This window comes from Polypterus senegalus, chromosome 6, assembly GCF_016835505.1.
Source record: "Polypterus senegalus isolate Bchr_013 chromosome 6, ASM1683550v1, whole genome shotgun sequence".
In the NCBI taxonomy this organism is placed as follows: domain Eukaryota; kingdom Metazoa; phylum Chordata; class Cladistia; order Polypteriformes; family Polypteridae; genus Polypterus; species Polypterus senegalus.
In genome coordinates this window covers 175,897,544-176,012,331 of record NC_053159.1, presented here as the reverse complement: position 1 = coordinate 176,012,331, position 114,788 = coordinate 175,897,544, and the positions used below count along the sequence as shown (strand labels likewise).

General features: G+C 42.7%; 1 protein-coding gene across 2 annotated transcripts; it reads right to left on the bottom strand.

Annotated features, from left to right (window-relative positions):
• Nucleotides 1-24,686: 24,686 nt before the first annotated feature.
• LOC120530599 (CAP-Gly domain-containing linker protein 1-like) lies at nucleotides 24,687-102,853 on the bottom strand. 2 transcript variants are annotated; one of them, XM_039755020.1, is made up of 10 exons: nucleotides 101,707-102,853; nucleotides 94,549-94,687; nucleotides 66,478-66,622; nucleotides 49,639-49,770; nucleotides 49,069-49,195; nucleotides 45,773-45,855; nucleotides 41,672-41,814; nucleotides 32,924-33,057; nucleotides 30,151-30,239; nucleotides 24,687-25,054 (listed from the first exon to the last, which is right to left on the bottom strand). In XM_039755020.1, exons 1-10 carry the CDS (start codon nucleotides 101,786-101,788, stop codon nucleotides 24,797-24,799), a joined length of 1,332 nt encoding a protein of 443 aa, XP_039610954.1. In that variant the 5' UTR covers nucleotides 101,789-102,853; the 3' UTR covers nucleotides 24,687-24,796. The 2 variants fall into 2 exon arrangements, with proteins under 2 accessions (XP_039610954.1, XP_039610955.1); XM_039755021.1 differs by lacking the exon at nucleotides 30,151-30,239 and having other exon boundaries at nucleotides 24,926-25,054.
• Between the last annotated feature and the right edge of the window lie 11,935 nt (nucleotides 102,854-114,788).

The following is a 114,788-nucleotide window of genomic DNA, read 5'->3' as shown; positions in this document are numbered from 1 at the left end:
AGGTCGGTTTGCCCAGTTTCTCAGAGCAATCTAATTACTCCCGGGGGTCTTCAGTCACAGTCCTGGAGGGCTGCAGGTTTTCCTTCCAACTAGTTTTCAAATTAGAAGACAGTCCTTGCTGATCATGAAGCTTTACCTTTTTAATGATTTGGCTTGTCAGTGCTTTCATTCATCTGACAGACATTTTAATTACACGGTAGAGCAGAGGTGGGCAAAGTCAGTCCTGGAGGGCCGCAATGGATGCAGGTTTTTGTTCCAACCGAATTGCTCAATAAGCAGCACTTAGTGCTCAAGTAACACTTCTCTGCTTCATTGTTGTTGTCTCACTCATTAAGATTTTAAACCCTTATTGCTTATTTTAGTCTTACCAGCTGCCGTTGTCATTTTTTAAATGCTCCGTATTAGCCATAAGATGCAAATGACAAAATAAACCAGCAGTTCTCCATTTAGTTTGTTCCCATTTACATCTGTGTGTGTTTATCATGCCCTACTTAAATACTTTGGAAGGAGAGTGAATGACTGAGAATTTATCATCCGTTTAAGGTTGGCATCCTGCGAAAGGAGAAAAAAACATCTGATATGAGAATGACCTGACATGGCAGAGTTAAAGCACTGACAGGCAATGAAATGAAATTATTGGTTTGTAATTGAGCAACTGGGTTGGAACAAAAACCTGCAGCCGCTGCGGCCCTCCAGGGCTGACTCTGCCCACCCCAGCTGTAGCGTGTCCGTCTCGGAGGTCCTTATCCATGTGTTGTATGGACCAGAACAGATTGAAATTTAACGGTCCTTCCAGTTCCCTCTTGTTTATTTCTGAACATTTCTTTTAACACCGATACTTCATGGCGCATATGCAGAGGTTTAAAAGGAAGCATGTTAGCTGGTGGTTTATTTGTTTATCTGCATTTTATGATTAACTAATGTCTGGTTAAGAAAATAGGCAACAATTATTAAAATGAAGCTGCTAAAAATTAAAATAGGTAATTAAGGGTTCTGAACTGTAATAGGCAAGATAACTAAAATTAGACCCAAAAAAGTATTGCGTTAGTAACAAATAAATGGGTTCTAATTAAAGAAAATCTGCAGCCGCTACGCACCTCCAGGACTGTCATTGAGGACCTCTGATCTGCAATGTAACTAAAATGTGTCTTTGAATGAATGAAAGCACTAATGAGGCATGAAGTTAAGTTCCAAATTTCATCGTCAGCAAGGACTCATTAATGATTAGTTTCTGGAGCCACTGCGGCCCTCCAGGACTGTGACTGAGGACCCCTGAATTAGATAGTTTGGTTTTGGTGATGTGAAGAAAGAGAAAATGCAAGTCAGAGACGCACAGGAATGAGGAAAGGCGCACACTGAGAGAGTCGCCTTCAAAGATGGAAAGTGTAAAAATCAGAAAGGCAGCGAGGAAGGCACCTTGAAGATGGTGATGATGGGGTCTGCTAAGCGGGCTTTAGGGGAAACGTGTGAGTGAGGAGGAGGAGTGCCAGTGAAGGGGGTGTTCAGACACTCAGGGATACACAGGAAAGGTGCAGACCCCACACCTGTAGGGCAAGGGAGAGCAAATATTTTTAAATTATATTACCGATCTTTGACAAGTACTATGGCTAGTAATGATTATAACGGAATGATTATTACTATTGACAAGGGGTTTCTGTCTTTTGAATAGAAGAAAAAGTGAGAACAATCTGCACAGATAGACCGGAAACAAAAAGATGTTCTAGCTACTACAGCATTTATTTCTAGACCACGTTTTTATACAAAAGATATAGCAAGTGCTTTATATGATGAAGAAATCAAAAAATATAAAAATAAAATTAGGCAATGCTAATTAACAAAGAATAAAGTAAGGGGCTGATGGGCAGGAGGACAGAAAAAACAAACAACTCTAGTTAGGCAGGAGAAGAAAAAAAAAAGCAAAATCTGCAGGGGCTCCAAGCCACGAGACCACCCAGCCTCCCACTAGGAGTTCTACCAAACGTAAATGACCTCAATCAGTCCTCATGGCTTTCAGGATTCACGTGGAAGAACTTGATGATGACAGTCATGTGGACATCTGGCCTTTAATCCATCAATGTAGGGGCTGCACGGTGCCCTGATCATATGGTGGTGGTGCTGCAGCTCGTCACCACAGAGGACCGGAAAAAGAACAGCAGAGAAAGTAGGGGTCGGTACGGATTGTGGAGCCATGAAAAAGAAACACAAAAAAACCAAAAAGCTGTGACTGTTTTTATTTAAACATATTCTTTATTTTGTCTACGTCTTGTGGTGTTTGTGTCGCGGTGGTGCAGTGGATAGCAATGCTTCCTCACAACTCTGGTCAGGTTTTGTTTTTGTATTTTTATTAATTTTAATTAGAAACGGTTAACATTCCATGTTTTTAACAAATCAAAGCAAAATTCAACCTGCACCCAAGAGAGAGAGAGGGGGTGCCAGCAACTGAAGCTACTCCATAAAAGGAGCAAGAAGTGCATCCTATTCCCCGAAATGAAATCTTACTCCAAAATATTATTGATTAGGTCCTGTCATATTTTGAAAAAGTTTTGCGCAGATCCTCAAAGTGAGAATTAGATTTTTTTTTTCTAAGTTAAAGTTGTATAAAACATCTGTTAACCACTGACTTAAGAGTGGTGGGGTGCAAGGTGGTTATAGTTAACGGAAACTAAAGTCAAAACTAAAACTATTACAAAAACATTTTCGTAAACTGAAATTAAATAATTAACAAAACCGAAATGAAAAACTAAAACTAAACAAAACTATTAAAGTAGCTGGAAAGACTAACTGAAATAAAAGAATAATTTACTAAAATATTCTTAGTTTTCGTTTTTGCCCCTTGTAAGTTTTAACTCTAAAACAGAAAGTCCTCCACCACGGGCCACCCGCACATATTCATCCAGTGAACGGCCGTGACGGAGGGCGGCTCTTCACACAACATTTGCGGTGACGGAGCGAGCGGAGTGCGGGTGTGTAAAGCGTGAGAAACGGAAAGTGATTTGCGTGCCGCCTTTCTCTGTGCTTGTTGTATATCAAGATGTAATCCAAACGGCTGAAATCAGAATGTGCTGGTCAGTAAAACGTTTACCGTATGGACAGAAAAATCACGCGTGAGTAGCTTTTCAGTTTATTTCTCAGGTAACTGTTTTTTGTTGACAGCAATTCATCTGCCACTTGGCACAGGAGAAATCATTTTTACTTTGTCATATACCAAGTATAGAGAAAATATAGTAATCGTGAAAAAATTCGACCTCGATATTTTGATGAATCTTGACGTAGAACTCCCAGAGTCCAAAAATGCAGTTTTTTTATGAATTGTATGTTTAAACGCGATGACTCAAAAATGCAGCTAGAGAGGTGGATGAAATTCGGCTTATGGTTGTTACACCACAATTGTAGATCTGTTTTAACTTTTGGGCCAAATCCATCACTCGGAAGTGGTACTTTACCTGAACATATACTCGATTTTATTCATGCAGCTGTAGAATCTGACTTATTCAGCTTTTATAATAATTGTTCAATATATTATGAATTTGTTGTTGTTGGTTCATTAATGTACATAATATAAAAAATTTTCTTGTTTACTCCTCAAATATCCATTCCCATATCTGAGTACACAAGAAAGTCGAGGGGAGACCACTCCTGGTTTTTGAAAATAAAACTAAATACGCTGATCGAGAGACTGACTGGGTCATCATACAAGATCAGCATATTGCTGCTGACCAATCACGTTTGCTTTTAAAACATCGTTTAACAATGAAGCGATACAAACAAAGATAGGTAGGCGAAAAGAGTCTGCCAAGTGATGCAAAACTAAACATTCTAATGTATATTTGTATTTATTCTATATTTATTTATTTATTTATCTTTTTTAGTTCATATTCACATCTCAAAATACCGCATGCTGCCCCAAACCTTGACACTACATGCTTGTTTTTCTTTGTTTCCTTCAATACAGCCAGGTGGGGTCTGCACACTGATTCAAGTCTAAGAGCCCTGTTCTTCCTAAACCCCCGTGATTTTCATGAGAAAATACTTAAAGAATTTTAAAATTGTGTAAAATTGTTCATATTCAGAATCTGGTTTTTATTATGCTTGTTTTTATCAGACAAAACCAGAAAACCAAACTTTAATCTGTTAAGTGTACGGTTCTGTCTGATTGTGACACAAAACTAAACTCCATGCCATAATTACTAAAACTGAAACTAGTAGATATAAAAATAAAATAGAAATGGCTGTGAAATAAAAACAAAAAATATGCGATGAAGGAAAACTAAAACTAAACTGAATTTCCAAATAAGGTCAGAAACAATATAGAAATAGAAACTAATATAAAAAGGCCAAACTATAATAACCTTGGTGGGGTGGGATTCTTCCAGAATTTTAGTTTTATTGTCCTCCCCCACTTTAAGGCTATGTGTGAGCCCACCAAACAGCTGTTAATGGTTTTGGAGTGATTGTGACACCAAGACTGTTTGGAAGGCAAGCAAAAATTTTTGTTGAAAATGTTAATTTGGTGCACACTCAGGACATGTGGTCCAGTGAGGCTGGAGCTCGATTGCATCTCACCCTGGAAACATTTTGGACAATTTTAAACGAGACAGATGTGCTCGATAACAGATTTTAAGTTCAATAATTGTATGCTTTGCACATATGGAGCTCGAGTGAATTCTGTGCATAGTTGCCTTTCACTCCGTTTCTGAAATATTAAGTGACAGATCCTTCAAGTCACCTTTTTGACCACAATAATCAGTCGGGCATAGCTGGAAGACGCTCCCCTAGCCCTTGGGGTCCATTCAAACACGTTGTACTCCATTTAAAACATGTTTGGTTTCTCCTTCCCCATTGACTTCTAAACTCTACAAAATGCACTGAAGTTCTGAAGCATTTTCATGATTTTTGCAAAACTTGTGGCATAGTGAGCTCCTCTCTCTTGTTCACCCCATGTTCGAGTAGAGTTTACAGCATGGGGTGCTGCCTTTTCTGTGACTGAAGATGTGCCTGTCGGGTTCATTAGAGACTCTGAATTGGCACCATGTGTGATTGTGAATGGACCCTGGTGACGGCTCCAGTGGTGTTCCCTGCCTTGCCCTCAAAGCTGCTGGAATGGCCTCCGCCTCCACTGTGACCCTGAATTGGATTAGGCGAGTCAGGGAAGGAAGAAATGAGTGAATGAATGATGTGCTGAACATTAGCGTTCTTTGCTATGTCTTTACTTTGTGTTTCATGATGCTGTTGAAAATGAAACAAACTTTGAATTTTATTGTGAAAAAAGAAATACGAGCAGGTTAGAAGTTCACAGCCCCGATGAAGGATCGTAAGTCAAAAGGCTGTGTTTTTAAGTCTTTTTTTTTTCCTGCATTGAAGTAACTTTATTATTATTTTTTTACGATAATGCCTTCTCTTTACCATACATATTGAATGGGAGTCTATCAGCCTGTTCCTGCATTCATTTTAAATGTTTGTAGAATTTGAAGCAAGTGCATCTATCTATCTATCTATCTATCTATAATATAGTGCCTTTCATATCTATCTATCTATTATATAGTGCCTTTTATCTCTATCTATCTCTATCTGTCTGTCTATTATATAGTGCCTTTCATATCTGTCTATCTATCTGTCTATATGTCTGTCTATTAGATAGATATAAAAGGCACTATATAATAGATAGATATGAAAGGCACTATATAATAGATAGATATGAAAGGCACTATATAATAGACAGACAGATAGAGATAGATAGAGATAAAAGGCACTATATAATAGATAGATAGACAGATATGAAAGGCACTATATAATAGACAGACATATAGACAGATAGAGATAGACAGATATGAAAGGCACTATATAATAGACAGACATATAGACAGATAGAGATAGATAGATATAAAAGGCACTATATAATAGCTAGATAGACAGATATGAAAGGCACTATATATCTATCTATTATATAGTGCCTTTATATCTATCTATCTCTATCTGTCTATATGTCTGTCTATTATATAGTGCCTTTCATATCTGTCTATCTCTATCTGTCTATATGTCTATCTATTATATAGTGCCTTTCATATCTATCTATCTATTATATAGTGCCTTTCATATCTATCTATCAGTCTATCTATCTATCTATCTAGGCATTCGTAGACTGAATCACAATCTGATTGTATGGGTGGTTACCTAACAGGTAACGCTTGTGGTTGGTCAGCAAGTTGGCTAACGTCCGCCACGGTGCCCTCTTTCAGTTGCGAGAAGCAGATCATAGAATGGTTGAAATGGTTTTACTGTCAAATAATGCAGAGAGTACGCGACACGTGTTTCGCCCTAATGTTGTGCTCGTCAGGCGGACACACTCACTGCACCCCCTCAAATAAATGAACCACACGCCTTGGCGCAGCGTAAAGAGGCTTTGCCTCTTAACGCAGAAGTCCGAGGTTCGATCTCCATCTCATGCAGTGAATGTGTACGCCTGACGAGCCCAGAATTAGGGCAAAACACGTGTTGCATACTCTTTGCATTATTTGACAGTAAAACTAATATATATACAGTAAATAAAAATATATAGTATAGCTGTTGTGCTATATGTTTGTGAGACATGGGCACTATCCAGTGATCTGAGATGAAGCCTGTACTCTTTCAGTACTGTGTCTCTTCTACTGGAATCCTTGGGTATCGCTGGTTTGACGTGACAAACAAGGCACGTTACCTGCATTGTGAGGAAGTGTCAGTTGCAGCACTATGGCCATGTGTTACGATTACCCGAGGGTGATCCAGCTCACAGGATCCTCATTTTTGAGGAACCGAGCAGCTGGACCAGGCCAAGGGGGTCATCCACTCAACACCTGGCTGTGTCAAATAGAGGGTTAATTCCAAAGGGGTCAGACAGGACTGCGTGTCTGCCTTGAGGGGCTTGCCAACCACAATCCCAATCTGTTTTGTCGTGTGGTGGATGCGGCAATGCGCTGTACCAGTGCATGCTCCCTGACCTGACCTGCATCTTCTATGACTGTGTATTTAGACCCACGGTCACTGGTTTACACACGGTTAAGTTCCACCAGACATACGTTTAACTGGGACACTGTGAAAGCAAAATTCAGGGCCAACACTAAGACTGCCAGAGAGCAGGCTGGATTGTGGCTCTCTAATGAAAACGCCATTAACAGACTGGGTTTATACTTCACGTGACGCGACGCATGATGCAGCGGACGCTCCTGCTACGCAAGCATTGAATTGTTTATACTCGAGCGCGTACTTTACAGAATACTGGAGGAATCCAGCAGGTGGCAGTGTGAGATATCGTCACGGTGAGAACAGGTTCGGCTTCGCTGTGTTGTGAACTGTCTGGAACACCCATTAAATTCCGGTGACACCTTACCGCAGTATCTCTGAAAGTATGTTTAATGATTCAATCCAGGGCTGTGTCCATTCCAGCAAGCATTGGGCACAAAGCAGATACAATCCCCGGACGGGGCCTCCGCTCATCGCAAAGTGAATACAAGCACTCGCATACACTGGCGTCATTTTAGTGTCAGCAAATCTGCAAATCTTTGGAAGGAAATCAACATGGAAACTCCAAGTAGGGAACACCAGCGACGTGACTTCCTGTGAGACCGCAGTGTTACCGCGCTGCCACCGTGTCACCTCCATGTGTGTAATTAGTAATGGTATTCATTATTTAAACGAAATTAACGATTAATCTACAAAATGTAACATGCATACTTCAATGCATTTCATCGTGAAAGCGAAATCGAGTATAAATCTAAGGATTCTAAATGTGTAGAGAGTTGGAATATCATAAATGTAATGTGTTCTGTGTGCCGATCTATTGCTGTTTGCCGCTGCTGTCAGGTCAGGAGGAAGCCCCAATAAAAAAAGATGGCACAGAAGATGGCATGTGAGCCTTTTAAAAGTTATCGTGTCATTACGATCGGGAATATGCAATGCTTGAATATAAAAGCATCACGAATGCATTTGTTTGTCGGCATTTTGCTTCACCACATCGAGCCATTCATCAAACGTCGAAGTGCGCTCATCGATCTCGTAGGATCCGCTTTCTGTCACATGTCGATAGTAAACAGAGACTCTGCCGTCACATTCCGACTTTTAGCACACTGCGCCCCTCGACTTTTTGCTGGTACTGCAACTCGCGCATGCGTCACGTTAATTTCTGAGGACCTGCTCAGAGGACGCGTCAAATGAATGCGTGGCAGCCGTGATGCGTACATGTAGGCGTTCTGAGCGTGAAGTATTAATGAGCCCTAAGGCTTGAACCCAGCATATGCAGGCTTAAAAAGAAGAACATCTATATAATAAAAAAGAGAATTTATAGCCAACACCTTCCAATCCCCCCTCCATCCCCACCCCTCACTTTGCTACATATTGCCTTTGGTTCCTGTATATCTCATCATTTCCCACTGATGATGATGATGCCTGGCAGGTTGTCGAAAGCTTAGGAATAAAAAACTGTTTTAAGGTGCGTGACTTATCTTCTCCCTTGGTGGATCTCTAGCTACAAGTATATAACTAAACCGGGTCAGCTTTCATTAGAACAATAGCATGTTTTTATTGTCTTAAGAGTCAAGGCTTCTGTCAAAAATCGGGGCCTGTTAAAGCCCACTGCGGTGGGTTGGCGCCTTGCCCAGGATTGGTTCCTGCCTTGTGCCCTGTGTTGGCTGAGATTGGCTCCAGCAGACCCCCGTGACCCTGTGTTTGGATTCAGCGGGTTGGAAGATGGATGGATGGTTGAATGTTAAAGCCCATTGTAGCACTGCCTGTGTGATTGTGGGATGTACAAAAATAAATTGTATTGTAATGGAAGTTTGCCAGCAAAGTGATTGATTTTTATTTTAATTAATTTTCTAGAATTGATTAAACTATCCCAAGTGATTGGATTGTCTGAAAATATATTTGTATGCTTTTCATGTCTATAAATAAGTCGCTCCAGATCCATTTATAGACTGGGAAAGGGCGGATCAATGGGTGGCCCAGCGTGTCGGCTCAGGGTCCGAAGGATTGAGGCGCGAATGTCAGTTGAACGCGCGCTCTGCTCTGACGCCGTCGCTGACGGATGAACCTCGGGGCGCTCAAGTCCTTCAAACTGAGTGCACAGACCACCATGGAGGGTCCGCTGGTTTAAACTGAAATGCAGGGCAAGCAGTGTGTGGGCAAACCCACTTCGACTACCCGCTTTGCACTGAACCACATCTCTGCAAGGAGCAAGGTGCGCCCGTCTAGTGCTCGCTCTTAGAATTCCTCATCCGAATTGTGTGAGCGCTGGTGTGTACGAATCCTCCGAGTGTTTGGAAAACCAGCAAACAGGCTTTGAAACTCGAATAATAATAATAATAACGTGAACGGCTCCGTCGCACTTCAGTCGCAGACTTCATCTTCATTATAGTTTTGTTCTGTTCAGTTGTTTGTTCTTCCTCTGGCCGGTGGGGGTTCAGATCCATGTGTGTTGTCCTTTTTGTTCATCATTGAGCCATTTTATTTATGTGAATGTTACTTTGTTTGGTTTATCCGCTTTATTTTCATTGCCTGTGTTATGTTCTTTGTGTTTTGTGGGTGCCCCCCCATCCTATAAATCCACTGGGTCTCCCACATTTCCTGGTGGTTCATCTTGAATGTGCTAGCGCACTGGTGAGTGGCGTTCTGTGCTTTTTTGTGATTTTTATCTGGCTTAATGTTGGGGGAGCAACAAGACCGCTTCAGCACAGCAACACCGGCTCAAATTGAATCGTTACGTTTATTTGCATAAATGTTAAATATGAAAACATACGACCTGAACAAATCAAATCAGGGTCACACAGCAAGCTTTGTGGCATGTGGTGAAATTTCTAATTTGTTGAAGTTTCCAGACTCTTAAGCCAAAGCTTTGTAGAAGCCCCTTTGGTAGCAATGCCAGCCTGGAGTCGGGCCCACCGGCAAGAAATATTTAGGGCCACAGACAACTGGGTACGTGTGGACCCCTCTGCCTTCCCCCAGGTCCCCACATGCCAAAACCTTGAAATACGTATACAAAATGATCGAAATGTAGTTTATCCGACAGCGACAATGCTGCATTTGTGAATACCACACTTGATGAGTTAAGCCTTCGCGCACATCAAAGTTGGACTACGAGAAGGAAAGCCAGTGCTAACGGAAGCTCGTAGCGGAATTGAAACGATACATTTAATGAGAGAGGCCTCTGTATTATCTAACTTGTAACGGTACAATTATACCAATGCGATGAACAGGAGTAACATCTGAACATGTTAATATATACTAACGGTTAGGGTTATCGACATGGTGTACAATCAGTATGGTAACCTGCTGTATCAAACTTCAAAGTTTTCAAAAAATCGGGTGATCCAGAATCTTTAGTGATACACACAAAACCAACGCACACTCGTCACTGCTTTAAAACCAACAACAAACACCCAAGCGAATGAATGATCAAACTCTGGAGACGGCCGCCTGCTACACCATACACGTCAACATCCACGATCGTGCACAACGATATCGCTGTTGTCTGAGACAGAACAGCGCCCGTGTGTGAGAAACGGAGGTATTCAATTACAGCAGCGAAGTCGACCCAATGTCCACGTATCCTGCACAACAAACATACTACTCAACGTCAAGCTCAAGGACGTCGGCGTCGGCTCTCCTTTGTCTTTGAGAAGCGCGCTTCACGCGACACGAGCACGATATCTACTTTATTAAAACACTCACTTGTATTGTTGTAAGCTCAATGATTTAACTTTTCTATTACATGTAACTTGAATAATTGTCCGAATATACATCTACACACACAACATCAGCATAAAAACAATCAGGCGTGAAGGTCCCCCCCCTGGCGACGGGCCTGCTGGATTGGGTTTTTATTTTTCTTTCTTCTGGCTGAGTCTGGCTGGATTTGTGCCGTTTATCTCACTCTTCCTATTGAATCCTCCCGAGATCTTTTATATTGGATGAGAAGGGTTCGCAAACTGCCATCTTCAGGTCTCTGCTGTGGCGGTGCCACTCAAGGGCACTCGGAGTCCACTGCTTGGCCGTATCCTTTGGGTCATTGTCACGCTGAAAGGTGTTTTTTTAACCTCAGACTATGGAGCAGGTTTTCTTCAAGGTCCTCTGTGTTTGGATGCATTCCATCCCTCCCTCAATTCTGACCATGCCAGAGAGAAACTCCCCAAGGAGGATTATGCCCCCTCCATCATGCTTCACTGTCGGGATGGTAAGGACGGGCACAGCCTGGTCTTTACTGGACACAGGACTTGGACTTCTGTCCCAAAGAGTCTCTTTCCTCATAAGCCCTTTAACTCCAAAGTGATTTCTATTGAGGTGGGATGACCATCTCAGCAGCACTCCAGCAAACAGTCCTCCCGTCTCACCAGAGGACTTCCGTTATGGGGATCATTGGGTTCTCAGTCACCTTTATGACCAAGGCTGCTCTTGCCCAGTCACTCAGTTTGGCCAGACCGCCAAATCTAGGGAGAGTCCTGGTGGTCCCAAACGTCTTCCATCTCCCAATTACTGACACCACCATGCTCCTGCTGGGGGTGCTCACAGCTTTAGAAACATTTGATCTCTTTGCCCTGACCTCTGCCACACCATTTTCTGATTGCAGAGGCTGACATGAGAGTTTCTTGGACTCCATGGCCTGTTTTTTTTCTGCTGTAGGTCTTTGTAATATATTACTACCCGAAGCCCGCCATAGCATACGGCAGTGTAAGAATAGAAACGGAAAACAGTGAGAAAGGAATTCAGTATAACAAAGGCTTAGGAAACCACCGTCTCAGTATAACGAAAATAGCAAGGAGCGAAACCAACGCCAATGGTCAAGAGAGTTACCTTCCTGTAGCAGGCTACGGAAAACATAGACATATATAGATAGACGCCGCATTCACTGTGTTGCCCAGTCGACTCGATACTTCAGCGCGTCCGCCCTATTGCGAGTGGTAAAAGTGCTATTTAAACTAATACAGGTACACATGGAAACCGGGTTTTCTGATGAAAAAACAATAACGTTTTAAACAGTATCGTTTACATACAACAGATTTTGGCGAATCGTTTACATGCAATTATTTATATCCGTTTATACACTAAAAATGGCAATTATTAAATAACAATAATTATTAAATAATTCCTCCCATATAAGTAACATTTCTCGGACTGCCTTCTTCCATCTCCGAAACATTTCTAGACTTCGTCCTGTTCTTGGTTAATGCCCGAGTCACCTCACGTATAGATTACTGTAATGCTGTTCTATCTGGCATCCCACAAAAACATCTCCATCGCTTACAACTTCTTCAAAATTCTGCTGCCAGGATAATAACCTGCTGCTCTAAATCCACTGAACATATCCCACCGATTCTCTCTCAGCTTCACTGGCTCCCTGTTAACTACAGAATACAATACTAAATACCGCTCTGAACATTTAAAGCTCTCCACAACCTCACTGATCTCCTCCTCTCGCTCACTCAAATCCTCATCTGCAGCTCGACTTTCTGTACCACACGTCAGACTCTGTGCTATGGGAGGTCGAACGTCTCTCATTGTGCGCCTCAACTCGGGAATTCTCTTCCCTCTCATAAACGATCGATTCAATAACACATTTTAAAACTGCCCTCAAAACTTATCTTTTCAAACTGGCATACCAATTGTGAATTTTGCATTGTTACTGCCAGTTATCTTTCTTTGTTTGCTAATTATTGCTGTTTGATCGAGAGCGACGGTGGATACGGAAGTAGGATTAGAGATGGCAGGCAGGGCTCTCTGAGTTGGTGGGCGGAGCTCTCTGTCTTGCTTGCCCTTAGTTAGAGTTGGCGGGCTGGGCTCTCTGTCTTGCTTGCCCTTAGTTAGAGTTGGCGGACGGGGCTCTCTGTCTTGCATGCCCTTAGTTAGAGTTGGCGGGTGGGGCTCTCTGTCTTGCATGCGGTGTAAAGTCAACGTGGCTCAGAGATGCATGTGGACTTTTGCCCAGGCGAAAGTGACTGAGGCTGTGTTTGGTGAGTTGTTGCGTGCCTCAAATGCGACGCTGGATTCGGGAGGACGGTTAAAGTTGGCGTGCATGGCTCTGTCGTGCGTATCCCATGAGGCGGTAGGAGGGTTGGAGATGGCGGTCGGGGCTCAGTGCGTGCCCTCAGTGTCTTGCGTGCTCTTAATGAATTATATATATACTGTAGATTCTACATCTCCCTTGTGTATTAACAACATGTCGCCTTTGTCAGAATGCCTGAAATCTCCCAGACTGACCACTGTTTATAATGTATTGTACTTTAAAACTTCTCCCCACCTTCCCTTCTACATCTATAGCCTCAGCCAATGACATAGACTAAAAGACAAGGAGGAGTTAAGTTACAACTTAAATACTGAATTATTGAAAAATACCAATAAACAAAGTACAAGTTAATACTGGCAACCATACAACCTGATGAATGGTGATGTGTAGTTTCAGGTGCCACACAAACTTGTCAGTTACTTAAAATGTCTCTAGTGTTAAGTCCTCATTTTTGGTCAGCTTTCTTCAGAACAGGCCCCATGCCTGTCTCAGTATGGCTGCCGAGCTGTGCCCATTATTGTGTTGTCCTTTTCAGTTCATGGTGTGTGTGAGGCTCCTTCAGCAATGGCAGAGAGGGAGGGGTAAAGCAAGTAGATTTATAGACTTTCTGTCCAAACCCTACAGCCAATAGGGCGTCACGGTACTTAAAGGCTTCTGATACAAACCAATTCCAAACGGCCACCCTGCGGACCAATGGGGCACAGAATACCTTCACACCGGCCTCCCAATACCACTTGTTGAGCTGATGTTTGCCAGCGTGGTAGTTGGCCTCCATGTCCGGGTTGACTGAGGGATCCCTGCAGATTTTATGACAGGGTTGGGTGCCTCAAACCAAAGAGACTCAGTCCTAAAAGGGGGTGGGGGGTACTTAACCATACAAATAGACGTACAATCAATTTTTTATGCAAGATTTCACACCACAGCAGCCTTCTATACACGTGGACCTTTCTAAACGATGTCCGGTCCATTCAGCGTGCCACAGGTGGACTCCACTCGAGGAGAAGTAAAGCAAACTGAATGAACCTGAGCACAATTCTGACGACCGCAAAGGGGTCACATAATGTTGAGGTTTTTTTTTTTTTTTTTTGTCATTTTGGGGTGTTGAGTGTTGTTTGAATACAATACAATATAATTTCTTTTTGTAGAGCCCAAAATCATACAATTAGTGCTGCAATGGCCCTTAACAGGTCCTGCCTCTTGACAGCCGCCCAGCCTTGACTCTGTAAGAAGACCCTTGTAGGGTTAAAAAAAAAATGGAAGAAACCTCTAGAAAGGCAAGTCAAAGAGAGACCCCTAACCAGGTAGGTGGGGCGTGCAGTGGGTGTCAAAAAGAAAAAGGGGGTCAATACAAGACAATACGATACACAGGACAGAACACAAGTCAGAGTAGAATTCAACAGTAGATGATATCACATAATACGATTTAAATGAGGAGGAAAAAAAATAAATACATTTAAATTATTTCAGCAGAAGGTGGCAACATATAAAAAAAGAAAAATATGAGAAAAGTGAGGGGGTCTCAATCATTTCTCAACCCACTACATAATCCACAAAAAAATGTAAAGAACCGTCACGTTTGATTTCCTCTCGTCCACATCCACACCTTCAGGCGCTGGTCCTGCCACGTTGGAGACCCCCTTTCTGCTCATCATCCCCTCCTCCTCCTCATTAGGGCGGTGGGCAGACACAGACCGAGGTGGCGCTTTTTCCAGCAGCTCCCAATGAAATGTTTATAACGATTATGATCGTCAATTTTCAAATTAAGATGGGAGCATGAAGAGCACACATGCTGGGCGAGGAGAGATGATGACGGCTCATTAGCTCGGCTTCATCTCTGAAATGGATTATTGTGGAGATTAAGGGGTCACAAGGGAGCTGCCATTGTGTGATGGCATCATTTCATTTGAAACTCTCTCATTTTAAGCAAATGCAGCATTTCTCCGTTCGATTGAGTTTGTGACGGTCCTCGCCAGCAGCATTTCTCGCTCTCGCTATCTCGTCTCGCCGTTGCCGCTGCTTTGAGCGGATTACACCTTTTGGTTTTTATTTGTTTTGGTCCTGTGATGTTGTCAGCTGCTGGTTTGTGTTCTTATTCTCCGTTGCCACCTGGCATTTTATTTTAATTCCACCATTAAAAACATGAAGGACCTCATGAACTTGAGGATGGGAAGCAGTGGTTCACATTCACAGCTCTGTTATGCGCCCTGCCCCAGTGTGAGGAGCGAGAACACAAAACGCTGCTTTATTCTACTGGACATTCACATAATGTGCATAAAGAAATGTTTTTATCCTCCGCCGTTGCTGCGTATTCTTTTCAGGTCAGTTCTGCGTTTACTGCAAAGCAAAACTTGCTAAGCTGCAGCCTTTCACAGTACAGTATGTCCAGAATCCATCGTCTGAACCTCCACTGGAGGTCAGAGTCACATCAAGATGTCCGAGCAGCAAGGCAGGGGTGCAGATGAAGAGGACCAGACCCTCTAAGATGGCACGGCATGGGCGGGTATACATGTGACTCGTCCTAGAAAACCAGTGCTACTCTCCATACTGGAATAAGGAGATTAAACGAGTTAAACGAATGGTCACAGTTGTGATGAGGAGGAGGAGGAGAGGAGTGAGGTGGAGAACTTTGTATCCTGCTGCAGAAAGAATTGTCTACAACTTAATATCAGAAAAACCAAGGAACTGCTCATTGACTTTCACCACAGCAAGAGCCTCTTCGTCCAGTCACTGCTCAAGAAGAGGGTGTAGAGGGGAGTCCACATTAATAACGGGCAGGACTGGCCTTGGAACACAGAGAAGGTGTAGAAGAAAGGGTGGAGCAGACTTGTCTTCCTTGGGAGCCTGTGCTCCTTTAATTTGGGAAGTGACATCCTTCACATCTTCTATGACTGTGACAGCCGGCGTGATTGTCTACGCCAGCAGTTCTCAAACTTTCGTATTTCACGCCCCCCCATTTCTACCTGGAATAATTCTGCGCCCCCTGCATAATATAAGATAGATGAGAATAACCCACGATACAACTACCAAAGGTCTGATACTCGTGCGGTGTCGCGGTATCCTAGCATTTTTACTTCCATAAGATTTGCGTGTGTTTGGCTTCGACTGTTCGACTTCAGCCATCTCTGACACTACCTTTAAAATACTGTTAATGGCTGACAAAGCCTTCAATCATCTCGCTCCATCCTATATTTCAGAATGCCTCTCACCTTACACTCCAAATCGTAATCTTAGATCTTCAAACGAGTGTCTGCTTAGAATTCCAAGAGCTAAACTTAAAAGAAGTGCTGAGGCTGTTATGCACCTACTGTAAAATCTGGAATAGATAACCGATAGAAATTCACCAACAAACTTGATGCATTAGGATTAGAAGTTAAGACGGAAGTAAAAAACTTAGGGGTAACCGTTGACTGTAATCTGAATTTTAAATCACATATTCATCAGACCACTAGGACAGCATTTTTTCACTTAAGAAACATAGCTAAAGTTAGACCTCTTATATCACTGAAAGATGCTGAGAAATTAGTTCACGCGTTTGTTTTCAGTCGACTAATTACTGTAACGCACTCCTCTCAGGACTACCCAAAAAGACATAAATCGTTTGCAACGAGTGCAGAATGGAGCTGCTAGAATCCTAACTAGGAAAAGAAAATCCGAACACATTTCTCCAGTTTTGATGTCACTACACTGGTTACCTGTGTCATTCAGGATTGACTTTAAAATACTGCTTATGGTTTATAAAGCCTTAAATAATCTGCTCCATCTTATATATCAGAATGCCTGACACGTTATATTCCACCTCAGATCTTCAAATGAGTGTCTCCTTAGAATTCCAAGAGCGAAACTTAAAAGAAGTGGTGAGGCGGGCGGCCTTCTGCTGTTATGCACCTCAAATCTTCAATAGCTGAACAATAGGAATTCGCCAGGCTGATACAGTGGAGCACTTTAAAACACTGCTGAAAACACATTACTTTAACATGGCCTTCTCCTAACTTCACTTTAACTTAATACTGATACTCTGTATGTTCAATTCATCATAATAACTATTCATGGTGGCTCTAAAATCCGTACTGACCCCAACTCTCTGTTCTGTTTCTTTTTCCGGTTTCTTTGTGGTGGTGGCCTCCACCTACTCAAAGCATCATGATGTTCCTACATTGATGGACTGAAAGCCAGAAGTCTACGTGACCATCATCATCGAGGTCCTTCCATGAAAACCCTAAATACAAAGAGGACTGTTTGACTTATGTTAGGTAGAATGCCCAGAGGGGACTGGGTGGTCTCGTGGTCTGAACCCCTACAGATTTTATTTTTTTCTCCAGCCTTTGGAGTTTTTTTTTTTTGTTTTTTCTGTCCACCCTGGCCATCGGACCTTACTTATTCTATGTTAATTAATGTTGACTTATGTTTATCTTTTATTGTGTCTTCTATTTTTCTATTCATTTTGTAAAGCACTTCGAGCTACATTTTGTTTGTACGAATATGTGCTATATAAATAAATGTTGATTGATTGATTGACCAGGCGAATACGGTGGAGCAACTGCTAAAAACTCATTATTTTAACATGGCCTTCTCAGAGCTTCATTCTGTATATGCGTTTAATTATCATTTCTAACTTGGCTCCACAATCCGTCCCTAACCTCTACTTTGTCTTCTGCTCTTTTACTTGTTTTCTGTCGTGCCGATCTGCGCCACCACCACCACATTGATGGATTGAAGGCCAGAGGACCACATGATCTTCATCATCTAATTCATGTCATGAGGACTGATTGCGATCATTGATGTGAGGTAGAATGCCCAGTGGGGGCTGAGTGGTCCCCTCGCCTTGGAACCTCAGCAGATTATTATTATTATTATTTTTTTTCTCCAGCCAATCTGGATTTTTTTTTTTGTCCTCTGTGCACCTGACCGTACTCTGTTCTTTGTCACTTAGTATTGCCTAATCTTATTTTTGTTTCATATAAACTTTTGTTTCTTCATCTTGTACAGCACTTTGAGCGACACCATTTGTATGGAAATGTTCTATAGAAATGCCCTGAGGTGGGCTAGCACCCTGCCCAGGGTTGTTTCCTGCCTTGTGCCCTGTGTTAGTTGGGATTGGCTCCAGCAGACCCCTGTGACCCTGTAGTTCGGATATAGCGGAGTTGGATAATGGACAGATGTTCTATAGAAATAAATGTTGTTGTGTCTAATATAGAGCCCCATCTATTTATTATATAGTGCCTTTTCTGTCTGCCTGTGTAATCTAGAGCCCCATCTATCACAGCGCCCTTTGCATCTGTCTGTCCGCCTGTCTTTGGCCTTTCATATGCAGTATATCCACATGTAAATAGCCGGAGGGAGGGCTCAGGACTGGTGTCATCAGGGTGGTCCTGCCTCTTCGGGCCCCACCTACAAAGAGCAGGGGTCATATTCAATAGTGAACGTAATAGAAAATGCGTACAAATATGACACATAATCACTCAAACGGCAATTGAATGCATAAACGGACATTTCCATAACGTTAGTGAGATTTGTGCCTTTCAATTACAAAGTGACATGCAAAACAAATTTTAGTGTCAGATTTACAAAACTGCATGCGATTTCCAACGTACGTTTTTCTACTTGTGACACCCAAGCAACAGCCCACACAGACCAGAAGTCCAAACGAGGCGGCCACTCTGGTATCTCGGCAGTTTTCACCGTGTGCCGGCCCGAGCCAAACCTCACTGAATTGTAAGCAAGGGACAATGAAAACATTATGAGGTTGAACCTGAAAAGGTTACTCCATTGTGGCTAAAGATCAGGGCCTACGTACTAAATTAAAGTACACAAGTGACGCGCTCCTAGTGTTTCAGTGTCTTATCTCTGAAGCAGGCCAACATGGATTCTCGAAAGGCACACAATCCAGTATTGTGTGGTCATTGAGTTTCTTCTTCTTTTGGCTGCTCCTGTTAGGGGTTGCCACAGCAGATCATCTTCTTCTATATCTTCCTCTCCTCGTCATCGTGCTCTATCATACCCACCACCTGCATGTCCTCTTTCACCACATCCATAAACCTTCTCGTAGGCCTTCCTCTTTTCCTCTTCCCCTGGAAACTCCATCCCCCTACCTTATTCTTCCTCTTCTTCCTGTTAGTGGTCACCACAGAAGATCATCTCCATATCTTCCTCTCCTCGTCATCGTGCTCTATCACACCCACCACCTCCATGTTCTCTTTCACCACATCCATAAACCTTCTCGTAGGCCTTCCTCTTTTCCTCTTCCCCTGGAAACTCCATCCCCCTACCTTATTCTTCCTCTTCTTCGTGTTAGTGGTCACCACAGAAGATCATCTCCATATCTTCCTCTCCTCGTCATCGTGCTCTATCACACCCACCACCTGCATGTCCTCTTTCACCACATCCATAAACCTTCCCTTAGGCCTTCCTCTTTTCCTCTTCCCTGGCATTGAGTTTACAGGGTCATTAGTTACGTGTACAGGGCACCCTGAAATTCCTACCTCCATATGTGTATCCACATGTCTCCACTTTACGACACTGTGATCATTGAGTCATTTCCATAACATTCCAGAAGTTCACCTTACCTTCTAAACTTCTCTATTCTTTACCTGAAAACCTCAGGCTCGTGGAGAACTTTATTCCAGTGCATTTCACTAAACGTACCATTTTAAATAACTGCAGGTAACTGATGTGATCTTCACTCACAGCACTGAATCATTTCACAATGGTGGATATCATTTTGTTCCTCTAGAGAACAAGCGAGAGCTTCTTTTGACAAGTAACTAGGAGAAAAGACACAATCGAAAGTCAAAAAGAGTCGAAAACTGGGAGGCGAGACGCACAAAAACCAAGGGCTTTGGAATCCGGATAGGAAGTGAACTTTTCGATGACCTTGTAAAGCTGTTGTGTTGTTCACAAAGGTTATGACCTCTGAGGACACACCCCTAACAACACAGGAAGCTACCTAGCGATAGAAACACAAATGTCGATGATCGTGAAACAACAAATGGTGGTAAAAATGGCCCAAAAAATGTATAGAATTGAACCCAAGCTACTAATTCACAAACTAATGAAAAAAATTCTACAATACAAAAAAAAAAACACAAAATGAGACAAAAACTTACAAATGGTGACAAATTTCATATAAAAAATTAAAGAAAACTGCAAATTATAACACATTTGTTATTCATTATAGATTTTATTCTATGAACCTGAATTGTGATATAACAAAAAATGTAACAGATATATTATATTATTGACGCTGTCCCTGAAAAACAAAATGATTTTTATAAACCACAGTCGAAAGTGAGTTTGTACAGGCGATTCTTGACATACGAGGTGTGATCACAAAATACGGTGAATGTTTAAAAAAAACGAAACGTTTTTTGCAGTAAAAGATTTACAACTACTAGTCACCCTCCAAAAACTCCCCTCCACTTCGAATGCACTTCTCCCAACGCTCCTGCCACTTTGTGAAGTTTTCTGACGAGAGTCTCTTTAGTTGGGCTGTCGTGGCTGCCTGGATGTCCTCAATGGATTGAAATCGTTTGCCTTTCGCGGTCATTTTCAATTTAGGGAACAGCCAGAAGTCGCACGGTGCCAGATCCGGTGAATAGTGTGGATGCGAACACAGCGTAATGTTTTTATTCGACAGAAACTGTTGTACTAGAAGGGATGTGTGATGAGGAGCGTTGTCATGATGAAGAACGAAACCGTTTCAACATTTTCCTCAGTTATTGATGTTGAAGGACGTTCTGATCTTTTCTCGTCTTCAACTGAGTCAGATCCATTACGAAATCGATCAAACCACTTGTAAACAGTCTTAACTGTCAATGCAGTGTCGCGATAAACTGATTTTAACATCTGATGGGTTTCCTGAGCTTTTTGCAATTTGAAACAAAATTTCATGTTAATTAGTTGCTCGAAATTCATTATTAACGACAAGCTCGAAGTGAACAGTGGCTCACAAACGACTGACGGTGTCAAACAAGGTGAAACTTGGCACAAACTCGGCTCTAGGATGGGACCTGTCAGAACTGGCACTGAGTTGCTTTGCGGTGCTCTTGGATGGTGCTCCTGCGGTGGGCTGGCGCCGTGTCCAGGGTTTGTTTCCTGCCTTGTGCCCTGTGCTGGCTGGGATTGGCTCCAGCAGAACCCGTGACCCTGTAGGGATATAGAGGGTTGGATGATGGATGGATGGTGCTCTGCATCAACATTCACCGTACCTTTTGATCACATTTCGTAAATGTGTGAGTGATGTTCAGAAGTGAGCATTGAATTTCTAACACAAGATCACGATACACCTTCAGAGATTCAGTCTCGCCTGCTGAACATGTAGCAGGGCCAACCGCCTTCATCTGCCGAGTCGAGATGTCGGTGCGGAATTCAAACGTGGCAGGACATCAACCAAAGGTCAGGTCAGCTGGTGTTAATGGTACCACCATGCAGGCAACTGTAAGGCGTAAATTCAGGAGTGATGGTTCACGAGGTAGCAGACACGGAAGAGATTCATTAGGCGTCAGAGGAAGCCTTCTTCATGACAAATTCAAAATAAGTCCATGGATGTTGGCTACTGAAATGAAGGGTCCAATGGAGGACCTGAAGGTAATGAATTCAAGCATTGCACAACGGGGGGGAAAAAAACATCACTAAGAACAAGAGTCCAAGCAACGAAAAAACATGGGCTTTGTTGAACGCTTGCAAAACTCAAGGTCCAGGCCATCGAACAGGCGCACAATTTGTTTGGTGGCCATCAGCATCGAGTTTAGAGATGAAAGTGGATTCTGAGGACCTTCCTTTTGTCAAATTGTGAAAGAAACAACAGATGTTGGTTCCATTTAATAAATATTTCATCGTTAAAAGTGATGCATTTTGAATAGCATGCCCAAAATGGCAGAGCACAATGAGTGTTGCTAACGTAATACAACCTAATAATAAGCTACCAGATGGCTCTCTGTCTTTTTATGTTGATTTGGCACTTTGTTCCTGAGTGGCTCTTGATCCAGCGTGCTGTCTTCATGGATGAGACACAGAGATGGACTCTCCTCAGGGTGGAAAATGGCAGTCAGACAGACAGAAAGAAAGAGAGACCACCAGGCCTTATTGACTCTTTGAGGGGCTTTTTTTTCCGTCCCAGGGCTGAATATTTTTTCCAAAAAAAACCTAATTTTTCTGAAAAGCACAGAAAACAACGGTTGCACACTTCTATCAACATAAAATATTTATTTATGACAAATATCACCGTGTTTTATGTTCCATGAGCCTCTGCACCAGGGGTCTCCAACTCCAGTCCTGGAGAGCTACTGTGGCCGCAGGTTTTCATTCTAACCATTTTCTTAATTAGTGACCAGACTTATCTGCTAATTAACTCTTTACCTTAATTTTAATAGATCAGGCCCCTTAATTATTTCGTTTTTCCTTAATTAGCAACCAAACAATATTAAGACACAAAATGAGCCAACACATAAACAACAACCTGCGTCTATCGCACAATAACTGAGAAGAAAAAAAGAAAGAAAGGTGAAGTCGTCAGTAATGTTGATCTGCTCAGGTCCACAAAACATTGACAAACGCTCTTAAAAAAAGAAAATGTCTGCCATAGCAGAATGAGCGCCATGGAATGAAATAAAGTGTTTAATTAGCAACGAGAATTGGCTTCAAATTAAGAAACTGAATGAAGGTTGGAGTTTGAGGCCCCAAGTTAGTTGGTCATCTGTTGGCTCACTTCACATCAAATTTACAGGCATATGAAAAAGTTTGGGAACCCTCCTTAATTCTTTGGACTTTTGTTTCTCATTGGCTGAGCTTTCAAAGTAGCAACTTCCTTTTAATACCTGACATGCCTTATGGAAACAGTAGGATTTCAGCAGTGACATTAAGTTTATTGGATTAACAGAAAATATGCATCATAACAAAATTAGACAGGTGCATATATTTTGGCACCTCAACAGAGATATGACATCAATACTTAGTTGAGCCTCCTTTTGCTAATCTAACAGAGCCTCTAGACACTGTCCTCCTATAACCTGTGATGAGTGTCTGGATTCTGGATGGAGGTATTTCTGACTATTCTTCATACAAAATCTCTCCAGTTCAGTTCAATTTGATGGACAGCCTGCTTCAAATCATCCCATAGATTTTCAATGATATTCAAGTCAGGGGACTGTGACGGCCATTCCAGAACATTGTACTTCTCCCTCTGCATGAATGCCTTTGTAGGTTTCCAACTGTGTTTTGGGTCATCGTCTTGTTGGAATATCCAACCCCTGCGTAACTTCAACTTTGTGACTGATGCTTGAACATTATCTTGAAGAATTTGTTGATATTGGGTTGAATTCATCCGACCCTCGACTTTAACAAGGGCCCCCAGTCCCTGAACTGGCCACACAGCCGCACAGCATGATGGAACCTCCACCAAATTTGACAGGAGGTAGCAGGTGTTTTTCTTGGATTGGGGTGTTGTTCTTCCATCATACAAAGCACTTTTTGTTATGACCAAATCACTTAATTTTTGTCTCATCAGTCCAAAGCACTTTGTTCCAAAATGAATCTGGCTTGTCTAAATGAACATTGGCATACAACAAGCAACTCTGTTTGTGGCGTGAGTGCAGAAAGGGCTTCTTTCTCATCACCCTGCCATACAGATGTTCTTCGTGCAAATTGTGCTGAATTGTAGAACGATGTACAGACACACCATCTGCAGCAAGATGTTCTTGCAGGTCTTTGGAGGTGATCTGTGGGTTGTCTGTAACCATTCCACAATCCTGTGCATATGCCACTCCTGTATTTTTCTTGCCCTGCCTGACCTGCTGGTTTAACAGCGACTGTGCCTGTGGCCTTCCATTTCCTGATTCCATTCCTTACAGTTGAACTGACAGTTTAAACCTCTAATATCGCTTTTTGTGGCCTTCCTCTAAACCATCAGACTCAACAATCTTTGTTTTCAGATCTTTTGAGAGTTGCTTTGAGGATCCCATGCTGTCTGTCACTCTTCAGAGGAGAGTCAAAGGGAAGCACAACTTGCAATTGACCGCCTTAACTACCTTTTCTCATGATTGGACTCACCTATCTATGAAGTTCAAGGCTTCATGAGCTCATCCAACCAATTTGGTGTTGCAAGTAATCAGCACTGAGCAGTGACAAGCATTCAAATCAGCAAAATTACAAGGGGACCCACATTTGTGCACAGCCAGTTTTTCACATTTGATTTAATTTCATAACTAAATACTGCTGCACTAAAAATCTTTGTTCGGAAAACACCGCAGTACTCAGATGTTCCTAGGAAATGAAAGACATACCACGGTTATCTTTTTTTGTTCAAAGTAGAGTAAATTATGATGCAGACTAAGAAGGGTTCCCAAACTTTTTCATATGACTGTATGATGGTAACAAGAAGAGAGGTGCCGGTGGGTAGTGGTAGCTGCTTATCGATATATTCTTGCTCACATTCGACATATAAAGTGTTCATTTACGGCCCACATTTGAGTTTGTCAGCCCTGCTGCAGTGGCTAAGACTCTGGACTTAAGACCACAAAGTTTCTGATTCAATTCCTGATCTCTGACCACTGAACTCCAACTATTAAAAAAAAGGAAGAAGAAGTTGTACCGTATCCTGATCATGTAAGCCATCTTAGTTAAAGGTGCCGGCCAAATGCAAAATAATAAATAATTTGGGGAATGGGGTGATGTACCCCACCGTGCTCAGAAAAATTTGCTCTAGGATTTCTGTTCTAAGTGTGCCAAACTCCTCTAGCTAGTAAACATGTCGTGAAGGCCCTGCTGCCACCTTCAAACAATGGGGCTCATTTTCGGAAGTCCCTTGGAGTCGACTAAAGGGGGGATTCGAGATCCTTGATCGGACGTCTGCTCATTGGCACCTGGAGGCTGCTTACACCGAACCGGTGAGTTGATGTTCATCTGGTTTCTGGTCCTTCGGAGTATCCTCTTGACGTTTCTGGTGTCGGTGCTGCTGCTGCCGCCTTCATCTGAGTCACTTGTGTCAGGACCGTTGGGAGTGCAGCCAGCAGCTGCTAGCGGTTTGCAAGACTGAAAAGAGAGGAAGGAGAACAGAAATGTAACTAGCATGCCGTGCTGAGAAAATGTCATCCCTGCTGTGACCCGAACTTTTCCCATGAATGACTGGAGGTCCACTGAATACTCCATTTTCCACCCATTATGACAGCTGATATTTTATATCAGGACATCCCGCTCAATAATCCTGTTCACCAATCAAGTTTTGAAGTTTTCCAAAGTCCTACTGTCCACCTCGGTCACTTATTCCATGTTTCTGTGGTTCTCAATGTGAAAAAATGTGTGTGCGAAATTTACCCTTAACAAGTTTCCAACAGTGCCCCCGTGTTCTTAATGGAAATTTTATTTTAAAGTAAGAGCTAAGATCCACTGCATTAATAATTAAATAATAATAAATGTAGGATGTCATGGCCTAGACAATGTTAGATTACACAACTATAAATTAATACTAGAATCCCTGAAGCCTACGAAAAAACTCGCAATCCCGGCCTGTACCATACATTTACAGCGGCTGTTACAGACTCAAATCAAATGTATGTTTTTATTGCATAATAGTAACAATAAGAGCAGCTCACTACTCAAAACGTTAAATCAGGGAAGTGGCCAGGATCAAACCCACGACCTCTTGATTATGCGTCTACAGTTCTTACCGCTGCACTACCAAAGCAGTCATGACAATGAAGTACACTAGCCCAAATTCTTTTTCTTCGGTCATATTCTTGAATAAAAGCGTACTTGTTTTGTTATACTTGTACCTTTTGTGAAAGAGCTTATTTGACATTTGGACTTCACTCTTCACACATTATACACTTCATGTCTACATTTTGTTGTTAGTACTAAACCATGAAAAAAGTTTGTCCTTTAGGTATGTGTTCAACTTTTCTGTCATCCTCCAATTACATAGATAGACCCGGAACACACAATGTGTGCACATATGTGCTCCATATAACGATATATTATTTACCCAATGCAACTCCCAGTACCTCACTAAGAGATAATCAAGGCTTGAGCTGGGAGAGCCTTTTGCGGTGGTGGGAGGATAAGATAGAAGGCTGCTTGTGCTGATCGAGACACTTACAAAACAAAAGACGCTGACGGAGAGGTGCGAATGAATTTAAGATGGGCCGGGATTACACGTTTTTTCTTAGACTTCAGAGATTGTAGTGTTAAAGAGAAGGCAAGTTACATGAGTTTGTACCAATTTTTCAGCACGGTTTCACACTTCCAAAGTACCATGAGCCTGCCACATTGCTGCTTGGCAGTGCCAGTGCCTGCATGAAGGCTTTCCAAGTGAAGTTCATTTAAAGTCTTCGCTATTTTTATTTGCCTTCCTCAGTTCTGTTGTAGTACAACAAACATGAAACATCAGACAGATGAGCCTCTCCTTAATATCAGTGGGACCCAAGACCCCAGCATTCCTCCTTTCCTCTGGACCATGCTGTTAGTGTTGTATCTGCAGGTGAGCACTCGTTGTCTGTCAGTATAGAGGATTTAGTAATCTTTAATAATATAATCTCCATCCAAATTCAAATGGCAGAAGTTATTCAACTCCTTGGGGCCCTCAAGCAAGGCCCTTAACCTGCAACTGCTCCAGCCTGGGTATGACGTTAATCTGCGTACAAGGGGAAATTTGGGGAGTTGGTGGCAGGATTGGCCCTCCAGCCCCTGTTAAAGAGCCCCATGCTGCTCCATTCCATTTGAACTTGTGTGGTGCTGCGGAATCACCTGTGGCACAGCTGACCTCGGGTCCTAATTGAGGTGGGAACAGCAACACGCTGTATCAGTGCATGCGGCACACCACTTTCTATTCTATTAGCTGGCTTTAGGTTATGAAAGAGTTAGAGCGTTGAAGGCTCATGTCTGTCTTTTTTTACTTTTCTTAATGCATGAAGAGTCACCCTTATCTACCAACCCCCTAGGTCAGCAGTGTGAGAAGTGATTTAGTGGGCATTGCGGGAAGGTCACCCTTAGGGTGGGTGATAACTGTGTTTTGGTTTGAAGAATTGTTGTGGTGTGAAATTTTGTATACAAGTTGATAAATATTTTGTATGTCTTTATTTGTAACTTAGCAATATAACATTAGTGTTATATCATTGATAAGAACAGCAATGGTTTGATGGTTAAGAGACCCCCACCCCATTAGGACTGAGTCTCTTTGTAATTTTACGACAGGGTCGGGGTGAACTGCCTCAGACCAGTTTGGCAAGTGATTCTCTGCAGGGCTCTCTCAATCAGCCCCCACATGGAGGCCAACTTCACCTTAACAAGTGCCATTGAGGGCTGCCGTGAAACCATTGTGTTGCACCAGAATTCTATTGTTCCAAAGTTGCCTGTTTGGTTTTAAATCGGAAGCCATTAAGTACCACGACATCCTATTGGCTGTAGGGTTTGGACAGAAAGAGTCTATAAATTTGCTTGCTTTACCCCTCCCTCCCTCCCTCTGTCTCTCTCTCTCTCTCTCTCTCTCTCACATCATCGCCATGAAAAGGACAACACAATGAAGAGCACAGCTCGGCAGCCATATTGAGACAGGCATGCGGCCTGTTCTGAAGACAGCTGACCAAAAATCAAACAACACTCAACGCCCCAAAATGACAAAAAAAAAACCAAACATCATCATTATGTGACCCCTTTGTGGCCCTCAGAATTGTGCTCCGGTTCATTCAGTTTGCTTTACTTCTCCTCGAGTGGAGTCCACCTGTGGCACGCTGAATGGACCGGACATCGTTTAGAAAGGTCCACGTGTATAGAAGGCTGTTATGGTGTGAAATTTTGAATAAAAATTGATAAATTTTTTGTACGCCTTTATTTGTATGGTTAAGTACCCCCCACCCCCTTTTAAGACTGAGTCTCTTTGGTTTGAGGCACCCAACCCTGTCATAAAATCTGCAGGGCTCCCTCAGTCAACCCGGACATGGAGGCCAACTACCGCGCTGGCAAACATCAGCTCAACACGTGGTATTGGGGGGCCGGTGTGAAGGTATTCTGTGCCCCATTGGTCTGCAGGATGGCCGTTTGGAATTGGTTTGTATCAGAAGCCTTTAAGTACCGTGACGCCCTATTGGCTGTAGGGTTTGGACAGAAAGTCTATAAATCTACTTGCTTTACCCCTCCCTCTCTCTCCCTCTCCACAACTGATGAAGGAGTCTCTCACACACCATGAACTGATAAGGACAACACACTGAAGAGCACAGCTCGGCAGCCATATTGAGACAGGCATGTGGCCTGTTCTGAAGAAAGCTGACCAAAAATGAGGACTTAACTAGAGACATTTTAAGTAACTGACAAGTCTGTGTGCCGCCTGAAACTACACATCAGCATTCATCAGGTTGTATGGTTGCCAGTATTCACTTGTACTTATTATTTATGAATATTATCAATAATATATTATGTAAATTATAATTTAACTCATGCTTGGCTTTTACTACACCTAATTGCCTGAGGTTATAGATGTATGAGGGAAGGTGGGGAGAAGTTATAAAGTACAATACCTTATAAACCGTGCTAAATCGATGGGACTTGAGGCAAAGGCTACACATTTACAATACAAAAGGGGAAAGCAGAGTCATAGAGAACGCTACCAAGACAAGACAAGAATAATGGTGGCAGAAAAGCAATTATTTCTGAAAATGCATGAGAACATATTGGTGGTATGGATACATTTTAGAATTTCTAGGGATTTTTATGGTTTCTAAAAGATCCATGGAAATGAATGTATCAAACTCTTCATTACTAAGGAAAATAAAACCTTTTGCCTGATTTTTCCATTTGTACTGATGGTAGTGTTTAATCTGTGCGACAAACTCCACCGCCTTGTGCTAAAGAAGACCCCACTTTGACGGCAAGATGTTTGCTTTGCTTTTCTTCTTTCTCTGCTCCCGGCTTACAGCCTCTGCTCCACCACAAACTAGACAAGGTTTTAAATGAAGTCATCCGTTTCTTTCTCCAAGTGAGCCTCTTTCAACCGATTGTGAGCAATCCGCGTTAAAACGACATTAAGCTAAGTTCCGTCCTTCATTTTTGTTTCGTGGTTGTACTCCTTTATTTTGCCAAGAGGCATTTTACTGCTTAGTACTGTTTTAGAAGGCTAAATTCGGAGAGAGCTAGCGCCCCCTACAGGGCTACCACTGTATTCTTGTTACCTTTCCCCGATCAGCGTTGTCATAACCTCCGCTCCAAACAGTTTCTGTCAAAGTCTTCACGTATTCTTCACGGCTGAAGAGATTTTACTAAAATGACCCAGCGTGCACTGCCCTAGTCACTTCAAAAGTGAATCTTCTTAAATATTTTTAAACTTAAGTTGCTGTTATTCAATTTTAACAGTATATGTAGAAATCTTGACAAATGATGTGGCCAATGTTCTTATTCTGCACTGTGATATCGAGCAGCTTGCACTGGGGTCGACGATTCTGCTCGATTTTGGCCATTGTTCGTCTCTTATGTATTTCTGCTTGGGCAGGAGTTGCTGTGCACTGACTAAGAATGGCAGTCACTGAATGGGCAGAAGGCAACACGACTGAGGACCACAACTTAAACAAGAACCAAAAATCAATCGCAGTCAAGAAACACGAGCAGAGATTCCATAACTGAGAAGAGCAAAAATGAATATGGAAGCGAAACGAGGGCTTATCTGTCAAAACTGGATAACCTGTCGCTGACGAGGACGATCTTTAAACGGTTGCTGTGCTCACGTCACAGAGGAATGTTTTGCAGTGTATTCTGGGACATGTTGCCAAGGTAACTGCAAATACAAAAGGCTCTAAAACAGCGACACGCCTATCGGAAAAACAAAACGTACTCAAAATCCACGCTTCTAAGAGAAGTCCGCTACGCCATTTTGGAAATCCTTGCACATGCAAACCCCGGATTCCGTTTTGAGAATACCAGGGATATATAATGGGTTGGATAATGGATGGATGGATATAATCAGAAAGACGTAGGAAATTTATGAAAACTGGAGTTTTAGAGTAGCTTCGAAACCCAACCAAGGATGCATTTGCAGAAAAAATTTATTGGAAAAAAATTGGGATATTTGACCTAAATCGGGTGCATTTTACTTGCGCTGTCTGATAGGATCAGTAGTTAACAGCGAAAACTTTAATAAAAATTACCTTGACGGCTGACATTTGAGCGAAGGTGCCATGGTACGGCCGGCATGTGAAATATCTTTTCCCCTTTGTCTTTCCATCATTTTCGCCACCTGCATGGTTAAAAAAAAAAATGAAATAAAATAAAAAACATTAAAGGCTATGCACGTCCCCTCAGGTTTTTAAGGGAAACCCTCTTCCGACAAATTTGTAAAAGTATCCGTTTAGCTTTTAGCCTGAATTCAGTGCAATATCATTTATTAAAGGAAAATGAAAAAGATCAGAAAAGTCTGAACCAACATTTTTAATAAATATACGAAAAAACTGCAAAAACATCAAATGTAAATGCAGTTTATATGCATCACTAACATCCAGTGTTTGAATGTGCTGCTGATATGATCCTACCGACTACGCTGCTGTTCAAAACCTTGGCCACTGTGTCCTCATATAGAGTTTAGATAAGGATGATGTGAGACCTTCGAGGACACCTTAGTGATAAGAAGGGGCCAAAGCCCCTCGGAGTCGCAGAAAACGGAAATAGAGCAGCAGTGAAGGCAAGGCGTACAGACGGACAGGACCATTTAGGGCGGGGGTCCTCAGTCACAGTCCTGGAGGGCCGCAGTGGCTGCTGGTTTTTGTTCTCACCCGGTTGCTTAATTAGAAAGTAATTCTTGCCAATAATTTGATTTCCTGGCTTGTTAGTGCTTTAACTCTGCTAGGTCAGGTCATGATCATATCTGAGATTTTCTTCCCCTTTCTAAGGATATCATCCAAATGATTTGAAGGCTAAAATGGAGGAGTAATTCTCAGTCCTTCACTTTTTTCTCTTCACTTTCCTGCCAAGTGTTTAATTAAACCCAATAGTGCATGACGGTAGTGAGACCAGCTATGGCATATGGGCTGGAGACGGTGGCACTGACCAGAAAGGAGGAGACAGAGCTGGAGGTGGCAGAGTTAAAGATGCTAAGATTTGCATTGGGGGTGACGAGGATGGATAGGATTAGAAATGAGGACATTAGAGGGTCAGCTCAGTTTGGACGGCTGGGAGACAAAGTCAGAGAGGCGAGAGTGCGTTGGTGTGGACGTGTGCAGAGGAGAGATGCTGGGTATACTGGGAGAAGGATGTGAAGGATAGAGCTGGCAGGGAAGAGGAAAAGAGGAAGGCCTAAGAGAAGGTTTATGGATGTGGAGAGAGAGGACATGACGGTGATGGGGGTGACAGAGCAAGATGGAGACGACAGAAAGATATGGAAGAAGATGATCCACTGTGGCAATACCTAAAGGGAGCAGCCGAAAGAAGATGATGAAGACGTGCATAAATACACACAGAGGTGTAAATGGTAACAAGCTAAATGGAGAAATGCTGGTCTCTTTTGTCATTTGCATGTTATTGCTAATTAGGAGAAATTAAGGACCAAGAATCCAGCCGTTTAAGACTAAACTAAGCAATAAGGGTTCAAAATGGTAACGAGCGAGACCACTAAAGTGAAGCAGAAGTGTTACTCGAGCAATAAGAGCTTCTTATTAAGCACCTGGGTTGGAGCAAAAACCTGCAGCCCTCCAGGACCGTGATTGAGGACCCCTGATTTAGGGGATGCCTGACTGACTAAGTCCATTTCAATATCAAATATCAATTTCAAAGCAAACTTTATTGTCATCTCAACCATATACAAGTTTACAGATGGACAAAATTGTGAAGCTCAGGGTCCACAGTGTAACAACATGAAGTGCAAATAAAACATTTAAATTAAAAGACAAAGAAGTAGCAGCAATATGACGTGTAGTAAGCAATAAGAACATTGCCGCAATGTATGGTATTGTGTAAACTAGATACATAAATATAGTCAATAAATATGTAATATAATAAATAAATAATAGATAATCCAGCACAGTGTGAGGTAGTACAGAAATGGCCGCACGACCCGGTGTACGCTGATAGTAGTTTAAGACGTGTAAACAATGACAGGTCAGAATGTTTCAAAGAATGTCAAAGTGCAAAATACGTAAAGGAGATTGTCAGTTCTTTTTTATATGCAACTCGTCTTTGTAGGAAAGTGGCTGGCATGTATAAAAGTTCTGTTTTTAGAGGTGGCTGAGGAAGTGTGGAAGATCCCAGGGGGATTCAGGTCCTTCAGTAAGAAAGCAATGTTGATTAATAAACACGTTTAGGTTTCATGAGTCTTGTGGACAAGAGTTAAGTAAGAGAGTTATACCGATGAATATTAGAATTTTATTCAATTGTTTCTAGTAAGTTTGGTTTTAAACTTGTGTATGAGTGTCTCTCTATACTATTGGAAGGTGATTTGCGTATTACTGTTGTCGCACACGTGCACGTGGGATGGGGCTCAGGGGCTCATAAGTGGGTCATTCCATGCCGGACCAGGGGGTGGCAGAGTGCACCGATCCTTTCTCTCTTTCCAGTGTAGACCGACCTTGTAAAATCCTACCCAGGCTCGATGATGTCACTTCCACTTCCTGCCCTGATGACCTCACTTATCAGGCTTTAAAGGCGCCATCTTAACCTATCCTTGTCAGTTCTGTTTTGGACTCGGTTTGCTGCTATTACTTGAACCACATTATACACGGTGGCCACCACAAACCTTTTCTGAGGTATCTTTGTAATTATTTCCCACTTTGTTACTGTTAGATCATGACATAGGGCACCATTCCAGCTGGCGTTGTTCCCATGCCTTACCGGCCAGTTCTGAAGTCTCTCGTGATTTCCCAGTTTCTAATGGTTTATGCGCTGCTCCCCACAACCCACAACTTGCTGCCCAAGGTCGGCTTGCCTACTCACAGGGGATGTCTAGTTCCACGCCGACGTAAATCTCCTTGCTGTTTATGCTCTCCAGCTGGCCTATGAAGCGCACCACTCCTTTCCGTCCTCTTCCCAGCACCACGCGCTCACCCAGCTTCAGAAAAGGCTTCTTTCTTTAAATAAATTTAAAAAAAAGAAGAAAATCTGCAAAGTAATGCCACAATTCCAAAATAAATGTACGTTTCACTTAAAAAAAAAGAAAAACACACGATACACCTAAACCAAAGAGAAAATCCATCGATATTTATGAATGGTTTTGTTACAGCGCCCTCTAGGGGGTACTAGGACTGCGTCTGTCTCTTTGCCAGGCTGTTGGATCCTTGAACATCAGAAAAGGCCGTTCAGCTCATCGTTGGTCAGTGCCCACTTGCCCAATGTACTCAGAACATTGTCACTTTGATGCCAAACTGGCACTGTTTGGAGGTGCTAGTGCCACCCTGTTAAGATCTCATGCCCTGTACTGACCAGTGTAGGCTGTTAAAATTATAAAGATGATTTAAAGATGAAGATTTTGTGTTTTCTCCACTCACCAATGTATGCTGCACAAAAAAATTAAAGGAACACATTTTAATCCGAGTATAACATCAAGCCAATGACACTTCTGGGCTATTGATCTGGTCAGTTAAGTAGCCGAGGGGGTCGTTAATCAGTTTCAGCTGCTTTGAGATGACCCCTAAAACAGGAATGAATGGTTTAACAGGTGGAGGCCACTGACATTTTTCTCTCCTCATCTGTTTTGTCACTCGTTTGCATTTGTCTATGGTCAGTGTCACTACTGGTAGCATGAGGCGATACCTGGACCCTACAGAGGTGGCACAGGTAGTCCAACTTCTCCAGGATGGTAGGCACATCAATACATGGCATTGCCAGAAGGTTTGCTGCGTCTCCCAGCACAGTCTCAAGGGTATGGAGGAGATTCCAGGAGACAGACAGGCAGTTACTCTAGGAGAGCTGGACAGGGGCCCTCGTAGAAGGTCCTTAACCCATCAGCAGGACTGACCGGTATCTGCTGCTTTGGGCAAAGAGGAACAGGATGTCCTCATATAGAGTTTAGATAAGGATGATGTGAGACCTTCGAGGACACCTTAGTGATAAGAAGGGGCCAAAGCCCCTCGGAGTCGCAGAAGAATTTTGGCAGAAAACGGAAATAGAGCAGCAGTGAAGGAAAGGCGTACAGACGGACAGGACCATTTAGGGCAGGGGTCCTCAGTCACAGTCCTGGAGGGCCGCAGTGGCTGCTGGTTTTTGTTCTCACCCGGTTGCTTAATTAGAAAGTAATTCTTGCCAATAATTTGATTTCCTGGCTTGTTAGTGCTTTAACTCTGCTAGGTCAGGTCATGATCATATCCGAGATTTTCTTCCCCTTTCTAAGGATATCATCCAAATGATTTGAAGGCTAAAATGGAGGAGTAATTCTCAGTCCTTCACTTTTTTCTCTTCACTTTCCTGCCAAGTGTTTAATTAAACCCAATAGTGCATGACGGTAGTGAGACCAGCTATGGCATATGGGCTGGAGACAGTGGCACTGAGACAGAGCTGGAGGTGGCAGAGTTAAAGATGTTAAGATTTGCATTGGGGGTGACGAGGATGGACAGGATTGGAAATGAGGACATTAGAGGGTCAGCTCAGGTGGGACGGCTGGGAGACAAAGTCAGAGAGGCGAGATTGCATTGGTGTGGACGTGTGCAGAGGAGAGATGCTGGGTATACTGGGAGAAGGATGTGAAGGATAGAGCTGGCAGGGAAGAGGAAAAGAGGAAGGCCTAAGAGAAGGTTTATGGATGTGGAGAGAGAGGACATGCAGGTGATGGGTGTGACAGAGCAAGATGGAGATGACAGAAAGAAATCTCTAGTTACTCTAGGAGAGCTGGACAGGGCCCCTCGTAGAAGGTCCTTAACCCATCAGCAGGACTGACCGGTATCTGCTGCTTTGGGCAAAGAGGAACAGGATGAGCACTGCCAGAGCCTACAAAATGACCTCGAGCAGGCAGGTTACTGGTGTGAATGTCTCTGACCAAACAATCAGAAGCAGACATCATGAGGGTGGCCTGAGGGTCTGACATCATCAGGTGGGCCCTGTTCTAACTGCCTGTCATTTGCCATAGAATACCAAAATTGGCAGGTCCACCACTGGCACCCTGTGCTTTTCACAGATGAGAGCAGGTTCACCCTGAGCACAAGTGACAGACGTGAAATGGTCTCAAGAAACCATGGAGAACGTTATGCTGCCTGTAACATCGTTCAGTATGACCGGTTTGGTGGTCTGGGGAGGCATATCCATGGAGGGGACGCACAGACCTCTACAGGCTAGACAACGGCACCTCGACTGCCATTAAGTATCGGGATGAAATCCTTGGACCCATTGTCAGACCCCGTGCTGGGGCAGTGGCTCCTGGGTTCCTCCTGGTGCACGACAATGCCCGGCCTCATGTGGCGAGAGTATGCAGGCAGTTCCTGGAGGATGAAGGAAGTGATACCAATGACTGGCCCCCACGCTCACTCGCTAGACCTCAAACCAATAGAACACCTCTGGGTGGGACATCATGTTTCAGTCCATCTGACGCTGCCAGGTTGCACCTCAGACTGTCCAGGAGCTCAGTGATGCCCTGGTCCAGATCTGGGAGGAGATCCCCCAGCACACCCTCCGTTGTCTCGTTGGGAGCATACCCCACCCGAGTTGTCCAGCTTGCATACAGGCACGTGGGAGCCATGCAAACTTCTGAGTACGATTTGGAGTTGCTGCAATGAATGTTTGGTCAAAATGGACCAGTAGACCAGCCTGCCTGCCGCATCATTTTTTCACTTTGATTTTCGGGGTGTCATTGAATTCAGCCCTCTGTAGGTTGATCATTTTCATCCCCATCAGATGATGTGCCATCCTTTCATTCCTAACACATTAACCAGTCAATAGCAGGATTTTTTTTCCCATTGAGATCTGATGTGTTTTCAAACTGGTCCTTTAATTTTATTGAGCAGCTTATTTGTTATACAGAATTTCTACTCTATTTGAGGTGACCTTTTGTGGATAACATGGCTTCATTAGGGTCATTAGGCTGTGACCCTTAGACACTCGCTGGGGTGGTTTGCACTCGAGTGTGAAGTGGCTGGAATGAAGATCAGCATCTCCAAGTCCGAGGTCATGGTTCCCATCCAGAAAAGGGTAGAGTGCCTTCTCCGGGTTGGGGATGAAGAGCCACCTCCAGTGGAAGAATCCTGTTCATGAGCGAGGGGAGAGGGGAGTGAGAGATCAACAGGTGGATCAGGGCAGCATTGGCAGTCATGTAGACGTTGTATCGGTCAGTCGTGGTGAAAAGAGAGCTGAGCCACAAGACAAAGCTCTTGATTTAGCAGTTGATCTGCCTTCCTGCCCTCACGTGTTATAATGAGCTGGGTGGAGTAACCAAAAGAACTCGATCACAGATACAAATGGCGGAAATGAGATTCCTTTGCAGGGCTCAGCCTCAGAGATGGTGTGAGGAGTGTAGACTTTCAGGAGGAGCTCAATGTACAGTAGAGCACCTGCTCATGCGCATCAAAAGGGGGCAGTTGAGGTGGCTCAGGTTCCTGGTTAGACACCTCCTTAGGGAGATGTTTCTGGCATGTCCAAATGGGAGGGGACCTTGGAGAAGACCCAGGACATGCAGAAATTTCCTTTGTCTCAACTGGAAACTCTTTTCCACCTCTCCATGTTAGGACACAGGACATGAGACGCTGGGAGGGCCAGTGATGTGCCCCAAGCGGAGATGTTAGGTTCTTCACAAATGGAGAAAGAGGTGATCATGAGATTGAGCAATGACTTAGTGATAGCATGTGGTACAGTGTGGTCCGTGGCTGACCGGGATCGTTTTAAATAAATAATCACCGCACTCGCGTCTTGCTAGGAGTTGACGTGGTAGCGCGGCGAGAGCAGTTCCCAGGTGGCAATGCAGGAGTAGATGGACCCACACCAAGGGCACAGATCTGGGATCGTCCGGGACCCTAATTGGCACCGGGAGCTGCTAATTGACACAGCTGTGCCACGTCCCCATTTTAAAAGGATAAGCGCCAGAGTGAGGAGGAGGAGGAGAAACGATTGAAAAGGAAAAGACAGAATGGAGGTTACTGAGAGAAGAAGGCAGGTAGGAGCGAGCGAGCAAAACAGAGCAGGCTTACGAAAGAGAAGGCAGGCCGCTGGCAGGAGAGCCACTGGGAAGGAGTGTGTGTATAGCTGAAACTTGGGGGGGCAGTCGGAAGTGGTCACTCCAGCTGAGCTGTTACAAGGAGCTGGAGTGACCGGGAGTTTGCACGGCCTGCCGTGGGAGGCTTAGAAGGCAATGACGTTTGAGCAGGCTTGGAAGGAGAGCCCCTAATGTGAGTACTATGGCCGTTGGGGGGCCTGAGTCTCGGTCCTGTGAGGGAGCCATGGGATGGCTGGCAACCAGACCTGTGGAAGGTCAGCTGAGACCGTCAGTAGGTGACTCCCCTGCTGCAAGGCCCGTATGGGATCAGCGGATGAACCGCCAGAATTAAAAGAAGGCGACACTGGGCTTTTAGAAAGGACTGTTCCTGCCAGTGGATTTTAACCTCGTTTTAAAGAAGATTTATTGATTTTAACCGCCACCTTTTCACCTGTTTTTATGGATTATTTATTTATGAATTTTTGAAGCGCTGCATTTTCTTTTTTGGGCACTAATTTGTTTTTGCAACCTTCCCCTTGCTTCATGTGGTGTCCTCATTTGCTGAGCTCATCCCGGTCATGACTATCGATGGCATTGTGTTTAAGAGGCTCCCAAATGAGAAGAGGGAACGTAGAGCGTCACACAGCAGCATTGTGAACCAACTGTGGTGGTGAGGCAGGACTGAAGTCCATGGAAGAAGCTTCCGATTTACCAGTCGGTCTGCAGTCGACTTTCCTCTCCATGTGGTCACAAGACATAAAGTACAGTAGGTAAAGACCAAAGCGAGACTGCAAGTACAAAATGGCTGATGTTAGGTTTCTGTGTAGAGTTTCAAAGTTCACTCTCTGTGATGGAGTGAGGAGCTCAGCAATAGAGAAGGACTGACGCTACTCTGGGAACAGCTGATGAGGTCTGAACGTGTAGTCAGCACTTCTCTTTGGTGTCTCCTACTGAAGGCATTTAAGATATGGCGCACTGGACACACTGAAGGATTAGACTGGGAGCGTCTGGGAATTCTTGGGATCAATGAAGTTCCTGGAATACGGTCACAAGTTGTCAAGGGTTGTCAAGGCATTGCTACCTCAACTATCCTCAGGAGAAACATGGTGGACGGGATGATGTTTAATAAAGTATGTCAATGTCAACACATGAATCAGGACAAGATTAATGGGCATCACAGGTAAATTAATGGAATTCATTGTTAACGAGAAGATTGAGCAGCACAGGGCAAGAACGGGCAACTGCACAGTCAGCGTGGGGTCAGAGCAGGGAGGTCGTGTTTTACTAACATGTGGGAATTCTACGAGGAGGCAACAAAAGGATACAATCAGAGCAGGGCACATGATGTTATTGATCTGGAGTTTCAGAAAGCATTTGATAAGGTGCCACATAAGAGGGTGGGCATCAAACTAAAAGAAGTGGGAGTTCAGGGTGATGTGTGTAGATGGGGGCATAACTGGCTCAGACACAGGAAGCAGAGGGTGATGGTGCGAGGAACTCATCAGAATTGGGTGATGTTAAGAGTGGTGACCAGCAGGGGGCAGTGCAGGGACTGCTGCTAATTTAATATATATGGAAATGATTTAGATAGGAACATAAGTAACAAGCTAAAGAATTACACATAGGAAGTAAAAATGTGAGGTTTGAATACACAATGGGAGCTCTGAAACTTTAAAGTACACCTCATGTGAGGGATTTAGGAGTCGTAGTGGACTCTAAGCTCTCCAGGCTACAAAAAGGACATAACAGCACTAGAAAAGGCCCAGAGAAGAGCGACTAGGCTGATTCAGGGCTACAGGGGATGAGTTATGAGGGAAGATTAACAGAGCTGAGCCTTTACAGTTTAAGACAAAGGAGATTAAGAGGAGACCTGACTGGTGTGTTTAAAATTATGAAGGGAATTCGTCCAGTGGATTGAGACGGTGACTTTCAAATGAGTTCATCAAGAACACGGGGACACAGCTGGAAACTTGTTAAGGGGAAATTTGACACAAACATTAGGAAGTTTTTCTTCACACAGACACTTGGAATAAGCGACCAACTAGTTTGGCAGACTGTAAGACTTCAGGGGCTTTCAAAACTCGACTTGATGTCATTTCGCAGGAATTAAGCATGTGGGACTGGCGAGTTTTGTTGGCCTGAACGGCCTGCTCTCGTCCCGATTATCCTAATGTTCTAAAAGCTCATCCCACTCATTTGTTGAAAGACTGGACCCAACCCTAATACAAAGTGCCGTTCTGTCACAGGTCACATTCACAATCGGCCAATCCTAGGCTGTTGTTTATTCCACTACAATGTGGAGTCCCCCATTTATAAGAAGTAAGACGTGTTAAGAAATTGTTTTGCTGTCTTGTGCTAAACTCATTTGAATGAATTTTTTTCCTCCATCAAATGACAATCAGTACCTCAGAATAACAAAGGGAAAACAGGATTTAGCAAATTTGTGTAAATTTATTAAAACTAACAAACTGAAATATCCCAGTGACACAAGCAGTCAGACCCTTTACTTGACACTTCGCTGAAGCTCCATTGGCAGCCATTCCGGCCTGCAGTCTTCTACGGTTTGACGTGATAAGCTTCACTCACCTGGATTTGGGGATTTTCTACCATCCTTCTCTGCAGATCGTCTCAAGCTCCGTTTGGCTGGATGGAGACTATGGGTGGGCAGTCGTTTTCAGGTCTCTCCGGAGATGTTTGAGTAAGTAATATGATCATTTTAATTTGTTCCTAACCCTCACCTATTCGGTTTCTCTTCTCGGTACTCAAATGTTGCACTGGGTGCCACTGCCCACCTGCCAAGTTGTTCTGCCTGCCAAAGGTAAAGTCATCTCTGATGGAGGATTGCAGGAATCGTCAGGTAGAGGGGTCCTTTCATTGGATTGGCTGGCCTAGCACTGACTCAGCTGTGGAATGGCCAATAGGGCGAGGCAGCTTGATGGCCGAGTTCTCCAGGACTCTGAAAAAATCCAAATCGTATTATGGGATATCATCGACTGTTAAATTCTGTTCCGTACTTGTAATAGTTCTATTGTATTGAGGAGTACTTGTGTTCTGTTCTGTGTATTGTGTTGTTTTGTATTGAGCCCCTTTATTTGACACCCACTGCATGCCTAACTTACCTGGAAAGGGGTCTCTCTCTGAAATGCCTTTCCCGAGGTTTCTTCCATTTTTTTCCTACTAGGGTTTTTTGAGGGAGTTTTTTCTTGTCTTCTTAGACAGTGAAGGCTGGGGGGCTGTCAAGAGGCAGGACCCGTAAGAGCCCATTAATACAATAAATTGTATTGTATTGTATGTTTGATTAGGTCCAAGTCTGGACTCCAGATGGGCCACTCAAAGACATTCACAAAGCTGTCCCTTAGTTACTCCTACCTTGTCCTACTTGTTGAAGGTGAGCCTTTGGCCCAGTCTGAGGTCCAGAGATCTCTGGTGCAAGTTTTCATTAAGGATGTCTCTGAACTTTGGATTTTGCTCCATTCAGGTTTTTCTGGACCTCGTCTACTCTCTCAGTCCCTGCTTTGGACTCCAGCCCATCATGCTGTACCCACCATGCTTCACTATTGAATGGTATTACACAGGTGATGAGTGCTGCCCGGTTTCCTCCAGACAGGACACTAATCCTGGGTTCATCAGAACAGAAAGTCTTACCTTCACAGTTGGTGAGTCCTTGTATTTGGAAACGCCAAGTGGACTTCCATGACTCTTTTACTGGGGAGAGGCTTTTTCCAGGCCACTTTGTTATGAAGCCCAGATCAATGGAGTGTTACAGTGGGGGTCGATCTTCTGGAAGTTTCCCATTTCTTCACACAGTTTCTCTGGAGTCCAGCCAATTTGGCCATCAGGTTCTTGGTCAGCTCTCTAATCAAGGCCTTTTTCCCACAATTGCTCAGTTTGGGTGGTCAGCTTCAGGACGAGTTGTTGAGAGTTGTTGTTCCATTTAAGAATTATGGAGGCCATCGTGCTCTTTTCAGTTATTTTTTGTAGCCTTCCCCAGATGTGTGGCTCATCATAATCCCATCTCTCAGCTCTGTCGGCATCTCCTTCAACCTCATGACTTGGTGTTTGCCCAACTGTGGGGACCCCCTATAGTCAGCTGTGTGCCTTTCCTAATCAGTCCAATCAATCAACTTGACCACAAGGTGGATTCCAAACGAGGTGTAGAAACATCTCCATGATGCGCAATAGATTGGGCACAAAATTCAGTACTCATCGCTACGGGTCTGACGACTTGTTCTGATGGCATATTTCTGTTTTGATTTTTAATACATTTACACACATTTCTAAAATGCTGTTTATTCTTTGATATTCTGAGGTATTGAGCGTTGCTTGATGAAGAAAAATTGAAAAATTGTGAAAATGATGGAGTAGTCTGAATACTTTCTGAAGGCGCTGTGAACAAATCAAACTTGAATGAATGTTAAATTTTCACCTGGCATGTGCCAATGCCACTCCTCGTAACCCAAAGGACTACAGAATGCAAACATTGTGAAGAAAGTGAAATCCCTTTTGACACTGAAGATGATCTGGGGGCCCTGATGGAGACTCGTTGGAAGTGTCGCTAGAATGGCGCTTACCTTTCTGCATATTGCCCACCGATGTCCTTCAGCGGAGCCTCTGCCCTGCCAGAAGCCTCTACACCGGCCTGCTCTGCTTCACTCCCAAGGCCCACTTCTTCTGCCGCCTCTTCTGTAGTGAAGTCCTCTGCACCACTCGGACCCTTCGGCAAACAAAGCAAGTTAGAAAAGGCTGGTGTGGCGTAACATTCTGGGGCGTAGTTAGTTGCTTAGAAAGTTTCTCAGACAGATCAACATAAAATGTCCATTGCTGCATGCAGTGCACTGTCGCAACATGGCTGCAGCGGCGGATGGGCAGCGGCGGCAGTCGCAGTGCGACACAACAACAAGCGCCTGAACTAGTGGCAGTGCCAGTCTAACACGTACTGCATAAGGGTAGCTTGGCGGCGACAATACGATGCAATCTTGCCTCTTGTCATTGTAAGTGGTGGTCCTCCCAGGTAAACATTACCATCGGTGTTTCTCCTAAACAAACATGTTCAGCACCACGATCACCTCATGCCAGTACCGCACTTTCACTTTAAATCTCGATCTCCACATCACTTGATAAAAATCGGAGTCCGACAAGTCAGAGTCCAATTCGAAATAATAAAATATATGCAAAACATCATCCACTGAGTTTTATGCTTTGTGCATTCGCGTTGCTCTCTTGCCACATGTCCATGCCTTTTTTTGCCGTTGTTTGCTTGTCGCCACTCACACTCACGTGGGGATTCGATGTCAAGTCAACGAGTCTAAAAGTCCTCCAAGCAAAGTGAATCTACCCTAACCATAACGCAGAGTGGTTTTGGATGTTTACCGCTGATTATCGCCCTCACCACCCTTGTCGACATCTGCCCTAAAAGAGATAAAATGAGTTTAATACCAACATGGGGCAAAGGTGGAAGCTTGTGTAATGGAAATTTCACACAAATGTTAGGAAGTGGAATAAGTTGCAGTCAATACTTGTTATCCGCCAGAGTTACACGGAAAATGTGGGTATTGAGGCATTGATCCTATGGAAAAAACGGGGTTAGGTTCCTGTAGGGTACCAGCTTTGAGGGGGTGAGATGGGGTCGGGCAGATGTGTTGGCCCTCCGTTGTCACCCCTCAAGGCTCAGTAGTGATCCTTCTGCAGGTTCATCTATGGAAACCTTGTTATGACTTTTACTTCCTCTTTAGTCAGTGGAGGTGATTGCTGGGAGGAGAGGTGGAAGGATTTGAGCTCACTCAATTCTTTTGTTCCTTTTTGGCTTCTATGTGAAATAACTTCCTGGACTCTTGGTATTCTTTTGGGATCAAAGGAGACCCTTTCATTTCTTCTGTAACAGTGCATATCTACTGGAACTTTTAAAAAAGTGTCAACAGTTTCTTTGACATCTTTGTGTGTCATTGCTGTTTGACTGCGGCTGTCTGATTTAAACGTATGGCGCTGATTTTGGATTATTGTTTTACTGCCACTTTTGTTTTTTTACCTCAAGACATGGCTGGTCCTCACTGACTTCTAGTTTCTGACTGGTCATGAACTATAAGATGCCCGAAGTTTAATCCATGGAGGGTTTCCACATAAACAAACTATTCTTTATTTCCGTGTGGTCGGTCCTACACGATACTTTGTATTGTTGTTGCCACCTAACTACAAGCGTGAGTTCACTTACTTTGTCTCATAGCTCTCTACTCCATCTTGCGTATGGAAAAGAAATTGCAAGGGAAGCTAAGGAAAACGATCCCACCATCACGGTGTGCTATGTGACTTGAGCTCATCATGCAAGCTCAGCAAATGTCGTGAACCGAGAGACGAAAGGCGCAGCTGACTTGTACATTAATGGAAGGTGTGACTGTTTACAGTTAACAAAAGCAGCTTCATTCCTGCTTGGTGACCTTATTGCAAAATGGGGATAGTAAATCGCTCAGATTACATTAGGAGAACCGGGCATTACTGCAAGTTGACTTTTCACAAATACAGGTTATGTTTCATGTATGTGCACCAACACCATACCGAAGATAGATGCAGTGCCTTGCCAGTTGGTTAACGGCTTCCCGCACAGCAGGCATGATGGAGTGAAGCTTGGCTGAGATATTCCTAACCTGTCGGCCTGCTCTCTGAGAAGTGACAACAGGCAGTCTAAACTGGCGAAAAAAAGTTCTTCAGTGCAAATACGTAGCATTGGTCCTCTTAAAAAGGAAACTAAAATACAGTCCATCCATCATATTGATCTCTTTTGCGATGTTACAGGTTTCTCACGTTATAATAATGGCACAATGATATCCTTATATTATTTTGCTGTGCTCGATATGAACAATGGTTGCCACAGCTACTATATCCCTCCACAACAATAGTGAGGAATCCGAGTTCCTGCCAGAGTTTTGGTCTTATGCTTCAATATGACCAATTATTCACTGTGGTATTTGACTGTTTATTCGGTGCATACTTTGTAACTGACTGAAACTGCATTATGACTACCATTTTACACCTTCTTCTTCCTTCTCTTCAACGTAAGCCTCCTGATAAAATGAGGAGGCACATACAGCCTAGAGGCGACCAACAGAAACGGTCTCGTTGGCATACATACGCACAGCAACGCACAGAAGCAGAAACATCTACCTGACGCCAGACCAACCAGCACAGGCAAGATGCCTTAGAAGAACAAACCACAGATTGACATTATCTGAAGATCAGCAGCAGCAAATCTCGCACCTAGACAGTGAACTGAAAATGAATTACATACCCGACCTTTCTGAAGAGCAGCGGTGAGCAGCGGCAAACTGCCAGACATCAAGAAACATTACGATGGAAAAACTATAGGGATTCCATAACACTGACAACTCAAAACAAGATAACTGTCACCAAGTCACAACAACAAACGTTTAGTAATGTTGGAGTTAATTTGCCAGGCCCTGTTTTTATCCATGGCCTGTTGTACACTATATTTTTCCGAGTTACATCGAAACCTGGGTTAAACGTACAGGTACTTGTGGGTTACACACACGGGAATATTTTCTCTGACAATAACGTTTATGCAATACAAATTGCGTTTTCGACAATTATTATAGACGTCGGTATGCTACATTACCTGACGGCCACCATACTGACTTACATGTGCCCTGTATTTCCCTTCTTATCCAATATGTTCTGTTAACCTGTTCATGTTACACTTTCTATTGTAAATATTCACGCTGTTGTAAGTGACTATAACAACATCCCATACTAATCATCTGACTATTCTAATACTGAGTCCTCTCACAAGTCACGACTTATTAAGATAATCTGCTTTCTTACTGCAACGTGTGATGTTCTTCTCTCCCTCATCATCATTTCATTAACGCTTTTATTCTTGCGAAATTGTCGTGAGCACGATTTGCTAGTGAATTATTATTCATGCAAGTCGTTCTTTAGCTGGTTTGGCTGCGTTTGCCTATTTGATGAAGGGTGTTCACATTTCCTGGGTTCTTCAAAATGTTGCGTACGCATGGGTCAGAATTGCTGTGAATATACTCGCATTCTTCCATTAAGTTTTCTTTTATAAATCCCGATGTTTGCTTGGGAAGTTGCGGACGCACATTTCAAGCCTCTTTTGGTGCGTATGCATGCTTTATAAATGAGGAACCCTGAGTGAGATATGCCATTAATTATCCAAATCTCCGTACATCGTTGAAGTGTGAAAATAAACTGGGGAGCACCTCAAGAGTGCACAGATAAGCTGCAAACGGCACATAGATGGTAACTGAGCACCTCAGAATGGTCAGACGGAAGTGCCGCCCGGTTCACAGATCCGTTTATCAAAACCCTTTTCACCTTTACGGATGTTTTGGTGGGGTATAGCATTGGCGCACGGCAATAGCCAACCCTGCCCAGAAAGCCAGTCCACCACAGGGCACACTCATGCATACAGCCAGACTCTCACATACTCGGCCAATTCCACCTTGAGATGTGAGTGGAAATTCAATGTATCCTCCCGTCTTAATGTCTTCACTTTAAGCTTCAGGCTCAAACAAACCTTCACGATGTGTTGTCCAATTCTGTTTTCATTTTAAATCCCATCCCCTATCAGGCCCCCCTTTTCAGAGACCAGCAGACATTTTACAAGAAGTAGAATACAATTTACAGCTAATTCATGCTACCTCTTCCAGCTTTAAATTCTGTCCGGAGACATTTTCATCAGTCGAAGGAGGTCTTGGCGCTCCCATCTGGCACATCCTCAGGCCTGTGGAAAAGAAGACAAAGAGCCTGTGAGGAATCTCGTGACACCTGAGGGTGATGATTGTGTTTTGTCTCCACAAAGCAAAACCCAGCAGCACTCGATCACACCTCTTCAAAATCAGACTAACATAACAACCCTGGCACCAACTTGGAATCGGATGTTCCTGCTATGGCTGCTTCAGGTCAATCCCATACCGACATCCGCTGTCCGATAAAGAAATCTCTCTGAGTAGAGGACGGCCCTTGTAATGACAGAGTTCCCACCGCCGCCAGGGTATCCTTCTTTGAGAACGTGAAATCTTTTGTTTTAGAGCAAGTCTCCACGATAATTGCAAATACACAACATAACTTTCCTGAGTTGCAGGCTGAGATATCCACAATAAAGGAAGAGCTAAAGACTCGTGCAAGAGATCTCCCATCGTCAAAAGCGTTCACAAGTCGCTGCGGACAGGAAATCAAAAATGTCAGAGTCGAGGTCACTACAAGATTCACGGCTAAACTGACTGAAGATGGAGACAGCATCCAACATTCTAACCTCCACATGTTAGGGTCTGAAAGAAGATTTAAAGGGCGATGACACGGTATCCTTCTTGAAAACGGGCATTGTCGTGCACCAGGAGGAACCCAGGACCCACTGCACCAGCACAGTGTCTGACAATGGGTCCAAGGATTTCATCCTGATACCTAATGGCAGTCGAGGTGCCGTTGTCTAGCCTGTAGAGGTCTGTGCGTCCCTCCATGGATATGCCTTCCTAGATATACCATCACTGACCCACCACCAAACCGGTCATGCTGAATGATGTTACAGGCAGCATAACATTCTCCATGGCTCTTGAGACCCTTTCACGTCTGTCACATGTGATCAGGGTGAACCTACTATCATGTGTGAAAAACACAGGGCGCCAGTGGTGGGCCTGCCAATTCTGGTCTTCAATGGCAAATACCAATCATCCTCCACGGTGCCAGGCAGTGAGCACAGGGCCCACTAGAGGACGTCGGGCTCTCAGGCCACCCTCATGAAGTCTGTTTCTGATTGTTTGGTCAGAGACATTCACACCAGTGGCCTGCCTGCTGGAGGTCATTTTGTAGGCTCTGGCAGTGCTCATCCTGTTCCTCCTTGATCAAAGCAGCAGATACCAGTGGGTCCTGCTGATGGGATAAGGACCTTCTACGAGGGGCCCTGTCCAGCTCTCCTAGAGTGACTAACTGCCTATCTCCTGGAATCTCCTCCATGCCCTTGAGACTGTGCTGGGAGACGCAGCAAACCTTCTGGTAATGACAGGCACGTATTGATGTGCCTACCATCCTGGAGAAGTTGGACTACCTGTGCCTGCTCTGTAGGGTCCAGGTATCGCCTCATGCTACCAGTAGTGACACTGACTGTAGACAAATGCAAAACGAGTGACAAAACAGATGAGGAGGGAAAAATGTCAGTGGCCTCCCTCCACCTGTTAAACCATTCATTCCTGTTTTGGGGGTCATCTCATTGTCGCCCCTCTTGTGCACCAAAGCAGCTGAAACTGATTAACAAGCCCCTCTGCTACTTAACTGACCAGATCAATAGCCCAGACGTTTCTCTGACTTGATGCTATACTTGGATTAAAAAGTGTTCCTTTAATTTTTTAGAGCAGTGTGTGTGTCCTGACATGCTGCAGGCACACGGCTGAACACTAGTTGGCGGTGTTGGACTCTGTGCTTCACATGTTGTGCCAGTCAGGGCAGAAAAACGTAACATCCCAGGAGTTTCTGCCCTCCAGGATCTCCGCTCCTCTTTTTTTATTCATATTATAGTCTGATAACAAGTTCCACACTCCTGGACTCCACACCCAAATCAATGTCTACTCTGTTTGGGATGTAGGCCTTTATTTTCACACCCTCCTCTCACATAATGTGGGAATCAGTCAGACCACCCCCAGTACCTCTGTGATATGAAAAGCATCAGACGTCTTCAGGCACATGGTTGTGAAGCTCAATTCTTCTTCTTTGTCATCCTTCCCCAGTTCTTTGTAGGGTTAATGTGCTTGATGAACCTTCTCCAAACAGCTTGGCCCTGCACCTCCTTGCTAGTAGGACCCTTTTTTCCTTTAGATCTTCTTTTTCACCTCCGCTGCTGCTTCCCTTGCTTTCTATTCCTCCTGTACTGCCATTCCCACCACTATTTTGCCGACATTTTCCTTGTCTTTCCTCCTCACAGGTACATATCACTTCACAACCTACTTTCCTGTACTTTCTTAGATTTCTCTCCCACTTTTGTCGTATCTCTGATGGTCTCATTTCTTATTCTGTCCTTTTTTGTAACTCCTCACATCCATCTCAACATTCTCATTTCTGCCACATCCAACTTCTCCTGTTCTCCCTTTACTGCCCAGGTCTCAGCTCCATACATCACTGCTGGTCTTACAAACCTCACCTTTAACCTTCACCTTCATTCTTTGATCACACAATACTCCTGATACCTTCTTCCAGTTTTTCCATTCGCATTGCCTTTCTGCATCTAGTTTTCCATCCTGGGCTACGATTGATCCTAAATATTCAAACTTCTCCACTCTTTTCAGTAGCTCTCCCTGCAGACTAACTTCTAAATCCTGATCATCATCAGACCTCAGACTTTCTGTCTTCTTCTTCCTATTTATCTTCAACCCTCTATCTCCTCCATTCTTCCAACTTCCTCTCCACTTCCTCTCCATTTCCTCTTTTCTGGTGCTACACAACACAACATCATCAACAAAAAGCCTACATTGGAGAGATTGGTATTTAATCTCATGAGTCAACACATGCATAACCAGACCACAGAGGTAAGGACTTGAAGAAGACCCCTGGTGCAGACCTCCTCTAAGATGGATCTTGTCAGTTACCCCAACAACTGCTTTTAACCCGAGTCCTCACTCCCTCATAGATGTTCTGGTCAATCCTCACACACCTCCCTGGTCCTCCTTTCTGTCTCGTGCACCTCCAGACCTCTTGACGTGACACTCTGTGCTTCATTAAAGCAAAACACGTTTTAAAGCCTTGGTGTCAAAAGGGGGAACTGCAGGGAACACAAATCTACGAGTTATGGTGGGCTTTTACAGCGTCTCTTACAGCCTCACGATGTTCTGTTACGTATCAGCTGAAGATGTTTAACAAAACTTTGATTGTAAAAGAGGAGAAAGTGACAAGGAGTCTGTCTGAAGAAGACTGGAGCCCCCCACTTCTTGTCAAACTTTATGCACTGTACCTTCCTGCTCGGCAGTCTGGCAGTCCCTTCTCCTCTGCTGGCTCTGAGATCTCGATGGGCACCTGACGCTGGCGCTGGCAACTTCTGAAATACTGGCAACTGCTGCTGGATGTGTTGGCTTCTCAAGCTGCAAGCAAGCAGACTAATAAGACAAACTCCGATCAAATGGATGCATTGTCCATAGTTAGCAGTAGGAGTATTGTGGCCTTTGAGGTTTGAAACAAGCACAATCAGAAAACAGAAACTTACTTGTGAAACGTTGCAGATTGGGTATACATGGCAAATGTGTCCATTTAAAATGAAATCTATAACGTAATAAAGTGCCCAAAAAGTGAAGGGGTCTCAATCCTTTATGAATTTCTGGTAAATTACAAACATTTTGAGTACCGACCTTCCACTTGGAATGTAAAAACTAAGATCTTACTTGTAGGCCGTGAGGCCAAACCATACGGTTCATGTGCAGGCAGTGAACTTACAGCATGGGCATACAAAGGGGCATCAGGTCTGCCCACCTCCACAGGAGTCCTCTTTGAAAATGTCCACAATGAAGTAGCCATAATGAAGACTCACCGGTTTACTTAAAGGTGAAGATCTGGCCAAGGAGTCCACCAAGCGCTGCTCACCAGCAAGGGGTGGGAGTGTGATGGAGCCAGGGCTGCGCCTCTCGCCTTGTGCTGATCCAGATGAGGAAGACCACAGGTCCTGAGGATGAGCGAGTAAGAGGAGAAGGCGGTTAGAGGTGAGCAAACACAGGGATTTCTCTTAAAGGACACTTGTAAACCAACGGGCAGGCGGTGTGACCAGGACACTGGGGGCTGGCAGGTGACAACGTCACACACTTAACCTGTCCAGCAATTTGGAAACATGTAAGGGCTATAACAAAATGTATATCTTGTGCGCATGGGGGCAGCAGCATGGCCAGGGTAAAGCTGAAAGGCCGGTACGTGGGGCTAGTCATGTGCACTAATGCCTTTCTCCTTCCTGGCAGGAATAAAGAAGATCAATGGTACTTCCCCTTCTGGCCACAGACCACGCCCCTGGATGACTTCACTTCCTCTCCTCGTACAGACGACCCGCCTCTTCCTTCCTCTCAGCTCCATAATCCCACCAGCCCTCCTTTGCAGCAGTCTGTTTTATGACTCAGTCTGAAGATACTACTCACGTTTTAACGACCAGAAATCCTCACAATATACAGGGTGGGTGCCCCCCAAACCTTTATCATTTGTGTCTTCACAATCTCCAGGACCTTCAGAATTAAGTAGAAAATCCTGACCTGGTTGTGATCTTGATGTTTGTATTGACACTGCTCTCCTTGACATCCCAAACACACCAGGTGTTCAGGAACAAACATTACAAGATGCAAGGAAGGAAGAGTTATAAAAGTACACTAAGAGGCCGAAATAGGAAGTGACGTCATCAAAGGCTGGACCGGAAGTGATGTTATCATAGGTGGGGCTGGGAAGCAACATCCTCAGAGGTGGGGCCAGAAGTGATGTCATCATCATCATCATAGGCGGGAGCAGGAAGTGACGTCCTCAGAGGCGGGACCAGAAGTGATGTCATCATCATCATCATAGGCGGGACCGGGAGTGATGTCATCATAGGCCAGGGGGTGAAGGGACCGGAAGTGACATCATCGAATGCGCCAGAACTGGAAGTTATGTCATCATAGGCGGGGTTACAAAATATAACACCATCATAGGTGGGACCGGAAGTTACATCATCATGGGTGGAAATGGAAAGTAACGTCATCGAAGGAGCCGGAACCGGAAGTGATGTCATCACACGTGCCGGAATCCTACAGGATTTCCTGAGAACGGTCTGCAAGGGACCAAGAAAGACGGTTAGCACACCCTGCCTCCCATTGGTTGGAAGTGGAATTGCCATTATTTAGGCCCTTCAGTCGACTCCTACTCACATGTGTGTGACAACTTATATTTAGTGTTTTCCATTATATTCCTGGCAACAGTGATATGGAATCCAGGATTTTTCATGTGCAAGGGCTTCAAATATTCGGACAGAAATGGAGTATCTGGCTTAATTAAGACGCATTTCATTTGGTTACACTTCGCCGCAACACCATTTTGTTTCCCAGTTAGCCCCACTACACTATAGCCTTCTGTATTTGCCGTTTCCTTGGTAACAGTTCCCAGAATTCATTTCTACCTGCTCGTTGGAGACGTCATCAAAGTGATGGCTGTACGGTTGCCCTTGGCAACGCCAGAGTATCTGAGTTTGATGGATGTTAAAAAATGTTATTGTAGCTCATCTCTGTTACTGATTCTCTGCTCTTGTGTGTCTGACTGTGACTTTTGGATCTCAACTGACGCTCAGTCGATTTGACTCTCGGTATTCACCTGTCGACGATTCTCTTGGTCGTTTCTCATTTCTCTTTTGCTGTTTCTTGGCAGATATTCAAAGTGTATTGGTGTGAGTGCTCATCATATAGAATGGAGACAGGAGAAAAGTGACTGTGAGGGATCGCGACAGTAACGTGGTTTCCCTTTCTGTTCTGGAGAGAAGTGAGCTTTTAGAACATTAGGACAATCAGCCCAACACCAGGCCGGTCCACTTAATTCTTCTACAATGACATCAAGTTGAATTCTGAAAGTCCCTAAAGTCCTCCTGTCTACAACACTACTTGGCCACTTACTCCAAGTATCTGTGCTTCTCTGTGTGAAGAAAAACGTCCTAATGTTTGTGCGAAATTTCTCCTTAATAAGTTTCCAACTTTTCCCTGTTTTCTTGATGAACTCATTTTAAAGTCACCGTCTTGACCCACTGGACTAATTCCCTTCATCATTTTAAACACTTCATTCAGGTCTCCTCTTCATCTTCTTTTACTTAAACTCTAAAAGCTCAGCTCTGTTAATCTTTCCTCATAACTCATCCCATGTAGCCCTGAATCAGCCTAGTCGCTCTTCTCTGGACCTTCTCTTGTGCTGTTATGTCCTTTTTGTAGCCTGGAGACCAAAACTGCACACAGGACTCCAGATGAGGCCTCACCAGTGTGTTATAAAGCAGAGCAGAACCTTCTGTGACTTGTACTCCACACATCAAGGCGCTATATAACCTGACAGTCTGTTAGCCTTCTTAATGGCTTCTGAACACTGTCAGGCAGTTGATAGCGTAGAGTCCACTACGACTCCTAAATCCTTCTCATGAGGTGTATTCTCGATTTTCCAACCTCCCATTGTGTATTTAAACCTCACATTTATACTTCCTATGTGTAATACTTTACATTTACTGACATAAACTTTTGTAATCCACAAATCTGTCCAAGCCTGTGTGCTGTCCAAGTCCCTCTGTGATGATTCAACAGATTCCAGATTATCTGCCAATCCACCTATCTTGGTGTCATCTGCAAACCTAGATAGATAGATAGATATGAAAGGCACTATATGATAGATAGATATGAAATGCACTATATGATAAATAGATAGATAGATATGAAAGGCACTATATGATAGATAGATAGATAGATAGATATGAAAGGCACTATATGATAGATAGATAGATAGATAGATAGATAGATAGATAGATAGATAGATAGATAGTAAAGGCACTATATTACACACTGATAGATAGATAGATAGATAGATATGAAAGGCACTATATGATAGATAGATAGATATGAAAGGCACTATATGATAGATAGATAGATAGATAGATAGATAGATAGATAGATACTTAGATAGATACTTTATTAATCCCAAGATGAAATTCACACAATTCAAACTTAACCAGCTTGTCACTTATATTCCTATCTAAATCATTTATATTTATTAAAAAGAGCAGCAGCCCCAGCACTGCCCCCTGCTGGTCACCACTCTTAACATCGGCCAGTTCTGATTTGGTTCCTCTCACCGTCACCCTCTGCTTCCTGTGTCTGAGCCAGTTCTGCACCCATCTACACACATCACCCTGAACTGCCACTTCTTTTAGTTTGATGCCCACCCTCTCATGTGGCACCTCATCAAATGTTTTCTGACAGTCCTGATAAATCACATCATCTGCTCCGCTCTGATCGTATCCTTTTGTTGCCTCCTCATAGAATTCCAGCATGTTAGTAAAACACGACCTCCCTCGTCTGACCCCATGCTGACTGTTCCTAATAACTCCTGTCCTTGCCATGTGCGGCTCAATCGTAACCCTAACCCTAACAGATTTTATTTTTTATTTTTTCTCCAGCCGTCTGGAGTTTTTTTTTTTTTTTTTTCTATCCTCCCTGGCCATCGGACTTTACTTTTATTCTATGTTAATTAATGTTCTCTGATTTTTATTCTTATTTTGTCTTTTTTCTCTTTCTTCATCATGTAAAGCACTTTGAGCAACATTTGTATGAAAATGTGCTATAGAAATAAATGTTGTTGTTGTTAACAATTCTTTCCATTAATTTTCCTTTGATTCACGTTAAGCTTACTGGCCTATAGTTGTTTGGCTCTGCATGTCACCCTTTTTATATACAGTAATGTGATGATATTTTCCATTTTGCAATCCTTCAGCATCTCTCCAGTGCACAGTGACTTTCTAAAACTACGCACCAATTGTAATGTCTGTACTTGCTAACCTCCTTGAGATCTCAACAGGAATTACCAGCTGCCAGTAGTTTTCCAATTCGACTTTACCACACTCTGTAGGGGCCCAGCAGCGAAGACAACACTGGAGTGGTCTCCGAGTGTCCTTGAGTGGCCCAGAACATCAACATCCGTGGAGGGCCCTGAAGATGGAGGAGGATCTGTGAGGAAGAATGAGATAAACTGCCCCACTTCAGGTGTGCAAAGCTTGCAGGGACTTCACCAACAAGACAGAAAGTTCCAAAGGGGCTTCAACACAGTATGGAATTAAGGGTCTCGATGTTTCTATGAATGACAGACTTCAGTTTTTGATTTTTAGTAAATCTGCAAACCTTTCTGTAGACATTATGGGTTATCGAGTGTAGACTGATAGGCAAAAATAAGAAATGCATCCATTTAACATGAACACTACCTCTGGAAAGTGAAAGGGTCCCAATACTGCCTGAATTCTGAGTATGAATGAATTTTCTCTTTGATTCGTCTCCTTTTCCAGAACAATACCAGACAATAAAACGAGACACCATCTGTGATCTTAGTAAAGAAAAACCTTCAACATAAAAGGAGAAGAGCAGCCGGCCCCTCAAGAGTGTGCAGTGCCCTGTGTTCCTAGCCAGCGGCCAGCAGAGGGTGCTGTGGAATCACTTTTGTGGAGCACTGCCTGGCTGCCCTCGCCTTTCTGCCCATCAGAGCCCGACGCTGCCCTCTGGTCCTGGCAAGCTCTTTATATTTCTTCCTTAGGGTTGTCTCATTTGAGAATGGGGGTACAGTTTCAGGTGGAATGTACCCCTGGGAAATCTGCAAGGTGGGCTGGAAGTGGAAAGACAGAGGGTGTCATTTAATTAAAGAAAGCGTGATTCTAAAAAACACAACCATTGCTTCCATCTCGACTGCTGTTGCAGCTCCTTTAATTCTGGCTACAGAACTGATGATGAGTGGCAGGACGGCGCAGTGTGTGACCCCACAGAGAGCCCCCTGATCTGAATGACTACCCAGTTACACTTTGCTCGTCCAGTTAGTCCACTTTCTCTGAACGACCCAAAGATGTGCCCGTTAAATTAATGGGTGACTCTTAACTGGTTCTGTTTGGTGGGAAGCCTCCCGGCCTCAGATGGCGACTCTGTTACCTTTAATTAGCATTGCCTGGCTCACAAAACTGATGGAAGGCTTAAAGGATGAGATGGTGGTGTGGTGGCACTGCTTCAGGCCTCCAAGGAGGCGTCTTTGATTTTTCGGTGACATCTGTCTTTCGGTTCTGCTTGTTCTTCAGGTGGACTCGTGGGTTTCCTCCCATGTCTAAAGACCACGTGGGTTAACTTAACTGGCACGGGTGTGAATGGGCATGCCATGTAATACACTGGCATCCAGGCATTTGGTTCCTGCCTTGTTCTCGGTGCTTTTTGGCTTAAAAAAGCAACAAAGGACCCACTCTGTCGACAAGCAAAAACTGTGGATAAGGTCAACTGAAAAATTAAGACCACCGTATGGAATGGTTTAAACACGTGTGGACATATCAAGATTTGATCTTCACTTAAGTCAGTCGTCCTCTAGATTAATGGTTGATTTGCGTTCGCACCCCTTAGAAAAAGAATATCACATTTGAAGATGAAGACGTCAGATTTCTCACTGTTGATCCACATCTGGTACTGCGGGCGAACAAACTGGACTGAAACTCAAACTTTTAACTCCAAATTGAATTATAAATTGAGAAGTCTCAGTAATCTTGTAAAGGTGTCCCCTGTGAAGCTTAGACACCCGATTGATGATCCAGGGGTTGGGGTATCCCAGGAAGCACTAAGCGCCACAAGGAAATGACACACAACCAACAGTTGAGCGGGTTGGAGGCCCCCAGTGAGGCGATGGGTGCCGGTGCAGCTCTAAGCACACAGTTGAACGTCTTTGTTCCCCCGATAACACCCCCTGGTAACACCTGCACTGTGGTTCAAAAACAGTTTCAGTGGTCACACTGGAGAGATGGCCCGAGTGTAAGCAGCAGGTGTCGCATCCAACTCCGTCCCTCTTGTCACCCAATGGCAAAAATGTCAATGAAACCTCAAAATCAGTGACTTTACACGATCAGGCCTTGCACAGAAATCGATACTCGACCTCGGCCTTCTCTAAGGCTTCCTTCTGCCACACTTGCCACCAGGCCATCCTAACAGCATTACAGGCCCCCCCAGGCAAAGCAGTGCACTGTGGACCCTACATACACAACCACTCAGCAAGTCACAACATACATAGATTAGCATGGGACCTCTATGCTCATGGAGCCCCCGGGCAACTGCCCAGCGTATCCATGCATTAAAATGGCCCTGCCTGCCACGTAGATCTACAGTCATATGAAAAAGTTTGGGAACCCCTCTTAATTCTATGGATTTTGTTTCTCATTGGCTGAGCTTTCAAAGTAGCAAATTCCTTTTAATACCTGACATGCCTTATGGAAACAGTAGGATTTCAGCAGTGACAATAAGTTTATTGGATTAACAGAAAATATGCAATATGCATCATAACAAAATTAGACCGGTGCATAAATTTGGGCCCCCAACAGAGATATGACATCAATACTTAGTTGAGCCTCCTTTTGCTAATCTAACAGACGCCTCTCGACGCTGTCCTCCTATAGCCTGTGATGAGTGTCTGGATTCTGGATGGAGGTATTTCTGTCCATTCTTCAATACAAAATCTCTCCAGTTCAGTTCAATTTGATGGACAGCCTGCTTCAAATTATCCCATAGATTTTCGATGATATTCAAGTCAGGTGACTGTGACGGCCATTCCAGAACATTGTACTTCTCCCTCTGCATGAATGCCTTTGTAGATTTTGAACTGTGTTTTGGGTTATTGTCTTGTTGGAATATCCAACCCCTGCGTAACTTCAACTTTGTGACTGATGCTTGAACATTATCCTGAAGAATTTGTTGATATTGGGTTGAATTCATCTGACCCTCGACTTTAATAAGGGCCCCCAGTCCCTGAACTGGCCACACAGCCCCACAGCATGATGGAACCTCCACCAAATTTGACAGGAGGTAGCAGATGTTTTTCTAGGAATGTGGTGTTCTTCTTCCACCATGCAAAGCACTTTTTGTTTTGACCAAATAACTCAATTTTTGTCTCATCGGTCCAAAGCACTTTGTTCCAAAATGAATCTGGCTTGTCTAAATGAACATTGGCATACAACAAGCGACTCTGTTTGTGGCGTGAGTGCAGAAAGGGCTTCTTTCTCATCACCCTGCCATACAGATGTTCTTTGTGCAAATTGCGCTAAATTGTAGAACGATGTACAGACACACCATCTGCAGCGAGATGTTCTTGCAGGTCTTTGGAGGTGATCTGTGGGTTGTCTCTATCCATTCACACAATCCTGCTCATATGCCACTCCTGTATTTTTCTTGGCCTGCCAGACCTGCTGGGTTTAACAGCAACTGTGCCTGTGGCCTTCCATTTCCTGATTACATTCCTTACAGTTGAAACTGACAGTTTAAACCTCTGAGATCGCTTTTGTGGCCTTCCTCTAAACCAGGAGACTCAACAATCTTTGTTTTCAGATCTTTTGAGAGTTGCTTTGAGGATCCCATGCTGTCTTCAGAGGAGAGTCAAGGGGAAGCACAACTTGCAATTGACCTCCTTAAATACCTTTCACCACACCTGTCTATGAAGTTCAAGGCTTAACGAGCTCATCCAACCAATGTGGTGTTGCAAGTAATCAGCATTGAGCAGTGACAGGCATTCAAATCAGCAAAATTACAAGGGGACCAACATTTGTGCACAGCCAGTTTTTCACATTTGATTTCATTTCATCCAACTAAATACTGCGTCACTAAAACTCTTTGTTCGGAAAACACCGCAGTACTCAGATGTTCCTAGGAAATGAAAGACATACCACGGTTATCTTTATTGTTGAAAGGAGATTCAATTATTATGCAGGGTGAGAGGGGTTCCCAAACTTTTTCATATGACTGTAATTAGTGCCACCACGTTCTTATGGCAGACTTCTGCACTTTGACCTCAAAGACGTGCTTGAGGTGCCAGCAGTAATATCAGACAGAAACTGTCACATGGATGACTGATGACCTTAATCCCTGCACCCAAATTCTGATTTATGAAATATGATGTATGAAAATAAGTCCCATCCCAAAAATATGAATTATGAAATTTACCCGCACCCCGTACTTAGATACATCTCTGGATGCGCTGGGACACATCATCAGTGATGTTTCCTAAGATCATCGGGTGTTTCGGGTCTCACAACATCAGACACCCCCTCTCAGGTGACCCAGCTGGGGTTGATCACGCCCCAACTTGTGTCCCAGCAGCACTGGCCAACTTTGCGGACCTCTTGATCCAAATCCACCTCGAGGCTCTTTCTGCGGCTTCTGTGATGGACTTAATGGCTCTCCTCTTTGCCGCTCCTGTGATTCCAAGCCTGGCAAAGATCTTACACAGGGATCAAAAATTAAGAAATTTATACCCTCACCCCAGAATTATGAATTATGAATCTTGTGCCTTCCGCCCTGATACGTAACATTATTGTAAAAACACCCGATTCAAAACTCATAATAGAAGCCTCATTTAAAAAATACATTTCTCTTGCTTGTAATACAGTACATAGCCAAGCAAGTGTGTACCTTTACATTCCTTATGACCTTTGTATGTTTTGATATGAACGATGGGCATCAAAACCAGATTATTTTAATAAGTGCTCAAAGGCACACCCTGCTCGTTACCAAGGATGCCAGGGGATCGTCTATAACCATTTTTACAGCACAGTGCCCTCGTCACTGCACTTTGACATTGGGATCCACACTCAGACCACAGGGTTAGCGCCCCCTGCTGGCTTCACCAGCACTTCTTCTAGCATTGGCCCAAGCTTTTCCAGGTTGGTCTCCCATCCAAGTACTGAACAGGCTTAGCTTCAGGTGGACAACCTCTTCCAAAGTTTACGACTTGCTTGATTGGATTACATTCGTGTTTTAAGCAGTTCCCTTTTGCCTTTGTGATCCATAGAGTTTCATTGTGATTGGTACACGTTTTTATGAAAAATAAAACTTTTTTTAATAAAGATTCTGTGTTTGCCTTTACTACTAGCCAAGGTCAGTCCAGTCAGTCATTTTCCAACCCGCTATATCCTAACACAGGGTCACGGGGGTCTGCTGGAGCCAATTCTAGCCAACAGAGGGAGCAAGGCAGGAACAAACCCTGGGCAGGGTGCCAGCCCACGGCAACTAGCCAGGGTTCTATGGTGATATCCCCCTCTAGTGGGCATTACTGGAAGTGCTTGGAAACTCTTAGTGCTTGGGACTCCCCGGCAGCATACATTTGTTAAAAAAGAAAAAAACACTTCATGGATTGCACTTATTTTTTTGCCTAACAGTAAAATACAATAAATTAGAAAAAAAAATAATCAAGGAATAAAATGGCACATAGAAAAAATGTGAGAAAATGTGGAAAAGTAAAAGTCAAGGCAAAAAAGTAAAGACAGCAGGCATGGCACAATAAAAACAGAAAAGACTCCGTGTAGCGTGGCACTGTGAGGGTTAAGCAAAGGAGAAGACGACAAAAAAGCTTCCCACCCTGAGGCGGCGTCTGAGCAGCACGGAGATGTGAGTGTCTTTTTTTTAAGAGACCCCAGAAACCCCCTGAGATGTGAGGCCTGCAAAGCCCTCATTTCCACTTTTCTTCAGATGCCTCTGCTTGTGGGCCTTTTCATCAATCTCTACAGATGTCATTTCGTTTGAACGCAATTTCTGCCTGGAGCAACATCCTTCATGTCAAAGAAGATGGGCTCGGGTCAACTGTGGGACTGAGAGCTGACGCATATGTGAAACGAAAAAAAAAAAAGGAAAGCCGAGAGCTGACCTTCCTGGTCCAACATCTGACGTGTGGCACATTCTGACACGATGGTCACGAAGGACAACAAACAGGCACCTGGGGGCCTAATGCTCAGTCACTCGCTCGCTTGCTCTCTTTCTATTTATATAGTACCTTTCACATCTGTCTATCTATCTATCTATCTAGTATCTTACACATCTATCTATCTATCTATCTATCTATCTATCTAGTATCTTACACATCTGTCTATCTATCTATCTATCTATCTATCTATCTAGTATCTTATAGTGCCTTTCATATCTATCTATCTATCTATCTAGTATCTTACACATCTGTCTGTCTATCTATCTATCTAGTATCTTTCACATCTGTCTATCTATCTATCTATCCCAGGTACATTTATTTGATTAATGGGTTAAGGTAAGATCGAAAATATTTCTGTATGTCTGAAATTGCTGGCTGAAAGGCAAGTGGCCTATCTATCCATTATCTACACCAGAGGTCTTTGTGTAGTGGACTGTTTTTAATATGTAAATATCTGGGGACCCTAATTTGCATATGTATGTTTGTGTGTGTGTGTGTGTGTGTGAGTGTGAGTGTGAGGGTGTGAGTGTATTGTTATACACATGTGTATCTGGATCACCTAGCTGGCTCTGGTAAGTCGACACACACCACTTCAGCAGTTTATGAGGTAGGAGGGGGTGCTAACAGTTTCTCCAGAGCAGGACGCTTAGCTCCATCTCCAAGTGGGCTACATCAGTCCCGCCCTCCCTTCCTCTCATAAAGGCAGAAGAATAAAGCCAAGAGAAGTCAGAGAAGACAGCTAGATGGAGTTCTTGATACCTGAAACCAGCGTTGAAATTACAAGATGTAAACTCATTTTTACCAATTAAAAGGGGGTCCTGCTGGTTTGGGGTCCCAAGCATTGCACCCATGTCCAGCAAGTCTGTCACAGTATATATCTCAGATAAACTGGCATCCTCTTGTTAGGGTAGGTTTCAGCTCTTCATTATTTTTTATCACGTAATTGTCTTACCAATTAGCCACCAGTACCCTGTCATGCAGAAAGTGGCCACCGAGGATGAGGTGACTATCTTAAGACATGTTACTTGGTTGCTATGGTAACTGGGTGATGTACCACAAGATGGCCTCTTTCTAGAAGAAGCAGTGAAATGTCAAATAGGAGGCCTTCACCTTTAACTCTTTCATCACCAAGAAGCAGCAATCTGTAAAGACTGATGAGAGAGTCCTGACTGCCACTCATTTTAAAACTCCTCAGTCCATGTGGCATTGCTGGAAAGATTGGCCTTCAGAGTTTATTTGTGATTTAAAAGATCTGGGATTATTACATTAGAAAAACTAGAAGAATTAGAACACAAGAACATCTATCCTATGCACCTAATTGGTCCAAAATAACATCAGGTTGAGATTTGATATTTGATAGACAGTCTCACGGCACCAGACATGGTTCTTAAACGAGAAGAGTGTGTAGTGAATGGCCGTGAAATCCTGCACTGCAATGACTAAACCCACAGGGCTTCATTTTAAAACACCCGATCCCAATTCTTCCAGTCCGTGCATTTAAGCCCACTGTTGGGGTTTCAGGGAGAGAGCAAAAAATACTGAACAAAAGACTTGACGCCAAGGTTTCAGGTCAAGTCAGGTTGGGGGAGCAGGCACTGGCACAGCATGTTGCCGCATCCCACCACACGACGAAACAGCTCCGGATCCAGGTTGGCAAGCCACAAAGCAGACATCCGGTCCAGTTCCACCCTTCACAAATGACCCTCTATCTGCTGCAACCAGGTGTTACGTGGGCGTCCCCTTGGCCTGGTCCAGCCACTCGAGTCCTTAACAATGAGCCGGATCAGCCTCGAGGAATCTTGACGCCAAGAAAAAATAAAAAGCTAAAATTGCTGTTATCCATTCAGGAGCTCTGTGTTGCAAGGTAATTGAAGCATAATAAGTAATGTGCACATTGTGATGAGCGCCGCAACAGTGGAGACAGACAGACGCACACACACCTAGACCACCACAGCTACTGCTTCTTGTCGTTTATGATGTCTTGCTGTCATTTTAACTATTACATCACCATATGACTTAACAACAGCAAATGGAGTGTAGATAAGCACGGTGGATATACGACGTGTTAAAACGCGGTGGTGGTTTTGTTACATTGGAACATTAGAACAATCTAGACGAGAACAGGCCATTCAGCCCAACAAAGCTCGCCAGTCCTATCCACTTGTTTCCTCCAAGAAAACATCAAGTCGAGTTTTGAAAGTCCCTAACGTCTTACTGTCTACCACACTACTTGGTCTCTTATTCCAAGTGTCTATCGTTCTTTGTGTAAAGAAAAACTTCCTAATGTTTGTGTGAAATTTACCCTTAACAAGTTTCCAACTGTGTCCCCGCGTTCTTGATTCTTGATACTTATTTTAAAATAACAGTCTCGATCCACTGTACTAATTCCCTTCATAATTTTAAACACTTCAATCATGTCACCTCTTAATCTTCTTTTGTTTAAACTGTAAAGGCTCAGCTCTTTTAATCTTTCCTCATAATTCAACCCCTGTAGCCCTGAATCAGCCTAGTCGCTCTTCTCTGGACCTTTTCTTGTGCTTTTATGTCCTTTTTGTAGCCTGGAGACCAAAACTACACACAGTACTCCAGATGAGGCCTCACCAGTGTGTTATAAAGCTTGAGCAGAACCTCCTTGGACTTGTACTCCACACATCAAGGCGCTATATAACCTGACATTCTGTTAGCCTTCTTAATGGCTCCTGAACACTGTCGAGAAGTCGATATCTTAGAGTCCACTACAACTCCTAAATCCTTCTCATAAGGTGGACTCTCGATTTTCCGACCTCCCATTGTGTATTCAAACCTAACATTTTTACTTCCTATGTGTAATTCTTTACATTTACTGACATTAAATTTCATTTGCCACAAATCTGCCCAAGCCTGTATGCTATCCAAGTCCTTCTGTAATGATATAACGGATTCCAAATTATCTGCTAATCCACCTATCTTGGTCATCTGCAAACTTAACCAGCTTGTTACTTATATTCCTATCAAAATCATTTATATATATTAAAAATAGCAGCGGCCTTAGCACTGACCCCTGCTGGTCACCACTCTTAACATCGGCCAGTTCTGATGAGGTTCCTCACACCATCACCCTCTGCTTCCTGTGTCTGAGCCAATTCTGCACCCATCTAAAAACATCACCCTGAACTCCCACTTCTTTTAACTTGATGCCCAACCTCTCATGTGGCACCTCATCAAAGGGTTGTCACGGTATGTTTGCATTTCCAGTTAGCCAGTGATGTTCAATCACTTTATCTACTCGTTTCGACCTGCAATCAGAAGGTTGCGCAGCTTCGTCCGCACTTTCATTGGTGTTGATAGGCAGGTGTGTGGAGTAGTGAACTCTGCGTCTCCTGTGGCTCTTTGTTATCCGCTCAGAGTGTAACACACCGTTTACTTCAAATGCGTATTTTACAGTTCTTATTTTCACAATTCTTTCAAGCGTACATCGACTCCTACACTATTGCCATACCGTTGAACAGCCGAGAGCACACACAGCACCTGTGACATCACATCGTTCACATTTACCGATCCTCCATTGATGCTGTTGATTGTCAATGTATAATCTGATGTTACAGAAACACTTTTTCCTTTGCCTCGGGTTATGTTTATTTTTAAAACGTGTAATACGCTCTCTGCTCACGCGACACACAGGAGACGTTTCAATGGTTCATCGTCATCAGAAGCCTGCTGTCTATCAGGTTACCGACAGTACCTCTGATCCTTGCTGCTCAAAATCTCCGCCCCTACTTTGAGCTCCGCCTTCACGAGACGTTGGATTGGTTTAGAAGTGTGTGATACGCTGAGCTTAAACGTTGTTATTTAATACGTTTGAAAAAAGAATAAATAAAAACAAAACCAGTCAAACTTGTGGATGTTTATTTAAAGAAGGATTGAGTGTGAAGAGGGTTAGAGACTGCTTCCAGAATTCAGGGACAGCGTACTGCTGCGCGGAAGAGACGTTCAGTTGGTAAAAGAAGGCACGGGGAAGGCAATTGTGAATGAAAAAAAAAAGCATCATGGAGGAATTGGAAAGCTTAATGTGTTAGCTGATTTTGGAGACGTCACTGGTATGTTAAAAAATTCCCTTTTTTACTGTGAAATGTTTCTGACTAGTGATGGCTGTTACTTACAGTTAGGTCCATAAATATTTGGACAGAGACAACTTTTTTCTCATTTTGGTTCTGTACATTACCACAGTGAATTTTAAATAAAACAACTCAGATGCAGTTGAAGTGCAGACTTTCAGCTTTAATTCAGTGGGTGAACAAAAGATTGCATAAAATGTGAGGCGACTAAAGCATTTTTATAACACAATCCCTTCATTTCAGGGGCTCAAAAGTAATTGGACAATTGACTCAAAGGCTATTTCATGGGCAGGTGTGTTCAAGTCTGTCGTTATGTCTTATCAATTAAGCAGATAAAAGGCCTGGAGTTGATTTGAGGTGTGGTGCTTGCATGTGGAAGATTTTGCTGTGAACAGACAACATGCGGTCAAAGGAGCTCTCCATGCAGGTGAAAGAAGCCATCCTTAAGCTGCGAAAACAGAAAAAAAACATCCGAGAAATTGCTACAATATTACGAGTGGCAAAATCTACAGTTTGGTACATCCTGAGAAAGAAAGCAAGCACTGGTGAACTCAGCAATGGAAAAAGACCTGGACATCGACGGAAGACAACAGTGGTGGATGATCACAGAATCATTTCCATGGTGAAGAGAAACCCCTTCACAACAGCCCACCAAGTGAACAACACTCTCCAGGGGGTCGGCGTATCGATATCCAAGTCTACCATAAAGAGAAGACTGCATGAAAGTAAATACAGAGGGTGCACTGCAAGGTGCAAGCCACTCATAAGCCTCAAGAATAGAAAGGCTAGATTGGACTTTGCTAAAGAACATCTAAAAAAGCCAGCACAGTTCTGGAAAAACATTCTTTGGACAGATGAAACCAAGATCAACCTCTACCAGAATGATGGCAAGAAAAAAGTATGGAGAAGGCGTGGAACAGCTCATTATCCAAAGCATACCACATCATCTGTAAAACACGGTGGAGTCAGGCAGTGTGATGGCTTAGACGTGCATGGCTGCCAGTGGCACTGGGACACTAGTGTTTATTGATGATGTGACACAGGACAGAAGCAGCCAAATGAATTCTGAGGTGTTCAGAGACATACTGTCTGCTCAAATCCAGCTAAATGAGTCAAATTGATTGGCGGCGGGCGTTTCATGATACAGATGGACAATGACCCAAAACATACAGCCAAAGCAACCCAGGAGTTTATTAAAGCAAAGAAGTGGAAAATTCTTGAATGGCCAAGTCAGTCACCTGATCTTAACCCAACTGAGCAGGCATTTCACTTGTTGAAGACTAAACTTCAGACAGAAAGGCTCACAAACAAACAGCAACTGAAAGTAAAGGCCTGGCAGAGCATTAAAAAGGAGGAAACCCAGCATCTGGTGATGTCCTTGAGTTCAAGACTTCAGGCTGTCATTGCCAGCAAAGGGTTTTCAACCAAGTATTAGAAATGAACATTTTATTTCCAGTTATTTAATTTGTCCAATTACTTTTGAGCCCCTGAAATGAAGGGATTGTGTTACAAAAATACTTTAGTCACCTCACATTTTTATGCAATCTTTTTGTTCAACCCACTGAATTAAAGCTGAAAGTCTGCACTTCAACTGCATCTGAGTTGTTTTATTTAAAATTCACTGTGGTAATGTAAAGAACCAAAATGAGAAAAAAGTTGTCTCTGTCCAAATATTTATGGACCCAATTGTATGTAAAAGACTAGGAGGCTTCACCCCCTGCTCACTTCGCTCGCCCACCCCAGCCTGCGTTTGTGTCTCTGCCGCTATCGTTGTGAAGAGGGGGCTGAACACTCCTTAAGGAGATGTGATCGCTCCTCCAACACCCCCCTCAAACGGTGATACAATGGGAAACACATACAGTTGTTTTAATTACCTCCTCTTTGCTCGATCAGCTGCTGGCTTGCTGCTGCTGCTGCCGTGCCGCGTGATCTGCATTTCGCACAGCGCACTTCTGTCATATCACCTATGTCCATATATTCAATCTCTTTTCGCTTTTACCTTTTCATTAGTATCACATTGAATTTTGATGTCCCGATTGGATTTTGGACAACGCAGAGTATAACTGCCCGTGAGTGAATATCGTTTCTTTCTCTCTACAAGAAATGTGTCTGACATAACCACGCAGGATTTTTCCAAATCTCTTTGCATAAGCTCTTGTCTCACGGGACTTCCGGCCCCGGGCCTGTTTACATCGCTTGGCACAAAGACTCGTCTCGCGGGATGTGAAAGTGTCTCTAAGACAATCACGTCTCACCTCCTTCCAAGATTTTTTTTTTACAGTAGAGAGATTAAGCAAGTTAAGTTAATGCAGGATATCGCGCAAATGTGTTTATTTTTAGTAACTAGCGCATGCTCGAAATAATAATGGAGTGTATGTGTATACAAAATTGTTACAGTATGAATAAAAATATGAGTTTTCTTGTATTTTCTTTGTTTATTTATGGTTATCAGCCTACTCCTAATTCTACTCCTGTTCCTGTTGTTACTAGTGCAACCTGTTTATCAAATAATGACAACGAAGAGTACTTTCATGCGTCCTCTTCAATCAGCTAAAGGCCTTTTTCAAGTTTGGGCAGACATAAATAACGTGACAGTGTGATACTCGGTGATCCGTCTAATTGTTCCCACCCACTTTTAGTCACAATTCTCTCCTGGTTGTCTTCAGACGTCTGTCTTACATGTCTGGCTTCAGCGAGACTATTCAATAGATGAAGTAAACCAGCACAGTTTCCTACAGCTTTAGGCCCATCTCATGGTTATAGGTCACTAATGGCCGCCCTCTTGCCCCAGCCCACCCCCATCTGTCCCTCTGGCCATAACCAACCTCAGTGGTGGAGAACACAATGGAGGAAGAGGAGCTGGAAGAAGGTGCAGTCTGAGAGCTCGGGGAAACGTGGCTCCGTAAAGCAGGCGGCGTCTTCTTCAACAACTTGATTAATCGCCTCTGGGCCTCGACCGTCTTCTGTAAACTGACAAGAGAAAGCAGCACATCAACGTGAAGGATGGCCGACTGATTGACAAGCCTGTGAGAAATGCACCTGCTTAATTAGTGCCCTAATTATTCACATATTTATATTTCACTACAATATCAGAAGACTTTAATCACCCAATTATCAGCCTGAAAGAAAGGAAGATTAATTCCATCACAGGCTGCCGTGCTTTCAGTAGGTTTGGGGACGTATTAGAAAAAGATGGCGTCTGTAGTTTTTCTACTCATCGTCATTACTACCCCATTTTTTCGGTTTCAAGGTGGGGAGAGGTGGGAACAGACCCTGGACCTGGACAGGAGGTCAGTCCATCACAGAGCCCACTTGCACTCCTTGCGTTTGTGCTGGTTTGTCATGGCAGAGGCCGACAGAGTAACTTACTTTGTACTTCCAAAATGCATTATAGGGCAGGCCTACTGTTGGACCCTAAATTAACACACACACACACGCAGACTCTGTTCACTTCAGCAGTTTATGAATGAGGCCTACAATGGCTGCCCCTCCTCAGTACCTCACACAGCAGCTCACTAACGTCAGCATGAACATCATACTGGTATCCCCATTTACAGTTGGGTCCATCATTACTTGGACTATGACATGATTTTCAGAATTTTGGCTCTGTGCACCACCACAATGGATTTGAAATGAAGTGATCATTATGTGATTGAAGTGTAGACTTTCAGCTTTAATTTAAGGGGTGTGGAATATGGCTGGCCAGTTATCCCGGCCAATACCCCCAGGCTGCCAGGTGGCCCTCTCCCTGCAGCATGGAGGTGCCCCAAATGCCAGCAGGGAATTATGGACAATGGAGTTTTCATCCACAGACCTGCTGGATACCACAGGGGCCCCTAGAGGACGCTGCAGGGAGGCCCAAGGACTGTTCTGTGCCCTATAACCCGGAAGTATCTCTTAGTCACAGCAATGGGAGGAATGACGTACTTTCGGGATGAAAACAAGACTTTTGATCTGACCCGGAAGTGCTAGGAAGTCACATGGACTGTGGGTTTGGAAGCACTTCCGGGTCGCGGACTATAAAAGACTGGGAGAGATACCAGACGAGCTGAGTTGGGTGGCAGGGTGTCAACGTGTCTGGGAGTGGAGGATTATTGATTATTGTGTATTGTGTTGATTAATGAGTATTGTGGAGAGGAGGGTGCTTTGTGCACTGTATTATAATAATAAAATCAATTATTGGACTTTTACCTGATGTCTGGCGTCTGGTCTGCGGGTTCAAGGGGACGATAGCACCCCCTATCTGTCACAGGGGTTTAACAAAAGGCCATTTAGGAATGACAGCCATTTTTACACATGGTCCCCTCCTATTTTCAGGGGCCCAAATGTTTTTGTACAAACTAACATAATCATAAATATAATGATCACTTTCAAGTCCTTTCTAGTTAATCCCGGCCTGAAGTCTGACCCCATGACCATCTCCAAGTGCTGCGTTTCCACCCTAGTGATGCTTTGCCAGACCTTTACTGCAGTGGTCTTCAGGTGCTGCTTGTTCGTTAGACTTTCTGCCATCAGTTTTGTCCTCAGCAAATGAAATGCGTGTCCAGTTGGGTTGAGGTCGGTTGATTGACTTGGCCATTGAAGAATATTGAACTTCTTTGCTTGGAAAAGCACTTGGTTTGCTCTCACAGTATGTTTTAGCTTGTTTTCCATCTGTACTATGACTTGTCGTCCTGTCAGTTTTGCAGTATTTGTGTGAATCTGAGCAGACAGTATAGTCCCCCGGACACTTCAGAATTCATCTGCTACTTCATCATCAATGAACACCAGTGACTGACTTCCATCATCATCCATGCATGATCATGGCATAACACGGCCTCCACCATGTTTCACATATGATGTGGTATTCATCAGATCATGAGCCGCTTCTTCTCTTCTCCATATTCTTCTCTTTCCATCATTATTGTACATATTGATCTTAGTTTAATTTGTCCAAAGAAAATTGTTCCAGAACTGGACTGGTTTTTAAAAAATAATTTCTGGCAAAGTCTAATCTGGCCTTCCTATGCTTGAGGCTTACCAGTGGTTTGCACTTTGTGGTAAACTCTGTCTTTATTTTCATGAAGTCTTCTCCTGATTGTCGATTTTGTCAAAGACAGGTCTACAAGCCAGAGAGTGGTCTTGGTTTGGCTTAATGTCACGAATTTGTTCTTCTTCACCAAGGACAGAATTTTACAATCATCCAGCACAGTTGTCTTTTGTGGTTTTCCAGACCTTCAGATGTTGCTGAGCTCATCAGTGTGTTCCTTCTCTTTAAGAATGGACCAAATGGTTGATTTGACCACTCATGGTGTTCCTGTTGTCTTTCTAAAGGTTTTTCTTTGTTTTCTCGGCCTAATGATGGCCTGTTTCTCTTTGCATGGACAGCTCTTTGGACCTCATATTGAGAGTTCACAGTGACATTCCAAATGCAAACTGCACACTTGGAATCAACTCCAGACCTTCTACCTTCTTAATACTTAATGGAATAATGAGGGACCTGCTCCCACCTGGCTAGGGAACAGCTTGTCACTGCAAATATCCAAATGCTCATGAGACCCTGGAAATGGGGTGGCTATGCAGAAAAATGGCTGACATTCCTAAATGGCTCATATAATATTTTTGGTAAACCCATTAAATTAAAGATGAAAGTCTACACTTTAATCACATATGGTTATTTTATTTCAAATCCAGTGTGGTGCTGTACAGAGCAAAAATGATCAAAATTGTGTCACTGTCCAAAGACTTATGGACCTGACTGAACAACATAGACCTAAAACTGCATTGGTCCTGCAGAATAACCAAGACACTTAAAGGCTGACACGTCTTCATCGTGCCCCCCAGATATAATGCAGACCTAAGACTGACACACCTTGAGAATAACCGAGACACGTGGAGGCTGATACACCTTGGATAAAGCCGCTTACCAACCAACAATGCGTGACAGTCAGTGTGCTGTCCACCATTTTGGGACTTGCCTCTCAACCTGTTAACCTTCTGAGAAAGAGAACTGGCAATCTCCCCACCCTAGGTAGTACCCTGTTACCACACTCACACACACAAACAGACACGTACACTCATCAAAATAATATCTGTGCTGATATCTATGTTTTCATGGCACTCGAGGTGCAGCAAATCGAGTGGGCTTTGCTCATTTCTATTGACCTGCAGGTACGACTTCCTGGTAGCATTGCATGTTGGAACCTTTAACAGATCAGCTGTAACAATCCCCTAAACTCAAAGGAGATACGCTGCACTGTCAATTTGAGCTTAAATTAAATTCTTGTTATAACACTGGACCTGGTTGTTCTGCGGTTCTCCTCCCTAAGCTTGTGGTTAAATAAAGACAGAAAACAAAAGAAAATAATTTCACTATGACATACAAAAAAAAAATAAACTGCTCAAAAAAATAAAAGGAACAGTTTGAAAACACATCAGATCTCGATCCTGCTATGGACTGGGTCATGTGTTAGGAACAAAAAGATGGCACATTGTTTGATGGAAATGAAAATGATCAACCTTCAGAGGGCCGAATTCAAAGACACCCCGAAAATCAGATTGAAAAAAATGATGCGGCAGGCAGGCTCGTCCATTTTGACGAAATTTCATTGCAGCAACTCCAAATTGTACTCAGTAGTTTGTATGGCCCCCACGTGCTTGTACGCATGCCTGACAACGTCGGGGTTGCATGCTGCTAATGAGACGACGGATGGTGTCCTGGGGGGCCTCCCCACTTGTGTACTTGTGTGTTTATAAATGTGCCTCCCGTGTCTGTCTATGTTGGGTTGGGTGGCTGGCACACCCCCTACTGGTTCTGTCACAATGTCTAATCTGTTTGCATATGTTGTGGACTATGGCCGGCAGCTTATCCTGGCCATACCCCCAAGCCGCCAGGTGTATCCCTCCCTGCGACATACAGATGTCCCGAATTCTAGCAGGGCATCATGGACCTTGAAGTTTCCCTTCACAGCCCTGCTGGATACCATGAGGGCCACCAGAGAACGCTGCAGGGAGGTTCAAGGACTCGTATGTTCAATATAGCCCGGAAGTACTTCGTAGTCACGAGGACCGAAGAGATAAAGTACAGTACTTTCGGGCTGAAGAAAAAGAAAAGTTTTGATCTGACCCAGAAGTGCTAAGAGGTCACATGGACTGAGGGTTCAGAAGCACTTCCGGGTCACAGACTATAAAAGGATGATGGGAAATCCCAGACGTGGAGCTGAGCTGGGTAACGCGTCTGGGAGTGGTGGAGTGTTTATTGAGAATTATTGTGTACTAGCCATGTGCGCCTAACTACGTTGCGCGTGTTAAAGTTGTCTGTGAAGGACTCCCTGTTTAAATGCGGCTGCCAATCGTGAACTGGGCCCTTCGTCGCACAGCATTATGATCTATACTAATAAAAGGCAAAGCCCTCATTGACTCACTCACTAATTCTCCAACTTCCCATGTAGATAGAAGGCTGAAATTTGGCAGGCTCATTCCTTACAGCTTACTTACAAAAGTTGGGCAGGTTTCATTTCGAAATTCTACGCCTAATGGTCATAACTGGAAGCTATTTTTCTCAATTTACTGTAATGGAGTTGAGCTGGATGGCCGTGGGGGGCGGAGTTTCGCGTGACATCATCATGCCTCCCACGTAATCACGTGAACTGACTGTCAACACAGTGCGTAGAAAACCAGGAAGAGCTCCAAAAAGCGCTTAAGAAAACATGCATTATATAATTGAGAAGGCAGCGAAACAATAAGAAGCGAGTGAGTGACATATACAACCATAGCCATGAGTGCTGTTACTTCGGAAAGAAAGCACGGTGTAAACCTAAACTTTAAATTAAGTTCATAGACAGGCTGCCGCTGGCATTTGTAATTTAGAGCCTGCCCATATAAGGCCATCCGTCAGCGGCAATTCAATAGAAACACTGCCGCTAAATATTCATGGGTGACGAACTGTGCTTATGCAGAGGAAGATGAGATGGTCAGGGTGGTGTTTGGCACAAACTCAGCGAAACTGGGAGAGAAACTTTTAAGTGCCAAGTCTTAGCTAACATTAAAGACAGCCGTGAACATCGCACGACATGGCACCAGCACAGCTGGGAACCTTCGATGCAAGAACACCAAGCAGCTCACGTGAACTGACGCAGTGCACAGACAAAAGCAACAGTTCCAAAGAGCGCTAAACAAAGACCGAATTACACAATTGAGAAGGCAGCAAAAAATATGAAGCGTCTGACACATACAATCATATTCATAAGTGCAGCTACTGCGGAAACAAAGCACACGGTGGAAAAAGTCAATGTCCCGCTAAAGGAAGACAGTGTAAAAACCCGTGCATGCAGTGTATCAGGTCTCAGATAAAGAAGAAGACGAGCTGTTTATTGATGCAGTAAGAAACGAATCGATGAATGAAACCTGTCATCTTTACAACGATTGACAAACACGGAATGTAACTTGAACACAACACATCCTACAAATACGAACCTGATTGAAAGAAATAATGATAATCAAATCCTTGATGACAGCAACACTCATAACACTCACAAAACAATTACTGTATATTGACAATCATGTTACGTTATTTTTAAAATGTTCCCTTTTCTTTTTCATAACTTCTTTAACACACCACTTCTCCGCTGCGAAGCGCGGGTATTCTGTTAGTTTTTTATAAGGGAAACAAAATTACAAAAGAAAACCCTTGGATATTGATTCGATAGGAGCGGCCTACTCAGAATCACTGTCCGAATAGTAATTATGTGGTGGTGTAGGAGCATTTCTGCTTCTGTCCGTTCACAGTCCTTCTCATTTTCACAACGCTGTTGTTTCCTCTCACGATGTCTTCTCAACCTTTCTCCAATCTCGCAGGTTGCTTTGTGGCAATCCAAAGAGTAAGGCAATATACACGGAGCAATGGTTATAAAAGGGGGACACATAGGTATCCAGGCTCTTTAAAGCATAAATAGGGATCACTTCACTGACATGTGAGCAAACCACGGTACAACTGTGAGACGCGCAGCACTCGCCGGCTACAACGTAACAATAATAATTTCCGGAACATGCTGTCACGTTGTCATTCATTTTACCCACTGTCTTTCTTTCATTCATATGTTACGTAGGCACGTACCTTTTATCTTCGGCAATCTCATTCTCTAACCAGGCCTCAGGAGCTAACCAGCGTAACACTGTCCACCATCCCTTTCGTTATTCCGGCACATTGTTGACATCCGTGAGTAACAACAACGTACTAAACTGGAAGGTGGTCTACGCATGTGTGGAATTCGCGGACAAACAAAGATCAAGATCTAAATGAAGATCTCTTTAGTTAATTTAAAGCACAACAATTTGTTTAGTTTGAATGTCTGTGTTTTGAGGTGTGACTGGCGTACTACAGTCTTCAGTAGTATAAGCCTGGAGGAGATTCTTAATGCAATGCCTATGTTTTAGCTGTCTCTCTACTGCCATCTAGTGCTTCTTCTTCTAATTCATTCACGGACAAACAAAGATCAAGATCCAAATGAAGATTATATATAGAGATTTGCATGAGTATTGTGGAGAGGAGGGTGCTTTCTGCACTATATTGTACAAATAAACTTTTATCTGGTGTCTGGCGTATAGTCTGAGGGTTCAAGAGGATGATAGCGCCCTCTATCTGTCACAATGTATATCATTTACTTTTAAATAGTTTATGCTTATTTTACAATTACGTTTATTTGCTAAACATTTGCTAAAAAGTTTGAACACATTGAGGGGCTCAGAATTTCATATGGAGGTGGGCAGCTCATTCCACCAGCCAGAAGCTACATGTGAAAAGAGATTGGAATGAGATCTGATACCACGCAGAGGAGGAATCACATCACCGCAGGGCACACACACCCCCACACACCAAGCACACACATTAGGGACTGTTTTAGAATCTCACTAATTGAACTAATTTAGGGAACTATTTTAATCATCCTCTGTCTCTAATTGTCTCTTTCTCTCTGCCCCCCCTTCACCACCTAACAGCTAATTTGTGTGGTGAGTGTACTGGCACAAGATGGCTGCCTTTGCATCATCCAGGTGGGTGCTGTGCATTGGCGGTGGATGAAGTGGCTCCCCACAAACTGAAGCAATACTGAAGTAGTGAGGAAAAGCTATTTCAGGGGTTGGCATGATTTTCCATGGCACTCTGATTGAACTGAAATACAGTAAAAAAATATATATATTTTAATTACAGTAAACGCGTTTGTGCCCTCACCTACGTTTTGCGTATGCGACTCACATGGAAATGGAAATCATGTGTTGTGATGGATGGCCAGGGATCGTGCCCTGTCAGGAAGCCTGGAAGAGCAGGGGACCAAGAAAAGGGCAAGCCATTCCCCGGGACATGAAGGGACAGACACCCTGGGTTGCATCGGGACCTCAGCCATGGGATTTTGGAACTCAAGCCTGTTGGGGTCTGTGGTCACCACCAGGGGGTGTCTGGACAATTTCCGGAGCTGTGGTCTGCCAGAAACTTGATTGAGGAAGCACCTGGAGCTCTTCTGAGTGCAGTATAAGGGAGGCCACTTGGGGAGCCGGAGTCGGGTGGAAGAGGCCGGAGCTTACAGGACAGGAGGTGGAGGTGGTGAAGAAAAGACACAGAATTAAGGACTGAGTCATTGGGAGTCTCTGGGCACTGTGTTTGTGCTGTGTGCACTAAGGAAAATAAAAGCGTGTGTGTGTTTAGGACATCTGGCTGTCTTAATGTCTGTCTGTGTCCGGGGCATCTTTCACAGTGTTCTGTGTCTGCCGTGATACGTTAAAGCCAACCACTTGTTATTAGATTTTAATTACAGCGCATGTGTTCGCCCTCCGCATCCCCCACCCACGTTTTGTGCATGCGACTCACAGTAAAAGGAAATCATGCGTCCAGTGCAGGCTGTGGTACGTTAAAACAAACCTCTTGTTATTATTAAGTAATATACGGCCCTAAAATGACTCATTAAAGACCAAAACTTGATGTTCACTCTTTTCAAGACTCTTGAGCGAATGAATATGGATTTGTACAACAAAAGGATCGTGCTGTGTGTGCGTTATGCTGTGAACGTGTTGCGTGTCGTACGTCAAGTGTGAAAAGACGTCATTATCAAACTAAACATCAGTCCACGTTTAAAAACTCTGATGAGAAAAGTAAAGCCGTAAAAAGGGCCGTTTCTGGCTTTAAGAAACAAACTACAGTGGAACCTCGGCTCACGACCATAATTCGTTCAAAAACTCTGGTCGTAACCTGATTTGGTCGTGAACCAAAGTAATCTCCCCCACAGGACTGTATGTAAATACAATTAATCCGTTCCGGACCGTACGAACTGTATGTAAATATATTTTTTTAAAGATTTTTAAGCACAAATATAGTTAATTACATCATAGAATGCACAGCGTAATAGTAAACTAAATGTAAAAACATTGAATAACACTAAGAAAACCTTGAACAACAGAGAAAACTAAAACTCCAGGAGTTTGCGCTATGGCGCTACCAACTGTTCGCTAAAAACACTTTTTTAATGAGTTTTAAGCACAGTCGAAAAAAATGAACATTTGAAAAATCCGTAATTTAATAAACCACCAAGAAAAATAACATTGTAACAATGCACGCTACGATATGACGCTGTAAACAGAAGTGAAGTGGAGGTTAAAACCCAATAAATACAACGAGGTTAAAACAATGCTCGAAGCAGTCTCTTTAAAAACAAGCCGTGTGTATTCTTAAACTGCCTGCTAGGCCTTATGCGTCCAGCTGTCTCTCTCTCGCTCGCTTCTGTGTGTGTGTGTGTCTCTTGTGCGCGTCTGTGTGTGTGTGTCTCTTTCTTGCGCGTGCGTGTCTGTGTGTCTCTCTCTCTCTCTCTTGTGTGTGTGTGTGTGTCTGTGTGTCTCTCTCTCTCTTGCTCGCTCGCTTCTGTGTGTGTGTGTGTCTCTCTCGTGCGTGTCTGTGTGTCTCTCTCTCTCTCGTGTGTGTGTGTGTGTCTCTCTCTCATTTGCTCGCTGCACAGGGAATGCACAGGGAGAGACTGACCACGTGCGGAAATCATCGGCGCGCACAAACCGAAAGGGAAACTGGCTTGTTCATATACCAAGTGTGTGGTCGTGAACAGATGCAAAAGTCTGGCGAACTTTTTGGTCGTAAACTGATCTCTACGTGTTCAGAGACGTTTGTGAACAGAGGTTCCACTGTACTTCTTTTAGTCAAACAATTGGAACCAAAAATAAAGCCACTGAATGCACTTATAGAAGAATTTGACAAAACATTCTGTTCACATATGAAAAATATGTGTATTTTAAAATATTAAATGACCAATAATATAAGATCCGGTATAAGAGTAACCGGACCAATTTTGATACTATATATAACAAAACTGGTAGAATTATGTCGAATATGCGGAATAACCTTGTAACACAGGGTCGGCATGACGCCGCTATAAGGTTGCTGAACCCTTTGCTATATAAAATGGAATTTTAAATAAGGAATTATTATTATTATTATTTTCAGTGGTTAAAAATGGCAGGGTAGTGTGGATGAAATGCATAAACGAGGACTAACGTCTGTATTTTTAAACGAAGGCAGACATTGCCATTAGTGTAGATGTTGCGTCTAATGATTCCTACAGATAAGAACACTGACTTGTAAGCACAAAGTTCCTAATTTTGTTTCTTTTGAGTGATTGGGAATCTAAATCCAGAGCCTGACGGAAACGGTTTAAACTTTTGAAGAACTGGTTGGTGGCAGTTGGCCTTCTGACACAACTTTTGTGAGAGAAACATCGTTTCAGAACTCATTTTAACAACGTGGTTGATGCCCAAGACTCCGAAAACCAACCAACTAACTAACTAAAGATGGTTGTGTTTTTAGGCACCGCAGTGGATAAGACCCCCTGGATCAATTCTCTTGTAATTGTGCTGGCTTTATACTCGTTGAATATATGGGATGTGATGGCTGGGGGACGGCTTCAAGGCTGGCATTTCTCTGCAGTAATCCTCAGTTATACAAGCAGTAAAACGGTCAAAGCGTAGGAGAGCACTGAAAGGCAGGCCTGCCAAATGACACCGTTCAACCTTCAGGCCTGAAAGCTTCCTGTGTCGTCTTTTTTTTTTCTTCTTGACTAAATTATTTCAAATATTTTAAAAAAGTTAATGTTCAGCAGAGAGGCTCTCATCAGTCCAAAGTTGCCAAAGAGATGACAAACACACAATCACTGGAGCAGCAAATTCCCAGGGTCTGGGAGTCCTGATGATTCAGAAACTGAAGCTCTCCTTTCAAGGTCAGAACTTTTCAAGCCGAGAGCTTATCATGTGAGGAGAGGCCCTTCTGTATCATCCTGACTGCACCTGGGTGGGTTTTCCAGGAGACCATACATACAGTTCAGAGGAACACTTGAATGTTGCTCCTGAATATAAAGTTTTATTAAAGATGGCATAAGCGGCCGAACTCTTAACTCTTCAAGACAAAGAAATGTCAGTTTCATTTGGACGTACTGCAATCAGACCTCGGGTTCCTGGTGGTGGTCACTCTCGGTGGGAAAACTTTCTTGTTTTTATCATAAGGATGTGAATGTTAATTTAATTAGCATCTTTAAATTGTAATTGTGTGAGTGGGAGTGGGGCCTGCAGTGAGTTGTCATCCCAACTTGTAATGAGCTCTGCTTTGTTCTTGATGCTGTCACAGCCCTTAAAAGGCTGGTAAAATGGATGGATGAATGGTTTTGAGTTACCATCCCAAAGCAGCCCTCCATTGCTATCCCACTTTCCTTGCCTTTAAGCTCTGGTGGTGTTATTATGAACAGATTAGAGCAGCCGAGGAAAGATTGTTAATAGAAGCCAGCATGTGATAGTCAGTCAGCCCGCTATATCCTAACACATGGTCAATCACACAGGGTGCAAGGCAGGAACAAATACCTGGGCAGGGCACACACACACACCCCAAGCGCACACCAGGGACAATTTAGGATCGCCAATGCACCTAACCTGCATGTCTTTGGACTGTGGGAGGAAGCCCACGCAGACACGGGGAGAACATGCAGACTCCATGCAGGGAGTACCTGGGAAGTGAACCCAGGTCTCCTTACTGCGAGGCAGCAAGTCTACCCACTGCGCCACCGTGCCACCCACATGTGAAAGTGATCTGAGCAACTCTTCACATTTATCTAGCACTTTTCTCACTACTCAAAGCCCTTCATCAAGTGAGGTAGCCACCTCAACCACCACCAACGTGCAACATCCACCCTGATGATGAGATGGCAATCATTTTTGTGCCAGTACGCTCACCACACATTAGCTAGTAGTGGTGAAGTAGTGAGAGAGAGTTAGCCAGTTAGAGGCCAGAATGACCAGGGGCTGTGGTGGCCAATTTAATTAGGACATCGGGATAGACCCTCTTCTTTATGAAGGATGCCCAGGGTTCTTTTAATGACCATAGGGAGTCAGGACCTCAGTTTTACATCTCATCTGAATGCCAGCGTCTTTTTCACAACACAGTGTCCCTGTCACTGCACATTGGGCTCCACACACTGATCACAGCGTAAGCGCCTCCTGCTGGCCTCACCAACACCTCTTACAGCAGAAACCCAAACTTGTCCTAGAGCAGGGGTCTGCAACCTTGTTTCCCCCACGAGAGCTACTCTTGTTTTCTATTGCTTATTCTCATCGCTTATTTCAACCTAAACAAACTGAACATTTACAAAATGTCTGTGTCCACAACTCACATTCTGCTTTAAAACATCACACAAAAATATTTGAGTTCACCTGCAAGTGCATTTTGTACATCTGTATGCATTCTCTAGTGTATCTCACACTACTGAATTAAAACATGACTGCTGTCAAAACAAACCAATGCAATTCCAAATCCACAGATCTGACTTATTCATTTGTCATTTTGTCACATGTCACTGTGTCACTTTATTCACAGGTTCAGTCGCATGTGTGACGTGTTTTTTAGTCAGTCAGATGACTCAACAAGAGAGGCAGGCGTCTGGTGGAGTGGAGCCACTGAGGTTCACTCTTATGGAGTCATTTAAATGTTCGTCTGTCAGTCGTGTTCTGAACGTTGACTTCATGACATTCACGTCAGACTCACAGAGGTATGGAGACCCAAACAGAGCAGACAATTTCAGAGCTGCTTGGTGAAGATTCTTATAATTATCTGGCTCTATGCTGAGAAGGCTGTTGAGACTTTAACTGCACATTATTTTGAAGGATTACTAATATATAATATAGAAAATCCAATGTCTCTCTGTCTGTCCGCTTTTCACGAGAGAACTACTTAACGGATTTAGATTGGGTTTTTTCTATAATTTTCTTGAACGTTCCGGTTGATTTTGCAACTTCTCTCATTTCTCTTTGTATCAGAGTTTGCTTGTTGTACCGATTTATTTGCACGAATCCGAGATCCACACAGTGGGCCGGATGGAGGGGCCTTCCTCACTCACTCACCAGCTTCAGTTCGTGTTCCTTAACTCCGCTTAGCTAGCGAACGAGAGAACAATTGAATTCAACTTTGTTTGATATTTAATATAAAGTGTTACTTAGGTCTTGATGAGTATGAGTCCGGATATTCTCTTAAGTGTAGGCCAAATTGAAAAGATAGATTGCAACTCAGAGTGTGGGTCGTGATGTGATTTTTTGGAACGATCGCCCAACCCTAATTTGACTAATCAAGTTTTCAAATTTATGTAGGATTCATTAACCCTTTGGCGAGCTACTTGGAAAGGGCAGCTTAGCTTAGCTTCAGGTGGATGACCTCTTCTGAAGTGCAGATGGTGGGGCTGCTTTTGGTCGTCTTAACAGGATCAATGACATAATGGATTTCTTTTCCATGTTACGTTGGGTTAATTCTTCTCTCTAGTGAGACTGCCTGTAAGTGAGTCTCTTCTTCCGGAAGTGTGCAAACGCACAGGTTTAGGTCATAAATGGCACCATTTCAATTTTTGACTATGCCACTCAGACCACTCAGTGCATCCCTCACTTTTCCGAGCTCGACTGCTGTCAATGTGTGTTTTTGGGGATGAAATGACAGTATAGAGAAGATTTCTGTCTAATTAATTAATATTGTTTTTATCAGTATGCTGCTGCTGGAGTATGTGAATTTCCCCTTGGGATTAATAAAGTATCTATCTATCTATCTATTATATAGTGCCTTTCATATCTATCTATCTATCTATCTATCATATAGTGCTTTTCAGTTCTATCTATCTATTATATAGTGCCTTTCATATCTATCTATCTATCTATCAATCATATAGTGCCTTTCAGTTCTATCTATCTATCTATCAATCAATCATATAGTGCCTTTCAGTTCTATCTATCTATCTATCTATTATATAGTGCCTTTCAGTTCTATCTATCTATCTATCTATCTATCTATCTATCTATTATATAGTGCCTTTCAGTTCTATCTATCTATCTATCATATAGTGCCTTTCATATCTATCTATCTATCTATCTATCTCTCTATCTATTATATAGTGCCTTTCATATCTATCTATCTATCTATCTATCTATCTATCATATAGTGCTTTTCAGTTCTATCTATCTATTATATAGTGCCTTTCATATCTATCTATCTATCAATTATATAGTGCCTTTCAGTTCTATCTATCTATCTATCTATCTATCATATAGTGCCTTTCATATCTATCTATCTATCTATCTCTCTATCTATTATATAGTGCCTTTCATATCTATCTATCAATCATATAGTGCCTTTCAGTTCTAACTATCTATCTATCTATCTATCTATCATATAGTGCCTTTCAGTTCTATCTATCTATCTATCTATCTATCGATCTATCTATCTATCTATCTATCTATCTATCTATCTATCATATAGTGCCTTTCACATATCTATCTATCTATCTATTATATAGTGCCTTTCATATCTATCTATCTATCTATCTATCTATCTATCTATTAAAGTTATATTTAAACTACGCCTGCCTTTCCAGTGGCTGATTGTGAATGATGATCAATGAGGGGGAGTCAAGATAAAGTTAGATAATGGGACAAACCTTAATACAACTCATTATGTGATTTTCCAATGTCGTCTCCATCTTTCTCAATGCACTTGCGCCACCGGCCTGGCAGTGCTAGGATTCCAGCAGAATAAAAGGTTTTGTCTTGTCCTTCGCCAACCACTTGTGCACCGGTTTCTTCATGTCATCGTCATCTGTCTTATATCGATGACCACCAAAAAGGTAGAAATCACAGGGCTACCAAATATGGTGAATAAGGAGGATGTGGCAATATCTCAAACTTCAGTTTCTCCAGACGAGCCTTGGTGTTCTTGGCAGTGTGTGTGTCACTGACTTGCAGCAAAAGGACTCCTTGAGACAGACAGCAGACCCCGCCACTCGGATCGAATAGCAGGCTTCACTTTGGTCTCCAGCGAGTCACAGTAACTGGCACTAGTGACTGGAGTACCCCTCGCTCAACATGTCGTGTTCAATAATAACTGGCGAGGATGAGACAAAACCTTTTATTCTGCTGGAATCCAGGCACTGTCAGGCAAGTGCATTGAGAAGGGTGGAGACGACATTGAGAAATGACCTGATCAGTTGTGCTAAGGTTCGTTCCATTTTCTGATAACTCCCATTTTCTAACTTTAGCTTGACTCCCCCTACATCATACATGGTAGATAAATGGTGGGTTCACTGAGGGTCTTTGAGATCTTAACACAGGAGAGCCATCAAGGTAGTGCACCTAAGTAACTGTTCACAAAGCCTCTCTGGATGCCAAACGGTCTTGAACATTGTAGAAATTACAATTAGCCAATCGAAACACCCTTCCGATTTTTCTACGTGATCGAGCAGCTCCTTGTCATTCTCATTCCTTGTCGCCATTCCCTAAGCAGCACGTTTGTCTTTTTTTGGTTCTTGGTGACCTACCATAGCAACGCGGACAGTGCTCCACAAGACAAAATGAAGTCTGTCAAATAAGTAACTTATCTGCTTGCCGGCTGAACATTCCAGTGTTTATACATAACCCAGCCAGAAATGTACACACTAGCAGAGCTGAAGTGTATTGGGAAAGTCCAAATCAAAAAATAATATGAATTGAACGAGACGGGTATTCTGTTTCTTTCAGGTTTGACTCTGCTTGTCAAGCTTGTTTGTTTTTGTTCATTTTAGGGTTAGAAAAATAGGAGAATTCCACACTCTTTAATTCACGTACTGTGTATTGTAAGTGCCCAGGAGGAAGGACAGGATTTCTTGCCTTGGCAGGGAAGCCATAATTAGATGGAGGGCTAGATTATGGATAAGGCCTTATAATTTCTGGTGAGAACTGGAGGCCAGGAGCTGTGGTGGTGGCCATGTCCCTCACAGGTAGTCACAGTTTGGGCACAATTTGAGTTCAGAAGTGCAGCCCTATTGGGGTTCTTGGGTCGCTGTTGGGGAGGTCCTCCCTCTTTTCCGTATGACCCAGAAGTGCTTCCAACAAGCCACTTTGTACCACTGGAAGAACTCTCAGGTCCGATTTAAAAGGGGTCCACCGCCATACCTCGAGGTGTCAGAGTCGGGAGGAGAGAAGACACCAGTTTTGGGATTGGTTTTGGTGGCATTTATTGTATTATTGCAGCTGGTTGGATTAAAAATCAATTTATTGAACCCAGAGTTGTGTTGGGTCTTTTGTGTCTGGGGTTTAAGGGGGCTTGGTTGTACCCCCTACTGCTCACAATATATTTGTATATTTTTAAAATATGATTCAATTTAAAACTGGCACTCTCCATAACAGCTTTGTCTTGTGTAGTTGGTCAATACACATTGGGGTGCGCCAGCTCCTCAAACAGCCGACACAACAGGCACAGACACGAGTGCAGCGCACCACAAGGCTTTATTCAGTCACGTGAAATGCTTTGCGTTCGTTTCCCACCAAGGCGTCACAGTACAATAAGCGCTGATAAACACAGCACACAGCATTTTCTTTCTTTCTCGCTTGATCCATCTCTCCATCACTTCTCCTCCAATAAGCTTTCCTTCCACCTCCCTACTCTCGCTTCTCGAATCACGACAGGTTAGATGACCGTGATCTTGTTTAAAAATAGTTGTAAGTACGGCGTGACTTGGAAGAATCTCACGTTAAAAGTCTCCGTCTTACGGGACTTCATATCGTGCCAACGTTTTTGGAATCTTTTAATTCTCGCTGGCAACACGAATTAGACAATCTACAAGTCTCCGACTTAAAGTTTAAATCCAAACAATATATTCAATCTCTTTTCGCAGTTCCGTTATTTCAACGAGTAATCATTTCCATTACTTTGCGCTAATGTGATCTTTCCTATCCTTTTTTGAAACTTTCGAATTTTCGTACTTCCATTATCTCTAACCTGCCCTGCATTGTGTATCGCGCCAACATTTTTGAATTGTGTACGATGTTGTACTTTATCATCTACTGCTTTGTCCTTTATTTCCGGCAGCGGGTGTGGATTCGTCAAGCGGGACGTACAAGTGTCTCTCTGAGAACATCACATCTCGTCTCCGTCCAAGATTTTTTTTTTTTTTATAATAGAGAGAATGTTAACAAGCTAAGCAATGAAAATAATAATGAAATGAAATGCATTAAATACGTATGACTTTGCTCCAAATCCAGTTTGACCACAAAAACGGCATACCCAGTGACTAGGATATATTTTTTATTTTGTACAATTACAAAGTGAAATGTCAGTGTTACGTCACAACTTGAAGAATTTGGGTAGCTTTGTTTTCTATGAATTGTCTGATTCATAGCTGAAAGTTTGTAGGGTGTTAACGTGGAATTTCATACTTGGAAACTTGTATTTACAATCTATAAAGATTGAGGATGCCTCACGCCTGGACAAACTTGTTAAGAAGGCAGGCTCTATTGTAGGAGTAAAGTTGGACAGTTTAACATCTGTGGCAGAGCGACGGGCACTAAGCAAACTCCTGTCAATCATGAAGAATCCACTGCATCCACTGAACAGGATCATCTCCAGGCAGAGGAGCAGCCTCAGCGACAGACTTTTGTCACCGTCCTGCTCCACTGACAGACTGAGGAGACTCCACACTATGCGACTCTTCAATTCCATCCGGGGGAGTAAATGCTAACATTAATCAAAGTTATTGTCTGCTTTTACATGCATTTTTATTACTCTTTAATTTAATATCGTTTTTTGTATCAGTATACTGCTGCTGGATTATGTGAATTTCCCCTTGAGATTAATAAAGTATCTATCTATCTATCTATCTATTATATAGTGCCTTTCATATCTATCTATCTATCTATCTATTATATAGTGCCTTTAATATCTATCTATCTATCTATCTATCATATAGTGTCTTTCATATCTATCTATCTATCTATTATATAGTGCCTTTCATATCTATCTATCTATCTATCTATCTATCTATCTATCTATCTATCTATCTATCTATCTATCTATCTATCTATCTATAAGATAGCATGTGAACATAACATTAGACAGTTGAGATACAGGAGAACTCGTCCCTCACTCTAGTGATGAATTAGCGGGCTCTCTCCCCATTTCAGCCTAGTTGCACTGATCTGTTGACAAAGTTAAAGCTGATAAAGATCCATGCATTTCAATCTAATTCATTGAGTCTGAATTTATTAAGAAAATCTGGACAAAAGTCACAAACTGAGTCCAGAGACAAAGGCTGGATTAAGAAGCTGTTTGAGTTATGAGACAGAATTACGATTTTTGATCCAAGATCAGTGGAAAGAAAAAGCAGTAACCATCATGGCCATCTAGGAACAAAGTTTGCTAGCCTACATCCATCCATTCATCCATTATTCAACCCGCTATATCTTAACTACAGGGTCACGGGGGTCTGCTGGAGCCAATCCCAGCCAACACAGGGCGCAAGGCAGGAAAAAAACCCCGGGCAGGGTGCCAGCCCACCGCAGGACAGCTTACATTCACAGAAGAAATGATCATCTTCACCATTTAAAGGGGAAAGCCAGTCCACCAAATGTCTTTACACAATGACTGTCACTAATCAGGTTGAAGCACACAGAACTGCGAGTAATATTTTTAAAGGGATAGACTTGCTTATTCCACACAATTCACATACAAGTCCATACACAAGGACATTGCCTATAAGATACCAATACACTGACATAAATTCACATTCCTTGTTTTCTTTTGCATACACAGATTTACACCTTTAGTGACAGAATATGTTTTACATTTAAACATCTTCACAAGTTTTCGACTAATTTTTTAACATACAGATGAAACATTTTTTTTTCTTAATCCACAATGCAAGAAGAATTTCATCCAGTATAGCAGATCACTCAATTTATGACCTACTTCTGTTTGGACACCTCTAGCTCTGGAGAAGTAGCCACAAGCTAAGCTCTTATTAGACACAGTCCAAGTACAAATTCATGTTGATATAATTATGGTTTATTTTTAGTACTTTTTTTAAATTAGTTTTGGGATGTTTTTATATGTATTTTTATATACTGTCATGCGCATGCACATAGAGGACAGATTAAATCAGGGTTCTTAAACTCCGGTCCTGGAGGGCCGCAGGTTTTCATTCTAACCTTTTCTTAATTAGTGACCTGTTCCTGCTGCTAATTAACTTCTTTTGAATTAAATGCAATGGACTTACTCTTGAAGACTCAGACCCCTTAATTGTTTCTTTTTCCTTAATTAGCTGCCAAACAATAATGAGATACAAAATGAGCCAAAACAGCTGGTCTCCATCATATCCATCCATCCATCCATCCAACCTGCTATATCCTAACTACAGGGTGACGGGGGTCTGCTGGAGCCAATCCCAGCCAACACAGGGCGCAAGGCAGGAAACAAACCCCAGGCAGGGCGCCAGCCCACCGCAGTGTCCATCATGCAATATCTGAAAATAAACAAAGATGAATGCCTTAGGAATGCTGATCTGCTCAGGTCCACAAGACATTTTAACGGCGCTCTTAGAAAAGAGAAAATCAACAGTTTCAGAAATGTCTGCTATTACGCAATGAGAGCAGCAACAAGCCATGGAATTAAAGAATGGGTTTTAATTCACAACAAGACTCGGCACCTCATTAAGCAACTCTTGGAGTGAAATTGGTTGGAGTTGGAGGCCCTGACTTAGGTGGTCTTCTGTTGGCTCACTCACTTCGCATTTCATTTCTGTTTGAGTTCCGTTTAAGGAAAGAAGTAAAGCAAGTCAGAGGAAAGATGAAGAAATTCAGGGAAACAAATCTTAAAAAACAAGTCAATTAAAATGAATTCAAACGAAGTTAATTAGCAGCAAAAACAGGGCACTAATTAAGAAATGGGATGGAATAAAAAGCTGCAGCCACTGTGGTCCTGCAGGACCGGAGTTTGAGAACTCCAGCTTGAAGGTTCTAGTAATGGTAATAACGCGCTGTTCCAGGGGTTGGCACTGTATAGCAGTGTCTCTTCTCCTCCTCTCTCTGCAGACAGGAAGATTGATGGCTTTACCACCACTGACATCACTTATGGTGTCAATCTGCCTGGGCCCACCTCTTCCTGACAAAAGTCCCCAAAGCTGGAAGATCCGCCATCTTAGTTCAGTTCTGCTATAAACTCCTATCTGTAAAGAAGTCTCTATAATATTATATTAATTATAAGCAGTTACCAAGTTTGTTGTGGTCTGGCTTCTTTTGCAGTTCATTTCTTTTTATTTTCAGTGAGGAAACTGTTTATATTGTATATTTGGCCTTCTGGGTTATTTTCACTAAGGTTAATAAAATGTAATTTTACTACGGGGCTTTGCCCCCTGCTCACTTCGCTCGCCAATCCCTGGGCAGGCGCGGCACGCTAGCCACTTGGCGGCTCTGCCACTTGCGTATGAGGAAGCGGATTTAAACAGATTGCTATTTTCATGGGAATTGTTGCATCTGGATAATAGAATTAACTATTTTACATTACTGCAAGTAATCAATCATAGCAAAAAAATAGTAAAATGTAATACATTGAAAGAAAATGATGCTTCATGTTGCGCTAGAGCTTATCATTGTGTTAGAGGTTTTCATTCTGTTTGGCTTTGAAACATACAAATACTTTTGAAACTTTTCAAAAAGAATATTTGGAATGACTGCGGTGGGTTGGCACCCTGCCCAGGATTGGTTCCTGCCTTGTGCCCTGTGTTGGCTGGGGTTGGCTCCAGCAGACCCCCGTGACCCTGTGTTCGGATTCAGCGGGTTAGAAAATGGATGGATGGATGGATGGACATTTGGAATGAACTTTTCATCAATATCACATTGAATTTTGATTCTGTGTTTGGACTTACATCACGACAACGCAACGCATAACTGCCCGTGAGTGAATATCGTTTCTTTCTCTCTAATGAATAAAATGACTTTTTCACATGTTGTCCCTGTGATTTGTTAATTGTCAGAGCAAAAGCTGTTCTAATGGGAAACTGTAAACATTTTAATATGAATGGCATATCAAGATCTTTGGTGTCTTGTGACACATTACTACATTACCTTTCTTGTCGCCTGTTAAAATTTTACATGTCAGAATTGTTCGACCAATTTTGAATACAACTAATCTTGTCCTATTGCATAGCCCATCACTCAGATATAAATTACACAATACCATTATGATACGTCCTTCTTTCTACAGTAATTTGGGCAGTGGAAGACCAGACGGTGTTAATGGTTGTAGATATTCTACGTGATATTGTAAGTTGATGTTTTCATCTTCCGCACCATCACCGCCAACTGTTTCAGCACAGTCTACTGATACGCATTTAACCAATTTACGATGTAACCGATCGACAATTTTCACGTTAATTCGTTTGACTTCATCGTTTCTCGGTGTTAGGAATGCCCATGTAAGGGTTCTGTTGATAACCCTTCAGGATGAAATTCTTCAATAAGATTTGGACATAATAAGTCTTTTACTGGGAACTTAAAGTGAGGAAAACGTAAGAATTTATAAGAGCGGAGAGAGCAGGAACTGTGTCTGACAAAAGCATTCACACGAATGACAGATGAGAGGACCGTGAGTCTTTAACCCGGTAATGGTTGAGATGGGAATTTCTCTCAGCCAGCTCCTCTCACACAAGGCATCCCTCAAGGTTCTATTCTGGCTCCGCTTGAGGGCCATTTTTTACAAACATGATGTTGCGTATCATTGTTATGCTGATGATACGCAGCTGTACCTCAAAGTTAGTTCTGACATCGCTTCATCTGTAAAAAAAGCTGTTGAAATGCTTTGAGGATATTAAATATTGGATGGCACAAAATTTCTTACAATTAAATGAAAATAAAACAGGTCATTATTTTTATTCCTACCACATCTGCAGTTGAAATCGGCACTCAGCTAGGACCTTTGGCAGCAATGATTCATAATGATGTCAGGAACCGAGGTAACATCTTTGAGTCATTACATCTTCTTCTTCTTTTGGTAGCTCCCATTAGAGGTTCCCACAGCATATCATCTTCTTCCATATCTTTCTGTCCTCTCAATCTTGCTCTGTCACACCCATCACCTGCATGTCCTCTCTCAACCACATCCATAAACCTCCTCTTAGGCCTTCCTTTTTCCAGGCAGCTCTATCCTTAACATCCTTCTCCCAATATACCCAACATCTCTCCTCTGCTCATGTCCAAACCAACGCAATCTCACCTCTCTGACTTTGTCTCCTAACCATCCAACTTGAGCTGACCCTTTAATGTCCTCATTTCTAATCTTGTCCATCCTCGTCACACCCAATGCACATCTTAGCATCTTTAACTCTGCCACCTCCAACTCTGTCTCCTGCTTTCTGGTCAGTGCCACCGTCTTGCTGTAGCTGCGTTTGTCAAGGGTTTCTAAAAAGTTCAAAATGGTTAGGTTTTTAAACCCAAATTCAAGAACATATTCTTTCTACTCACCAGTACATCATTGCTACTCAAGGATTGATTACTTCTTTATAGATAATAACTTCTTGCCTAAGATTAAATCTTGTAAATACGATGCTATTGTTATTTCAGACCATGCTCCGATGATCTTGGAGCTGAAATTACTAAGCCCCATACACTCACCCCGCAGATGGCGTCTCAATCCGCTTCTATTAGCTGACGAGAATTGTACTGAATTTATATCCAAACAAATTGAATTCTTTCTAGAGACAAATACATCCCCTGAGATCTCTGCAGGAATACTCTGGGAAACTCTTAAGGCCTTCTTAAGAGGACAGATTATCTCATATCTTTCCCACAGAAATAAATCCGAAGCGAAGAAAGTAGCAGAGATAAAAAGCGAAATTACTAAAATAGATGAAGAACATGCCAGACTACCAAGCGAGACTCTACATAAGAGGAGGCAGGCTCTACATTCAGAATTAAACCTCTTGACAACTAAAGAAACCGAACAACTAATTTACAAATCCAGACATCATTATTATGAACATGGAGAGAAAGCTAATAAGCTTTTAGCGCAACAAATTCACAAGCAAGAAGTGCGCAACGCAATCTCGTAATTACTAACACGAATGGAGATAAAATCATCGAACACAAAAATATAATGTGCACTTTTAGAGACTACTATAAATCCCTATATACTACTGAGTTTAAAGAAGACAATATACAATCTAATGCATTTCTGGATAAATTACAGATACCACAAATTGACGCTATTAGTGTGGAGGAGCTCGATAAACCTCTGTCATTATCAGAATTACTGGATGCTATAAAGTCACTCCAAGGTGGAAAAGCAGCAGGCCCTGATGGCTACCCTGCAGAGTTTTACAAGAAATTCTCCGCTCAGCTAGCTCCCTCCTATTAGCAACATTTACAGAAGCCAGAGATAACCAATCTCTTCCACAAACCTTTCGCCAAGCACTAATCACTGTCTTCCAAAACAAAATAAGGACTTATTACAATGTGCATCATACAGACCAATTTCACTTCTGAATAACGACGTTAAAATACTCTCTAAAATCATAGCTAGAAGGATGGAGAAAGTGCTCCCTCATAATATCACAAGACCAAACTGGATTTATTAGGGGCCGACACTTATCTTCAAATCTTCGACGCCTGTTTAATGTAATATACTCACCAACTAAATCAAACACCCCAGAAATATTATTATCATTGGATGCAGAAAAGCATTCGACATGATTGAATGGAAATACCTTTTACTATTTTGGAGAAGTTTGGGTTTGGCCCAACATTTGTGCATGGATTAAATTACTGTATACTAACCCAGAAGCTTCAGTTTGCATCAATAACATTTGCTCAGACTACTTTAAACTAGAACGTGGCACAAGACAAGGATGCCCTTTGTCACCACTGCTGTTTGCAATTGCCATTGAACCACTGGCAATACATTGTCGAAATACTGATCAGATAAAGGGGATTAGCAGAGAAGGACTGGAACAGAAAATCTCATTATATGCAGATGACATGGTACTGTATATATCGGACCCAGAAAATTCTGTGCCTGCAGTCTTAGCAGCACTCACAGAATTTCAAAAGCTCTCTGGTCTCAGAATTAATCTGAATAAAAGTGTACTCTTTCGGTGAATTCGCAAGCATATAATATTAGATTAGACACCCTTCCTTTTATCATTGCAGAACAGTTTAAATACCTCGTAAACATCACAAGTAAACATAAAGCTCTTTATCAAAAAATTTCGTGCCTGTATGGAAAAAATTAAACAAGACTTGCATAGATGGTCAACCCTTCATCTCACACTAGCTGGAAGAATTAACACTGTTAAGATGAATATTCTTCCTAAGCTCCTTTTTATTTCAAAACATACCAATATACATTAATAAATCGTTCTTTAAGCAATTAGATTCAACAATAACCTCATTTATTTGGAATTCTAAACATCCACGCATCAAAAGAGCGACCCTACAAAGACAAAAGGCAGAAGGCGGCATGGCTCTACCTAACTTCCAGTTTTATTACTGGGCAAATATACAGTCGATAAGAACCTGGACACAAATAGAAGAACATACACAGGCATGGACCGCAATAGAAGTAAAATCCTGCAGTACTTCTTTGTATTCCTTGCTTTGTGCTCCAATAAACACACGCTATCGGCAATACACTAATAACCCAATTGTGCTCCACTCACTTAGAATCTGGAACCAATGTAGAAAGCATTTTAAGACGGAGAAGCTTCTTTCTGTGGCACCCTGCAAAAGAACCACCTCTTTCAACCCTCACAAACATATGCAGTTTTAATATCTGGAAAAATTTGGAATTAACTTGCTTAGAGATCTTTATATAGACAACGTCTTTGCATCCTATGAACAATTACATTCCAAATTTAACATTCCAGCTACAAATTTCTTTCACTATCTTCAAATCAGGAACTTTGTTAAACAGAACCTTCCAGATTTTCCTCATCTTGCACCCTCATCCACGCTGGAAAAATTATTGCTCAATTTCAAGGAGTTAGACTCCATCTCTACAATATATAAAATCCTTTTACAATCCCTTCCTTTCAAAGATCCAAGAGGACACTGGGAAAATGACCTCTCAATTAATATATCAGAAAAGGAGTGGAAAGTAGCAATGCAGAGAATTCACTCAAGCTCCATATGCAAAGCATACAATTATACAACTCCAAATTATATATCGAGCACATCTGTCTCGACTAAAACTCTCCAAAATGTTTCCAGGGCATGATCCAACCTGCGAACGTTGCAACCAAGCCCCAGCCTCACTAGGTCACATGTTCTGGGCCTGCTCCAAATTAACATTATTCTGGACAAAAATTTTTAATTACCTCTCAGACAGTCTTGGACTCACAATCCCTCCTAACCCATTAACAGCTGTGTTTGGGGTTCTTCCAGAGGGTCTTAAAGTGGAGAAAGACAAACAAACTGTGATTGCATTCACTACACTGTTGGCACGCAGACTTATTCTGATAAACTGGAAGAACCCAAACTCTCCTCTTTAAGTCAGTGGGAAACTGATGTGTTATATTATTTAAAATTGGAAAAAATCAAATACTCAGTTAGAGGATCTGTGCAGACTTTTTTCAAAACATGGCAGGATCTAATCAGTAATATTTTGAAATGATTTTATAAAGCACAGAGAATTTGTTGATTTAGGTATTTTTAAAAGCCTTAAATTTTACACCGCTTGGCTTGCTCTCTCTCTCAAGGGTGGGGATCGATCTGTTCTTAGCATAATTCTTTTTTTTTTGTAAAAACTTGATTGCTATGTATTGATTGTAATAAAATTAATAAATAAATAAATAAAAAAAAAAAGTTCAAAATGGTTGAAATGCAGCTACCAAAAAGGCACTGCCGCACAAGTAGGACAGGCTGTACATTAAAAAATTCCACAGTCCCAAGTGTCTTCATTTTGAAGATGTTAGTGAAATTCAAAAGCAAACAATTCTTACAAAAAAATAAGGAAAAACATTAGTAATACACACAAAAAAAGTTTGACAAAGGGAAACTGATATTCTGCTTGAAGATTAAGGATCTCGGTTACACGTCTTAAGGATTCTCTGTTAACTCATTCATTGAATTTTATGTACATCTTCTTCTTTCAGCTGCTCCCATTTGGGGTTGCCTGTCCTCTGCATCCTGCCCTGTCACACCGACAATATCCATAAACCTCCTTTTAGGCCTTCCTTGTTTCCTCTTCTCTGTCAGCTCTATCTTTCACATCCTTCTCCCAATATACCCAACATCTCTCCTCTGCACATGTCCAAACCAACAAAATCTCGCCTCTATGACTTTGACTCCCAACCGTCCCACCTGAGCTGACCCTCTAATGTCCTCATTTCTAATCCTATCCATCCTGGTCACACCCAATGTCAATCTTAGTATCTTTAACTCTGCCACCTCCAGCTCTGTCTCCTGCTTTCTGGTCAGTGCCACCGTCTCCAACCCATATAACATAGCTGGTCTCACTACCATCCTGTAGACCTTCCCTTTCACTCTTGCTGATACCCGTCTGTCACAAATCACTCCTGACACTTTTCTCCACCCACTCCACCCTGCCTGCACTCTCTTTTTCACTTCTCTTCCACAATCCCCATTACTCTGTACTCTTGATCCCAAGTATTTAAACTCATCCACCTTCGCCAACTCTACTCCCTACATCCTCACCATTCCACTGACCTCCCTCTCGTTCACACACACGTATTCTGTCTTGGTGGTCCTACTGACCTTCATTCCTCTCTTCTCATATCTCCACCTCTTCAGGATCTCCTCAACCTGCTCCCTATTCTCGCTACAGATCACAATGTCATCAGCAAACATCACAGTCCACGGGGACTCCTGTCTAATCTCGTCTGTCAACCATCCTTTGAGTCATCACTAAGTTTTGAAAAACAAATCTCCATGATAGTAAAGTCCAGTTTTACAAATTTCTAAACTAAAATCCTTTCTATCACAAAAGGACTTAGAAACAGTCATTCATGCCTTTATTACATCTCGCCTTGATTATTGTAATTCCTTATATGTGGGTCTGCCCAAATTGGGCCTTCAGCTGGTTCAGAACGCTGCAGCTACATTTTTAATTGGGTCATTAAAAAGGGATCACATCTCCCCCATTTTAGCCTCTCTGTCTCCACTGGCTACCGGTGAGGTGTCGCATTGATTTTAAAATCTTGTCTTTTGTTTTTAAAGCCTTGCATGGTCTCACTCCAAAATACATCTGTGACCTCCTTCACCCCTATGTGGCACTAAGAGCATTGAGGTCATCTGGATGACTGCTCCTTGTAGTGCCAAGATCTCGGCTGCAGTCGAGGGGACACCGAGCTTTGTCACTTGTTGCTCCACAGCTTTGGAATGACTTGCTTTTCACATCAGGTCTTCATCCTCTATTGAGGTTTTTAAAAGTCGGCCTTGTTTTCTTCCGCCTGTCACTATGTCTAATGGGATTGTGGTGGATGTTATAATTGGTTGTTTTATTAATCTGCTTCTGCAGGATTGTTTGCATTGTGATTATTTTAATGGTTCTTTGTACAGCACAACCTCTGTTGTTTTAAATGTGTGTTTATAAATAAATAATCTAAATCTAAATCCCTGCACATTTGTCCACAGCACATGTCTGAGATAAACCCCCCCTCCACCAAGTTTGCTCATTTTTGTGCCCACGTGCTTGCCTTGTTGCTCATTGTTTGTCAGTGTGCCTCCCGTTTTTAGTGCCCCCCATCCACCCACCAAACAATAGAATGAGGATGCCATGGACCCCATTATTGTAACCCATGATCCCAGAACTGTGGCTCCTTCAAGTGCCCACCTAATCCTTGACTCAGGGGCTTCCCTATAAACTACTTTTGTCATTCACCTGCTGAGGTTTATGAAAATTCCCACTGCAGTGAAAAAAATGGTGTAACCTACCTGGGTATTATATTGTGCCAGGCAGTTGTGAACACAACCAAAGGGCTAAATAAATGGTCAGAGGCTGGCACTGAGCTGCCACCATTGTGATTTCAGTGCCAACACTTGGTCATATTGTCTGGCCTAAAGACGAATTGAACTTGAGAGTGAAGCAGATTGTTCCAGAATGATGTCCGTCTCAGACCACATATGTTACTGTATATTCAGATAACACAGAGACCGTAAAATGAGTGGCTTCTTTTCATTGAGGTTGGGAACCCACAATCCCTCTTCTTCCAAACAACGGCGGGTGACACTGATAAAGCAGCTGAAGGGCATCTTTGTTTTTTTGTGTGTTGATTTTCCTCCAATTTTTATTCTAATGAAGCCAGGCCCCTTGTGTTATTACAAAAGAAAACCCCGCCCCTTCCAGGTGATGGGGAAATAAACCACGCCCCCTTGTAAGGTGTGCCGTGAAAGCCTGAATACCTGGGAATGAAACACCATGAGGATGAGATGAGAGATACTGTACCTCCTCACCTCCGAGAACAAAGCTCTCACTCTACACACAGATGGCATCGGGTTAAGTTTAGGGATCGTCATCCATAGATTGAGCATATAACTATTTACAAGATAATTTAAAATAAAAAAAGAAGTGAAAAAGTTTTGTGACTTACCGCTGGTTATCCCGAAGGAGCTCCGCTATATTAGAGCACAGGCAGACGGCTCCCTTTCTGGCGCTGTTGATGACAAGTAGAACTGCTTTGGATGCAATTTCCTTATCTTCTTCCAAAGACATGAGATCAGAACTGCACTCTGTGTCAGGGATACACAAAAAGGGGCACAGATGACTCCTCGGGTGTGAGAGATATCGAGACCTGGGCATGTGGACTTATAGTAGCCTCTGCCACGGGCATCTGGATGGCTCAGTATACTGACAAGAATCGCCAACAGTCCTTTGGATCTCCGAATCTCTCAGAAGACCCATCATACAGCCACAGTCCCACAGAGGGACATCAGACCTACGGTGTGTGGCCTTGTCCATTAAACCAAACAGCCGGGACCATGGCCCCCACATTCTAACGCAGGCCCCTAGGCCAGGATCTCTGACGGGCCCTTCACTGAGGGTTACTGAAAACGTGATACCCAATAGGATTTAAAATAAAATAAACAAGGTTAATGATGCGAAAACATAAAAAGTATTATGCACATTTATTGAATCTATACTAATAAAAGGCAAAGCCCTCACTCACTCACTCATCACTAATTCTCCAACTTCCCGTGTGGGTGGAAGGCTGAAATTTGGCAGGTTCATTCCTTACAGCTTCCTTACAAAAGTTGGGCAGGTTTTATATCGAAATTCTACGCGTAATGGTCATAACTGGAAGCAGTTTTTCTCCATTTACTGTAATGGAGATGAGCTTCAACGCTGTGGGGGCGGAGTTTCGTGTGACATCATCACGCCTCCCACGTAATCACGCAGTACATAGAAAACCAGGAAGACCTCAAAAAGCGCTGAAGAAAACATGCATTATATAATTGAGAAGGCAGCGAAACAATAAGAAGCGAGCGAGTGACATATACAACCATATTCATGATTTCTGCTACTTCAGAAACAAAGCACGATGTAAACCTACACTTTAAATTAAGTTCATAGACAGGCTGCGCTGGCGTTTGTAATTTAGTGCCTGCCCATATAAGGCCGTCCGTCAGCGGCAATCCAATAGCAAACTGCCACGGGTAAATATTCACGGGTGAAGGACTGTGCTTATGGAGAGGAAGATGAGATGGTCAGGGTGGTGTTTGACACAAACTCAGCGAAACTGCGAGAAAGTTTTAAGTGCCAGGACTAAGGTAACATTAAATACAGCCATGGACATAGCACGAGATGGCACCAGCACAGCTGGGAACCTTCGATGCATGTACACCGAGCGGCTCACGTGAACTGACGCAGTGCACAGATAAAAAGCAACAGTTCCAAAGAGCTGAACAAAACCGAATTACACAATTGAAAAGGCAGCAAAAATATGAAGCGTCTGATACTTACAAGCATATTCATAAATCCAGCTACTGCGAAACAAAGCACACGTGGAAAAGTCAATGTCCCGCTAAAGGAAGACAGTGTAAAAAACCCGTGCATGCAGTGTGTCAGGTCTCAGATAAAGAAGAAGACGAGCTGTTTATTGATGCAGTAAGAAACGAATCGATGAATGAAACCTGTCATCTTTACAACAATTGACAAACACGGAATGTAACTTGAACACAACACATCCTACAAATACGAACCTGATTGAAAGAAATAATGATAATCAAATCCTTGATGACAGCAACACTCAGTAACACTCACAAAACAAATACTGTATATTGACAGTCATGTTACGTTATTTTTAAAATGTTCCCTTTTCTTTTTCTAGCTTTTTTAACACACTACTTCTCCGCTGCGATACGCGGGTATATATATATGTATACATACTCGAATAATGGATACTTTATTCGCCATCAATGATTGTTTTGGTAAAGCCATACTCAGTGTATTCATTAGATGAACGGTAAAAAAGTAAGAGCGAGGGGAGGATGACTTATTGAGGCATGCAGGCTGTAGTGCGTCAACTCTATCTGAATTGCGCGATCACATTTGAAAAATATATCTTTTCAAGTTCTATTTAGTCCATATGTGTCAAACTCAAGGGCCATGGCCACATCCGCCCGGCGTAATTATATCCGCCCGAGATCATTTTATATACTGTATTATTGTTATTAAAGCCCGGGTATATGAAGCGCTGGTAACACAATAAACTACAGATCCCATAATGCAGCGCTTCAGCTGCCTTGCCGAACACTTACCATGTTAATCAAGTCTAGCTTATGATGCTGCAAGTTATTGCGAAGCTAGCCCACACAATGCTGAAGAGAAAAGTTGATTCTGAAAATAGAGCCTTTAAAAACCGATGGGAGGCTGAGTATATGTTTACTGAACCCGTGTGTCTCATTTGTGGAGCTAATGTGGCTGTAATTACAGAATTTAATCTAAGACGGCACTATGAGACAAAACATCAGGGTAACCTGAATGCAATGCAGAAGATACAGAAAGCAGAATAATTAAATAAGAATCTGACACTTCAGCGGACGTTTTTACCCGTGCACAATCACAAAGTGATTTCAAGTGAAGCTGCTTTTATGGGAGACACAAATGCACCAGTGCACCTTGCCCCACTTTCCCTGTTGCCAAGTAATGTTAAACCAAGTCGTCACTACGGTGTTCCCAAATACGCACTTTGCTGATAAACTGAGCGCACTGAGTTTGCATGGCGCTTTGGTGACTTTGAAGAACAAAAAAAGTCCGTCTACATGCGGCTCGAACCTTGTGCATGTTTGGTAGCACATATCTGTGTGAGAAGCTCTTCTCAGTGATAAAGACTAACAAAACAGCACACAGGAGTCGCCTCACTGATGAGCACCTGCAATCCATCCTGAGAATCTCCACAACACAGAACCTCACACCAAACAGAAACGAACCTATGGCCAAAAAAAGATGCCAGGCGTCCAGCTCTAAAATGACATATGAGCAAAGACAACTGAATGATTTGATTTGTTATTGCTGAAAGGAACACATTTTATTTATATTTCCAGGTTTTGTTATGCAGCATGTTCATATTTGAATTTGTATAATTTTGACAGGATATATTTTTATGGAGAGCAAAATCTTTTGGGATATTTAAAATCTAAGTTTATTTTTATATAAAATTACATAAGAGTAAAGAAATTTGAATGTTTGTTCTTTTAACGTTTACTTTATTTCTAACTTGTATAATTTAGACAGGATATATTTTTATGGAGAGCAAAATATTATAAGTTGTTTAAGGTTTGAGTTGATTTATTCACTAATAATATTCCTGTCTGTTTTTACCATTCCTACCAAAGATATTTCTGTCGACTAAATAAAAATTCCTTCTATTTAAAATTTAAATAGAACTTGAACAAATACGATAGTTCATAATATCCACGCAGACTTGCACGTAAGAGCGGGAGTTATCCGTTTTAACAAGCAGCGTATTGCACTGATACGAAATAGCTGTGTGTGTATATATGTAGATATGTATGTATATGTATATATATGTTTATATATATGTGTGTGTGTATATATGTAGATATATATATATGTATGTATATATGTGTGTGTGTATATTTATGTGTATATGTATAGATATGTATATATATATGTTTATGTGTGTGTGTGTATATATTTATATATATATATATATATATCTATATATATATATATATATATATGACAGCAACACTCATCACTCACAACAGTGACAAAACAATTACATTGACAATCATGTTACGTTATTTTCAAAATGTTTCCTTTTCTTTTTTATTACTTCTTTAACACACTACTTCTCCGCTGCGATGTATGTATGTGTATATGTGTATGTATGTATGTATGTGTGTATATATATATGACAGCAGCAATCCAAGCTGTGAGAAAACAGTAAAAAGAAGGCGTGTCAGACGTCGTGGTACATTTTCTGATGCAGCTAGACGAAAACAACTTTGTGACGCTGCCACCAAATACACAAAACAATTACTTTGACAATCATGTTACATTATATTTAAAATGTTTCCTTTTCTTTTTCATAACTTCTTTAACACATGACATCGCTGTGAAGCGCGGGTATTTTGCTATATATATATATATATCACAGCGACACTCATAACAGTGACAAAACAATTACATTGACAATCATGTTACGTTATTTTCAAAATGTTTCCTTTTCTTTTTCATTACTTCTTTAACACACTACTTCTCCGCTGCGAAGCGCTGGTATTTTGCTAGTATATTTATAAAGTAAAGATCCTAATGAAAAACTTACAATATTATCAAAAATTATTGCAAAATCAGTTTTCTAACTTTCCTTGAAGCAAAATTTTCAATGACCTCACTAAAATCAACACATTTAGCTATATCATTTCGTCGTTTTTGACTAGTTGTACTTCTTTGCCATGTTTTTAATGAATTTGCCAATCTGCTAAACGATCTTTCTGCTGAAGAAACAGTAACTGGGACTGTACAGGGTGGTCCAGATCTAATTATGCAGATCCAGATCATCTGGATGACTTTCATTTATGCGGGGACAATTCCAGTTCAGCGCAAAGACGATTCTTCATGTCGTCAGTTCGCACACTTCTCGATGGTCTGGGATTTTTTGTGTGAATTTCTATGTAATAAACGTAATAAGTTACAGCGTAATGAAAATTGCATAATTAGATCTGGACCACTCTATCCAAAACAATTTAATAGCGAGACAGATATTGGCAAATATACCTTAAAGTTTTTTGTCGTAAATTGCGTTCAAAATTCTAATTGGGCTTTTTTCAACCCCAAAAACTGTCTTGTAAATACTTTTGAAGTGAAAGATTTCATGCAGTAAGTCACCTGACTGATCTTCTGCATATGCATGTACACGTTTGGCAGCCCTTGCGGTGAGTTGACCATTGTCCAAGTTCTGAAAATTCAAAATGGGTGAGAAGAATTCACATATGGCATCTGCTGCTTCAAATCTTGTCTTCAAATCGCGGATGATAAAATCCAATACTGGGAAAACTATCGAAATTTTGAAATCCCATTCTGGTTCTGTAGAAGGTTTTTGGTTATTTGGAAATTGAGTTTGCACTGCTACAACCTCAGCAACTGCTTTCGCCTCCTGAATAATACTTTCCCACGAGTCACGTAAATGCTGCATTTCTTGAACTCGGTCTTTTACAAGTGAAGCTTCAACATCGAGTGTCATTCCTTTACTTTGTATGACAACCTTCTTGTGGTCAGTACTGTACTTGCTAATATTTTGTGCCAAAACACTGTCATCAGCAGACCTTTATAAAATCCGAAATAAGTTCTTAGGCCTTTACTTGCATTCAATGCTGAAGGGGTTAATCCCGTAGCCAAATCTCCAAGAATGACATTTAGTACAGTAAGTACTCCAGGATAATGTTTAATAATCGGTCGTACAGCTTGAATTCTTTCACTCCATCTTGTTTCTGAAAGCCTTGGAAGGGATAATGGTACATGTTTTTTCAGTACTTCCCAGCGTGCAGGACTGTGTGTGAACAAACAGTACAAGCTTTCTATATTCCCGAAAAACGTTATACCATCTGGGTATAATTTGTTTAAGTTTATTGTTTATAATATTTATAAATAAAGAATATAGAAAACTACATGACACCAAATCAGCAATTAATATCAAACTTTTTGACCAGTGGAGAGGTCTACATTTTATTTGGATTTGTAAAATGTCAAAAGTGAGAAAGTTGTAGAAAAATGGTCCTCCCTGCGTGGAGTTTGCATGCTCTCCCCGTGTCTGCGTGGCTTTCCTCCCACAGTCCAAAGACATGCAGGTTAGGTGAATTGGCGATTCTACATTGGCCCGTGGGTGTGTTTGTGTGTGTCCTGCGGTGTGTTGGCACCCTGCCCAGGATTGGTTCCTGCCTTGTGCCCTGTGTTGGCTGGGATTGGCTCCAGCAGACCCCTGTATTCGGATTCAGCGGGTTAAAAAATGGATGGATGAAATATTTTATGCTGAAGTTGACACTCAACGCTGTAGGAGCAATTCTTGCTTTCTGTTCATACGTTTTGTTTATACATAACATCTACTCATCCCGCGCCGGGCACCCTGGCTACAGCCCTGTCAGAACCCATTGTGGGGGCCATGGCCGGGACTGATTGGAGTCACACACAAGGTAAAGCTCTCAATTGACACTGGTGAAATTATCCATTTAACATTCAGTCTTGATTATTCATTCATCCCAAAATTCACCACAACTGCTAATCCAAATTCAGTGTCAAGAGGACACGAGACCAGCAGCATTAGATGTAACGCAGGAACCCACCTTGGATGGGAAGCCAGTCAAACACCAGGCACACCAACACACCTGTTACTGGAAACCAGTTTTGGTGAATTTTAGCATCGTTAGCAGGTTTGGTGAATTAGCGATGATAAATTGGCCGTACTGTGCATCTGTGTTTTCACCTGGCGATGGACTGGCACACTGCGCCCCATGCATGCTGGGTTAAACTTCAGCTTCCCTGACACCCTGCTCAGGATAAGGGGGTAAGAAAATGGATGAAAAATATAATATAATATAATATAATACTATATAAGGGGTGGTATGGTGGCACAGAGGTAGTAAGGCTCATGTCCTAAGTGCTCCCTGTGTAAAGACTGAATGTTCTCCCCGTGTCTGTGTGGGTTTCCTCCCACAGTCCAAAGACATGCAGGTTAAGCGAATTGGTGTGTTGTGTGTGTGTGTGTTCACCCTTTGATAAACTGGTGCCCTGCCCAGGGTTTGTTCTTGCCTTGCACCCTATTCTAACTGGGATAGGCCCCAGCAGACCCCCGCAACCCTGTTCAGGACTAAGTGGGTAAGAAAATGACTGACAAAATAATATAATCCATCCACCCATTTTCTAACCTGACTTATAGGGCTCATAGGGTTGGTATTGTCACATGTACACACAGGGAATAATATACATTATAATATATATTATTACAATACAATAAAAGGGTCTGAGAATTCTATAATGTAATATATAATATCACAGCAGTCCTCACCAGGTAAAGACATTCCAGAAAAAGAAATGAGATAAGAGGAGATAAGCGGGTTAAGAAAATGTATGAATATGATATCATATTACATTACATTATAATCCATCTATCCATCCATTGATCTTTTAACCTCACTTGTCAAGGGCAGATTTGTGATTAATATAATATAATATAATATAATATAGTGCTGTGTTTCTGCTCGGACACAAATGTAAAGTAAATCCTTACCCGAGTGACCAGAGGATGAGCAGATCGGCTCCAAATCCCAAGTCTTCGGGACGTTGACGTTGTCTCCGCTGCCAGAGTTCATCTTATTATTTCTCTTCTTTTCTACTTCTTCTTCTTCTAAACCCCCGACTAGATTTCCGCTCTTTTAATTTTCTATCCGGTGTCCGTTATTTCTGCTGTACTTTAAAATTCAAACAAGTTGAAAATAAGAACCGAAAAGTTCCGGCACGCCGCTACGGGCACTCCTCGCGCTGTTGTTTCGGTGCTTGTCGGCTCTCTGCCGAGACGCTTCAGAGACGATCAGCACTGCCTGTGGTGTTGAGTGTCGTTCGCTAGAGGGCGCTGGTAATATTAATGATCTTTTCTCTTTGGTGTCTCCATGCGCCTTTCTTCGTTTCTTCAACATTAGCTGCAGAACAACATTTTTACAGGCAGTTGGTCTAAAGAGCTCTGCCGCTTTTCAGTTAGACCGATGTGGATGTGCATTTTTCTGCTACCCTTAATACTACTGATGTTACATTTTTTTTTATATAGCGCCTTTACACAATCACAGTTCAAGAAGCAGACTAGAAAACGTGGATTTTAGTAAGTTGTCTGCCTGCCCGTTTCTTTGAGCGCTCAGATTTTTCAGCCCTTCTTCCAGTATTCATAAATGAATGTTTCATTCAGTGCAGATGAAAGCCATGTGGAGACCTAGGCGATGGGACGGGGACAGAGACGGAGACAGAGACAGAAGCGCGAGGTTGGGGGGCGTTCTAGGTTTCCATTGTGGGTTGTGGGTTTTAGACTTCGACGACCTCTGTGTACAAAACGCGGACTTTACCGAGGGTGCGCCCCTTAGCTTTCCAAAGCGGCGCTTCTAATGGCTTGACCAACCCAGGCTGTAATTGCATCCCCGAATTGTTTTGCTGCAGGGTGCGCCCTGCAAAATGCCGTCCATGTCGCACAAACGTAAATCCGCCACGTCTTCCACGTAAAACATACTTTGTTTATTTATTTTTATATTATATTTTTGTCAGCTGTTCTGATTAGACATGTAAGTGCGAATTTCCTTGTAGATAGATAGGTTGATAGAGCTTAATTTGTCCCAAGAGGGAAATCTGGCATTTCACAAATGCTTAAGAAATACTAAACTACCTCAAACACACACCAGTATTACTAAAAAGAAAGAAAACGTGTGCCTTGGCTAAAGGTACAAAAAGCGCAGTCCCAGCAAGATGCTATAAAGACGTACTGTGATGGGTATAAAGGAGTCCAGACGGGTTTCTTGACTCACATCTGCTGAAGTCCTCAGTCCTGCCAGCGTGTCACTTAGGATATGCAGCGTTGTTCGTAATGACCGTCATGTTTTGCCTTCATTTTCTCCTTCTCTACTACTCCAGTAGGTGTGGAGTGTGTCCCATATTATGTGGGCATGACACCAAGCCTGCCTTGATATGATGATTACATTTTGCCACCCATCACTTTTATTCTTTTCCAACCACAGAAGATGGCCTTCAGGTCTTAAGATTTCTAAATCTTTTTACATTCCGATTTCTCACATAGAAAATCTTCTGCTCTTTTACAAATCCTTGTCTCCGATGAGGCTGACTGACTGTTCCATTTTCATGCCCGACTGCTCTGCTGGCAGCTTCCAGCCCAATGCTTGAGGTCGTGATGCCAGTCCATGACAGGAACCTTCCACACGTTCACTCCTAACATCTTCAAACTCCTGAAATGCCATTTGGGGCACCAGAGCAGGGTGGCACAGTGGTTAGCGACTGGGTTTGAACCCTAAGCCAAGGCGTGGTCCGTTTGGAGGTTCCACGTTCTCCACGTGTCTGTTGGGGGTTCTTCCTCCCAAACTGGCCCCTGGATGAGCACCTGGGTACCCCATGACCCTGAACCTCAATTAAACGAGTTTGGCAATGTGATGCTATGTTGTAGTCAGAGTGCGCTTTCCACATTCTCCTTATGTGACATGGTGCCACCTCACCAAGAATTCATTTTCAGCACACCATTTTGAGGATTCAGAAGAGGATGGCTATGGTTTGCTTTCCCAATTGCAGCCCATCAGGACACAAACTGGGAAGCATTGATTTGGGGTAGGCTGTCCTTTAAGTTCTATGCATTTTCATTTTTAACAGCCATACTCTAAGACACAAATCCTCATCCAGCCGCACCATCCTTTTAGTTTGGTGACTCCATACACGTATGATCTTCGATTTGCAGTGTTGTTTAGTTTTTTTTGTCGTTTATCCAGAAGTGAATCATTTTGATCCTTTGTAGATGTTTTACCAGTATACAGGCTGGCCTGTCCACTGGTACTGTGAGTGCTGTGCAGAGTGGAGGCAGAACCTCTGCATTTTTCCCATTTGATTCTGGGGTTTGCTGGGGGGTAGGTAAGGGGAGTGTTTTTGCTCCTACTCTATTCAGTGTTTGCATGGACTGGGTGTTGGGCAAGGTTGTGAGGTCCAGCAGCTGTGGGGCATCTGTTGGTGAAGAGAGAGTCACTGATGTTGACTTTGGTGATGATGCTGTGATCTTCGCTGGATTCAATAAAGGCTCTGATCAGGGCTCTCGAGACACTGACCGAGGAGTCAGAGTGTCTAGGCTTGCGAGTGTCCTGATATAAACCAGCATTCAAGCCTTTAATGACCTCTTGGGCACGGCCATCAGCAGTGTGTCTGTCTGCAGAGAGAGTGTTGCCCTCGTCGAGAGGTTTACTTACATCAGCAGGGACATTCATGTCTCTGGTGACTCTTCCTATGAAGTCAGTAGAGAGATTGGGAGAGAATGGGGGGCCATGAGGTCGCTGGAAAGGGGTATGTGGCGCTCCTGATATCTATGCAAAAAGACGAAGGTCCAAGTCTTTAGAGTCCTGGTGCTTCCTGTCTTTCTATATGGTTGTGAGACATGGATGCTATCCAGTGACCTGAAACAAAGACTGGACTCCTTTGGTACTATGTCTCTCCCGACTAATCCTTTAGTACTGTTGGTTTGACTTTGTGTTGCTCATGGAGTCCTGAATGAGGCACATGACCTGCATTGTGAGGGAGCGTCACTTACGGCACTACGGCCATGTTCCCTGAGGGTGATCTCGCTCATAAGATCCTCATTGTTGGAGACCCGCGTGGCTGGACCAGGCCAAGGGGTCGCCCACATAACACCCAACTCCAGCAGATAGAGGGTCATTTCTGGAGGGTGGGACTGGACCGCGTGTTTGCCTGGGGGGGTTGACAACCGGGATCCCAAGTTGTGTAGTGGGTGCGGCAACGCACTGCACCAGTGCATGCTCCCCAACTTGACTTGACAATGTTTTGTTCTTGTTGGCTGTAGGCATAACACACTGTTATGGTGTATAAAATCTACAAATTATTCTCTATATTTTTATTATTATATTTTGCTCAATCCCAACAAGATGTATTCAGACGTAGGAGGCATTATAACAAAAAAGCATATCCTCTTCCCTTACAACCTCACTTTTATAACAGTTGTTCACAGCATAGTGCTAAAATGGGTTTACAGCCTGCAGGGAAAGGAAGACTGAGCCATGCCTCAGGATATTGATTAATTTATGGATGGACATCTGGGACAACAAATTGGTTTACAGTCTGGGAAAAAGGTAGATTAAAGAGTTTGAGCAAAATTAAACCATCATATTGACAGCCAGCCAATCAGGTGCATGCAACAATCATGTGTTGTGAAACCATGGCATGAAACTTAATAATAAACATGCCTCATTTGAAAGCAACGTCAGAAGAAGAGGAGAAACAGCGACGACGGAAGAGTGACATCAGAGAAGAAAACAAAGACAGGAATGACCAGTTTTCATCCGATTGTCGGTTAACAGCATTTTCATGAACATCGATTGCTAAATCAAACACCGCCCTGGGGCATTCATCCTTGTCATCTGTAACTTTTCGTAAGCTTTTTCTAAAGACTATACATATATCCAGACTTTTCTATCAGTCTTATTTTCTATTATTCTTTGTTCCAGTGGTATTATTATTATTTCTGTAATAAATACCATGCTGCTTTTAACTTTCTATGCTTTGTCCTAATGTCTATAGATTGATTGAAATAATAAGTTAGATTTCTTTGAGCACCTGGTGCAGCCAGAGATTTGCCATTACCTCAGTGCTGCAAGGTTTATTAAGGCTGAGAGTGAGAGCTCCACTCAATAGTAGGAAACATGATGTAAAGTAAGGTATTCTTGATTGATAAATGGCCTATAGTCAAGAGTGCTGAGCCTTTGTATGTTTAAATGTATTCTTGTAGACCACAAGTAATATTTAGGTCTGAGATATTAAAATATCGTATGTTGTTCATGCTGATAATAAGTAAGTCTCTTGAAGTGCTGAGTGACAGGCTGTGTTGTTCCTAAAGTACTTGTGTGGTTTAAAGTGCTAAAGGGTAATCAGTGTGTGTATGTGTCATTCATGGGGCACTGTTGTGGTTAGGGTCTGTGTGTATGCATATAGCTATGTATGTGTGTGTTCATCTTAAAGTGCAACAGTAGACCAACCCAATAATGAACTTGATGAGTACACTTACCCTTGAGAAAACAGGTAAAGGGTAAGTAGAGGGAAAGACTGCGACAATACACACAACATTGTGGTTATCTATCTGAAGGCCACTTGTGATGTGTTTACTCAACTTCATAAAGCAAAATAACCCCACAGCCTGACACTGGACTGTCCAACGACCTCAGGGCTTGTTCTGTGGACGACCGCAGTGGAGGTGTGAATGTTTATTTACACTTTCGTGTTGAGTCTGCACTATAGCTGTGCTCATGGGGGGCACAACGGCCTACAGCCTTGATTAAAAGACCTAAATAAATTTGCTGGTACCCCTCCATGAAGAAACAAGAACCAACAATTGTCTCTGAAAGAACTCAAAGCTGACAAAAGTGATTGGCACCCATCATTGTTCATTTAGCATTTAACAAAAAAACAAATCAGACTTTACTTTTGAGTTTTGATTCAACAGAAAATTTCAAATAATAACGCAAATAAAAATGGCATGATGGGACCCTCAATCTCATACTTTTTGCCATATCCCTGCACACAAGCAAGTCCTGGAGCTCTCCATGAGACTTCTGCGCTGGTCCACTGGTCGTTTAGCCCACTCATCCTCAGCAAACTGCTGCAGCTGGGTCAGGTTTGAAGGGGGTCTTCATCAGACTGCAGGTTTCAGGTCTTTCCTCAGAAGTTCAACAGGATTCAAATCAGAGCTCATAGAAGGCCACTTCAGAACAGTCCATTGTTTTGTTCTTCTGCTTTTAGTTGAGTGTTTTATCCTGCTGGAGGATCCATGGCCCACGACTGAGATGGCGCTTTCAGACACTGGGCTTGACGTTTCGTTCCAAAATGTCTTGATGTTCTTGAGATTTTGTTGTTCCCTGCACAGACTCAAGGTGCTATGTGCCAGATACAGCAAAGCAGCCCCAAATCATAAGTGAGCCTCCTCCATGTTTCATAGTAGCTATGGTGTTCTTTCCTTTAAGAGCTTTTTTTTTATTTTTTTATCTGCAGACATAAAGCTGATGTGACTTGACAAAAAGCTCCAGTTTTGTCTCAGCTGTTCAAAGGATATTCTCTCAGAAGTACTGTGGCCTGTCAATATGCATTTGAGCAAATACTTTTTATGTGGGGTCCTCCTGGGTCTTCTTCCACTGAGCCCACTGTCACTCAAATAGTGACACATGGTGCGAACAGACACTGATGGATCTTGACCTTGGAGTTCATTCGGCTTGTATCACTTTGAAAAACTGACCCCCTCTCACCCCAGGGTGAGCCCAGAAGGTGATCCTCTGAAACGCATGCATGACATACTGTTTAACAAGCACCAAGGTCTTTGTGTGTGTCCTGTCCCGTAGAGTAATACATTTAAGCTAGTCATTCTGGCTTTGGTGATGCAATTGAAAGAGTAAATACAAGAGTGAGACTCGCGTGGAGGAGAAACAGCATAGGAGGCACAGTGAGGGAGTCGCTGTAGCTACGTTTGTCAAGGGTTTCTAAAGGGTTTCTAAAAAGTTCAAAATGGTTCAAATGCAGCTACCAGAAAGGCATTGCAGCACATGTAGGGTAGGCTGTACATTAAAAAAAATTCCACAGTCCCAAGTGTCTTCATTTTGAAGATGTTAGTGAAATTCAAAAGCAAACAATTCTTACAAAAAAAAATAAGGAAAACATTAGTAATAAACACAAAAAAGTGGAACAAAGGGAAACTGATATTCTGCTTGAAGATTAAGGATCACGGACACACGTCTTAAGGATTCATTTAATTTTATGTACATCATCTTCTTCTTTCAGCTGCTCCCGTTTGGGGTTGCCTGTCCTCTGCATCCTGCCCTGTCACACCCACCACATCCATAAATCTTCTCTTAAGCCTTCCCCTTTTCCTCTTGCCTGGCAGCTCTATCCTTAGCACCCTTCTCCCAATATACCCAGCATCTCTCCTCTGCTCATGTCCAAACCAACACAATCTCGCCTCTCTGACTTTGACTCCCAACCGTCCAACTTGAGCTGACCCTCTAATGTCCTCATTTCTAATCCTGTCCATCCTCGTCACACCCAATGCAAATCTTAACATCTTTAACTCTGCCACCTGCTTTCTGGTCAGTGCCACCGTCACCAACCCATATAACATAGCTGGTCTCCCTACTGTCCTGTAGACCTTCCCTTTCACTATTGCTAATACCAGTCTGTCACAAAAATCACTACTGACACTCTTCTCCACCCATTCCACCCTGCCTGCACTCTGTTTTTCATCTCTATTTCACAATCCCCATTATTCTGTACTCTTGATTTCAAGTATTTAAACTTATCCACCTTCACCAACTCCACTCCCTTTATCCTCACCATTCTACTGACCTCCCTCTCATTCACACACATGTATTCGGTCTTGGTGGTCCTACTGACCTTCATTCCTCTCCTCTCTAGAGCATATCTCCACCTCTCCAGGGTCTCCTTAAACCTGCTCCCTACTCTCGCTACACATCACAATGCCATGAGCAAACATCACAGTCCATGGGGACTCCTGTTAAATCTCCTCTGTTAACCTGTCCATCACCTCCACATTGAATGCATCTGTCACTCCCACCGCAGACCTCACCACTGTCACACTTCCCTCATACATATCCTGTACAACTTTTACAGTACGTACTTCTCTGCCACTCCCAGCTTCCTCATACAATACCACAACTCCTCTCTCCTCACCCTGTCATATTCTTTCTCCAGGCCCACAAAGGCGCAATGTAACTCCTCCTGGCCTTCTCTAAATTTCTCCATCAACAACCTCAGGGCAAACATTACATCTGTGGTGCTCTTTCCTGGCATGAAACCATCCTGCTGCTCACTAATCATCACCTCACTTCATAAACAAGTTTCCACTACTCTTTCCCATAACTTCATGCTGTAGCTTATCAATTTTTTTCCCCTTGTAGTTACTATAGCTCTGCACATCCCATTATTCTTAAAAAGCGGCACCAGTACACTACTTCTCCACTCCTCGGCCATCCTCTCACTTTCCAAGATTCCATTAAACAATCTGGTTAAAAATGCCACTGCCATCTCTCCTAAACACCTCCATGCTTCCACAGGTATGCCATCTTCATAGCTGTCCTTACTTCCCCCTGGCTAATCCGTTGCACTTCCTGATTCACTAACTGCACCCTTCTCTCTCTCTCTCATTCTCATCATTCATCACCTTCTCAAAGTACTCTTTCCATCTTTTCAACACACTCTCCTCACTTGTGAGTACATTTCCATCTTTATCTTTTATCACCCTAACCTTCTGGACATCTTTCTCACCTTGGTCCCTCTGTTTAGCCAACTGCTACAGGTCTTCTCCATCCTTAGTGTCCAACCTCTCATACAACTCATCATAGGCCTTTTCTTTAGACTTCGGTCAGAAAACCATTCCCTTAATACCTGTCTGACAACCAGCTCATGTTTCTTTCTAGATCCTTGTGGCATGGATTGTGGACTATCTTACAGACAGACCTCAATATGTGCGTCTTGGGAACTGCAGGTCTGACATTGTGTGCAGCAATACAGGGGCGCCACAGGGGACTGTACTTTCTCCGGTCCTGTTCAATCTATATACATCAGACTTCCAATATGACTCGGAGTCCTGCCATGTGCAAAAGTTCGCTGATGACACTGCTATTGTGGGCTGCATCAGGAGTGGGCAGGAGGAGGAGTACAGAAAGTTAATCAAAGACTTTGTTAAATGGTGCGACTCAAACCACTTACACCTCAATACCAGCAAGACCAAGGAGCTGGTGGTGGATTTTAGGAGGCCTAGGCCCCTCATGGACCCTGTGATCATCAGAGGTGACTGTGTGCAGAGGGTGCAGACCTTTAAATATCTGGGAGTGCAGCTGGATGACAAATTGGACTGGACTGCCAATACTGATGCTCTATGTAAGAAAGGTCAAAGCAGACTATACTTTCTGAGAAGGTTGGCATCCTTCAACATCTGCAGTAAGATGCTGCAGATGTTCTACCAGATGGTTGTGGCGAGTGCCCTCTTCTACGCGGTGGTGTGCTAGGGTGGCAGCATAAAGATGAAAGACGCCTCACGCCTGGACAAACTTGTTAAGAAGGCAGGCTCCATTGTAGGATTAAAATTGGACAGTTTACCATCTGTGGCAGAGCGACGGGCACTAAGCAAACTCCTGTCAATCATGAATAATCCACTGCATCCACTGAACAGTGTCATCTCCAGGCAGAGGAGTAGCTTCAGTGACAGACTTTTGTCACCGTCCTGCTCCACTGACAGACTGAGGAGATCGTTCCTCCCCCACACTATGCGACTCCCCACCCGGGGGAGTAAATGCGAACATTAATTTTATTTTAATTTTTTTTCATTTTTATTACTATTTAATTTAATATTGTTTCTTTGTATCAGTATACTGCTGCTGGATTATGTGAATTTCCCCTTGGGATTAATAAAGTATCTATCTATCTATCTATCTAGATGTCTAACTTCAAATCATTGGGCTGCTCTTTTGTCACACTGAGGTAATGTTAGGAACATTCCATTACCTTTAACTTACAGGGGGGTTAAATGGGATCTTCCATTATTAATGATAAGCTTCACTATATTCAAATTCAAAACTAAGGAAACTAAAGTAAATTTACCATTAACTTTAAACTTAAAGGATTTAACTCTTTAAGGACAGGAAATATAAAACCAATCAAGAGGTGAGGAGGCTGCCTCAAAACTAATGACAGAATCTGAGAAGCAGGTATTATGGGAATGAATTTGAGAAAAGGGGCGCCGGTGAAGAGACTTTCAGACACACGTGAATATCAAGGGAAAGTGATGAAGAAACACATTGGGCAAGAGACAGCAAACATTTTTAAATTATTCTATTACCTGCAGCATGGTGAGCTAACCATATAACATTTTGTTCCTAATTTGGTAGTTTAACAAATTTATGCATTTCTATATACAGTGGTGTGAAAAACTATTTGCCCCCTTCCTGATTTCTTATTCTTTTGCATGTTTGTCACACAAAATGTTTCTGATCATCAAACACATTTAACCATTAGTCAAATATAACACAAGTAAACACAAAATGCAGTTTTAAATGATGGTTTTATTATTTAGGGAGAAAAAATTCAAACCTACATGGCCCTGTGTGAAAAAGTAATTGCCCCCTGAACCTAATAACTGGTTGGGCCACCCTTAGCAGCAATAACTGCAATCAAGCGTTTGCGATAACTTGCAATGAGTCTTTTACAGCGCTCTGGAGGAATTTTGGCCCACTCATCTTTGCAGAATTGTTGTAATTCAGCTTTATTTGAGGGTTTTCTAGCATGAACCGCCTTTTTAAGGTCATGCCATAGCATCTCAATTGGATTCAGGTCAGGACTTTGACTAGGCCACTCCAAAGTCTTCATTTTGTTATTCTTCAGCCATTCAGAGGTGGATTTGCTGGTGTGTTTTGGGTCATTGTCCTGTTGCAGCACCCAAGATCGCTTCAGCTTGAGTTGACGAACAGATGGCCGGACATTCTCCTTCAGGATTTTTTGGTAGACAGTAGAGTTCATGGTTCCATCTATCACAGCAAGCCTTCCAGGTCCTGAAGCAGCAAAACAACCCCAGACCATCACACTACCACCACCATATTTTACTGTTGGTATGATGTTCTTTTTCTGAAATGCTGTGTTCCTTTTACGCCAGATGTAACGGACATTTGCCTTCCAAAAGTTCAACTTTTGTCTCATCAGTCCACAAGGTATTTTCCTAAAAGTCTTGGCAATCATTGAGATGTTTCTTAGCAAAATTGAGACGAGCCCTAATGTTCTTTTTGCTTAACAGTGGTTTGCGTCTTGAAATCTGCCATGCAGGCCGTTTTTGCCCAGTCTCTTTCTTATGGTGGAGTCGTGAACACTGACCTTAATTGAGGCAAGTGAGGCCTGCAGTTCTTTAGACGTTGTCCTGGAGTCTTTTTTGACCTCTCGGATGAGTCGTCTCTGCGCTCTTGGGGTAATTTTGGTTGGCGGCCACTCCTGGGAAGGTTCACCACTGTTCCATGTTTTTGCCATTTGTGGATAATGGCTCTCACTGTGGTTCGCTGGAGTCCCAAAGCTTTAGAAATGGCTTTATAACCTTTACCAGACTGATAGATCTCAATTACTTCTGTTCTCATTTGTTCCTGAATTTCTTTGGATCTTGGCATGATGTCTAGCTTTTGAGGTGCTTTTGGTCTACTTCTCTGTGTCAGGCAGCTCCTATTTAAGTGATTTCTTGATTGAAACAGGTGTGGCAGTAATCAGGCCTGGGGGTGGCTACGGAAATTGAACTCAGGTGTGATACACCACAGTTAGGTGATTTTTAATAAGGGGCAATTACTTTTCACACAGGGCCATGTAGGTTTGGATTTTTTCTCCCTAAATAATAAAACCATCATTTAAAAACTGCATTTTGTGTTTACTTGTGTTATATTTGACTAATGGTTAAATGTGTTTGATGATCAGAAACATTTTGTGTGACAAACATGCAAAAGAATAAGAAATCAGGAAGGGGGCAAATAGTTTTTCACGCCACTGTATTCACATTCATGTACTTGTTTTATGTGGACTATCAGTACAGTGGGCTCAAAAAGTATTCTGACCCCTTCACTTTCTGCACACTTTATTATGTTATACACTTTTATGAATGAGAAATTTCAGTTTTCGATTTTTAATAAATTTGCAAACCTTTCAAACAAAAAAAAAAACATTGTTTTCACTTTGTCATTGGGTGTAGATTGATGGGTAAAAATGGCAAATTAATGTATTTCAAGTGAATTCTACAACACAGTAAAGTGTGCACAAAGTGAAGGGGTTTGAATACTTTCTGAATCCACGGTTTATCACATTTAATACAAAAGTAATGGTGACTGGGTACAAAATAGCTAGGGAGGACGTGTCAACACTAGACGTTTCCAGTGTTTTCACCATAATGAGAATCAACACCTTTGCAACAAAGTGCCATGTCAGGTTCTAGCAGGCAAATTACATTACATTTACTCTTTTGGCTGACGCCCTTATGCAAGGAGGCTTACAACATTTATGATACCATTGATTACATTTCTTTTGGTTTTCCGAGTGGAGGACAGGCTGGTCAGGTGACTTGCTCAGAAGAGGGATTTGAACCCTCACAAGCTCATGATTTGAAGTCCGAAGCCTTAACCTCTACACCACACACTGCCTGCCAATACAGTATCTTATACAGTGGGTACGGAAAGTACTCAGACCCCCTTCAATTTTTCACTCTTTGTTATATTGCAGCCATTTGCTAAAATCATTTAAATTCATTTTTTCCCTCATTAATGTACACACAGCACCCCATATTGACAGACAAAAAAGAATTTTTGAAATTGTTGCAGATTTATTAAAAAAGAAAAACTGAAATATCACATGGTCCTAAGTATTCAGACCCTTTGCTCAGTATTTAGTAGAAGCAGCCTTTTGAGTTAATACAGCCATGAGTCTTCTTGGGAAAGATGCAACAAGTTTTTCACACCTGGATTTGGGGATCCTCTGCCATTCCTCCTTGCAGATCCTCTCCAGTTCTGTCAGGTTGGATGGTCAACCTTGGTGGACAGCCATTTTTAGGTCTCTCCAGAGATGCTCAATTGGGTTTAAGTCAGGGCTCTGGCTGGGCCATTCAAGAAAAGTCACAGAGTTGTTGTGAAGCCACTCCTTCGTTATTTTAGCTGTGTGCTTAGGGTCATTGTCTTGTTGGAAGGTAAACCTTCGGCCCAGTCCGAGGTCCTTAGCACTCTGGAGAAGGTTTTTGTCCAGGATATCACTGTAAGTTCTATCTTGGAGTTTGCTAAGAGACACCTGAAGGACTCTGAGATGGTGAGAATTAAGATTCTCTGGTCTGATGAGACCAAGATAGAACTTTTTGGCCTTAATTCTAAGCAGTATGTGTGGAGACAACCAGGCACTGCTCATCACTTGTCTAATACAGTCCCCACAGTGAAGCATGGCGGTGGCAGCATCGTGCTGTGGGGTTGTTTTTCAGCTGCAGGGACAGGACGACTGGTTGCAATCGAGGGAAAGATGAATGCGGCCAAGTACAGGGATATCCTGGACAAAAACCTTCGCCAGAGTGCTAAGGACCTCAGACTGGGCCGAAGGTTTACCTTCCAACAAGACAATGACCCTAAGCACACAGCTAAAATAACGAAGGAGTGGCTTCACAACAACTCTGTGACTGTTCTTGAATGGCCCAGCCAGAGCCCTGACTTAAACCCAATTGAGCATCCATGGAGAGACCTAGAAATGGCTGTCCACCAACGTTTACCATCCAACCTGACAGAACTGGAGAGGATCTGCAAGGAGGAATGGCAGAGGATCCCCAAATCCAGGTGTGAAAAACTTGTTGCATCTTTCCCAAGAAGACTCATGGCTGTATTAGCTCAAAAGGGTGCTTCTACTAAATACTGAGGAAAGGGTCTGAATACTTAGGACCATGTGATATTTCAGTTTCTTTTTTAATAAATCTGCAACAATTTCAAAAATTCTTTTTTTGTCTGTCAATATGGGGTGCTGTGTGTACATTAATGAGGGAAAAAAATTATTTAAATGATT

Excerpts from the sequence above, each read along its gene's own strand:
- LOC120530599 (XM_039755020.1), bottom strand. The coding sequence starts at position 101,788 with ATGAACTCTGGCAGCGGAGACAACGTCAACGTCCCGAAGACTTGGGAT. Across the intron at positions 45,856-49,068 it reads CCAGACTGCCGAGCAGGAAG|GCCTGAGGATGTGCCAGATG; the intron begins GTACAGTGCATA and ends TCTTTTCCACAG. Across the intron at positions 41,815-45,772 it reads AGAATTTAAAGCTGGAAGAG|GGTCCGAGTGGTGCAGAGGA; the intron begins GTAGCATGAATT and ends TGTTTGCCGAAG.